The sequence below is a fragment of the Bufo gargarizans genome, chromosome 2 (genome assembly GCF_014858855.1).
Source record: "Bufo gargarizans isolate SCDJY-AF-19 chromosome 2, ASM1485885v1, whole genome shotgun sequence".
In the NCBI taxonomy this organism is placed as follows: Eukaryota; Metazoa; Chordata; class Amphibia; order Anura; family Bufonidae; genus Bufo; species Bufo gargarizans.
This window is the reverse complement of record NC_058081.1, coordinates 702,025,899-702,157,450: the sequence shown is the minus strand read 5'-3', so window position 1 is coordinate 702,157,450 and position 131,552 is coordinate 702,025,899. Positions and strand designations below refer to the sequence as shown.

At 46.4% G+C, this 131,552-nt stretch overlaps 1 protein-coding gene across 5 annotated transcripts; it reads right to left on the bottom strand.

Annotated features, from left to right (window-relative positions):
- Nucleotides 1-19,356: 19,356 nt before the first annotated feature.
- On the bottom strand, nt 19,357-108,422 carry SPEN (spen family transcriptional repressor). Of its 5 annotated transcripts, XM_044282480.1 has the most exons (15): nt 108,145-108,422; nt 97,894-98,214; nt 92,567-93,043; nt 56,469-56,629; nt 53,625-53,825; nt 53,310-53,461; nt 51,874-51,999; nt 50,032-50,145; nt 49,296-49,409; nt 48,199-48,299; nt 40,054-47,845; nt 39,251-39,619; nt 38,379-38,573; nt 21,394-21,552; nt 19,358-21,207 (listed from the first exon to the last, which is right to left on the bottom strand). In XM_044282480.1, exons 1-15 carry the CDS (start codon nt 108,225-108,227, stop codon nt 21,100-21,102), a joined length of 10,473 nt encoding a protein of 3,490 aa, XP_044138415.1. In that variant the 5' UTR covers nt 108,228-108,422; the 3' UTR covers nt 19,358-21,099. The 5 variants fall into 5 exon arrangements, with proteins under 5 accessions (XP_044138417.1, XP_044138415.1, XP_044138416.1 ...); XM_044282482.1 differs by lacking the exons at nt 97,894-98,214; nt 108,145-108,422 and adding an exon at nt 96,752-97,876 and having other exon boundaries at nt 19,357-21,207; XM_044282481.1 differs by lacking the exon at nt 49,296-49,409.
- Nucleotides 108,423-131,552: the final 23,130 nt, after the last annotated feature.

Below are 131,552 nucleotides of genomic sequence, written 5' to 3'. Positions count from 1 at the left end.
TGAGTGTATAATACAGAAATATCCTTAGCCTTCAGGCAGCCAACATAGAATTAAAAGCCTCAGTGGTTGCCCTTGCAATTTTCATGCCATGAGACACAACCTATGTAGATAAGAAGACACACCTTCTGGAAGATAAGTTCTCTTATCTTTTGTAACTGTCCTTCGAGTGTGACCACAAAAACAGGAACCAGGCCATGCAAGGCTATCATGGGAGAATCGCTATGGCTTCTGCCTGCTTCTCCAGACTCTTCCTGAGCACTATCCACAATAATCAAAGCTATCGAAATATACATGTATATACCTGCTTCTCCTTCCAGCTGATCATTAAAATGTATTTTTTTTTTTTTGAGTTGAGGCTCCACTTCTCTGGTAAAGCTCCTTGTAGGTTGTTTATTTATATAAACCATTTGGTAAATTAGCTTGACTGAATCATTTGGTGTTTGTGAGGATAAGGTTAAAAGTGAGCGAAGGCCAGTCTGACAGCCCCAAGATCTTTCCGGTTGGATGACAACCACTTCATATGCCACATTTTGTGGACCCAAAATCAGTCACCATGCGTACCTGACTCACAGGTGGAGGAATTCGTAGTGAGGACTTTTCTTAGGCTGGGGAATCAGGAATTTGCCACGTAGCAGATGCCTGGGTTTTAGCCACAACTAATCAGTGATACAGTCCTAACCTCAGTATCTGAGGAAAGGGATTTAGGCATCATTATTTCAGAAGACTTAAAAGGTAGGCAGACAATGTCACAGAGCAGCAGGAAATGCTAGCAGAATGCTTGGGTATATAGGGAGAGGCATTACCAGTAGACCGAGGGAGGCGCTCATGCCGCTCTACAGAGCACTAGTGAGACCTCATTTGGAGTATTGTGCTCAGTACTGGAGGCCATATCTCCAGAAGGATATTGATACTTTGGAGAGAGTTCAGAGAAGAGCTACTAAACTGGTACATGGATTGCAGGATAAAACTTACCAGGAAAGATTAAAGGACCTTAACATGTATAGCTTGGAAGAAAGACGAGACAGAGGGGATATGATAGAAACTGCTAAATACATAAAGGGAATCAACAAGGTAAAAGAGGAGAGAATATTTAAAAGAAGAAAAACTGCTACAAGAGGACATCGTTTTAAATTAGAGGGGCAAAGGTTTAAAAGTAATATCAGGAAGTATTACTTTACTGAGAGAGTAGTGGATGCATGGGATAGCCTTCCTGCAGAAGTGGTAGCTGCAAATACAGTGGAGGAGTTTAAGCATGCATGGGATAGGCATAAGGCCATCCTTCATATAAGATAGGGCCAGGGGCTATCCATAGTATTCAGTATATTGGGCAGACTAGATGGGCCAAATGGTTCTTATCTGCCGACACATTCTATGTTTCTTATCTAGGCCTTTGTGACCTCTGTTTCAAGGATTCTATATTGTCTTGGGGGAAGTGGACATAAGATATAGCCCCTAGTATTACATCTATGATGTAGATAAGAGATCCAACACTTTTATGACATAGCAAATGAACACTTTGGGGGTGAGGTGACTTGTCCACTTCATGCTTGCATCTCTTATCTCTGAAGACAAGTTTGTTTGCTGATGAGTTTCTAATAAAACCAGGTCTTTCAGCTCCTGAGTTGGGACTACCTGTGACTCTGTAATTGAGCATGAAGCCATTATCTCAGAACAGCTGCATGGTTGTGTGCAGATCCATCAGAAGCTGTTTGGAGGATGCCTTTACCTGTCCATCTTTAAAGGGAACCTGTCACCGGGATTTTGTCTATAGAACTGAGGACATGGGCTGCTAGATGGCCGCTAGCACATCCACAATACCCAGTCCCCATAGCTCTGTGTGCTTTTATTGTGTATAAAAACGATTTGATACATATGCAAATTAGCCTGAGATGAGTCCTGTCCCCGACTCATCTCACGTACAGGACTCATCTCAGGTTAATTTGCATATGTATCAAATCGTTGTTTTTACACAATAAAAAGGACACAGAGCTATGGGGACTGGGTATTGCGGATGTGCTAGCGGCCATCTAGCAACCCGTGTCCTCAGCTCTATACCCAAAATCCCGGGGACAGGTTCCCTTTAAGCATGGGATTTCATTCATACCTTGCATCCTCAGGGAACCTGTCAGAAACACTGCGCTCTTGGCAACACCCTGGGAGGAGTAGAAATGCTGAAGGGAAGAAAAGTGAATTGCAGATGAAGAATGCCCACATTGATGTGCCCTATGACTACAAGAGTTTCCAGTGGCTGGGCAACATAGGAATGTGCAGGTTGACATTCATGAGATGTTTGTGCCCATAAAAACCTTTGCTTCCAAACTCATGGCTGATCAAATAGTCCTAATTTTGAAATTTCTGTTTCTGAAGATGGAACTTTAATATTGCCTTTTCCACCAATCCCTGGAATAGCTGAATAACTGGATTCTTGATTGTTTTGGGGAACACGTAATCTGGAAGGAATTCTCTGAACCTGGGTGCTGCAGCAGGTTACAGAAATAAATCTAGGATTAGTACTGTCCATCAATAAGCTGCGTTCACATAGAACGTATGTCCTTTCTTCACTAGGTGCTGTGAAAAATACATTCACCATAAACAATAGTAAATGAGACCTTACATTCGTGGAATGATTGAAGGCCATATGGATTGTCAAACCGCTCGCTTCGCCATGCATTCAACATCCACCCAGCTTGGCCTATAGGTTGTGCAGTTGACAAGCATTCAGAGCAGAATGCTGCCCTCGCTATCCGTGATGTTTCAAGAGACATGCCCCCTTTGACAAGAGTAATGCCATCATCACGTAGCTGAGTCACATACCTCATCGTATGCTCTCCTAAAAAATATATCTTTTGTTAAAATGTCTATTAATTATTCGATGACATCACAGTGGATACATCCTAATAGCTTTTCTGCCAAGAATGCAGAGGAATTTCTTAATGACTATAGGAGCATCACAGAGTGCAGACTTCAGCAAGGGTAGGTTCTGTAGGATCTCTCCCCTAGACAACCCTACACAACTTAACACAATTACCTAGAAATACACTCAGGGACATTTTACGGGCCATTGAAGACTTTAATATAGCAAATCCACTTTTCTATCCATAGATCCCTTTGTGATGACTTCTCTGAGGGAAACACAGCCACTGCTAAATCAGTTTTTGGGACAGCCTCTTATACTTACAGATTCACTATCTAATCTTTTGTTTTAATCAATCATTCATACAGGGCTGGATGACCAGTAAAACTCTTCCCTTGGTTCATAGGAAGTAGAAGGTATCTCACGTTTAAAGGCTATGTGCACCTTTGGGAGCAATTTTTTATTATTTTGAGCCAAAAATCATTTTTTCAATTAGTCTTTAATAAAATATGTAATTATGTTTTGTGTACAGAGCAGAGATACTCTAGTGGCAGCTTATGGATTTTTCTGTCTTTCCCGTCAGTTGGGGAGCTGAAGGGCTCCTTATCTCTGCTCTCTGACCTTATAAACACTCATTGTAGCTCAGTTCTTATCTTATTGATAAAAATGTGGCTTAAATAAGTGTTTATGACCCCTCAGTAGTTTAGAGATAAGGCTTAGGCACAAAGTGAAAGTACCAGTCACACAGTTAGAAAAACAGTTAACCATTTGTGTCAGAACGGCTCAATATTTTTAATAAAGGCCAATTAAAAATATGATTTTTAGCCAAAATCAGTAAAACACAACCATAAACAAAAATTGCCTCTGAAGGTGTACACAGCCTTTCAACTCATTCTGCACATTGTCTTTTTTTACAGCATCTTTAAAAAAAATCCTGCAGACTACACACACAGCAACATATTAGAACTACAAGGAAATGTCCCTTCGTTAGGAAAGCACCTGTTGAATAGAAGAATAGGTGGTCAACCCATCCAGACCAGAACCCAGCTTAGCTTCCAACATAAGGCAGAGCTGGTGAGAGGCTGCAGAGACAGAAGTAAACCTTAAAACCAAGACAAAACATTGGATTCATTCAGCAGAGAATGACATCTATGTGATGAACAGGAAGTGCAGACACCAGAAGCAAAGTTCTCTGGTAAAGACTGCTCACATTCCCTGCAGTGTCTGGAATTCCTAGACTTCTTCCCGGAAGCTTCATGATAACCAGACATTTAGGGTAAGCAGAGGGCGCTATTGCTGGGTGTATGCAGCATACTGAACTAGTCAAATCACCATCACAAAACTAGGTAGCACATAGAGCATGAGTGAACCAAACCGGAATCTGAACCCCCGATCCTCAGAACAGTCAGATGCTCTAATGGCTCGTTCAGAGTAAAGACAGTTTTGAGGGGTGCACTGACCTGGAGTCTGGGTGCTCAATCCTCTCCCCTGGTCTAGAGGCAGAGGATCCATGGGCAGGTTAGGAGATTGCAAGGCTTCCCAACCTACTGCCTGAGGGCAAACGGTACCCGGATCATCTGGTGCAGGGTCACCACATCTCTCTGAGAAGGTTTCCCGAATCATCCCCATAGAGGGAAGGCCGGCCAGGGGCTACGTGTATTTGCCTAGTGAAATGCATCATCACAGTAAAATGGAAGAAATATTGTCACAAACACCAGCAGCATATTGATAAATGCAGTGACATGATTTGCTTTACTTCAATAAGTAGAGGGCACTACAGTGCGGGACTGAGACACTGCCCAATATGCAGCCTGGACACCGAGGAGTAACCACACCGTATCACACTTGCAGAACCTCACCTAACTCTCAGAGAAGGGAGGCGGTAAACAGACAAGGGGCCCAGAAAGGCTTTGAGGGTGTCTGTAAAAAGCGCAATGCAGTAAGGCCTTGTCTCCATCATGACCTAGAGAAATAAAATACACTGGCTCCTGCCTCCTGCTCAGCTTCAGAGGGTTCACGGTGATTGGTTAATTGATCATTACTGCTTATTAACCTGTGTCTGTCTAGTCTAGTTGTACCTAGGGGGGGCTTTAACTCATTTGTGACTGTGCTGCCGTAGGACATCCAGGAATGAAGGCCTGTCTATCAGATACTGGGCAGGAAAGATGGGCAGATGAGGATAAGATTGACACAGTCTTCTAAAAGACTAGTTTAAATGTACTACTGAGGATGGAGCAACAATCCCATGATAATATATTGTAACATCATATATCAATACTGCACCGAGCATTAAGAAATAGTGCTACAAGTTGTAGACCCCTTGCTGCTTGCAAAACTTTCCCCACTAAGACTGTTAGATGAAAGTCTTATTCAGCAAATAATATTCGCAATGCATGCCAGCAATGGTATATCATATCACCCACAGCATGTAATGTATAATCCTGCTATAAACAGAATAATTGCGCAACGCAGAACATCTGTTCAATATTTAAGAATGCCCCAAAGAGTGTATTTGTTGTAATATGATGAACTGATTACCAACCAGCAGCGCTACAGGCCATAGGTAAAAGATTGAGCCAAGCCATCGGGCGCAGGAAGCGGCAGAGTCATAGGCAATGAGTGGGGTAACAGGAGCAGGTCAGGGGACCTCCACTTTAGGAGGTGCTGGAGTGGCGGTAAAGAATTCTCCATTAGTAAATATTCTTGGGGACACCCAGTGTATTTAAGTCTAATTTAGCCTCTATTTCTGAAATGTTTCTGCTGGTATTTGAACTCACAACATTCTATATTAGAGACAAGAACCTTAACCACTGAGCTATGAAGCTCAATGCTAAACTATGCTAGAAAAACCTCATAGTAGTTTCCCATGTATTAGGTATTCCTATACAGGAGAAGTATAATTTAATATTTTATTTTAGTCATTGTAAAAACATGAATGGCACAAAAATAAATGTGCAATTACTAAAATATATATATTATTTAAAAAAAAATCATACTTCTGATATATATGAATGCATAATATGTAGGAAACTACTACTGAGGTTTTTAGCCATAATACACTCACCTAAAGAATTATTAGACACCTGCTCTATTTCTCATTAATGCGATTATCTAGTCAACCAATCACATGGCAGTTGCTTCAATGCATGTAGGGTTGTGGTCCTGGTCAAGACAATCTCCTGAACTCCAAACTGAATGTCAGAATGGGAAAGAAAGGTGATTTAAGCAATTTTGAGCGTGGCATGGTTGTTGGTGCCAGACGGGCCGGTCTGAGTATTTCACAATCTGCTCAGTTACTGGGATTTTCACGCACAACCATTTCTAGGGTTTACAAAGAATGGTGTGAAAAGGGAAAAACATCCAGTATGCGGCAGTCCTGTGGGCGAAAATGCCTTGTTGATGCTAGAGGTCAGAGGAGAATGGGCCGACTGATTCAAGCTGATAGAAGAGCAACGTTGACTGAAATAACCACTCGTTACAACCGAGGTATGCAGCAAAGCATTCGTGAAGCCACAACACGCACAACCTTGAGGCGGATGGGCTACAACAGCAGAAGACCCCACCGGGTACCACTCATCTCCACTACAAATAGGAAAAAGAGGCTACAATTTGCACGAGCTCAAAAAATTAGACTGTTAAAGACTGGAAAAATGTTGCCTGGTGGTGGTGGTGTAATGGTGTGGGGGATGTTTCCTGGGCACACTTTAGGCCCCTTAGTGCCAATTGGCCATCGTTTAAATGCCACGGGCATTGTTTCTGACCATGTCCATCCCTTCATGACCACCATGTACCCATCCTCTGATGGCTACTTCCAGCAGGATAATGCACCATGTCACAAAGCTCGAATCATTTCAAATTAGTTTCTTGAACATGACAATGAGTTCACTGTACTAAAATGGCCCCCACAGTCACCAGATCTCAACCCAATAGAGCATCTTTGGGATGTGGTGGAACGGAAGCTTCGTGCCCTGGATGTGCATCCCTCAAATCTCCATCAACTGCAAGATGCTATCCTATCAATATGGGCCAACAGTTCTAAAGAATGCTATCAGCACCTTGTTGAATCAATGCCACGTAGAATTAAGGCAGTTCTGAAGGCAAAAGGGGGTCCAACACCGTATTAGTATGGTGTTCCTAATAATTCTTTAGGTGAGTGTATAATTACAGCAGGTTAACATGAAGCTCTATAGCCCAGTGGTTAAGGTTCTTGACTTTAATGTAGAAGGCTGTGAGTTTGATATAAGGCTTATTTTTTGTTGGTTAAGGTGGCAACTCTAACAGAACCCCTGCTCCCTGGTGACCCCAATAACTTTTTTTTTTATAGTCATGTCTACGGAGATGTGTGGAGGCTCATTTGAGGGGAAATCTGTCTTTTTTGACAATACCATTTTGGGGTATGTATGACTTGATCACTTTTTATTCAATTTTCTTGGGAGATAAAGTGATGGAAAATCTGCCTTTTTTTTTTAAATTTATTTTATAAATGTTACATCCTTCACCATATGGGCTAACTTTAAAAAAAATATATATTTTAATAGTATGGCATGCCCATAATGTTATTTTTTTCTGTTAATTTTTATTTTAGGGAAAGTGGGGTGATTTTATGTTTTTTTAATATTTTCTAAACATTTTTTTTATTACTTTTCATAAGATTGCAATTTATACAGAATAGAAATTGCTCCATTATTCTCTATGGAAATCCCTATATCACAGTTTAGTGCTGCCACCTAGTGGCCTGAACTGGGATATACTAACAATGAGCCTGGAAGCCTAGTACAGACTGCAGCTCATTTTTAGAACAGGGTGCTTTCCCTGATCTCCACTGGGGGAAGGAGCGTCTGATCAGGAAGCCCGCACTTCAGTTTTTTAACACTCTCAGATGCAGTTGTGTCATTTGACAAACGCCACAAGGGGGGGCATTGAGATTTATCGCCCAAGGGCCCACATGAACTTGGAGTAGGCCCTGTCAGTAGTACACAGACCCCTTTTTGTGAGCAACTCTGGCCTGCTGGGATTGATTTCCAGCCCAGATAAGTGGAGGTTCTCCTTACCAACCATTCCTTCACTCCCCCCCCTCCCCCTCCATTGGATAGTCATCCTAATGGAGGCCAGAGTAAAGCCTCATGCAAACGTCCGTGAAACACGGGCCGTGAGATACCGGACTGGCATTGCAGGAGCGCACAGCGTCATTGGTTGCTATGACGCCGTGTGCTCCTGCAATGCCAGTCCGGTATCTCATGGACAGTGTTCCACGGACGTCTGCATGAGGCTTTAAAGAGGAGAACTACAGACTGTGTCTATACAGGGCATCTGGTCACAGTAGGAGACCGTTCTTCCAACAACATACTAGAGCTACTGGCGAGTTCCCTGTCTTTCCTACACTGAGTTCCACTGCAAGAGGGGCATCTCAGCCAATTCAATTTAGATCCAAATGGATAATTCCATTGCAGTTTGAGCCAAAGTGGGAGCTCAGCAGTGGTCAGACTCAAACATGGTCCAATTTTGATTGGAGTGTCGCATTCTGGCATTTCCTGGGTTTCACAGATGGGGACATCAGAATCGTGGATGCATCAGCAGAAAAAGTCTGGCCGTAGTAGAGAGGTCCCTTCACCCCAACACATCCTCGGCAGGTCCATGTGCCAAAAAAATGAATTCTATGTCAGCAGGAAGTTTGATGTCCCCTCAAAACCCAATTTTTGCAAAACCAGCGTGTCGGAAATGGGAAAAATTTGTAAAATTTTGGCGTAAATGAGACTTGACAAAATCTGTGACTTTTTTTGGTGCCAAAAAACTGGCGTACAGCAATGATACGTTTCCTAACTGATCTTGGTGAAGATGGTGTCTTCCATTCTGCACATTTTCATCAGCTGGACGGCATGCCAGGCTTCAGTCGTTCAGCAGAGCGGGCATGTTGCGCTATGACGAGGGATTCCCTTTCTGAATCACTGCACATTGCACTACAGCTGTGGAGTCCTCTTGGGTCTCTGCTTCTCAGGTGTGTGAGGCCACTTATTGGACCGTCTCCGCAGCTTAGGGTCCTGGCACCCAGTGCAGTTCTGACATGCATTCAGGATGCAGTTTTCAATTTAGCCAGTTTAGCAGCCTCATTAACCCCTGGTGTTGTGTATTGGGAAGATGATTTAAAGGGATTGTCCCACAAAAATACTCTAGTTTACAAACCAGCACCTGGTTCAGAATACTTTTGTAATTGCATGTAGTTAAAAATTTTGCATAGCCACCAAGTTATTCAGTGAAATCTATGTGTTTTTTTTTTTCTTATTTCTTTGACCTGCTCAGTGAGAAGGCAGCACATGCTCAGTTTCACACGGCTGGAATCCTCGCGACTGCGGCGATCCCATTCATTTCTATAGGATCACCGCTGCTCAGCGATCCTGGCCATGACCAGTTGTCGCCGTGTAGCCCTTGCCTTAGGGCACGCATGTCCAAAGTGCGGCTACATTCACACGACCATATGCGTTTTGTGGCCCGCAAAAAATACGGATGACGCCCATTTGGCATCTGTATTGCATTCATTTTTTTTTTTTTGCGGATTCATTGTAATGCAATGCCTATCCTTGCCTGCAAAAAAAAATTGTGATTCGATTTCGATACCATAGGAAAAAAGCTGCGTGCGTTCCGCATTTTATGGAACGTCTGACCCATAATTGAGCAGTCCTATCCTATTTTTGGGGACAAGGTAACTAAAAAATGGTGAATCGCGCAGTTTATTTTTTTTCCTGTTTTGGCATTCACCACATAGGAGAAATTTTTTCAATATTTTAACAGTTTGGACGTGGTAATATGTAATGTTTGTTTATATTTATTGTTTATATATTTTATATGTAAAATTGGGAAAGGGGGTGAAATATACTTAAATATTTTGGTGTGTGTGTGTTATTTTTTATTTAAAAACTATTTTCCCCCTTAGGGGCTAGAACCTGGGATCTTTTGATCCCTTGTCCTATTCACCCTGATAGGGCTCTATCAGGGTGAATAGGACGTCACACTCTGCTGCTGTGTGCAGAAAGCCCAGGGCAGCAGGGAGGGAGATTACCATGGAGGGCTTCAGTACCTTCCTGGCTGCCATGGTAACCTTTCGGAGCCCCAGGATTACACTTCAGGGGCTCCGATCACAATGGCCACTGCACCACCAATGAGGAGGAGGGGACCCTGTGACCACTGCCACCAATGACTTAATACTGGGGTGTTGGTGCAGTGCGCCCTACCAATGTTTTTAAACCATTAATACAAATACAGGAGGCGGTGCCAGCGGCAGAATCACATAGCAGGTGCCGCTGATCGCAGCTCCCTGTCAGAGGTCGGGTGCTGGTTATATGTTTCTGCCGCCAGCACCCGCCTCCTGTATTTGTATTAATGGTTCAGTTATCTTTGGTGGCGCAGTGGCCACAGCTCCTCCGCCCCTCTCTCTCTCTCTCTCTCCTCATTGGTGGCAGTGGGACAGGGGGGAGGGAGAGAGTGACTCCTTCTCCCCTGTGCTGCTGAGGGAACAGTGAGCACGCTGAGAGCAGTGTGATCCAGGTTCTCTGATACTAGGCTGCACAGTAGAGTAAATGGCAAATCCCAGTATCGAATAGATACCGGTACAAAAGTATCGATTGGGTATCGATAATTCAATACCCGGATACCCGGTGCAACCCTAGTATAGAGTCAGAGAAAAGTGTCTGTCCCTGTGCCAGAGTTATCATCCAGCCTGAGCCCCTGTAATAGATCTGGTGCAGGTCTAGAGCGCCGGTCTGAGCTTACGCCATCTATAGGATAACTACCTAAATGTGGATAATTTGTACAGGAGGGGTATATACCTGTTCCAAATTATTATGCAAATTCTATTTAAGTGTCACAAAGATTAAATATTTTGTTTTTCAGTTTCAACTCATAGATGGCACTGTGTCTCAGGGCTCTTTTGATCACTGAAAACAATCTCGGACACCTGTAAAAATTTGATTGGCAGGTGAGCCCAATTTAAAGGAAAAACTATGGAGGATGTCCCACATTATAAAGCAGAGCACCATTTTCAAGCAATATGGGGAAGAAAAAGGATCTCCCTGCTACCGAAAAAAGTGAAATAGTTCAATGCCTTGGACGAGGTATGAAAAGCCGGAATTAGTACTTACCGGTAATTCATTTTCCATGAGATCACCACGACGGCCCTACAAGGAGATTGACCCCTGACCTCTGTAGGGGCAGGAAGCAGAGAAAGGTTTAAATGCTCCCCTCCCACCACCAAACACCAGTGCTTCCAAAATATCAGAGTAAAGGGTGGTGGATACACACGTGAAAGAATAAGCAAACAGGAGAAGATATTACATCATATCAACCCCCGGATAAACAATAGGGAGGGAAATACGGGCCATCGTGGTGATCTCATGGAAAATGAATTACCGGTAAGTACTAATTCCGGCTTTCCATATCATCACCACGACGGCCCTACAAGGAGGTATATCAAATATGAATCTATGGGTGGGACACAGACTGAAGGACTTTTTGTCCGAATGCCATATCAGTCTTTTTAAAGAGGTCAAACCTATAATGTTTGGCAAAGGTATGGATGCTGGACCACGTGGCAGCCTTACAGATCTCCTCTAGGGAGACACCCGCTCTTTCTGCCTGAGAAGAAGACATTGCCCTAGTAGAGTGGGCTTTGATATTGCCCGGGCCCGAAAGATTCTGTAAGGAATAACAGGAAGTGATGGTAGCTTTGATCCATCTGGCAATGGAGGACTTGGAAACTTTCTGACCCTTGTTTCTTCCTCCAAACTGGATAAAGAGGCAATCTGATTTCCTAAAGTCTTTAGTGGTCTCTAAATAATCCAGTACTGCCCGTCTGACATCAAGTGAATGAAGGGTAGATTCCCGATCATTAGATGGGTTGTCAAATAGGGAAGGAAGGGTGATCTCCTGGTCCTTATGAAATTTCGAGACTACCTTTGGTAGAAAACACGGGTCTAGTTTTAGGACTATCCTGTCATCCAGGAGTTGTAAATAAGGCTCTCTAATTGAAAGAGCCTGTAATTTACTTATCCTTCTGGCTGAGGTGATGGCAACCAGGAATGCAGTCTTGTAGGATTTGTGCTTCAAGGAGCAGTCACCCAGAGGTTCAAACGGAGGATGAGATAGTCCCCTAAGGACGATGTCCAGATCCCAGGAGGGTACATGAGGTCTTAGGGTCGGACGTAGCCTTGTTGTTGCCTTCATGAAGCGTTTTATCCACCTATGGCCTGCCAGCTCTGTCGTAAAAGCAACTAAGAGCTGATATTTGTACCCTGAGTGTGGACGGTCTTAATCCCATGTCGAAACCTCTTTGTAGAAAATCCAGAATCATTTGGATGTTTGGGGCCGAGGTATTTGGTGAAGGCGAACCTGACCATGAGCAGAAACGCTTCCAGATTTTTAGGTAAATTGAAAAGGTCACCTTCTTGGAAGCCTTTAGGGTTGAGATTACTGCATCTGATAGACCCTGACGCTTTAGGATCTGGGTCTCAGGATCCAGGCTGCTAGGTTGAGGAAGTCCGGGTCCGGGTGTAGGATCGGACCTTGGTGCAGTATGTCTCGTCTCTTTGGCAGGATCCAAGGGTCCTCGCTGGCAAGGTTCCACAGGATTGGGAACCAGCTCCTCTTTGGCCAGTAGGGTGTCACCAGTATGACTGAAGTACTGTCTTGTACGATCTTCTGTACCACACTCGGTATTAAGGGAAGAGGAGGGAAAGCATAAAGGAGACCTCGGTTCCATCTGAAAGAGAAGGCGTCCAGAAACCTCGGGCTGTCTCTGGGGTGTAGGGAACAAAAAACTGGCAACTTTGAGTTTACTCGAGTGGCAAAAAGATCTATTGTAGGACTCCCCCACTTGCCCACTATCATCCGGAAGACGTCCTCGTTTAAGGACCATTCCGAGTGATCTATTCTCGCCCGGCTTAGGTAGTCTGCCTCCACATTTAGAGACCCCTTCAGGTGGACTGCAGATACTGACTGGACGTTCGCTTCGGCCCAGGCGAATATTTTTGTCGACAATTCCAGTAGGCTGCCCGAACCTGTGCTTCCCTGATGGTTTAGATATCTTATCACTGTCGTATTGTCTGACAGGACTCTTATGTGATGGCCCTGAAGATGAATCTTTGCCTGCTTTAGAGTCTTCCAGACTGCCATCAATTCTCGGAGATTTGATGACTGCCGGCTGAAAGATTTGGACCAGACTCCCTGGTAATAAGCTTCTCCGACCTTTGCTCCCCAACCGTACTGGCTTGCGTCTGTGGTGATCTGGGCATAGGGATTCCTTGACCACTGCACCCCCTTGGAGATTTTTAGCTTGTCCTTCCACCAAAGAAGGGAGGTCCTTACTCTTTGAGGGATGATCACCTTTTGGTCTAAGGAAGATTCTCTTCTGTCCCAAACCCTGAGGATCCACATCTGTAGGGTTCGAAAATGGATCTGACACCACTGAGCGGACGAAATGCAGGAAGTGAGGGTCCCCAGTAGACTTATTGAGTCTCTGATGGAATAGAGATTCCTTGAGTTGAAGATGGAGATCTTCCTCTGGATGTCCTGTATCTTGCTCTGAGGTAAGCAGGTTATCTGTTTCTGGGAATCCAGAATAACCCCCAGGAACTGGATCTTTGTTGTCGGATCTAACTGAGATTTTTTTATGTTGATCAACCAACCCAGACCCTCTAGGGTTTGACGGAAGAAACTTAGATCTTTCAGCAGGAGATGAGCGGAGCTGTTTGAAATCAGGAAATCGTCTAAGTACGGGAAAACCGTCAGACCTTTCTTTCTTAGATAAGCCACTACCTCGATCATTAGCTTTGTAAAAACTCGAGGGGCTGAAGATATGCCGAAGGGGAAAGAGGTAAATTGGTAATGAAGAATCTTGCCCTGATGGTCTCTGACCGCGAACCTTAAGAACCGCTGAGAGCTGGGATGTATTGGTACATGATAGTAGGCGTCGGTCAGATCGACCGAGCACATTACTGAGTTGCTCTGGAGCAAAGGGACTATAGATCTTAGGGTCTCCATCCTGAATTTCTGGTAGGTGATGTATCTGTTCAGGCACTTTAAGTTTATTATGGTGCGGTAGGAACCCTTCTTCTTCACTAGGAAGAGGTTTGAGTAGAAACCCCCTCCCCTTTCGGATTGAGGTACTTCCGTCACTACCCCTTTTGCGAGTAATTCCCGGATGCCCACGTACATGGGATGATCGGAGTCTGGGATTGCCACCCTGGTGACTAGAAACCTCTTTGGGGGAGGATCCGAGAACTGTATTCTGTAACCCGACCTTACAATCCTCAGAGCCCAGGAATTTGAGGATATTTCCTCCCAGCGGGGAAAAAACATCCTCAATCTCCCCCCCACTCCAATGTCATTGGTTTCCGTTTCCTTTTTGGGGGACAGAAGCGGAGGCCCTACCTCTCCCCCCCTTGGGGTAACTGAAACGGCCCGACTTGCCTTTACCGGTGTATTGACTACCCTGGTTGGAAGGGGCACGAAAGGGATACTTTTATTTCCTCCGGAAAACCCTTCTTTTTATCGGAGGCCCTTTCTAGGATTTTCTCTAGTTCAGGTCCGAAGATGTACTCTCCAGAAAAAGGGATACCACATAGTCTGGAATTTGATACTTTGTCCCCCGACCAGCACTTCACCCACAAGGCACGGCGAGCTGCATTGGACAGACCCGCATCCTTTGCTGAAAACCGTACAGACTCCGCGGAGGCGTCTGCCAAGAAAGCTGTAGCGGATTTTAACAGGGGAATGGCGCTCACAAACTCATTTGTTGAGGGATCACCAGAGGCCCTATTCTCTAACTCAGAGAGCCAGATGAACATAGATCTAGCGACAGATGTGGCTGCTATGTTCGATCTAAGCATGAACATAGCCGCTTCCCAGGATCTTCTCAGTAGGCCGTCGGCCTTTCTATCCAGAGGGTCTCTGAGCTGAGAAGCATCCTCAAATGGTAGGCTGGTTTTCTTATTGACCCTAGCTACCTGGGCGTCAATCTTAGGAATGGTATTAAACGTTTTAGCTTCTTCCTGATCAAAGAGAAGCCGGTTTTGGAAAGATCTGGCGACACCTAGCCGCTTCTCCGGATCTGCCCATTCATCCAAAATCATCCCTTTGATGTTTTCGTTAATGGGGAAGACTCTGGATTTTTTTACCCTGAGGCCCCCAAACATTTCATCCTGTACTGATGGCGTAGAAGCCACTTCTTCTACTCCCATGGTAGCTCTGACGGCTTTTAAGAGCTCGGGCATATCCTCAGAAGAGAAGTAAAATTTTCTTGTTTTCAGAAAAATCCCGCTCAGAGAGCTTGTCTTCATCCTCCATATGTTTAGAGGAGGAAGCTGAACCCCCATAAACCTCAGAGTCGGAAGAGACGTCATCGTCCGATTTGTGGCGTTTAGCGGGGGGATCTGAGACCACAGGACAGGGCCGCTCCACAGGCTTCTCTCTTTGAAGAGAGGAAAAGGTCGCAAAAGAAGACTTAATCTCTTCCCGTATCATGGACTTAATCTCGTCCATGAGGGACGGTTGCTCCTCCCGGACAACTTTAGCAATGCAGTCCCTGCATAGTTTCTTAGGCTAGTCATCAGGAAGTCGTTTGAGGCAAGAAACACACTTCAATGACTTCTTGGGTTTTCTCAGAGGATCTTTTGCAGTCTGGAAAAGCCAAGAGAACCCTCATTAATAATAATAAGCCCTGGTGAGAGAGGAAGAAAAACTCTCCCCTATGGGGAACTTACAGACGGTAGAGTAGAGGCCTCTGTATGGTCCGATGCAGACATCCTGAAACACAGCCCAGAATAGGGAATGTACTCACCGCAGGACGCTGTGGAAGGAAGAATCTATTTGAATTCTCCCGCCTCCTGAGACTGGCCCCCTCCGTCCGCGTCACTTCCGGCTACCCGGAAGTGATGAATTTATATAGCGCCGCCCGGCGCTGGGCGCACAACCCGGCATGGCTTCAATGAACCAGCGGGCGTTCCGTGCACCGGGAGCAGGCCCCAGATGAAACCGGAGGAGAGTCTCTCCCTTCCCCCCCCTGTCCGGCGTTGGTACGGGACCGCGGGCTGACAGGAGGGGGGCCCGCTGAAGCAGGTACGCGACTCCCACTTCTCGATCTTCATCTCCACGGCGGCTGCCTGCGGAGACCTTTCTCCGCCCCTGTCCTCTGTAGGGACAGGAAACACTGGTGTTTGGTGGTGGGAGGGGAGCATTTAAACCTTTCTCTGCTTCCTGCCCCTACAGAGGTCAGGGGTCAATCTCCTTGTAGGGCCGTCGTGGTGATGATATGGAAACATTAGATATTTCACGAAAACTTAAAGGGAACCTGTCATGTGGCTATTTGATTATAATCTAACTAATTATATACAATCATTAACTACTAAAAAGTGCTTTAGATGTATTCACTTACTGGTGTGACAGATGGTTACCTCATAATATACACACAAAGATGCCACATGCCAATGAGCTGATTTGAGTCCAGCGTTATTTTTTTTTATTTAGAGCTATAGCCACTCCCCTGCCCACCTGCTGCTGATTCATATGGAAAATAACTGTCAATCAGCAGCAGGTAGGCGGGAAGAGTCAGGAGCTCATGAATATTCAGGACTCATCATTATCAGCTGGAGCTTTTCAATACAAGATGTTGGCAGATTGACTGGGTCAATTAAAGAAAGTGACCCAGCAATTTGCTAAGAGAATCAATCACTTATTTATGTTGCCCTTAGTTAGGACACCATAAAACTGGTGATAGGTTCCCTTTAAGAGTGATCATCGCACTATTAATAGATTTGTGGCTGATCCAGAGCACAGACGGGTTCGTGCAGATAAAGGCACATTGAGGAAGATTTCTGCCAGATCCATGCATCGGATGTTAGAGAACAGCTGCTAAAATACCATTACATAGCAAACAGATATTTGAAGCTGTTGGTGCCTCTGGAGTCCCATGGACATCAAGGTGTAGAGTCCTCCAGAGTCTTGCAACTGTGCATAAACCTTCGATTCGGCCACCGCTAACCAATGCTCACAAGCAGAAACTGCTGCATTGGGCAGAAAAATACATGAAGACTAATTTTCAAACAGTCCTGTTCACTGATAAATGCCGTGCAACCCTGGATGGTCCAAATGGATGGAGTAGTGGATGTCAGTGAACGGCCACCCTGTTCCAACAAGGCTGCAACGTCAGCAAGGAGGTGGTGGAGTCAAGTTTTGGGCCGGAATCATGGGAAGAGAGCTGGTCGGCCCCTTTAGGGTCCCCAAAGGTGTAAAGATGACCTTTGTGTGTGGAGTTTTTGACTGACCACTTTCTTCCCTGGTACAGAAGGAAGAACTATGCTTTCCATAATAAACTCATCTTCATGCATGACAATGCACCATATCATGCTGCAAAGAATACCTCTGCATCAATGGCTGCTATGGAGATAAAAGTAGAGAAAGTCATGGTGTGGCCTCCATCCTCCCCTGACCTCAATCCTATTGAGAACCTTTGGAGCATCCTCAAGAAAAAGATCTATGAGGGTGGGAGGCAGTTTACATCCAGCAGCTCTGGGAGGCTATTCTGACATCTTGCAAACAAATTCAAGCAGAAACTATCCAAAAACTCGCAAGTTCAATGGATGCAAGACTTGTGAAGCTGCTATCAAATAAGGGGTCCTATGGTAAAATGTAACGTGACCTGTTAAAATGTTAAAAAAAAGTTATAATGTTGTTAAAAGTTTGATTGAAATAGCTTTTGATTTCAGTAAATAAGCTGCAAACACAACAAATGACAATTTTCAGTTCTTTACAATCTATAAAGTGTTTTGAAACTTACTATGCGTATTTGGAACAGTGCATGGTAAGTTTTTTGTGTTTAAAAAAATAAGTGTTTCCATTCTACTTTCTGCACATAGGCCACCTGCACATCTGCGGCAAAACCGTATCAAATTCGCTGTTAGAAATTGCAGATTTGGGTGCGGTGTGCTACAGAAACGCACATAAATCTGCACGTATATTTGTAACTGAATCCCCGGCAAAAACCTGAGACTGCTCCTCAGATTTCTAAAGCCAGTCTGAATGCTGCAGATCTGACCGTGGTTTACCTCTGTTGAATGGAGCCACGTCCGGTATCAGGCCCTGAACACATTTAAGGAGTCCGCTGTAAGAGTCCCGGGTGATCTAAGGCCACACACAAATTATAGGGAAACAAAATCCTAGAAATGAATAGTAACAGTAAAGAGGAGATAAGCTTTCTCAGTATTTATAAGGCTTCATTCACACAACCGTATTTTCCGTCTGCTTCCGATCCATGTATATACCATTATGATTGATCAAAGATATTAGATATATTAATAGGGGCTTGAATACCATCAATATTTATATCTGTATTTTAAACCAAATGAAGACCATTTTCCCAAGTAGGTGAAATAATGGAATTGATTGTTGGATCTCACAATGTTAGGTAGGGTTCACAGGGTGCATTTTCAATTTAGTTGTTTTTCCCCTTTTAATGCAGTTAGGGTCTGCTATGGAACTGAACTGTGTGAATGCACCCTTATAATGTTCTTAAAGGGGTTGTACCATCATGGACATTGGGGGCATACCGCTATGATATGCCCCCTAATGTCTGACAGGTGCAGGTCCCACCTCTGGGACCCGCGACTATACTTAGAATGGAGCCAGCAAGTCCTTGAGGGTGCACTGCAGTCTTCCATTCATTCTTATGGGAGTGCTGAAAATAGCTGAGCAGTGTGCTCTGCTATTTTCAGAAGTCCCACTGAAATTAATGGGAAGTGCACTGCGCAAGTGCAGCCACCATTCCATTCACTTCCATAGGGATTACAGAAATAGCCTATTTTCGGCAGCCCCATAGGAATGAATTGAAGGCGGCAGAAACACCCTGCGACATTTTACGGGCTTTGCAATAAGTATGGGTGGGTTTGCGCTCAGTTTTTACCATATTTGTGTTTTTATCAGTTATGTGCATGTAGCTTTAAGGCTAGGGCTACATGGTAACATGTATTGTGCAACAAAAAGGGGCACGGCTACACAGAACCAGTCAAGTTCCTACTCTGATGGCTGGTTGGTATAGCCCTTATTTCTGAATTCTTGACAGCACAAATGTTCATTATAGCTAAATTCTTATCAAGCTGCTAAGAATATGGCTTAAATGAGTGTTTATGAGCTGTCAGGAATTCAGAGATAAGGGCTATTCTCAGATATCCAATAGAGGTGAACAGAGAACGGCCACACAGTTCTAGAGATAAGAGCAGGTCCCAGAGGTGGGACCAACACCTATGTGACATTGATATCATATCCTAGCAACATGCCAATGTTTCAGAAGAGAATCCCCCTGTAAGTGGCTTCCTTTTAGGCTGAGCCCTTACACAGCAGTCAAATACCACAAGGACAAAATAACAGTTTGGTGCAAATTGACGCAGTTTTTTTTGGCAATTTACAGGTGAAGAACGTGGTCATTTAAAGACTGGCATGTTCATCCCTCTGCGCTGCTGTGAATGCGCCAAAAGTTATGTGGAGGCGCAGGCCTCTACATAACTTTTGCACTGCCTCCAGCAGGCCGTGCACCATACTAAAATCTACGTCAGCTCCCATGCTAGCGTAGATTTAAGCTATGTTCCATGCCAAAAAATTGGCGTGGAAAACGATAAATGAGATAGGCCTCCCACGCCACCTTTTCTCAGCTCAGCACTTGGGAAAAGTGGTGTGAGCAGCAAAGAGTCAGAGATTTTGATGCATAAAACCAATGCAACAAAAATGCGCTACAATAATACGTAAAAAAGTGCCATATAATTCATAATAAATGTCTACTATGATTTTTATGTGCTTCACCTGCACTTGTGGCGAAAACCACAGCAATTTATATACATTTTTTGCAGTTTTGCTGCACTGCAAACTACTCAGTGGCAGCTGCGTGAAGACATTCTCATTGTTCTAGATTCCACACATTTTGCTGTAGTTATCATCCACTGCACTGCTAGATTGGACACACTTTTTCCGCTCCAAGCAAATTTTTTAAACTTGCATCGTTTAACATCCACAACAAATACGCAGTGTAAGAACCTAAACTAAAACCAGTGCCACATGTGCGTCAGCACCCACATTATACTCTTGACAGCTGAGAAAATGGGGCAGTATCTTTTTTTTGTTTTTTTTTTAATAAAGTTTGTAATCCAATGGACACACAAAAAAAAAATCCAGGATGGGAAAGGGAAGAAAATCCATAAATTAAGAGGTATCTGGGGAAAAAAAAAATATGGAGAAATAGAAGGGAAACGTTGGGGGAGGGATGGTTAAAAAGTTTTTTGTCCAAGTGTATAACACTTCCTCACAGATTGCGATGAGCGGAGAAATGTCTTAATGAAAAGCACTTACAAATGAGGGACAATACGTCTGAGTATGAAAATAAGATTCTTTCTGAAAACACATTTTTGGCACAGATTAAAAAAAATGTTATGTCGTGGGGTCTGATTTCTCTAAAGTCAGTATTATATATATTTATATATATAATATATATTATATATACTTATATACACACACCCATGGAGAGTCTTAGAATATCCGAGGAAAGGAAAATAGATCTCCCTTTTGAATGTTTCCCCATGTAAACTGTACATCCCGAATGAAAAGAAGTGAGAAGTCCTCAGAGCAGATCAGACCGGCTGCAGAAGATGACGGTGGCGACCTGCCGCCGCTGTTCCAGTCTCCTTATCAGCAAACGTCCTTTCTGCTTTCTTCCCCGGCCACGAGTCCACTAATTACAGGTTTCTGCTCATCAGTCCACCGTATCCAGGCTTCTCTATATCACAGCATGTCGCTCAAAATATGACACACGCAAAAAAGGGTGGGAAGGGCAGGGAATGCTGTACAAAGGTCCATGTCACTAATTTAGTGCAAAGGCAGGTTCAGCTTTTTTTTTTTTTTCTTAAAAAAAAAAAAAGAAAAAAAAGAAGAAAGAAGCACACAAACAGTAACCACCATCTTGGAATACTCCACGTTTTTTGGGCGTGAAATCAGACGCCACCTTCCATAATGTTGCATTAAGCCACCTGTGTGCATCAGCTTGTCCATAAGCAATATGTAAACATCCTGGAAAGCAGCAGCTCCAGCTCCGTCCGGTGGGACATGAACTCTCCACGGCAGAGAAGGCCAGAGCACTCACTCAGCAACTTGTTTCCTAACGGTTTAGTGCGTTGTTTGTGTTGGCGGCGAGTGGTCTCATGCCGATGCAATGACAATCATTAGATGAGGAGAATGTTAGAGATGCTGGCTAGTAAGTCCGGTGCGAGGCGGGACAAGTGACTTTCTGAAAATTCACAGGGCGGGAAGATCTGCAGGACATAGGCCGGCTGCAACACAAGAAATATTTCTGTGAGACACAATAAGTGACATTGAATCCCCAAGTGGCCCTCCTCATCGCTAAGTGCTGTCTATGTCCATTAAATACTAAGCAATAAGTGGACGTTCTGTCTTGTATGAATAATTAACTTAATCAATGCTCTGATTAGATCAAGTACCAGCTGATGCCACTGTACCTGGTTGGACCCTGGATTGGGCACATTGATGATGCCAGCAGCCTGCTTTGCCTGTAGGTAAGTGATGAAAGCGGCTTTCAGTGATTCAGTCTGGTTTACCACATCCTCCTGGTCGCGACCACACGGAAGAGCAAGTAACAAGCAGTAGTCACTCTCCACCTGCATAGACAGAAGTGGAAACAAATATTAATGGAAGAAATTAATCCCAAACAATGCTGCTACAGCACCTTGTGCAGGGCGTTCTGTGCCATACATCCAGAATTAAAGGGAACCTGTCGCCTAAAAAACGCATATAAAACTGCCAGCATTACCTCATAGTAGCCCCCAGTCTGTTAATGATCATATGTTTCATTGGTTAGTCTGATGCTTCATAGGTTCAAAAAACTATGTTTCTCGCCCATTTTCCTTGGGGGACACAGACCTTGGGTATAGCTCAGCTCCCTAGGAGGCGTGACACTAAGTAAAACTGTTAAGCCCCTCCTCCATCAGCTATACCCTCAGCCTGGAGATAGAGGCTACCAGTTTTTAGCTTAGTGTCCAAGGAGGCAAGACACTCCCTGCTACTGCAGGGCTGTTTTCTCCTTGTTATTTTTACTTTTTCTTCTAATTTTGTTATTTTATTTTTTCCTAGGGATACCAGAGACGCATTTGACCTCTCTGCTCTCCCGGGGTTGAGCTGCGCCAGTGCCAACTTATCTGCACTGCTGCCTCCCCCACAGAAGCAATAGGAGGATCTGGGCAGCAATGGCTCCCCTACATCCCGCCAGCTAGGGGGTCGCCCGCACGCCAAGCCCCTCTTCCAGCTTCCTGCCACTGCGGTGCCAGTGGCTGAAGGGGCGACCCTGCTGGAAAGGACTGAGGGTGAAGACGTCGCACGGTGAGATGGCTATTCCAGCCCATACCCCGTCCCTATCTGCAGCATCTACCCCTCTGGGTAAGGGGGGCACCCGTGGTCGCTCATTCTGAGCGCTCATCTGCAGGACAATGCAGCACAGCAGCATCCTCAGCACCCCCACGCTTTTCCCCCCCACGCTGCTATCTTTCTCCCCCCCCCCTCCCCCTCATCGGGGCTGACTCCATTTTTCTCTTCTCTCTCTCCCCCTTCCCGCCGAGAACGGGGGCGGGGCTTAGCGGTCCCGGCAGGGGGCGGGGCTTCCGCGCTGCATTTTGGGGGCGGAGCTACGTTCTCCTTCACAGGAGACATTTCAAGCGCTGGAGGGGGCGGAGCTTGTTCCCCGCGCTTTCTGCTGAGGTTTCCCGCGCTTCCTCACTCCTGACAGGAAGCTGGGACACGGTGGGGGACTCTAACCTCCTGTGTACATCGCTCGGCTTCTGTGGGCGCTCTCTGCTGCTCTCTGCTGCTCACTGCTGTTCACTGCTTCTCTGCTGCTGCTGATCTGGGCCATCTCCTGACGTTCTTCTGAGGCACTGGTAGGACAGTTAACCCTCTCCTAACCCTCCTGGTCATAGCTGCTATAACCCTTTGTGGTCTCTATATTAGAGTACAACCACACTTCAGCATGTCAGATCCCACAGGTGCCCCCAAACCCTGGTACCATGCCTGTACCGCCTGTAAGGAACTTTTTCCGCGTGGGCAATCTGAGCCGCATTGCCTTGCATGTCAGGCCCCGGTGCAGGGCCCGATTCCCGCTGCGCCCCCCGGTGCCTCTGAACCCCCTGACTGGGCTAGGTCTCTGTCTCAGGCGGTGGAAAGCCTTACACACGTAGTGGGCCGTCTCGTGGATAGACCGCCTCTCCCGCAGGCTGCCACAATCCCTGTCGCACCCGCTGGGACTACCGTTTCTGCCGCCCCCACTGGTTCCCTGCCTCCCAGCGAATCTTCCAGGGCCCGGCATACTCAGAAACGTTCAAGGGTTGAGCGCACATCTTCTCCAGATGCTTCGCTCTCTCCGCCATGCGTGCGAGCTCAGTCAAGTCTATCCTCTCAAAGGGATACGCTTTCTGAGGGAGAACTGGCGGATTCGGACGTGGACATGGACTCAGAGCTTCCGTCCAAATTGGCGTCCGCGGTGGGGCATCTTGTCACTAGCATCCGTGATACCTTTCAGCTACACGATGACCCCCCCAGCTCTGAACAGGCCGGCGTGTCCTTTCTCCGCCCCAAACAGGCCTCCAAGGTTTTTCCCATACACGCTGATTTTTCTTCTGTGGTATCCAAGGCTTGGACTCGGCCTAACGTCCGCTTTATTACACCCAAAAAGCTGGACATTTGTTATCCCTTTCCAGCGGATTCTGTGACCACGTGGACATCCCCGCCTAAGGTTGATCCTCCCGTGGCTCGCCTGTCCAAAAGCACTACTATTCCTGTACAGGACGGATCTTCCCTCCAGTCTGTTGAGGACCGTCGTACGGAATCCCTCTCCAAGGCCATATTTACTGCCTCTGGTTCGGCCCTTAGACCGGTCTTTGCCTCCGCCTGGGTTGGCAAAGCGGTCTCTGAATGGGGTTTGCAACTGGAACGGGAGTTAGGGTCGGACGTCCCTGTTCAGGACCTCCGTTCCTTAGCCCAACTAATTGTTCAGGCCGGAAAATTCGTCTGTGAGGCCTCCCTTGATGCGGGTGCCCTCATTGCCCGTTCCTCTGCCCTGGCAGTTTCTGTCAGGAGGGAACTCTGGCTGAAGGTTTGGGCGGCGGACGCCGCTTCCAAACGCTCTTTGGCCGGCCTACCATTCACGGGTTCCCGCCTGTTCGGAACCCGTCTGGACGAACTTATATCAGAGGCCACGGGTGGGAAGAGTACTCACCTCCCCCAGTCCAGGCCAATGGGCGCCCCCCGTGGTCGCGCTGGTTCGTCCCGTTTTCGGTCCTTTCGCAAGCCCACCGGGTCTAGACCCGCGGCCAGTTCTTCTTCCTCTGGCCCAGCCCAGGATAGACGCAAGAAGACGTTTTTTCGGACGCAACCTACCTGGCGCAAGTCCCAGCCTGCACGGGCTCCCACAGGCCAGCAGCCCTCTGCCTGAAGGTGCGCCCCCACCCACCTGGGTGGGGGGCCGCCTTCTCCTATTCAGGAACGTATGGCGGGCCCACATCTCAGACGCATGGGCGCTCGAGATTGTATCTTGCGGATACAAAATCGAATTTGCGTCCATTCCGCCAGACCGTTTCTTCCGATCCCGTCCTCCGCGAGATCCCGTACGAGTGGCCGCCTTCTTCGCGGCCATTCACTCTCTAATGGACAAGGGTGTCGTCGCCCCCGTGCCTCCGACGGAAAGGTTCAGGGGGTTCTACTCGAACCTCTTTGTGGTTCCCAAGAAGGAAGGCTCAGTGCGTCCGATCTTGGACCTAAAACGCCTGAACCGTTTTCTCCGACTGCAGAGATTCCGGATGGAGTCTCTCAGGTCCGCAGTGGCCTCCCTGGAAAGAGGGGATTTCATGGCCTCAATCGACATTCAGGATGCATACCTCCACGTTCCGGTTGCTCCATGTCATCACCGCTTCCTGCGCTTTGCGGTGGGGGACGATCACTTCCAATTCGTCGCCCTTCCCTTTGGTCTGGCGACTGCTCCTCGAGTGTTCACCAAGGTCCTGGCCCCTGTCTTGGCCCTTCTACGTTCAAGAAGTGTTTTTCTTCTCCCATACTTGGACGACATCCTGGTCAAGGCACCCTCCTTCTCTCAGACATCCCGCAGTGTGGAACTCACTCTGGAGACCCTGACGCGGTTCGGTTGGATTATCAACCACCCCAAATCTTCCCTTACCCCCTCCAGACGGCTGATCTTCCTGGGGATGCTCCTGGATACAGAGTTGGCGGAGGTCCGCCTTCCGTCGGACAAGCGTCTGGCCCTTCGCGGGTCGGTTCGCAGTCTCCTCCGTCATCACCGCCCTTCCCTCAGATCCAGCATGCGGTTGTTGGGAAAGATGGTTGCCTGTTTCGAAGCGGTGCCGTTCGCACAATTCCGATCCCGCACCTTTCAGAGGGCAATTCTGTCGGCCTGGGACAAATCACTGAGGAGTCTGGACAGGACCTTTCTTCTGCCTCCCCTGGCTCGAGCTTCCCTCGGCTGGTGGTTGCATATCCCTCTAAGGGGGAAGTCCTTCCTTCCACTGAACTGGCTGGTGATTACCACAGATGCCAGCTTACGGGGGTGGGGGGGGGGGTTTTCCCTCCCCGGTCCGTCCAGGGCGTTTGGTCTCTATCGGAGTCCAGACTTCCAATCAATATTCTGGAACTGAGGGCGATTCTTCTGTCCCTCAGACACTGGACCCATCTGCTGAGGGCCACCCTGTTCGGATCCAATCGGACAATGCCACGGCTGTGGCATACATAAACCATCAGGGAGGCACTCGCAGCGCTGCAGCGATGCAAGAGGTGACCCTCATTCTCCTCTGGGCGGAGACGCACGTGCCGGCCTTATCTGCGATTTACATCCCGGGGGGTGGACAACTGGGCGGCGGATTTCCTCAGCCGGTCCACCATCGACCCGGGAGAATGGTCCCTGCACCCAGAGGTGTTCGAAGCCCTTTGTCTTCGCTGGGGTCGCCCCGACGTGGACCTCATGGCCTCCAAATTCAACCACAAGGTCCCCCTATACCTGGCCAGGGCACGGGACCCGAAGGCATACGGCGCCGACGCGCTCGTCCTTCCGTGGCGCGAATTCTCCCTTCTGTACGTCTTTCCTCCTTTTCCCCTCCTGCCACGGGTTCTTCGGAGGATCGCGGCAGAGGGCGTCCCCGCGATTCTAATCGCCCCGGATCGGCCCCGCCGGTCTTGGTACGCCGACCTAATGTTGCTGTTGGCAGACGCACCGTGGCCACTGCCCTCCAGGGAAGACCTTCTCTCTCAGGGACCGATCTTCCACGAGCATTTAGGCTCGCTACGTTTGACGGCGTGGCTATTGAGACCGCCGTCTTAACGCGACGGGGTTTCTCCGCGGACGTAGTCCGCACCATGATCCGGGCTCGTAAGCCCGTATCCTCTAGGATCTACTATCGGGTTTGGAGGTCCTATCTGGGGTTCTGTGAGTCCCGGAGCATCCCACCTCTCCGGTTTTCTCTTCCCACAATCCTGTCCTTCCTCCAGTCGGGTCTGGACCTGGGGCTGTGCCTCAGTTCTCTGAAGGGTCAGATTTCGGCGCTGTCTATTCTTCTCCAGCGTCCCCTGGCCCCTCTAGGGCCAATTAAGACCTTTTTACAAGGGGTGGCTCACTCTGTTCCGCCGTACCGCCCTCCAGTTCCTTCCTGGGACCTGAATGTGGTGCTCTCGGCGCTCCAATCAGCCCCCTTCGGGCCTTTACGGGAGGTCTCCCTTCGCCTTCTGTCCTGCAAGGTCATCTTTCTTGTGGCCGTCACGTCTCTCCGACGGGTGTCGGAGTTAGCGGCTCTTTCTTGCTCTGAACCTTTCCTGATCTTCCACCAGGATAAGGTTGTGCTTCGGCCTGTCCCGACTTTCCTGCCAAAGGTGGTCTCCGCCTTTCACATCAATGAGGACATCGTCCTTCCGTCGCTCTGTCCCTCTCCTTCCCACCCCAGAGAACGGGAACTGCACTGTCTGGATGTGGTCAGGGCGTTGAGGATTTACTTGGAGGTCACCGGGTCCTTTCGGCGCACGGACTCCCTGTTTGTGGTTCCGGAGGGTTCGCGCAAAGGGTTGGCGGTCTCCAAGGTGGCTATTGCCCGTTTCATTAAACTGGCGGTGTCTGAGGCTTATCGAGCCAAGGGCAGACCTCCGCCTTTTGGCGTCACTGCTCATTCCACCAGAGCAGTCGGAGCTTCCTGGGCGCAGAGGCATCGGGCCTCGGCTGAACAGTTGTGCAAAGCAGCCACTTGGTCCTCTCTGCACACTTTCACAAAGTTCTATAGGGTGCATACGCATGCATCAGCGGATGCTGCGTTGGGCCGCCTGGTTTTGCAGGCAGCGGTTTCCTGATGCTCTGGTGGTGTTCCGCCTTGGGTTTGTGGTCCCTCCCTTCTTGGACTGCTCTTGAACGTCCCAAGGTCTGTGTCCCCCAAGGAAAAAGGGCGAGAAAAGGAGATTTTTGTATAACTTACCAGTTAAATCTCTTTCTCGCTCTTCCTTGGGGGACACAGCACCCACCCTTCTGTGTTTGGTTACAGGGTTATGGTCTGGCGCCCCGTTGGGTTGCTGGCTGGTTGTTTCCGTTATTGGTTGTTATCCTTTCACTACTTGGACACGCAACTGGTAGCCTCTATCTCCAGGCTGAGGGTATAGCTGATGGAGGAGGGGCTTAACAGTTTTACTTAGTGTCACGCCTCCTAGGGAGCTGAGCTATACCCAAGGTCTGTGTCCCCCAAGGAAGAGCGAGAAAGAGATTTAACTGGTAAGTTATACAAAAATCTCCTTTTTAAGCGCCATCAGCGCCATCTTGCCGGCTAGCTTGAAGTCAAGAGGGCAGCGGCTTCCTTGCTTCAAGTCAAGGTAAGTACGCCCTCTAACCGTCCCCTCTCTTGTTAGATTGACAGCCTACAGTGCGGCCAGGATCGCATAAATCTTTGGTAAGGTGCGATCCAGTCTACGGCTGTCACTGTTAGCCAGGTTCCAGCGGTGCACTGCGCATGCGCAAGACATACGATCCCGGCAGCGCTGCAGGCTGTCAATCTAACGAGAGGGGACGGTTAGGAGGCGTGCTTACCTTGACTTGAAGCAAGGAAGCCGTTGCCCTCTTGACGTCAAGCTGGCCGTCAAGATAGCGCTGATGGCGCTTAAAACATTGTTCTTTGAACCTATGAAGCATCAGACTAACTGATCAAGCATATGATTATTAACAGACTGGGGGCTACTATGAGTTAATGCTGTCCGTTTTATATGCGTTTTTTAGGTGACAGGTTCCCTTTAACCTCGTTGATGGGCACTGGGTTGGCTGTGGTCTTTCACACCTCTGTCCAAACACATATCCGGCATAATCCAATGCATTCTGAATGGATAGAAATCCGTTCAGTTTGCATCAGTATGCCTTGCGTTCGGTCACTGTCAGGCGTTTTGGACGGACATAATATTGCAGCATGCTGGGGTATTATGTCCGTCCAAAATGCCTGATCAGTCGCCGGAATGCCGTATCTGGCATTAATTCCCATTGACTTGCATTAGTGCCGGATCCAGCATTGCAAAACAACTGAAGGACGGATCCATCCTTCCGGTCTGCGCATGCGCAGAATGGGAAAACTGAAAAAGACTGCAAGACGGATCCATCCATCCGCATGACAAGCGGAGAGACGGATCCGTTCTTGCAATGCATTTGTAGACGGATTCGCACCCGGATCAGTCTACAAATGCTGTCAGTTGTCACACTGATCGGCGGATCCGCAAGGCAGCGCCGACAACGGAACTTCCTGCCGGATCACACTAACGCTAGTGTGAAAGTACCCTTACTTATCCAAGCTATTCTGAGAGATTGTTTTCTTGTCATGTATTGTACTTCATAACAGTGCTAAATTAGAGTCAAAATATTTAAATTTATTTATAAAAAAAAAAAAAATACCAAATTGACAAACTTTGTTTTTTATAATTGGCAATTTCCAAAATTTAAATTTCTCTGCTTTTAAAACAGATCGTGATACCTCCTACAATAGTTATTACTTTACATTTCCCATATGACTACTTCATGTTTGGATAATTTTGACGTTTTCTTTTTTTGGGATGTTTTTCCGAAAATTTCCAAAACCCAATTTTTAAAGGACCAGTTCAGGTCTGAAGTCACTTTTGTGCGGCTTACATAAATGACCCCATTTTAGAAACTACACCCTTCAAGGTATTCAAAACTGATTTTACAAACTTTGTTAACCCTTTAGGTCTTCCACAAGAATTAATGGAAAATTGAGATGAAAGTTCAGAATTTTACTTTTTTGGCAGATTTTCCATTTTAATCCATTTTTTTCCAGTAACCAAGCAAGGGTTAACAGCCAAAGAAAACAATATTTATTACCCTGATTCTGAAGTTTACAGAAACACCCCATATGTGGTCGTAAACTGCTGTACTGGCACACAGCAGGGTGCAGAAGGAAAGGAACGCCATATGGTTTATGGAAGGCAGATTTCACTGGGATAATTCAGTTGCCATGTCACATTTGAAGACCCCCTGATGCACCCCTAGAGTAGAAACTCCCAAAAAAAGACCCCATTTTGGAAACTACGGGATAAGGTGGCAGTTTTTTTGGTACTATTTTAGGGTACATATGACTTTTGGTTGCTCTATATTACACTTTTTGTGAGTATAGGTAACAAAAAATAGCTGTTTTGGCACAGTTTTTATTTTTTGATATTTACAATGTACATCTGACAGGTTAGATCATGAGCTATTTTTATAGAGCAGGTTGTTACGGACAAGTCAATACCAAATATGACATTTTTGAAAAAATTATTTTTTGGCGTCTCCATATTCTGAAAGCCATAGTTTATTTTTTGGGAGACTGTCTTATTAGGTAGAGGCTCATTTTTTGTAGGGTGAGATGATAGTTTGATTGGTACTATTTTATGGTGCATATGACTTTGATCGCTTGGTATTACACTTTTTGTGAAGTTTTTGACACCGTTTTTATTTTTTTACCGTGTTCACCTGAGGGGTTAGGTCACGTGGTATTTGTATAGAGCAGGTAGTTACGGACGCGGCTATACCCAATATGTCTAATTTTTATTTATCTATTTTCTATTTAAGTTTTACACAATAACATTTTTCAAACCCAAAAAAATTATTATGTTTTACGGTCTCTATATTCTGAGAGCTATAGTTTTTTTTATTTTTTGGGCGATTGTCCTAGGTAGGGACTGCAGGATGAGATGACTGTTTGAATGGTAATATTTAGGGGTGTGTATGACTTTTTGAGCGCTCGGTATTACACTTTTTGTGATGTAAGGTGACAAAAAAAAAAGGAGATTTTTGTGAAACTCACCTGTAAAATCTTTTTCTCGTCTTTTCCATTGGGGGACACAGACCATGGGTATAGCTTAGAGGTATTAGTAGGAGGGACACTATGCAAATGAAAGAGCTCCTCCTCCTCGGGCTATACCCCCAGACTCCACCAGGAGGAACTCAGGCGTTGCACAAGCAGTAGGAGAAGGAGCAAGAAAAAATCATGGAAACCATCGGACCAAGCCATATGGTCCAACCAGAAACAGAAAAACCTGAACTAAAGACCCCTCCTGCAACAGGAATAATGGGTGGGAGCTGTGTCCCCCAATGGAAAAGACGAGAAAAAGATTTTACAGGTGAGTTTCACAAAAATCTCCTTTTCTCGTGCTTTTTTCCATTGGGGGACACAGACCATGGGACGTCCAAAAGCAGTCCATGGGGTGGGAAAAAATATCAGCACCGCCAGGAGGAACGCCCCAACGGTCAAACAGGAACCACAGCCTGCAAAACCCTGCGGCCAAAGCCGCATCAGCCGAAGCCAGTGAATGCAACTGACAAAAATTTGCAAAGGTATGCAAGGACGACCAGGTGGCCGCCGTACACAGCTGAGACGCAGAGGCACGACTGCGTCTTGCCCAGGAAGCCCCCTCCGCCCCAATGGAGTGAGCGGCAATTCTAGCCGGGGGAACTCCACCACAAGCGTGACAAGCCGCGGAAATAGCCAAGCAGATCCAGAGCGCCAAGAACGGCGGACGGAAGCAGTAGCCGCGAGACACACCTTCAGGACCCGTACAACATCCAGGGAATGCAGAGTGCGTTCCTTGGGGTTAGCCGGAGAAGGACAAAAGGAAGGCAGGACAAGATCCTCATCAAGGCGGAAGGGAGAGACCACCCTGGGCAAAAAGAAGGGGACTGGACGGAGCACAACTTAATCCTGGAGGAAAACCATTAAGGCTCCTGACAGGAAAGAGCGGCCAGCTCTCGTGATGGGACGAGAACTCACAGCCACTGCATAATAGCCCAGAACTTTAATCACTACGCTATGTAGCTGTATCAGAAGCTATGGTCACAAGGAAGTTCAGATGAGAACAGTCAGAGAGACCCTCCTCAAAGGCTCGAAGGGAGCCGACTGCAGAGCGCGCAGAACCAAATTGAGATCCCAAGGAGACAAAGGGGGAACATACGGGGAACCGAATGCGCCACCCCCGAAGAAAGGTCACCACCGGACCCTTAAGAGCAAGGGACCTCTGACGGCCCGCGCCGAAACCTGACCTTACAGGGAACTAAGCGACAGTCCCTGCACAAGCCCCGACTGAAGAAAAGACAGTACCATCAAGATGGAAAACCGAAGGGGAGGGAACCCCGAACCCTCAAAAAAGGATAGGAAGGCCATCCAGGTACGATAGTAAATCCGGGAGGAAGAAGACTTCCCCGGACTGATCATGGTCCTAACCACTGAATCCGAGAACCCCATCTTTATCAGGATGGCGGTTTCAACAGTCACGCCGGTAAACGAAGAGACCGCAAATTCCGGTGGAAGAACGGGCCCTGAGACAGTAAGTCCTGTCCGTCGGGAAGAGGCCATGGGGCGTCCGCCAGCAACCGAGCCACGTCCGAAAAACCACGCGCGGCGAGGCCACTCTGGGGTGATGAGAACGGTCGGAGTCCCTTCCGCCTCGAACTGGCGTAGACCCTTTGGCAGGAGAGGAAAACAGAGGAGGCTGAAGTCCTGCCACGGAGACACCTGCGCATCCATCCGTACGCCTCCGGATCTCGGGCGCGAGCCAGGACCACTGGGATTCTTGTTGTTGAACCCGGACGCCATTAAGTCCACATCCGGACGGTCCCATCTGTGGCAGATTTCTTCGAACCCTTCTGGATGCAGAGACCACTCGCTTGGATCCACCGTGTTGTGGCTTAGAAAGTCCGCTGTCCAGTTGTCCATTCCTGGAATGCAAACTGCTGACAACACCGGAACGTGAGTCTCCGCCCACGTCAGAATTCACTTCACCTCCTGCATCACCATCCGGCTGCGGGTCCCGTCCTGATGGTCGATATAGGCCACGGCCGCGGCATTGCCCGTTTGAACCCGCACTGGGAGGCCCGCAAGGAGAGAGGTCCAATAGGAGAGAGAGAGCGGAAAAAATCGCCCTCAATTCCAGAAAGTTGATTGGAAGGCGAGACTCTGCCGCCGGCCAAATTCCTTGAACCGTGCGAGACTGGAAAACGCCCCCCCAACCCAGGATGCTGGCATCGGTGGCGGCGATCGTCCAGGAGAATGCGAGAAAGGAACTCCCCGACCTCAGGTTCTTTGGGAACAGCCACCAAGGGAGAACTGCCCGAACCCGCTGAAAGGTAAAGGATCTCCTGTTGCGCCAGGCGAGTGTGAAACTGGGCATATGGAAAGGCCTCGAAAGAGGCTACCATAAGACCCAGGACCTGCAAGTATTCCCGAATAGAGAGGCACGGGGAGCGCAGCAGATGCGACACTGCCCCCTGGACCTGGGAGGACTTGAAGGCTGGTAGAATACTTTGGCAGCCGAGGTGTCCAAAATCACCCTCCGGAAGGAGAGCCTCTGGGACGGGAAGAGGCAGGAGTTTGGGAAAGTTACCAGGCAGCCGAACCGTTCCAGGGTCTGAACAGTGATCCGGACGCTGTCCGTGGTCTGCGGTAGAGAGGGGGGCCTCTATCCGGATATCGTCCCGACAGGGCAGCAAAGGAATGCCCCTGGTACGAAGAAGCGCCATGAGCGGTCCAGGACCGTGGCAAGGACCCGCGGGGTGGTCGCCAACCCGAAGGAAGGGCGACAAACTGACAGTGTCGACCCATAATGGCGAAGCGCAGGAATCGATGGTGGGATTCCGCAATCAGGACATGTGATAGGCCTAGGAGCAGCAGGGCGGGCTGACTGGGCCCTCTAGTGCCGGGAAGGCTGGTGCAAAGGAAGGCCTCTTTGCGGGCGACCTGAGACCCCCGGCGGAGGAAGCAGGCGACGGCCTACCAGATGAGAAACGGCAAAAGGCATGCAGAGACGAACTCGTCCAGCTGATCCCCACAAGGCCTGGAAACCCCAAAGGGGAGATTAGCAAGGGAACGCTTGGTGGAGGCGTCAGCGTCCCACACCTTCAATCAGATCTCTTCGCGCTGAGTGACAGAGATGGCCAACCTGCGGGCAAAGAGGGAAACAATGTCCCTAGAAGCTTCGCAAAGAATGTTAGAAGCCTGAGACATCTGGAGAACCAACTCCAGTGTGTTAGTAGCCGCATCTCGTACCGCCAGTTCCTGGTGGTGGTGTTGTAACCACACCGAGAGAGCACTGGCTACCCCTGCTGAGTGAAAGGTAGGTCACAGGGACGCGCTGCCAGCGAAAAAAGGACCTGGAAGAGAGTCTATGCGTCTGTCTACAGCATCCTGGAAAGAGGAACTGACTAAGACAGGAAGGGCCACATAATTGGCTAATCCGGCCACCGGAGGATCCACCTTAGGGGGAGGAGACACCTCTCCTCGCCGTCAGCAGGGAAAGGAAAGTATATTCATGCGCTGGGTGGTCGAGAACCTTATTAAGACCACCCCAGGCCCTGGACATGACCGCGGAAAAATCCCTCATGGACCGGGAACATGGTAGTCTCCGACTGCCTGGACGGAAAAAGGGGGAACTCCTGACCAGTGGAAGGAGGAGAATCCCCTTGGAGAATAAAGGTGTCTCGGACAGTCACCACTAAGTCAGCCACCCTGGTGGAGAGCTTAGGCGAGGGGTCCCGCTCCATGACCTAATCAGAGCCGGAAATTCTCCTTCAGACTTGCGCTCCCTAAGGGAGGGGAGAGTCGCCCGAACGCGCCTCTAGACGAGGGGGGGGGGGAGAGCCAGAGCCATCCGAGGAGGGATGCTGCTGCCCACGCTCCCTGTTAGTATTCGGGCGTCTTCTGTGGAAAACCACTTAGAGAGGTGGTTGGCGTCACAGGATTTGAAAATGCCCTATAGTCCAAAAAGGACGTGGCTCGTCCGAGCCGGATAATTCTCCTTCGGAGTACTCTCCCTAGGGAGGGGGAAGAGCAGTCCGCAAGCGCCACCGGCGAGGTGAGGGGGGTGGAGAGACAGAGACATCCGAGGTGGGATGCTGCCGCTCACGCTGCCTCTTCGTAGTCAGTCACCCACTGTGGGGACCACTGAGAGAGATGGAGTCGTTAGCGCCACAGGATTAAAGGACATGGTTGCCTTGGTGACTAAGACCAATTTAGCGGCCGCGCTGGACATGGCAGATGCCCAAGCGGGGACCGCAGGCCCCCAGGGACGTGGAGGAGGGGTGGAGGAGGGGGGTAAGGCAGGGATGCAGGTAATACTTATCTGCTCCTGCAGAACTTCTCCCTCGACTCCAGGACCAGCAGGGATGCACCTCATCAGGCTTCTGACTCCTTGTCCAGGAGTGCAGTGTTCTGGTGGAGGGTGGCAGCAGGAGACCCAGTAGCTGGTGGGATACCGGAGCTGCAGGTCGAGCCCGGATCCACTTGTCTTCTTTGGGGGGCAATGGAGGCAGCCAGGCAGCGTCCAAGGACGGCAGCGGGCATTCCACGGGGGACCAGGAAGGCGCCATGCCGACCTGTGTCCCCATCTAGAATAATATAAACAATTTTTGAAGGCTGAAAGGGGCTTTGAACTCAGAAAGCCTGGACATGGGGCAACAGCAGCAGTACCACTGAGCTACCAGCTTGCCTGGCACAAAACGGAGTAGAGTGATGAGGAGCTGCACGGCCGTGAGCAAACAGAGTCTCCGGTGTAAGGAGAGTCAGAGCGGCATGCCGAGGCTCCGCCTCCCCTAACGCGTCATTATGGCGCGAAAAAAGCACGAAAAATAAGCGCGCGCGCGAAAATATGCGCGAGCGCGAAAATATGCGCGAAAATAAGCGCACCACGTGGAGGAGCGGCCTGCCGGCGGGCGCTGAGGGAGCGCAGCAGCCAAGGCCCGACGAGAGAAGCGCTGAAGCCCACAGTTTAAGGGGGAAGAGATGCCAGTACTCCAGTGCCAAAATGAAGAAAGTGCCCCATCAGGATCCTTCTTCAAGCTCACCCAGGCAGCCACAGACAAATAGACACAGAGGGAGGGGGAGGGATTGTGCAACACTTATCTGCTCAGCATGCTCCCTCGATGTCCAGACCAGCAGGGATGCGCCTCTTCAGACTTCTGACTCCAATCCAGGAGAACAGTGCTCTGGAGGAGGGTAGGCAGCAGGCGTCCCAGCAGCTGGTGGGATGCCGGAGCTAACAGGTCGAGCCCGGATCCACTTATCTTCTTGGGGGGAAATGGAGGCAGCCAGGCAACGTCCCAAAGACGGCGGCGGGCACTCCACGGGGGACCAGGAAGGCGCCATGCCGACCTGTGTCCCCATCTAGAATAAAAATAACAAAAAGGAGTAGAATCAGAGAGTGTCAACCTCCTTCACCAGACACTAAGCAAAGACTGAGTTCCTCCTGGTGGAGTCTGGGGGTATAGCCCGAGGAGGAGGAGCTCTTTCATTTGCATAGTGTCCCTCCTACTAATACCTCTAAGCTATACCCATGGTCTGTGTCCCCCAATGGAAAAAAGCACGAGAAATGCTTTTTTTAGCACAGTTTTTATTTTTATTTTATTACGGTGTTGACCAGAAGGGGTGGATCAAGTGATATTTTTATAGGGCAGGTTGTTACGGTGCAGTGATACCCAATATGTCTGTCTTTTTTTTTTTTTTTTTACAATTTTATATGTCTCTTTTTATAGGAAAGGGGCTATTTTTTTAAAAATTGAAACTTAATTTTTTTTTGGGCCTCTGTACATGCGGGCCCCAAGGCCTTGGAATGGCTTGGGGCTGCCATGGCAACCATTGGGTCCCCGCCACCGCAGCGTGGGGACCCGATGGCTAAGGGAAGGGTGCGCAAACCTATCATATGCTGCGGTCCTCGCTGACCGCGGCATATGACGGGTTAATCCACTGGCATCGGCGTTCGCGCCGATGCTGGTGGATGCAGCAGGGATCCAGCTGTCAGTAACAGCTGAATCTGTGCTGCTGATCGCAGCACCGCACAAGGGGGAACAGTAGGACCGCAGAACGAGTACCTGCCCTTTAGTACGAACATTCTCGTCCTGGGTCGTTAAGGTGTTAAAGAAGCACTCTAGGATTGTTTCTACTTTACCTATATAGTGCAGCATAGGCCATTTTTAACGAATAAGATAGAGGCTCTTGTGTATACCCTGTGTACACCGGTTTTGTTTGATGTGAAATTTGTTGTCAGCCATCTTGATTCCTTCTTCCCCTCAGATATCGTTTTCCTAATGAATCCTACATTTCCCATCATGCCTGGATTTGCAAAGACACAGAGAGCAAAGTCTCACTACACTACACTGCCCTACATAAAGGCAGCAAGTAACAGACCAGTGACACAGACCTACTGTCTCCTCACACTGCAAGGACTTTGTGTTTTCCTGTGGGATGCAGATTGAGCCCATCTGCCCTGTCAGCCATTACATGCAGGAGAGAGGGAGACCAGTGTGAAGCTACATCTCATAGAACTACACTGGAGAGTCAGCACACCCAGATAGTACAAGCAGTATGAGTCAGGAGGTTTATATAACTTGAGCTCATCACTGTATACACTTATCTACTATATATCTGCACTTTTGGTCTTTTAGATAGGGGAGATATTATATATTTAACAAAATACAGGGACATACAGAGGAACATGTAGGAAGGATTTAATTAGTAGTGATGTCATTCTGTAGTTCACAGGGGAGGGACTGAGTTCCATTAGAGCAAGCTTGAGGTCACAAAACCAGGTTCCCATAATGACAAGGTTCAGAATCTATGGGTGGAACAGAGTTACAGTGTAACAAATTACACTGCTAGAATACTGGTGCTGAGTTAATAAATGCAACATTAAACATTGGAAAAATACAAAAGTCCATCAAGTTCCGTTATCCTGCTATATTGACCAGCTCTTGCAGCTATTCCAGAGATTCACAGCCCTTAATGTAAAGAATGCTCGTCACCTCTTATGACAATCTTTTCTTCTCCAGGCGTAGGGAGTGGCCCCTTGTTTTTTGAGGGGGTTTAACACACAATAGCTTCTCACAATATTTTTAGTTTGGTCCGTTTATGTATTTGTACAGGTTAATCATGCCCCCCCCCCCCCCCCTAGATTTCTTAAAGGGTTTCTACCACCACATTTTGACCTAATTAGCTGCCAGCGATCTGCTAGTGTCTGCTGTACCTAACCATGCTATTGTACTCCCTTTCTGTGCAGCGGTTACCCTAAAAAATGAACTTTTATTGCTATGCAAATGAGCCTCTAGGTGCTATGGGGGAGTCTTTTCAGCACCTAGCGGCTCCGTCTACTCACCATGTCTGCCGCCCAGCTCGTCCCTCCAGCCCGCCCATCTCTAGATTGACAGCCTCCATCGCGGCCGAATTCTCGCGCCTGCGCCGTGTGCGTCTGTATGTGCCTGCGCATTTCCACTGCTTGAGGCCGGGCGTCGTCTGTTCCTGGGAGCACTCTGACGGCATCAGCGCAGGCGCAGTGGAGATGGCGGCGATCCAGCCGCGATGGAAGCTGTCAATCTATAGATGGGCGGGCTGGAGGGATGAGCTGGGCGGCAGACCTGGCGAGTACACGGAGCCTCTAGGTGCTGAAAAGACGCCCCATAGCACCTAGAGGCTCATTTGCATAGCAATAAAAGTTCGTTTCTTAGGGTAACCGCTGCAGAAAAGGGGATTACAATAGCATGGTTAGGTACAGCAGACACTAGCAGATCATTAGTGTCCGACAGCTAATTAGGTCAAAATGTGGTGGTAGAAACCATTTAACCTATCATCCACTTTGCTGTTACTGTAGAACGCTGTGGATTTGACGCATAAAAATAAACAAGAGCAAATCCTTAGCGTTTCAGTCACATGTAGACATACTCTTACAGTGTGATCTTTAGAGGATTCCGCCACAGACCACCATTTTTTTTCCCAGCAGTATGAAATATAAGTAAAAGTACTGAATAAAACAACTTTTACACAGCATTTCCACATGGCATCACATGGGCAGATTCTTCATAAACATGTCAAAAGTACCTTAAACACAGTAGAACCAGTGTGCCAAGTCTAGCACCAGGCCTATTAAATACACTTATAAGAACCCTCACCATCATTCGTCGAGCTACCCCTTCCAGCTGAGTGGCCTCGAGTCGCATGCGCTGAGCAATCCTTAGTGGGGGTCCTCCCTCTGGGGCTGGTAGAGACCTGTGCGCCAACACATTATTCCCAGAAACAAAGTGCAGCTGTACCGCGGCCGTGTCATTCTTCAGCGCAAGGAGACCCTGCCATACAATTGGGTATTTCTAAAAGGAATCAAACACGAGTTAAGCAGCCAGAACATGAGGTATAGGTTATCTTTTAGTAATGCATGACATTATCAGATTGTATCTCTCAATATAATATTTTCATATATTGCATGCTACAGACTCTTGCATGGTTCTTTCACACTGAGCTGAGTGCATGACTGAAAATGTAACAGTCATTTTTAATCGAGGCAAGTTGGTTTTCTGGGATTTTCATATTGATGACCTATCTAGAGTGGTACCTTGGAACCGAACCAGAGATCGGAAAATGTTTTTTACAGTACAAATTCATTTATGAAGTTATTACCCGAAGTCTCGCGAGACTTCGCAGGGACACCTGCCGATTGCCCAATGAATAAGCTAAAAGCTCGTTAATCGGGTAATTGCATTCATGGGGTCACAAAAATTGTTGTTTGTCGGCAGCAGAGTGTGCGGTGTAAAAATCATCTACTGCCGGCAAAGAATGTGTCAGTATGGGGATGAGTGATGGCATTAGCGACTGCTTCTCCCCATACTGTGGAGGAGATCGCTGCATGTAAATGCAGCAGTCTCCTACACTGGCGAGCAGGCAATTGTTGGAATGTAACTCTTCCTTCCAGACAATCGCCTGCAAAATTGGCCCGTTTAAAGGGGCCGTTACTGTATCTCCCAAGTTGGCCAGCAGTAAACATACTCACCGTTAGCAGTTGCACCATATCCACCGATCTTTGCTGGGGTTCTTGTTTAGGAAGAGACTGGACATCCGACCTTTGGAGAGTGCTGGCTGTGGAGGACATGAACGCGGCCTGTTTCTGGGACTGGTGAGGGGAGGGCAATTCTGGTTTTAAACTGATTGTAACAGGAGAGGGATAGGAGGTCTGAGATGTATCCACAGGTGCTCTTTGAAGGTGCTGAATGTGAGACTCCATCTGACCGGTATGCCTGCTGAGGGCAGCATGATGAGCATCACTTACTGATGACTGTGCTACCTTAGGGTCTTGGCCAATTTGTGGCGTTTTACTGCGAACAGGAGCATTTGAATGTGAATGTTCATTGTCAGGACCTCCCTAGAAGAAAAACATGCAAACGTTAGAACGAGCAGAAGAAAGCTGTAGGTAATATACAAAAAAATACAACACTATGGGTCCATCTGTATGTGTTTTGCAGAACGCCGGCACTATAATAGAAAATGCCTAATCTTGTCCACAATTGCGGACAAGAATAGGACATGTTCTATTTTTTTCGGGAACAGAATTGCGGACCCAGAAGTGCGGATCAGCATTTCCGGATACGGTCAGCACATAGTGTGGCCCCATAGAAATAAATGGGTCTGCAATTCAGTTCCACAAAATGCGGAACAGAATTGCGGACATGTGAATGGAGCCTATCCCAGAGGTCTGGAATAAATCCCCGGCATCATTTTACTAAATGTTTGGTTTCAACTATGTACAGGTATGGGAACAGTTTAGGACAATGTGCCATTTCCTATATTATTTCTTACCTGAGATGGGGTCATGCTCCGGGACTGTAAGCCCATGGCCGATGCACCAGAGTACTGAGGATGGGAGAGCTGAGCAGCAGGATGATAGTTGCGGATGTCCGTGTACACTGGTCGATAGTCATGAAATGAGCTCCCAGAAGGATGGATGAGAGGCACACCGTGTGACACTACGACCGGCTGTGATAAGCTCAGGCCACTCAGCATTCTGGCATCATTATGTTGGGAATGAGATAGTTTGACATCAGGTTGTTTGGCCAATTCCTTCACAGGCTGTGGTGTTTTACTAGCAGGTGGAGTCTTCACAGGACCCTCAGGGGTTCGGGATCGCCTGGTCTCTTGATGATGATCGCCAACAGCAGAGATGTGAGAGTGCATCATCATGCGGACATCACGAGGCAAAATGACATCCTGTGGAACGCTATAAGGATCCAAGCGCATCCCTGGTGTAGGCATGCGGTATTCATGCTGCATCACCAGGACTTCAGACTGAACATGAGATGAACCTCGGCCCACAGGATGGTGGTAATGCAAGTCCTCATCTGGAGCGTGCTGGGAAGACAATGTAGGGAGTACCACTTCTCGAATATTCGCTGGCTGTGGAGTACTCGATCTTTGAGGTCTGACGTCCATCTGAGGCTGCATAGCTGCTCTAGGAGAATGAAGGGCTTCTGGCCGCATACCATACTGCATCGATGGCAGAGGCGGTGTATTGATTCTGACATCACCTTGAGACAAGTGTCCTAGAGACACAGGCTGCGTTACGCTGTGAGGTGGCATGATGACTGTCTGTTCTGGGTGCATGCTCGGGATGTATGGAGGCACTGGCATTCCTGCACCCAGCATAACTGAGGCATTGTTAGTTAAGGCAGGAGAAGCTGTAACACTGGAGTGACAAGACCTGGCAAATGGAGATGGTGAATGGCCAGCTGTACAAGGTGAATGAGGCTCCTGTTTAATATTTAGATGTGGGAGAGCCCTGTCTGTGGGCGTGCTGGATCTAGAAGTCACGTGGTTTGACTCTGATGGAATCTTGCTTGATAACGAAGAATGGTGGGGGCTCATATTTGTAGTCTGAAGCACTTTAGACTCTATGACCTCTGTCATCTTTTTACTAGATGGGACCATCTGACCAGGTAACATTTGGCTGTGCATTAAAACTGGAGCAGCATTCTGGGTAAGCACTTTCACTGCTCCGGATTGCGAGGACGAATTTGGGGCACTAATGTGGCTCGATTCAGATTTCTCCAATGACGTTCGCTCTTGTTTTATGCTTGAAATGACAGGTGATGCATTGTACTGTTGGTAACCCGAGGGAGTCTGAGGTCCTTTCGGCAACATCTGAGATGGAGCAAGCGGTTCCTGTTTGATTTGGGATTTGGACACAGACTGTTGAATCTCTATATCAACAGCACTCGCAGGAGGGATCTGGCTGATTTTTGCACTTATTCGCTGAGGCCCCTCTGTTTTCTGGCCAGAGTAACTTAATAGCATTACTCCCTGTGATGTGTTCACTCTCAGTCCAGGGCTTGAGCCAGTTTCAGTGGGTCGCTCCTCTATTACAGTCATTGTTGGTTTTATGCAGGCACGACTGTCATTAGCGTTTTGTCTCACCTTAATCTTCTGAGATGGGATGCAAGGTGGAGTGGGCTGAAGCTGTGCATGTTTTGCCAATGTTATCCTTGGCAAATCATCAGGATCAAAGCTGGGGGGCATTCTACTGATAACAGAGGTGGCCTTATGGGCCACTAGAGTCCCTTTCTCTTGAAAAGATGGGGCTTCAGCTGCTGGTGGGACAACTGTGTTGGTAAGAGGAACAGCTGATTTCTCCTCAGATACTGGTTTAATAGCTTCTACTTGCGGATGAGTGGGTTCTTCTACATGTGACGCAGGGACAGGCTCAGAGATGGATGCTGTAACAATACTAGGGGTGTTGCTAGCCGAGGATACATATTTTGGTTCCATTAATATCTTCCTTAAGGTGCTTGAGCTTGTATCCACATCAGAGGCCTTTGTATCTGGGGGCATCGCAGGAGGTGTAGTAGAAATGGAAGAATTCTCTTCATGCCTAACAATCCAGTCAGACATAATTGCTGGAGCTGAATGAGCAAGAGGGGATGCAGTGACAGGAGCTCCAGTTTTCCCTGGGGTAGCGGACAGAACCGAAGTAGTAGTTACACTGGGCGGGGTAACTGGGGCACTTTCAGTACTCGAACGCAGTTTGAAGCTTCCCTGACTAACATCATCAATGTACAGAGGTTGGGGCGAATCACTTAAATTTGTAGCGGCAGACATTTCTTCATCTTTAAATCCTTCATCTCCTTCTTTGGAAATTGTGTCAGAAGAGGAATTCAGGCTTGTATCCATAGCTTGATTGTCAGGATTTGATGTAGACTCTTCACCAGGCTGTTCCTTTAGACCTTCATCCGAAGAGATCTTTTCATCTTTTGCAGGAGATTTGCCTTGAATATTCTCACGCACAAACACGTTGCTCTCTATGGTATCACGGCTCTTGCCGGCTCTTCGCCTTTTCTTGTGTCCCTTATTACGACCCTTTTGTTTTGCAGGTAACTCCCGTAAAGATTCGCTTTCTTTGGCAGATTTTGTAGACTCATTGAAGCCAACGTCAGGTTCTTTGCGGTCAATCGATTCGGTTTGCTCAGGTACAGCAGGTGCACGAGCTGCACTGCTAGAGCTGGTGGTAGTATCAGTCTGTATGATGAGATTTACTGCTTGGTCTGTCTCAGGCTGCAAATCATCTGGCTGAGAAGCAGCAGTAGCAGCAGCGGCGGCGGCAGCAGCAGCAGCAGTCGCCGATTCTGAAGAAATTTCAGATTCCCTTTCTGCTGGATATGTAGGAGCAGGAGGGAAACTTTCAGTGTCAGTAGAAATGTCACATATAATGGACCCAATAGCTGCTGCCAATTCTGTTTCACTGGCCTGGTGCGCAGGTTTATCCCCATCCTCTTCTGTTCGAGTCTCAGATACTTCCCCACTTTGGGGGTCTTTATAAGGTGGAACGGCAGTAGTTTCAGTGATCTTCTCAATGTTTTCCACGGCTTGCTCCAGTTCCATCTGACGTGCCAGCCGCACAGCTTCAGATGAAATATTACATTCTTTCCCTGTGTCTTTGTCAGAAGCTTCAGGGAACTCTGTGGCAGGTAGATTTGTTATAGATGGAGAAACGGTATCTTCTTTTTGAGGACTTTTTATTTTGACAGGAGAAACAATCAGTGACTCTGTATCCTCATGTGGCCGCAAAGCATCCTTCACATCAACAGCATTAAGACGAATTTCAACCTTTTTTAAATGAGGAATATTTTTGGGATTTTTGGGTCTTCCAACTTTAGGTTTTGTAGCTTTCTCCAGAGATAATTTCTTGTCCAGGGGTTCAGTAGCAGATTTCTCTGCAGGACATTTCTCTGGCTCCACATCTTTTAACTGGAGATTAACATCACAAGTTTCTTCTTTGTCCAATTTTGTCTTGCAGGCCTCTTCAGCCTGCGGCTCAGCCATTTCATTACAGTCTTCATTGGTTTCTGCCAAACTCTCCTGAGCCTGTGGTGCTGGGTCACTTTTATTCTTTTTACCCATTTGGCTACTGGACAGAGGGGAATGGCTTTGAGACAGTTTTTGAGATCGTGGAGACCGCCATCCCTCTACTGGTTTTGCATTTTCAATTGGTTCTTTAATTTCAGTTTCCTCGTTCTCTGGTTTTAATGCCTCTGCTTTGATAGGAGATACATCTTTCTTGCGGACCTTTGGTGGCCGCCCTCTTCTCGGAGTGGGAGGAGCAGTAACCGGGGTCTCCGCAACATCTTTTTCAGGTCTTTTTCTTGTAGATCGTGATGTCTCTGTAGTTTCTTTAACTGAAGACACTCCATCATTATCGCCTGTGGTGGCATAAACAGATCTAACATTTCTTCGTGTTCGGGGCAAAGCTGGCTCTGAGATGTCATGATCTGGAACAGCACTTGGAGATTTTGCAGAGCTCCTGGAACCTCTTTCATGTTCATTTTTTATTTCAAGATGTTTCTGGGGTTCTCCACGTGGGGATGATGACCTGTTACGCTTCTCGCGGTCAATCCTCACGCTCTTTCTAGTAGCTGGTTTGTCTGAAACATTTGACCTTTTGCCTTTAGGTGCCTTTTTGCTTTTCACTGCATTAAGAGGTTCTACTTCCATGTCATTTTCAGCTATAACAGGTTCAACTTCCTCTGGCACAGTTTCTGATTTTTGGCATACATCTGTGTCACCACTTGCAAAAACAGGAGTTTCTTCTTCAAAGGTCTCAACGGGTTCTTCTACCTTTATTTCAGGCTTGGAAGGAGAAACAGTAGGTGAATCACTTTTCAGTTCAGTGACAGGCTCAGCGTTGACCTCAGAAAACGATGCTCCTGGTGTCGGTGGTTTTGTATCCAAATAGGGAGGCTGCTCTGTACTTGTTGTTGTTGTTGTTATCTCTTCAGTTATATGCGGGGTAGTAGGCTGTGTCTCCGTTTCTACAACAACTTGAGTAGCTTCTACTGGGAGTGGTGGAGGGAGTGGTGGAGGGGCCAATGCAGGAATAGGGGCAACCACACTGGGAGGTCTAGGTTCCTCAACAGCTGGTTCACTAGGTTCAGCTGGTTTATCTTCTACTGTCTCAACAGAATGCGGTGGTATTTTGTCAGCAGAGACTTTTTCTTGGACTGGTACTACAGGCTCTGGTTGAGGAAGTGTTGCTGGTGTTGGCACGACCGACACTGGTGATTTAATCTCTCGCTCTTTGCACTCTGGCATTGACTCAGGAGTTTTAGGCCGAATCTCTCGCTCTTCAACTTTTTCTACCTCTTTTGGCTTTTGCTCTTTTTCTTTCTCTTTCTGTTGCATTTTTGTGAGCTCAACGAATCGACTATGAAAGAGGACAACTGGTTCTTGCACAAGATCTGAACCATAACTGATCCCGTCGGAAGAAAGCTGTCGGCCGTAGGGACGAAAAACACCTATATCTGTATCTTCCTCTTTCCTTTCCAGATGTTGGAGTCTTTTTGAGTCTTGTTCAAAGATTGAACTGTGAAGGAACCGAGAGGCAAACAGTTCTTGCTTTTCTTGCTCTTCTTCTTTGTGGTCCTCTTTCTTATCATCGGATTTACCATCAGAGTCAGTTTTGATTTTCTTCTTTTTCATATACCAGGATGGAATAGGTCTTGGAGCAGAGTCAACCTTTTCTTTGTCTTTATTACTGCGAAAATTAGCAAACCTGGAATCCCAGTCTAAAAAAGACCAATTTTCTTCACGAGAAGAAGAGAGCGATTTTGCCCTCTCTAACAAGGCTTTTGTATCAGGGGTGATTGTTTTATCTAATGCAAAGGAATAAAACTTATTTCTTTCCAATGAGCCAGACAACCGATCTTCCTTGTCTCTTAACTTATCTTCTCCATCTCGTAATAAAAAAGAAAACCTTGAACCTTCTAGCAGAGAAGAAACTTTGGGGGAAACTGGTTTTGGATCACTATCTTCATCAGAGTCTGATGGAACTTCCCCAGGTTCTAGGTCTCTGGGACGCTTTCTAATGGCTTCTCTTTTTATAATGTTGCAAGGAAAGCTAATATCCACCCTGTTGCTTTCTTGTTTGATCTGGTTATCCCATTTGCCATATTCTTCTTCTGGGCTCATAGCAATTAATTTACCTTTGGAAAGATCAGTTATGTTTTCCTTCTTGACAGGTTCAGATAGTAATTTAAAATGTTCATCTTTAAAGGCCACATTAGGAAACGTGCTCTTTTCATCTACATGGGGCGACTCTTTGTATTCTTTAATTGGTAGTAACCTAGGTGAGCCAACGGTAAATTCCTCCTCATTAAATCCGAAAGGTCGCATACCTGGAGAACCAGCCAATCTCTCAGATTCATCACTTATCTGGCGAGAACTTCTATAGTGTCTTTCTGGCTTGGTGATTTCATAATCCAAATGATCGTTCTTTTTTTTTTTAGTTGGAGGGGAGTCATCAGTAACATCTTGTGGAGGCTTACCAACTTCATGCACAAGGCTACGTCTTTCATACTCCTCTGCTTCTTTGCTAGGACTCCTGAATTTTTCAGACTTCAAGATCTCCAGTTCCATCTGCTGCTTCAACTTGCGGTTTTGCTCCATCTGTTTCCTGTAGCTCTGAGTGTGGTCAATGTCGATTGCAAGTTTTTCATCCGTTTCTGATCTCTCCATGCCTACTGTTTCTCTTGAAAGAAGGCTGTAATTTTTTCGGTCATCCTTGGAGGAGTCTTTATCCATATCATCTGACAAGAGTGCATGCCTCTGAATGTTCTTCAGGAAGGTCATCTTTTTAGAAGCTTGATCTGGAGATTCAAATTGTTCATCTACCGATTCCCCTAAGTGAAACTGTAGATCTGAATTAGGACGTCCAGAGATCCTGACAGGCAACAAATCTTGGCCATCTTTGGGGCTGTTGATGGCAAAAAGTCTTTCAGATTTGTTTTTTCGACTTTTTAAAAGTTCTTTCCTAGAAGCTTTCCTTTCAAAATCACCCTCTCTTGCTACGGTGAAGTCTCTTGAAGATACAGGCTCTGGTGGTTTCCTTAAACCTAAACGGATATCCTCATCATCTTGGTTATTCCTTCGAACATCAAGTTTTTGCCGTTCACATTTTAAATTTGCATCAGCAAAGCGCCGTTTACGAGCTTCTAACTTGTCTAAGTCAGCAGTCGTGGCACCCTCTACAGGCTGCTCTGACTTTAAGTGCTTTTTTAGTTTCTGTTTTCCCTCTTTGTCCACGACTTCAATGTGGCTGGATAGTAACTTGTCTTTTGGCACCTTAGTTCTTGCAGATTCTGCTTTAAGTTGCTCAAACTTGGGTTGCTCAAGTCTGACCATCTGAATTTTCTGATCTGATGAAGGGGACTTTACAGACTCACCATCTACCTTGTTTTTTGAAGCCTTATCTACTCCAGGAGTATCAAAGACTTTCCCTTCCTTTTCATTCACTCTTGTAAGAACAACACAAGGCATAAGGTCCAAGCGGTTTTTAGATGCACAGTCCTTGTCATTTTTCTCTTTGGCCAGCTGTTTGGTGCTGCTTTTCTGTTTCTCTAAGCTCGGCTCCTTTTCATTATCTTGATCTGTTTCAGAGGATAGGGAACTTGTTGAATGATTTTTGGACTTTCGTTTAGATCTTTCTGATTTGTCCTTTTCACCCTTTTCAGACTTTTCCTTACGCAGTAGCCGCTTCTCTTTATCAGAACGATCTGAATCAAAAGTGCGCTCCTTTTCTATTTTTTCACCTTTTATGTAACGATCAGTCCTAGCTTTGTCGAGTTTGTCAAACCGTGAAGGGGACACAGAACTACAACTTCCACTGCGGTCAGATGAGCGACTGTAAATTCTACGTTCTGGGTCGCTAGCAATTCTTTCAGATTGTGACGGGGATGCAGCAGGACTCTGAGGTCTTCTTGAATGGGTTGGACTTTGGCTACGTTCTACCTGCCTCCGCTCACTCGCATCTCGATCTGTCTCGAAGCGTTCTCGTTCCCGCTCCCTTTCCCTTCTGTAACTATATTCCCGGATGTCCTGTTCATATGGATCCCTATAGTCTCTATATTCTCTTGACTCATCATAGTATCGTTGCTCGTAATAATCCCCTTGATACGACTCAAAGTCTGGGTACAATTCTCTGCTTCGAGCAGGGTATTCTCTTCGTGTTTCCTCGGGGTAAGCCCCAACAGTCCGGACACCATCATAATAAGTCCGTTCGGTGGTGGAAGTAAATTCATGGAAAGACCCCCTTCGAGTCTCATCACCTCTGCAAAGGAGAAAAGCAAACAGCAAGTTAGCTGAGATGTACATATCGTGCCTGAAATATCTGTGTGTGTATAATACAACTGTCCCTATTACAACTGCTACAATCATAGCTATTTCTACATATGCATCATACTTCTACCAATTAATTCATGCTCATACCACAAAAACCTATGCACAGCAAATATGATAAAAATACATTTATTTTCCAATATTTCTTTACGACAGTTACGTTTACAACAAAACTAAGCTTGCTTCATTGCTTATATTTTGGCTGTTTTGTTTTTATGCTGCCCCAACAAAATGTATTTGTTAACAGGAATCTGTGAAATACAGAAGCACAATGCATAAACTCACCTTCTTTCTGATATTATTTCATAGATATCCCGAATGTCCTGTCCTGAAGACTCCATGGAACCATAGAAGGCCAACTGGCTTTCTTGGTTTGCAAAATCCACCTAAAAGAAATACATATTTCCATCAATTTACAAGAACAGTCTTTTTTTTCTTCTTTTTTTGTATGGCGTGTCCTACTTCTGTACTACAAAAATGGCTTAAAGGGCCTACACAGTGCTATAAGTATGCTTAATGCAGCAATAAAATGTAGGCTCTGGATCATGCAAAATTAGGTCCCCGTTTAGTATTGGCTATTGCAAAAGTCTTCAGTTAAAGGGGTTGTCTCATCTCAGACACTTATGGACTGGGATACACCATCAATGTCTGATAGAGGCGGGACCCATATCCTAGAGATATGCCATCAATGTCTGATATGGGCCAGCCCCTTTCAGTTTAAAAAACATTGGGCTTAGAGGCATCCTTCAAATAAACCTAAACCTCAAATTACAATCTGTTCTTTGACTCTCAAAAACACCTGAGGTCAACGTGAAAAATGCTCTTGCTCGGGTGATGAGGAAGATACTACCGTAACAAGAGATCGCCACAAGAAGACATAACAAGAGGAAGGATAGAACTACAGGGAAAGTGGAAATGGGATGGTATAGGCAGGGGTTCTAGACACTGGGAGAATGTATAAAGGCAGTGTGTGTAAGCCTATACATTGTATGGGGACTGCTACAGAATCAGTAAAAAGATTCAGAAAATTTCACTGACCATACAAAGAAATGTAAAAGAAAAACGAGATGCAATTCAGACACTGAATCATCTCCCCCAAAATGATCAGGGTTACCTTAGTGTAGAGATCTAACTGCTTACCAGTAACAAGAGAGGTTTAAAGAAATAAAAACAACAGGATGCTCAGAGACACAAGGCAGGCGCTCCGCTACTAAATGCTTCACGTCAGCCTACAGGCTCTGGGAAAGCTGGACTTATTTAGTAGCTTTCCAGTGTATTATGGATCCCTTGCAAAGGATTTAACATAAGTAGAACTTGCTAGAAAATCCTACTCATTTCAGGATTTAAATTTTTATGAACTTATTAAGGTGGTCTCTGCACACCTTAAGGATATTCCCACCAATCTTCCTCCCCTTGGTCTCTTTTACAGCTGTTTGGGCAAATTCAATCTCATTGTAGAGAATCAGGGCCATGCCTTTAAAGCGATCATACACCACCTGTCGGGAAAGAAAAAAAAAAAACAAGGAAACATAAGAGCCACGTCCACTGGGGACTTGGTAAAAGAGCAGCGTTCATCTTGTCTTGTTTCAGTGAGGATTCTGACTTAATGACAGTCTTGTATCCCATGTACCAAAATGGATTCCATTATTGCCTTGATGATGAATTCTAATTTGCTTTTATCTTCAGTTCTAAAGGCTTAGCATTTACTCTAAGAAATGCAACGTATTCCATATAAAATCTTTAGCATTTTTTGTTACTGGTAAGACAGCTGTGGGCTTGTAGAGAGGTATGAATGAGCGCGGCCTCACTTAGCAATGAATATATGGATGTACAATGTATACTGCGTCCTCTCCACATACTGCTGTCAGGGGAAAAAGCGGAAGCTCACACATTATTGGCAATACAGATGGTGCAGGGTTTGCTCATATACGTGTACTATAACATGACTATTACAAATATAGTCAGACCAGCTCACAACTTAGAATTTATCATCTCCGATTAAAAGGTCATTGCGTCTGACAATATATGTAATTGTAATATAAAGGATGAAAGGACAGGAAAGAATTTAAGAAGATGAAAGATTAACAAGTAACTCATAATATGTGATGGTTAACATACCTTAACCACTGGCCCATAACGGCTAAAATGGCGAGTTAAATACTGTTCTGTGACACTAGAGGACAGACCATCTATCCACACGCAGTTAGTTGGCATACTTTTCCCAAAGCCAAGCTGTGAACGAAAAAAATTGCCAAAATGTGAGATCACTAACCGACTTACATTTAGACAATTTCCAGAATTTTGATATTGATGGCATGTCCTCATTTGAACGGGAGCAGTGCTAAAAAGTAACCAGCTGTGTCCATTACACAATGTACTGGAGCTGTACAGTTTGGACCTCTACTGATCTGATACTGACCCACCCTGAGACTAGGCCATTAAAGGGGTTGTCCGAGTTATTTTTTTGTTCTTTGTATGTTTCTAACTAGGCAAATGTAAGGACTTTACAATTCACTTATTTTATCTCCAGTTGCTGCTTTCTCAGATTTCACTGAGGGTCACATGACCTGTGATGTCAGCTTCTCTCCCTGCTCTGATAATGTTTGGTGCAGAAGCCTGAGATCAGATATGAGTCTGTACACAGACTCCCTGTGCTGGCCACACACCCCTGGATTCTTAACCCCTTCAGCTGCACAGACTCTGGGCTGAAGGCTTTACTGAGTAGCTGCAGGCAGTGAGGAAACAAATGCTGGGCACAGTTTTTTTCATAACTCAGACAACCCCCTTAATATCAAAATACTGGAAAACCCCTTTAGATGCATATACACTTTTCTTTTGTATATTTGGGGTAGGGGGGTTATCAGATTGATAGGTTTTCATTATTATTCAGCATGGGTGCTAAAGCTCTTTCTATATAATACACATGGAGAATGCTGTTCTATAACAGGTTTGTAAAACTTATTTACAAGTACTTCTATCATATGATTGAAGTTTCGTCATTAAGAATAGTGATGGAGCAAAACAGTGTGCACATGTCTCCCTTCCTGATTTGCTGCTATGTCTATGGCAAAGCAGCAGCAAAGAGGAAAAGAGACGGCATGTGCACACTGTGAGCGCCGTCTCTTTATACAGCTGATCCGCAGGGGTGCCAAATGCCGGACCCCGCCGATCTGAGGATAGGTCATCAATATTAAAAGCCTGAAGAACCTCTTTTAAAAAAGCACTGTGGGAAATTTTCTCATCTTTATCTACATTTGTAAAGTACACCAGGTAAAAACTAGGACAGATAATTCCTTTAATTGTACTCTTTATTGCAGAATTAAAAGGCTTATCCCATTTCAGACAATGAGAACATATCGCTGGCTCAGCTATTTCGGTCAGCCCCACAGGAGTGAATAAAAATGGTGGCTGCGCAAGTGCGGTGTGCGCTCATTGAATTCATTTCTATAGTGGTTCCAAAAAATGCAGAGTGCAGTGCTATTAGGAACAAAGCCCCCACTTTGTCGGCTTTGTTTTTGGCTGCGTTTATGATATAGGTACGGGTCCCAGAGGGAGAGAGATATGCCACCATTGTCTGAGATGGGAATACCCCTTTAAGAGTCTCAATGTGAATCTCAAAGGCATGCATGCAGAAACTGACGTCTGGTCCACACAGCAAATTCTTCAGGATTCGAACAGTCAGAGCATGGGTCAGATTATATAACAGGGGACAGAAACAGAGCTAATAATAAAGCACCCGGCAAGAGAATTTCCTGCACTACCTTTAACCCGATTTACAAACCAAGAAGATAAAAAAAAAATCCTGGATTCGTTTTTCATAATCAGCAAATATTGTGGCACTAACCCAACAATGCAAGATATTTCATCCCATACTGCAGTTAGTTTGATTACACTTGTGGTGGGGCCTGCACTGGTGTTTAGCGTGGGGAATAAAAGCTGATTCGCTCTACAACTATATACCTTCAACCGGTTGTTTCCCAGATACTCTCCGTCCATCTTCTTAATGGCTTTACAGACGCTTGTAATATCACAGTACTGCAGAAACGCATACTGAGGGACGCCATTCACCTTCTTAACGTCAATATCCTGGACAGAAGAGGAGATGAATACAGAAAGATCAATAGGGCAGAAGTGGTGTGAATGCAAACCTAGCGAGATAGGCCAAACAAAAGAGAATGACACATAAAAAGAACTAGAGACAGAGCAATTACAAACACATGCCAAGCTCGAAAATCATATTTTTAACAGAACATGTGCTTTCTAGAGTATTACCATACTCTGCTCATATTGTTCAGTGCATGGCACAATTATAATACAAATTAAAATTAATCAATGTTGCTTTAAAGAGGTTGTGCAGTGCTCCTCAGTATAGATCATCAACATCAGATGAGCAGGGCTCTGACTCCCAGCACCCTGGCGGTGCTCCTGCAAGTGCTGCTTTCAATTACCTGCTCATCGTCTCAGCAGTGCAACGTAATTATAACTGCTTGTCCCATTTACTTGAATGGGACGATTAGTTGTAATTACACTGTGCTGCAAAGACAACAATGTGAGGGAAATTTTGAAGAAGTAGCAGCACTGATTGGCGGGGGTACTGGGAGTCAGACCCCACTGATCTGATATTAATGAAATGTCCTAAGGATAGATCATCAATATACTATCACTACAGAGCTCCTTTAACCCCTTAAGGAATTGACATATTTTGGCCTTTGGGACTGCATGGGTCATTACAAATACAGCAATAACAAATATTTAGATTATTTTGTTGCGCTACTACTTTTAGATAATAAAAACATTAAAAATGAATAAAAATTGTATTTATGTCATCACATTCCAAGAGTTAACTTTTATGACCAATGCAAAAAAACTAAAACAAACGAGAGTTGCAGCGTTCCTGCAGCATGTACTGGGTAACATCTAACAGTAATTAACAGCTTCTGGTCTGGGTGCTGTTATCGGGATCTAAATCAATCAGCTCCCAACAATACACCTGGACCAGAGGCTTTTAGCCATCACCAGAACTGGACACCCCATGAAGCAAGAACTCTGCGATTGTGAGGAAGAGGGGCCGTAAGTATACAGCAGCTCTGTAGGCTGGACCCACTGCAAGCTGCCCTAAGGAGTTAAGGAATTTCAACTGATCAAAACCTATTAAACATTAGAACTAATTGTTAAGCAAATTCTTGCTTCGGCCATAACATAAGCACTCCTGATCCTATCATACACATACCTGCTTGGCCAAGCAAGCATATGTGATCACTAGGAAAAGGAGGAAAGCAGTGTGTTCTGTCTACATACATCTAATGTGTATGGGCAGCCTTACAGCTACAGCTCACAACAGAACAAAGCAGCTACAAAAATAAAATACGTCTCTGAAGCAGCTAAAGTAAACATACCACAATCTCCCCAAATCTCTGAAAAACAGTGTGCAGATCCAGGGGGGTGGTGGTTTTCTCCAAGTTGCCAATGAAGAGAGTCCTAGTGGCCTTCGGGTGAAATTCATCTATTCGCTCATCCAGAGGCCGGAATTCATTTTCACTTTCTGTTTCTGGAGGAAATAGAGGACATGCTTGAAGTTTTTATATCACTATAATATGGTGGGGGTCACTAAGTACAGCATATATTACACACAGTACACAGTGCTCATTCATAGATATAGGATGGATATTCGCATTTGGTTGGCTTCCATGGACACAGATGCGATAACGTACCTGGTCCTACCCATGCTGTCACTTCTATCTGCATTCCAAAGAAAAGTTTTCCTTTTGAGGCATTAAGTGCTTTCTCCTGATCTTCTTGTTGCCTAAAGAAGACCAGACCGTATCGTTCCTCGGATACACCATGTATCTGCACTGATGTGACTTTCCCGTACTTCTTGAACTCATGAAAAAGTCCGTCTTTAAGGCTTGTATCTGGAGATGAAAGATACATTTTCATGCAGTTTCATAAATCGCTTGTGCAGAAGGAAACGTTTGCATTAGGATTCATCTTATGCTACTTTCACACTTGTGCTTTCCTCTATTGAGATCAGTCATAGGATCTCAATAGTGGGGGGAAAACACTTCCGTTTTGTCCCTATTCACTGTCAATGGGGACAAAACTGAACTGAACAAAATGGAATGCTTTAAAGGGAATCTGTCACCTATTTTGACCGTATAAAACCGTTAACATAGCAATGTGCAATAAAGTACCTTCATTCCTGCATGGGTCTTCTTTCTTTTATTCAACTTTTCATTTAGATGAAAAAGCGATTTTTCTGATATGCAAATGAAGTCTCAAGGTGCCCAGAGGGGCATTATTACTCTGCTCTAGTGCCCAGTAACGCCCCCCTGCAGTGCCCAGCCCGCCTTTCTTCCAAGCCCAGCATGCCTCCTAAGAAATAAATGTCCTCCCACATACTTGCCGAACAGCGCTGTCCCCTCCACTACGTCATTTAATTTATTCACCCCACCATCCTTGCGTTCTCCTTTCTTGACCTCCGAAATCCCACGCAGCCGCAGTATCGCTGACTGCCTGCGCCTGTACGATACTCCGGGTCCTGAGGGCAACAGCGATCTGATTACGTCACTGGGCCCGGCGCATGCCCAGTGACTATTGAGGCTGTTGCCCTCAGGAGCCGTAGGATCGGACAGGCGCAGGCAGTCAGCGATACTGCGGCTGCGCAGGATTTCGGAGGCCAAGAAAGGAGGACGCAAGGATGACGGGGGTAAATAAATTACATGACGTAGTGGGGAGGGGGAGGGGCACCGTTCAGCAAGGATGTGGGAGAAAATGTATTTCTTCGGAGGCGTGCTGGGCTTGGAAGAAAGGCGGGCTGGGCACTGCAGGGGGCGTTACTGGGCACTAGAGCAGAGTAATAACGCCCCTCTGGGCACCTTGAGGCTTAATTAGCATATCAGAAAAATCGCTTTTTCATCTACATGAAAAGTTGAATAAAAGAAAAGACCCATGCAGGAATGAAGGTACTTTATTGCACATTGCTATGTTAACGGTTTTATATGGTCAAAATAGGTGACAGATTCCCTTTAAAATGCATTCCGTTCCGTTTGATTGCGTGCCCATCGCGGACAGAATAAAGCTGCAAGCAACGTTTTTCAACGTTTCTGTCCGCGGTGTGGTGCAGAGCAAGACAGATCCATTATGACACACAATGTAAGTCAATGGGGACGGATCAGTTTTCTCAGACGCAATATAAAACGGATCTGTCCCCCCTATTGACTTTCAATGGAGTTCATGACGGATCCGTGTTGGCTATTTTAGAGAGAGAATACAACCGGATCCGTTCATAACGGATGCAGATGGTTGCATTAGTCTGACATAAGCGTTTTTGCTGAACCCTGCCAGTAGCCTTAGGCCCCTTTCACACGGGCGACCCGGATTTGCTCCGAAAGCGTCGCGTGTGCATTGTGGGAAACCCGTGCGCACGCAATTTCAGTCAGTTATGACTGTGATTGCGTTGTTCAGGTTTTATCATGCGGGTGCAATGCATTTTGCACACGCGTGACAAAAAACGTAATGTGGTACCTAGACCCGAAATTCTTCACTGAAGCTCGAGTTTGGATTAGGTGTTCTGTAGATTTTATTATTTTCCTTTATAACATGGTTATAAGGGAAAATAATAGCATTCTTAATACAGAATTGCGCTCATCACGTGGTGAGCGCGGTGACGTCAGCGCAGGTCCTGCTGAATGAAGATAGAAGTTCCTTCTGACGTCACCACATGGTGAGCGCAATTATGTCAAAGGTCCTTTAGCCGGCTGCACGAACAAGAGGATGAGGTGAGTTAATTTTTTTTTATTTCTTTTTTTTTAAAAAACTCTCAAGCCACATTTTACTAAGCGTTCTGTATTAAGAATGCTATTATTTTCCCTTATAACCATTTTATAAAGGAAAATACAGTGATTAAACTTTAATGGGGTTGCTCATCTCTATCATCTCCTAGAAACCATGCGTGAAAATTGCACCGCATCCGCACTTGCTTGAGATTTTCACGCATGCCCATTCATTTCTATAGGGCCTGCGTTGCGTGAAAAAACACAGAATATAGAACATGCTGCGATTTTCACGCAACGCACAAGAGATGCGTGAAAATCACCGCTCACCTAAACAGCCCCATTGAAGTGAATGGGTCCGGGATCAGTGCGGGTGCAATGCGTTCACCTCACGCATTGCACCCGTGCGGAATTCTCACTATCAATGGTGGACATAGAAGTCTTCAACATTATATTTTATTTGCACTTAAAGACCATCTGTCAGCAGATCTGTACCTATGACACTGGCTGACCTGTTACATGCACATTTGGCAGCTGAAGACATCTGTGTTGGTCCCATGCTGCTGAGAAAAATGAAGTTTTAATACATGCAAATACGCCTCATTGCTCCTAGAGGCTCATTTGCATATATTAAAACTTTTTTTCCAGCAATGCAGGTACTTTTAAACATGGGACCAACACTGGTGTCTTTAGCTGCCAAGCGCACATGTAACAGGTCAGCCAGTGTCATAGGTACAAATCTGCTGACAGATGGACTTTAACAACAGCCAACGCATACACTACCTGTTGAGCGCACAGGGAGATTCTGAACTTTGATCCCAAAACTTTTGCGAGGTTCATCTTTATCCAGAGATAAGAGTGTCTGGGAAGGAGGTGCAGGGACTGCTGCGGACTGCACAGACCTCGCTGGAGACTCATCACTCGAGGTGCTGCTGGAATCACTGCTGTAAAAAAAAATTCAAATACGGTACTGTCAGACGTCTCAAAACACAGACCGGTGTCCAGCCATTTTACTTATATAATATATCAGGTAATGCTATTCATCAGCTGCTTAAAAAAAATTGTGTGAAAATGTAATATTTATGATCAGCCATTTTGTTTCAGGAAGAAACCATATACTCAAGGCATGCCTTAAATTAATAAAAAATAAAATAAATGAGATGCACTGTTTGAGGGCAGTGATTGGCTGCAGCACTGACATGTCGTTGATATAACATCACTGCTGCAGCCGGGCCAACAGAGCCTTGCCAGATGAACCGCAGTGGCATAGCGGGACCAGCTAGGTAAGTAATGGCCAATTTTTTATTTCAGGCATGTCCTGAGTGTTGTCTGGTTTCTTCCTCCTTTTACACCAGTATCTGAGCACCAGCCACATCTGAACTACTTAATGACAGGTATAGTGTTACAGATCAGAACCCCCCCTTTATGAGAAAAATCAAACCAATGAATCGTTCAAATAAAAGGGCAGAGCTCTTGAGCCACAAGGGGGAGCCCTACATCCACATCACCGGGTAGGAAAGTCAAAATGACTCACTGCCTATTAGTGATATTCACTTTGCAGAACGCAAACATTACAAAAAAGAGAAAAATAATATAGGGAGAAAACATTTTGCAACGTACATACATAAAACAGTTAAAGCTGTTGACCACTTAAAAAAAAATATATATATATATATTTATATATTTTTTTTTTTAAAACTAAACTGTATGCAATTTACAAAAAAAAAAAAAAAAAAAAAAAAAAAAAAAACACATACTACCAGTTCAGTGCCAATCTCTTACATTCAGATTTGCTGTCCCCCTAGTCACTAACGCCTTCTGCACCGACTGTACAGCGATCCCATTCTAAACATGGCCACTAATGGAGCAACCTTCGACCAGACTCATCCATCAACCTTCTCTATTGAAAACCAATGACACGTGAAATTAGCGCATGTGCAGTTTGAGGGGGCTGACGGATGAGTCCGTTCACGTCTTTCTCCATCAGCAGCCATGTTGAGAACAGCAGCTCTGTGTAGACAGACATTGCTGAAGCAATGACGAGGCACTGGCAGTGCTTCTGGGTGAAAGATCACGCACACACATCTGATGATATAAAGCGGCCTCAGGATAGAACATCAATATCAGATCAGGGGAATCTGACTCCTGACACAATGAGGTGGTCGTGTTGGCACACTATAGGAAAAAGCTCAGGCCTCTCTGGTGGACGGGACCATAAGAGCACACATAGGCTGGCTCTTTTTCCTATAGTGTGCACGGCCACTGCTGCTGGACTGCAGGGTGGTCATCACCATGGAAACGAGCAGTGTATAATGTGATTGAAAAATTAATCTAGCCAGCAAAGGAGGCAATATGGAAAATCCCAATACATTAGTAAGCGCCTTGTATTAACTTTATCTACATGATAAATGCGTTTTGCTGAAGTGACACAACCCCTTTAAGGCCCCCACACACATTAGTGTATTGTCATAAGAAGCCGCAGGCTCGGCCGACAACCTAATGTGTGTAAAGGGATCCTTTTAACTGAATCATTTGCCAGACCCCTTTGCTCTCCCAGGAGAGGCACATACAGAACATGCTGGGATTTTCTCGGCATGGACTGATGGCCCACTCGGATAATCACGTAATGTCTGTAAACATACCCATCCAATTGAAATGGTCAACGTTTCTAGGCATGTTCAAATGCAGATCGGATGCAAACCAAACATACGGTGGTGTGCATGAGCCCCTCTAAAGAGCTAAAAAGTTTGGTCCACATCCGAATTTCTGGTGGATCGGATGGGAAACCATTCATTTTAAAGGGGGTCGCAAAAGATGCGGACAGCATAAAGCTCAGCAAAAGAGATAGAACACGCCCTATTCTCATCCGTTTTGTGGACATGGATAAGGAGATTTTTGTGAAACTCACCTGTAAAATCTTTTTCTCGTCTTTTCCATTGGGGGACACAGACCATGGGTATAGCTTAGAGGTATTAGTAGGAGGGACACTATGCAAATGAAAGAGCTCCTCCTCCTCGGGCTATACCCCCAGACTCCACCAGGAGGAACTCAGGCGTTGCACAAGCAGTAGGAGAAGGAGCAAGAAAAAATCATGGAAACCATCGGACCAAGCCATAAGGTCCAACCAGAAACAGAAAAACTGAACTAAAGACCCCTCCTGCAACAGGAATAATGGGTGGGAGCTGTGTCCCCCAATGGAAAAGACGAGAAAAAGATTTTACAGGTGAGTTTCACAAAAATCTCCTTTTCTCGTGCTTTTTTCCATTGGGGGACACAGACCATGGGACGTCCAAAAGCAGTCCATGGGGTGGGAAAAAATATCAGCACCGCCAGGAGGAACGCCCCAACGGTCAAACAGGAACCACAGCCTGCAAAACCCTGCGGCCAAAGCCGCATCAGCCGAAGCCAGTGAATGCAACTGACAAAAATTTGCAAAGGTATGCAAGGACGACCAGGTGGCCGCCGTACACAGCTGAGACGCAGAGGCACGACTGCGTCTTGCCCAGGAAGCCCCCTCCGCCCCAATGGAGTGAGCGGCAATTCTAGCCGGGGGAACTCCACCACAAGCGTGACAAGCCGCGGAAATAGCCAAGCAGATCCAGAGCGCCAAGAACGGCGGACGGAAGCAGTAGCCGCGAGACACACCTTCAGGACCCGTACAACATCCAGGGAATGCAGAGTGCGTTCCCTGGGGTTAGCCGGAGAAGGACAAAAGGAAGGCAGGACAAGATCCTCATCAAGGCGGAAGGGAGAGACCACCCTGGGCAAAAAGAAGGGGACTGGACGGAGCACAACTTAATCCTGGAGGAAAACCATTAAGGCTCCTGACAGGAAAGAGCGGCCAGCTTCGACACCAGTCTGACCTAAAAGCTCGTGATGGGACGTGAACTCACAGCCACTGCATAATAGCCCAGAACTTTAATCACTACGCTATGTAGCTGTATCAGAAGCTATGGTCACAAGGAAGTCCAGATGAGAACAGTCAGAGAGACCCTCCTCAAAGGCTCGAAGGGAGCCGACTGCAGAGCGCGCAGAACCAAATTGAGATCCCAAGGAGACAAAGGGGGAACATACGGGGAACCGAATGCGCCACCCCCGAAGAAAGGTCACCACCGGACCCTTAAGAGCAAGGGACCTCTGACGGCCCGCGCCGAAACCTGACCTTACAGGGAACTAAGCGACAGTCCCTGCACAAGCCCCGACTGAAGAAAAGACAGTAACATCAAGATGGAAAACCGAAGGGGAGGGAACCCCGAACCCTCAAAAAAGGATAGGAAGGCCATCCAGGTACGATAGTAAATCCGGGAGGAAGAAGACTTCCCCGGACTGATCATGGTCCTAACCACTGAATCCGAGAACCCCATCTTTATCAGGATGGCGGTTTCAACAGTCACGCCGGTAAACGAAGAGACCGCAAATTCCGGTGGAAGAACGGGCCCTGAGACAGTAAGTCCTGTCCGTCGGGAAGAGGCCATGGGGCGTCCGCCAGCAACCGAGCCACGTCCGAAAAACCACGCGCGGCGAGGCCACTCTGGGGTGATGAGAACGGTCGGAGTCCCTTCCGCCTCGAACTGGCGTAGACCCTTTGGCAGGAGAGGAAAACAGAGGAGGCTGAAGTCCTGCCACGGAGACACCTGCGCATCCATCCGTACGCCTCCGGATCTCGGGCGCGAGCCAGGACCACTGGGATCTTGTTGTTGAACCCGGACGCCATTAAGTCCACATCCGGACGGTCCCATCTGTGGCAGATTTCTTCGAACCCTTCTGGATGCAGAGACCACTCGCTTGGATCCACCGTGTTGTGGCTTAGAAAGTCCGCTGTCCAGTTGTCCATTCCTGGAATGCAAACTGCTGACAACACCGGAACGTGAGTCTCCGCCCACGTCAGAATTCACTTCACCTCCTGCATCACCATCCGGCTGCGGGTCCCGTCCTGATGGTCGATATAGGCCACGGCCGCGGCATTGCCCGTTTGAACCCGCACTGGGAGGCCCGCAAGGAGAGAGGTCCAATAGGAGAGAGAGAGCGGAAAAAATCGCCCTCAATTCCAGAAAGTTGATTGGAAGGCGAGACTCTGCCGCCGGCCAAATTCCTTGAACCGTGCGAGACTGGAAAACGCCCCCCCAACCCAGGATGCTGGCATCGGTGGCGGCGATCGTCCAGGAGAATGCGAGAAAGGAACTCCCCGACCTCAGGTTCTTTGGGAACAGCCACCAAGGGAGAACTGCCCGAACCCGCTGAAAGGTAAAGGATCTCCTGTTGCGCCAGGCGAGTGTGAAACTGGGCATATGGAAAGGCCTCGAAAGAGGCTACCATAAGACCCAGGACCTGCAAGTATTCCCGAATGGAGAGGCACGGGGAGCGCAGCAGATGCGACACTGCCCCCTGGACCTGGGAGGACCTGAAGGCTGGTAGAATACTTTGGCAGCCGAGGTGTCCAAAATCACTCTCCGGAAGGAGAGCCTCTGGGACGGGAAGAGGCAGGAGTTTGGGAAAGTTACCAGGCAGCCGAACCGTTCCAGGGTCTGAACAGTGATCCGGACGCTGTCCGTGGTCTGCGGTAGAGAGGGGGGCCTCTATCCGGATATCGTCCCGACAGGGCAGCAAAGGAATGCCCCTGGTACGAAGAAGCGCCATGAGCGGTCCAGGACCGTGGCAAGGACCCGCGGGGTGGTCGCCAACCCGAAGGAAGGGCGACAAACTGACAGTGTCGACCCATAATGGCGAAGCGCAGGAATCGATGGTGGGATTCCGCAATCGGGACATGTGATAGGCCTAGGAGCAGCAGGGCGGGCTGACTGGGCCCTCTAGTGCCGGGAAGGCTGGTGCAAAGGAAGGCCTCTTTGCGGGCGACCTGAGACCCCCGGCGGAGGAAGCAGGCGACGGCCTACCAGATGAGAAACGGCAAAAGGCATGCAGAGACGAACTCGTCCAGCTGATCCCCACAAGGCCTGGAAACCCCAAAGGGGAGATTAGCAAGGGAACGCTTGGTGGAGGCGTCAGCGTCCCACACCTTCAATCAGATCTCTTCGCGCTGAGTGACAGAGATGGCCAACCTGCGGGCAAAGAGGGAAACAATGTCCCTAGAAGCTTCGCAAAGAATGTTAGAAGCCTGAGACATCTGGAGAACCAACTCCAGTGTGTTAGTAGCCGCATCTCGTACCGCCAGTTCCTGGTGGTGGTGTTGTAACCACACCGAGAGAGCACTGGCTACCCCTGCTGAGTGAAAGGTAGGTCACAGGGACGCGCTGCCAGCGAAAAAAGGACCTGGAAGAGAGTCTATGCGTCTGTCTACAGCATCCTGGAAAGAGGAACTGACTAAGACAGGAAGGGCCACATAATTGGCTAATCCGGCCACCGGAGGATCCACCTTAGGGGGAGGAGACACCTCTCCTCGCCGTCAGCAGGGAAAGGAAAGTATATTCATGCGCTGGGTGGTCGAGAACCTTATTAAGACCACCCCAGGCCCTGGACATGACCGCGGAAAAATCCCTCATGGACCGGGAACATGGTAGTCTCCGACTGCCTGGACGGAAAAAGGGGGAACTCCTGACCAGTGGAAGGAGGAGAATCCCCTTGGAGAATAAAGGTGTCTCAGACAGTCACCACTAAGTCAGCCACCCTGGTGGAGAGCTTAGGCGAGGGGTCCCGCTCCATGACCTAATCAGAGCCGGAAATTCTCCTTCAGACTTGCGCTCCCTAAGGGAGGGGAGAGTCGCCCGAACGCGCCTCTAGACGAGGGGGGGGGGGGGGGGAGAGCCAGAGCCATCCGAGGAGGGATGCTGCTGCTCACGCTCCCTGTTAGTATTCGGGCGTCTTCTGTGGAAAACCACTTAGAGAGGTGGTTGGCGTCACAGGATTTGAAAATGCCCTATAGTCCAAAAAGGACGTGGCTCGTCCGAGCCGGATAATTCTCCTTCGGAGTACTCTCCCTAGGGAGGGGGAAGAGCAGTCCGCAAGCGCCACCGGCGAGGTGAGGGGGGTAGAGAGACAGAGACATCCGAGGTGGGATGCTGCCGCTCACGCTGCCTCTTCGTAGTCAGTCACCCACTGTGGGGACCACTGAGAGAGATGGAGTCGTTAGCGCCACAGGATTAAAGGACATGGTTGCCTTGGTGACTAAGACCAATTTAGCGGCCGCGCTGGACATGGCAGATGCCCAAGCGGGGACCGCAGGCCCTCAGGGACGTGGAGGAGGGGGGTAAGGCAGGGATGCAGGTAATACTTATCTGCTCCTGCAGAACTTCTCCCTCGACTCCAGGACCAGCAGGGATGCACCTCATCAGGCTTCTGACTCCTTGTCCAGGAGTGCAGTGTTCTGGTGGAGGGTGGCAGCGGGAGACCCAGTAGCTGGTGGGATACCGGAGCTGCAGGTCGAGCCCGGATCCACTTGTCTTCTTTGGGGGGCAATGGAGGCAGCCAGGCAGCGTCCAAGGACGGCAGCGGGCATTCCACGGGGGACCAGGAAGGCGCCATGCCGACCTGTGTCCCCATCTAGAATAATATAAACAATTTTTGAAGGCTGAAAGGGGCTTTGAACTCAGAAAGCCTGGACATGGGGCAACAGCAGCAGTACCACTGAGCTACCAGCTTGCCTGGCACAAAACGGAGTAGAGTGATGAGGAGCTGCACGGCCATGAGCAAACAGAGTCTCCGGTGTAAGGAGAGTCAGAGCGGCATGCCGAGGCTCCGCCTCCCCTAACGCGTCATTATGGCGCGAAAAAAGCGCGCGAAAATAAGCGCGCGCACGAAAAATAAGCGCGCGCGCGCGAAAATATGCGCGAAAATAAGCGCACCACGTGGAGGAGCGGCCTGCCGGCGGGCGCTGAGGGAGCGCAGCAGCCAAGGCCCGACGAGAGAAGCGCTGAAGCCCACAGTTTAAGGGGAAGAGATGCCAGTACTCCAGTGCCAAAATGAAGAAAGTGCCCCATCAGGATCCTTCTTCAAGCTCACCCAGGCAGCCACAGACAAATAGACACAGAGGGAGGGGGAGGGATTGTGCAACACTTATCTGCTCAGCATGCTCCCTCGATGTCCAGACCAGCAGGGATGCGCCTCTTCAGACTTCTGACTCCAATCCAGGAGAACAGTGCTCTGGAGGAGGGTAGGCAGCAGGCGTCCCAGCAGCTGGTGGGATGCCGGAGCTAACAGGTCGAGCCCGGATCCACTTATCTTCTTGGGGGGAAATGGAGGCAGCCAGGCAACGTCCCAAAGACGGCGGCGGGCACTCCACGGGAGACCAGGAAGGCGCCATGCCGACCTGTGTCCCCATCTAGAATAAAAATAACAAAAAGGAGTAGAATCAGAGAGTGTCAACCTCCTTCACCAGACACTAAGCAAAGACTGAGTTCCTCCTGGTGGAGTCTGGGGGTATAGCCCGAGGAGGAGGAGCTCTTTCATTTGCATAGTGTCCCTCCTACTAATACCTCTAAGCTATACCCATGGTCTGTGTCCCCCAATGGAAAAAAGCACGAGAAATGGCATTTATACAGAAGTTAAAAAATAAATGGTGGCATGCACTAGGCCGAGATCTGTGCTTTGCAAACTGCAAAACATTTATGGCCGTGTGCATGAGCCCTAATAGAGTGGTAGTTCCTACTGAGCCCTGCAGGTGGCAGTGCTTCACTGAAATATAAGGAATTTCCCATACACTACTGCATTAATCACAATATTGTATGGGAGCAGCGATCTACAGACTGCATTAGAGAAAACTAACGGCTTCCCTGAACTCCGCACGGGAAAGCCGCTTGGGCCATGGGAGCATTGCGGGGAGGTCGAGAAGGGGTTAATTCACCCTTTAGTGTCCAATGATTTATTTATTTTAAATAGGCATTGATTGTTTTTCTTCTGGAGCGCTGTATCAGAGCACCATGCTCAATTCCTTTTTAGTCCTTGCAGCCCACGCCATGAATCCTGGCACGTGCTGCACTGATACAGCGCTCTAGATCATCGCGGAAGCCTGGCATTGACTGTATCCATGCCCCCACTGTAACAGCCCACATCTGGTACCCACTACAGTGCCAGGAGCGGGTACCATAAGCAGCAGACACTTCCAGGAGAGAAGCAGAACCAGCAGGCAAACAGCCACATGCCTACTCCTTGGTCTCCTGCTATTGTCTTTCCTTTCTTCCTCTGGTCTTTTCAGATCTCCCCGGAGATCCGTGCAGGAAAAAAGCTTGACACGCAGGTAATGGATGTAGTCACCACGGTGACAGAGGAGGGGACAGCCTGCGTGTACGTGGCCTCTGATATGAGGCTCGTCCCGTGATGTGGTGACTATAGCAACTCACATGGCCACCTATGTGCAGCCTGGGCTCAGTGATTTGTCTTTTTTTTTTCGTCTCCATCTTCCTGCCGGCCCTGTGTGCTGGGTAAGGCTACTTTCACACTAGCGTTCGGGCGGATCCGTTCTGAACGGATCCGCTCATAATAATGCAGGCGGAGGCTCCGTTCAGAACGGATCCGTCTGCATTAAAATGACCAAAAAAAAGCTAAGTGTGAAAATAGCCTCGGACGGATCCGTCCAGACTTTCAATGTAAAGTCAATGGGGGACGGATCCGCTTGAAGATTGAGCCACATTGTGGCATCTTCAAACGGATCCGTCCCCATTGACTTACATTGTAAGTCTGGACGGATCCGCACGGATCCGCACGCCTCCGCACGGCCAGGCGGACACCCGAACGCTGCAAGCAGCGTTCAGCTGTCCGCCTGTCCGTGCGGAGGCGAGCGGAGCGGAGGCTGAACGCCGCCAGACTGATGCAGTCTGAGCGGATCCGCTCCATTCAGACTGCATCAGGGCTGGACGGCTGCGTTCGGGTCCGCTCGTGAGCCCCTTCAAACGGAGCTCACGAGCGGACCAGCGAACGCTAGTGTGAAAGGAGCCTTAGTCTCGCGCCTGCGCAGTGACGTTTAACCAGCACACAGGGCCGGCAGGGGAAGATGAACACTGGCCTATCAATCAAGGACAGCGGGGCGTGGAATGAGGTGGGAGAACAGAGCCTCTAGGGGCAGGAGCATGCCCATGAACTCCATAGCGTCCTCCCCCACTGCCCATGAACTCCATAGCGTCCTCCCCCACTGCCCATGAACTCCATAGCGTCCTCCCCCACTGCCCATGAACTCCAAGTAGAACACCAACTGCCCCAACGCGCGTTTCGCGTAAAGCTTCTTCAGGGGGAGAAGGTATATGAACACATACCTTCAGGGGGAGAAGGTATGTGTTCACACAAATACCTTCTCCCCCTGAAGAAGCTTTACGTGAAACGCGCGTTGGGGTTTCGGTTCACCACTCAGGTACTTATGCCATGGCTCCATTGTGGTTAGTTGTTCTGTAGTTATCCAGGTTGTATATATGGTTGCACTATGCACTTTATATTGTTTGTATCATTCTGGATCTCCATTCTGGATTGTCAGTGTGGCTTTGTCTTAATATATACCTTTTAGGTATCCGGTTCATGTTATTTATGACGCTATTTGGATGATTTTATTAGTCCGGCTTTTCCTTTAATATATGTACGTGTTTATACATCAGTGGTGCCGTGTTTATATGTATATACTTTTTCCAGTGTGCTCTGTATCCACCTCAATATTATCTCCTATCTGTACTCTATTTTTATTGTCTCGTTGAAGACCTAATAAAGTTTATACTTATCCATATTCTTTTGTGCCACCCATCCCTCCTTTTTGGTGTTCTACTTTGCGTGCGGGTTTGGCACGGGTACTCACTTGTGTGAGTCATTTGTTGGTGTTAATTGCCCATGAACTCCATAGCGTCCTCCCCCAGCCTCCCTCCACTGAAAACTGGCATGATAAATTCTCTCTAAGGGATACAAATCAAGTTATCGTATCAGATCTCTGAAGGGTTTCACTGAGTCTGCACTGAAAAACTGTTGAGAATTTTTAATCAAGTCGAATTGGAAAATTATAATATAAAAATGTTACCAAAGGCGTCCATAGCCTTTATTGTACAGTAATTGTCTTCATATAGGTCCAAACCTCCAAAACCTAGTATAAACACAAACTGGTATTTCCCATACCCAGATACAAGCAGCTCATACAGACCAATGCTGTAGTTATTTTAACACCAATACATTGCTCTCACTGTACCTACACTGTACCTCAGCCGATCAGAAAGATTTGCTGTGCTAATTAAAGGAAACATATAAATGACAAATATATTAAAACTGCTACTAAATTTAGAAATATAATACAGGATATGCATCTAGTTTTAAATCTCAAATTTCTTTAAATCTGAATGAAGCAAAGAGCTATTTTACAGGTTTCCGGCACATTGCTGAGGTAGTTAAGGTGTAGTTTCCATCATAAAATAAACCACAACACAGTGCTGGATCTGTCGCTCTAGTCACAACTTGTAATGGGGTCCAGCAGTTTCCACTTAGGTTTCTGTTTTCATGGGAAAATAGTACTGTGTGCTGCACTATTCTTCCTGCCGTGTATGATGGAATATGCAACACAGACTTCCCAACTAGTGAGAGATGAAGGAGCAGGATATCTTCTTTTTCATGTGTGCTGGTATGGGAGACATCAGAGCAGCTATAACCATATATAATTAATTCTGGTCAAGCCACTTACTTTTGGTACCAGAGCATTTGCAGCTTGCAAACCTTTTATCAGCAGGTCATAATTAAGCTCCATTCACACGTCCTTATAATGGGTCCGCATCCGTTCTGCAAATTCTCTATGGGGCCGGAAAAAAGTAGAACATGTCCTCTTCTTGTCCGCATTGCAGACAAGAATAGGCAGTTCTATGGGGTGTCGGGCCGGGTGTATTGCGGGTCCGCAATGCACTATGGACGTCTGAATGGACCCTTAGGCTCAACAATTGGTGCAGATCAGAGATATTTACAGCATATCCGCAGGGATATAGAGGGATTGGAACAGTTTTCTGATATAAAACTACAAACCCTCTGCATAGATAAAGGGTTAATCCCATCTTCTAAACTCATGGCATATCACTAGAAAATGTCATCACTTCCTGATAGATGTCAGACCTATGTCACCCCAATCAATTATGAGAAACAAGACCACTATATATAGGAGTATTCCAGTTATAACAAAGAGCGCCGCGGCTCCATTCCTTTCTATGGAAGCGCTGGCGGTAGCTGAGTACAGCAGTCGGCTATCTACAGCGCTCCAATAGAAATGAATGGAGCGGCGGCGCGCATTTCTGAAGAGCTGCTCCAGGATGGGGGGCTCCACAGGGTACAGGTACTGATCTGATAGCTATCCCCTATCTTGTGGATAGGGAATAACTTGTTATAACCAGAATACTGTTTTAAATTATTATTTCTGTCTACCTGCAGCCACCACTAGGGGGAGCTTAGGAACATCACAGGAAACATGTGGCTTTAAGTGCAGAGAGCAGTTTACAGGAACGCGGCTCGCTGTCGGCATGAGCGTTACCCAATAGCTGCATATTTTCACTAAAGACTATTCACCATGTTTTACTACACATGCTAAAGTATTCATTACGATTGGTGCTAATGGACAGATGTAGGGAAAACATGTTTTTTCTCAATTATCTTCTAATTTACACCAATTAATCCTGTTACGCTCTTTACTAAAATAGCACCAAAAATAACAAAGGTCCCTTAATTAATATGTGGGTTTGCAGATGGGAGTAAACTACCTGTACACAGGTCTGAGCAGGAGAGGCGCCCCCAGCACTAAAAAATAAAATTAGGTAACTTTGATGGACACAACTTTGTTTCTCATTAGGGATTGTTCACATCTGTGTCGGCGACTCCACTGTAGATTTAGGGATCAGGTGTTGAAATTCGGCTACTTTCCCACTCGCGTTTGGTGCGGATCAGTTATGGATCTGCACAGACGGGTCCGCACAGATAATACAACCGCATGCATCCGTTTAGAACGGATCCGTTTGTATTATATTTACCATTGCCAAAACGGATCCGTCTTGAACACCATTGAAAGTCAATGGAGGACGGATGTGTTTTCTATTGGGTCAGTTAAAACGGACTTACATGGCTCCGCTTCGTCAGGCGGACAGCAAAACGCTGCAAACAGCCTCCAGAGCCGAATGGAGACTGATCGGAGGTAAACTGATGCCTTCTGAGCTGACCCTTTCCCCTTCAGAATGCATTAGGGCAAAACTAATCCGTTTTGGACCGCTTGTGAGAGCCCTAGACGGATCTCACAAACAGAAACAAAAACGCCAGTGGGAAAGTAGCCTTCAACATGCCTGATCCTCTCTTTCCCCAAAATCTATCAGGAAAGAGTCGGGAACTGCCCATACAAATAAGATTATTGGCCGATCACGCTAAAACAAGTGTAATGTGCATGGGGGTCCTTAGACAAGTACCACTTTAGCTTCGGAAGGTCATATGGCTTGAAATAATAAATTGCCTTTAAGATATAAACCAAGCTTAAAGGGGTTGTCTCACTTCATTAAGTGGTATTTATCATGTAGAGAAAGGTAATACAAGGCACTTACTAATGTATTATCGTCCATATTGCCTCCTTTGCTGGCTGGATTCATTTTCCATCATATTATACACTGCTCGTTTCCATGGTTACAGACCACCCTGCAATCCATCACTAGTGGTCCTGCTTAAACAATTTAGGAAAAAGCGTCAGGCTCTCTGGTGGCCGGGACCATGGGAGCGCACAGAGGCTAGTGCTTTTTCCTATATTGTGCAAGCACGACCACTACTGATGGATTGCAGAATATCCATGGAAACGAGCAGCGTATAATGTGATGGAAAAATTAATCCAGCCAGCAAAATAAGCAATATGGATAATAACAGTCTATTAGTAAGTGGCTTGTATTAACTTTCTCTACATGATAAATGCCACTTACTGAAGTGAGAGAACCCCTTTAAAGGATGCTATTTATATAATAAGTGCATAGAAAGCAAATCATAAAACCCAAGGTGAAAACAGGAACCAGTCTGACTAGTTCTGCTGACAGAATTTGCTAGTGATTGTATAGATAAAACCAGAAAGATGTAGAAAAACAGAATACGACAGTGCCAGCTGCCAGATATCAGATTTTAGGCAGCGACCTTGCCGAGAACACGGGGGAACTGCAATACTGTCAGGCTGAGCGTCTCCGAATGAAAACCGCGCATGTTCACAGCAGAGGAAAAGCCATAAGTATTCTCAACCCACTATTCACATGAAATTAAAAAATACTCACCAATAAAGCAGCCGGGTAGAGCGCCCAGCAGCATCATTAATGGCCCTGTGCAGCCGACATTGCGCTCACGTAGGTCGAGGTGGTAAAGGATCTGCCTGACAGTCACCCCTCACATGCTTGCAGGAACACCCATTCAGCTGATCACCAGCCTGTCTAAACTCCCCACCAATCGTCCAACAAATGAGTAAATGTAACCCGTAATCGGATCTTTTAGGGTACGGTGAAGTGTTGCACAACTATTTTAGAACTGAAAACACAGCCAAGTCGCATGTATGAGAAGTTGTCTGCGACATGTGAATGGTGACATAAAATTCAGCATGTCTGGATATTCTGCGACTGTGCCACCAATTGTTTGCATCAGATGTGTAAGGCTACATTCACACGTCAGTATTTTCCTATATCCTGATTTTCGGTCCGTTTTTTGCGGATCCGTTGTTCCTGAAAATGTCTCCGTATGTCATCCGTTTTTTGCGGATCCGCAAAAAACGGAACCATGTATAAATTTCAATAATCAAATAAAGTTGTTTGGATTGCTTTGAAAAAAAATTGAAAAAAAAATAAAAAAATGGGTTATGTATTTCCAGGAACGGATTCCGCAAAAAACGGATGACATACGGAATGACATCCGAATGTCTTCCGTTTTTTGCGGATCCATTGACTTTGTATTGAACCAGGATCCGAATTTTGCGGAAAAGAATAGGACATGTTTTATATTTAAACGGACAGCACACATTGTGCTGTCCAATTTTTTCCAGGACCCATTGAAAATGAATGGGTCCAGATCTGGTCCTGATCTGTTCCGCAAAAAACGGAACAGATCAGGAAAGAAAAAACGGATGTGTGAATGGACCCTAAAGGCAACTTCAACGACTGCCGTCCAACTTGCTACACTATCAATCAGGGCTTATCATGGCCCCAAGCTGGGCCATACAGATTGACAGTGCATGCATGCGTCCTAAATGGGGAGATACAAGAAAGCCACCACCAGACTGAACCGACAACAGCTTACCTCACCAAGCGGCAGATATTCAAATGATGGAGTGGGGGGTGTTAGTCAGCAGACCCCCTACACACAGACCTAATTTCTCTAATAAGTTTGGCCAGCTTAGCATTTAGAAAAAGTGGCTCTTTGCAGGATGATGCTAGGGAGCACCACTGCCAACCGGAGCAAGATGGAACCTAAACTGACAATCTTAAGGTGGTGAAAATTCATAAGGACCGCCTGCTTTCTACAGTATCTGCAGTCCCTGTGGAGCACCGTGTGCAGACATCAGCCATTGCTAAAGGTTGTGTAGGGTTATCTAGTCATTCTGGTCTTTCTGGTTGGGTGGATCATGAAATAAAAAAACATTGCAAATGAGTGACAAACACTCCTGAACATGGTCTCCGCCTCACAAAAAATGACAGATGTGGAAACCTCCACATGAAAACTGGGTGGAGGTCAGTACCCAGAGAACTAAGGGAAAGAGGTTTTGTGGGAACTTTTAATAGCAACCATGTCCATTTATATGCAGACTAAAATAAAAGAGCTGAAAGCAGTATGGCCGACACGGTCGTTAAAAGGGGTTGGCCAATGTATAGAGAAATTAGTAAAAGGCCCATAAACTAATATTTGTACACATAACATTACTGATGCTGACTACTGTACCTCCGCTCTAAAGATAAAGGCTCACAGCTGCCCCGGTATCTGCCATTGTGCAGGCAGCAGAATCCCTGTATCTGACAGACACATACGTCTAGTTGTCAAGGAACACTTGAAGGTGGAGGAAGCGGTCACATGAAGTCACGTGACAGACGCCATCTTGCAACCTGCAGAGGATTCCAACTTGCCATGTGACATGGCCAATACCGGGGCAATCAACTTAAACAAAGATTATGGTTTATGGTCATAAATTTATATATAGACTGGCAATCTCCTTTAAAGTACATGTAATAAGGCAGGAAGCAGTGTACGATGCAGTACTGCTCAGCAACTTATTCAGTGTCTCCATGAATAGCTAAAAGAAGGTGGGAGTTACCGGCAAAGTAAACGGGCAGAGCCTCGGGTGCACCGGCAATGCCATCGCTGCACCGAGTGGCTAATTTGCAGAAAATGAAATGGCCTATTTCTCTGTATTTGGGCTGTGTATCATCATGTCAGCTGCATTTATTTCAAGGTATGTGGTGACAGATTCTTTAATACCGCCCCTGCAGACAAATATCAGTGACTGACACACCTAAAGGGCCCTTTACACGGGCAGAGAATAGCACAGATTATCGCTAACAAACGTTCACAGTAACGCTCCTTAGCGATGATCGGGCAGCGTAAATGTACTGCCAGTTACCCGATGAACGAGCAGAACACTTGTTCATCAGGTAATTGGATCACAGATGGTGCTGTGTAAACATGAACCGCTGCTGGGAAACGAGTTGTTATGGGGAAGAGCGACTGCATTAGCGACCGCTCTGCGCCATCTCTGGAGGAGATCGCTGCATGTAAATTCACCAGTCCCCTCCACTAGCGAGGAGCAGAATGTTGGGAAGGAACGCTTCCTTCCTGACAATCTGCTGTAATATTGTCCCTGTGTAAAGGTCCCTTTACACAGAGAATCCTCGATTCAATCGAGTAATCGTTTCAGCCCTAGCCAACAGACTCCTGGAGTTCGTGACGCATATGTGAACATACCCTAAGGTATTCCACTATTGGAGATCGGCCCACTTTGTAAATAAACCCCCATTGATTGCTTTCTGTAGAACATTGTGTCCATGGATGGAAAACTCCTAGTGGCACCAAAGACGTTAGAAAATCATCCAAGCTAATAAACCTTTTACTGTGCTCGATCACTTTTTGGAGGATTGACCAGGTCCATGTTTATTTCCTGGATGAATGGAAGCGAAATAACGGCATAGTCGGCTAAATGAACGTTACATTAAATCTGCACATTTTAACATGAACACATTACTTTCATTCTTCTAGACATATTTGCGACAGTCTAGAAATGCCCTGGTGACACATATCACATACCTACAAGTACACACACTAGCAGGATGATGATCTGTCACACTGACCTCATTCCTAATACCTTTTATATACGGTAACGTGAAAATGCAGCCACCAACCAGTTGGCATTTCACAACTCATATTTTGATGATGTCACACGGGAACTAAGGGTAGCATGTTCCATGGCTTGTGGGAAAACTAGATTTGTGCTGGTGATTTAACATGTCTGTAATCTCAAGTGTAAATATAGCTAATTAAAAAAAAAAAGTGGGTGTGAGGAGAAAGATGATGACAATACCCAGTGACGGTGGCATCAATTACTGTGCGTTAGGACTATAACCTCTGAATCATCAAGTTCACAAGTCACAGAAAAGTGGAAATTTCTTTCTCAATACGTTCTGACGTGAAGCGTGTCCTTGGGGAAGAAGGTCACTAACAGAGGTAACGATTGGCTAAAACCAGTGAGATTGTATATGGAGGGAGAAAGAGCTTGCTAGCTAAGGTGTGTGGCTGTAAAATTCCCGCAGGTTTTATTCCACTCTGTACAATAAGCAAGCCTTGAGCGGATCAGGCAATGGCTGACCGGACTGCTCCTACTTAATCACATTACTGTCTTCATTATCCGGGGTAAGGATGAACACCGTCAATGGGATATAGGTTACTGGTTGTAATCCTGAAGCCGGACTAGACCCATGCAGAGAAATTAGTCACAGTAGATATACCAGATAATTAGACATGTCAATTAAACGTGATGGTTGGGGGGGGGGTTCTCTTTATCAGATCTGAGAACTATCTGTTCTTGAAATGCGTTAAAAGCAACTCAAGAATTCAACATCCACTTGAATCTTCCTTTGTCTCTTCTGCACAGTGACCAAGATGGATAACTGGCCTATGCAAACATGCCATTAATTAGCCACCAAACAAGAAAACATTTGTTTATTGTGGTGATCCGATTGTTAAAGGGGTTTTCTGACGTTTTAATACAAATTACTAGAGATGAGCGATTCGCATAAAACTTTATTCTAATCCTGTACAGAGCAGGAGCTCTGTACAGTATTCAAATGTATTGGCTCTGATGAGCCAAAGTTATTGCTTCGCGAGACTTCGCGCAATAACTTCATAAATGAATTTGTACTGTAAAAAAAAATAAAAAAATCCCAAACTCGGGAAATCTGAGCTCCTGCTCCGTACAGTATTAGAACAAAGTTTTATGTGAATAGACTTCAGATGTTTCATCTGAAGTCGATTTGCTCACGCCTACTGATGACCTATACTTAGGATAGGTCACCAGTATCTGATCAGTGGAGGTCAGACACCCAGGACCCCCGCCGATCAGCTGTTTGTGAAGGCAATGGCGCTCCTGTGAGCGATATATTATTTTCTTCTGTATGTGTATACAAATTACATGTCATCATCATCATCTATGCCCCCACGCTAGCGCCATCAGCCCCATGCTATCCACCCCTCCCCCGGTAGATTCGGACCCCTGCTAATATACTTACCTTTACTGCAGCGTGCACGGCTGGCTGATGGGAGCCTGCAGGAGACGAACCGTGTCTTCTTCCCAGCATGCACTGGGAGGGACCTGGCGTCACACGCCGTGTCAGCCAGCGCACTGACGATGTGTGCACGCATGGCCAGTGCAGCGCGGTGCAGAGTTGGGAGGCCACAGAGCGGTGAGTGAGAAGCTTTTTCAATTCACTACCGCTCAGTGGTCATCTATCGCGATATGACGATATAGACTAAATCTATAGCGTTACCCGAATTTATGGTGATAATATCGTATATCGTTTATATCGCCCACCCCTACGTATACTCACCACTTAAACACCTGGCTGCTCCAGTCTTCACAGCCAATCTGCATTAACAAGGCTGCAGTGGTGATGTAGCCGTATAAAGCACGTGACCACTGCAGGCAATCACTGGCCTCAGTGGTAAACACTAACTGGAGAGCGGCAGTTCTGGAAACAGTGGGGGATTTAGCATCAAGTAATTCGACACAAAAAATCCTTGATGCAAATTGTCATGTGACCACGGAGTGGGAGTGAAGCACTTTCTATTACTCACCGCTCTGTGGTCACCCGCCGGTCCACACTGCACTGTATCCTGACGTAAGCTCGAACCATGAGCCAACGCTGTCTGACGTCAGGACAACGCTTGGAGAAGATGGAGGAGCTGTAGCGGCGCCCCTACAGGAGAGGTAAGTATTTTATTTCACTGGCGCTAGGGACATGGCTAGGAGGGGGAGATAATGGTACTGAAGGGGCAAGCTAATGGCACTGAGGGAAGGGAGAGGGCAGCTGATGGCAGGGGAGGGGCCTGATGAGTTTTTATAAAGAAAAACCTTATTTTAATTCGTTTTTGTTATTAGAGTACTCGATTAATCGTTGGATTAATAGATAAAATACTCGATAGCTGCAGCCCTATGACTTTTTTTTTTTTAACACATGTAGGGGCTTTGGGGAGCTTTTGAAATAGGTTTGATAACATCTTTAGGGTCCATTCACACGTCCGTTTTTTCTTTCCTGATCTGTTCCGTTTTTTGCGGAACAGATCAGGACCAGATCTGGACCCATTCATTTTCAATGGGTCCTGGAAAAAAAAAAAATCGGACAGCACAGTTTCCGTTGTTCCGTTCCGCATGTCCGTTTAAATATAAAACATGTCCTATTCTTTTCCGCAAAATTCGGATCCTGGTACAATACAAAGTCAATGGATCCACAAAAAACAGAAGACATTCGAATGTCATTCCGTATGTCATCCGTTTTTTGCGGAATCCGTTCCTGGAAACGCATAGCAAATTTTTTTTTTTTCAATTTTTTTTCAAAGAAATCCAAACAACTTTATTTGATTATTGAAATGTATACATGTTTCCGTTTTGTGCGGATCCGCAAAAAACGGATGACATACGGAAAAATTTTCAGGAACGGATCCGCAAAAAACGGACCGAAATTCGGATTATAGAAAAATACTGACGTGTGAATGTAGCCTTAAAATAGGTGCAAGGAGGGGCAGCAACAAAAAGGAAACCGCGGTTCTGTGCTAGAGGTACAAAGGACGGGCTGATTCACATGGATTTCTATGGAGGCAAGCTTATATACACATTTATGGTCCCCAAGAACAACAAAAAAAGTTGTCCAGTGAAAAAAATTCCTTAGAAGGAGCTAAAAAATGCATATAAAAATAAAAATGGATACTTATCCTCCCCGATCCCCCACTTTTCCTGTTACAATGCTTACTGTGTGGCTGCTGATCTCTACTTTCTTGTCCGGTCTTGACACACAGGAAATGCCAGGATTTACCGCCTCTGCCAGTGATTGGCTGACCAGTGTCTCCAGTCATTTCCTGTGTGTCAAGACCAGACAAAGAAGCAAAGACCGACAGGGACCCAGTAAACAACAGATCAGAAACAGCAGGGGATTGCGAGGGCGAGTATGGTATTGGTATTTTTTTTTTTTTAGCTTTCCCCCTAAACCCCTCTTTCTATTTATTTGAATAAGCAGATCTTGACCAACATTATTAAAAAAAAAAAAAAAGTGTGTGGTTTGTGCAGCCGTATATCAGCGTTTTTATAAAATCACACACAGCAAACACGTTACATTAATTACAAAATTAAACAACATTAATGCAATTCAAGTTTTTTGCGTTTTCCCTGGCTAGAAGGAAAAGCAACAAAAACAGCACTTCATGTTGGGGTTTTTGCCACATACAAAACACAGCACTAACGCGATATGTGGCAGCACCCTGAGGGGAAAAGGCGATGAAGCTTGAATGACATGATGCTGCAGACCGCATCCGGATATGATGAAAGCATTTTCTGCTGTATCAGTTTATAAAGGAATTGCTCTATTAGCAATTTCCACATGCTTAGTAAGTATACAAAGGACAAAAGTTCAGGCAGTCTCCCAGACATCACCCACATTCAGGGGAACTAGGGCAAACAGGCTGAGAAGCAGCAGGAAGAATGGTAGGTGGTGACTGGTTTCTTCACAAACAAGGCCAGTCTGTCAGGTTTGCACATTTGCATTTCACAGCTTGTGTGCTCATCACCGGTGATCGTTAATTGCTGAACTATGGAAAACAAACTGCACAAAAGGTAAACTGTTTGCTAGAAGATTGTGTAAGTAAAGCTGCATTTACACAGCCAGATTTTTGGACCAATTATCTGGAATGAGCATTCCTACAAATGGTGTTCCCAACAACCTGCCAGACGAACGAGTTCAATGCGAGAAACTTGCTGCATGTGTCAGTGTGAGCTCCCATTCTGACCTCTGCTCCTCTGACATGATCCAACAGCATTAATAATGACTTATAAGGCTGTGTGTCCCTGTGAGACAGTGTCATTTAATAGGTCCTCCAGCCTTGGGCCTCTTTCACACGAGCCTGACGGATTAGGTCCAGATGCATTCAGTGAAACTCGCACCATTTTGCAAGCAAGTTCAGTCAGTTTTGTCTGTAATTGCGTTCCGTTATTCTGCGGGGATGCAATGCGTTTTGATGCGTTTTTCACGCGTGCGATTAAAAAAACTGATGGTTTACAAACAACATCTAGCAAAAACACATTGCCTCTGCACTTGCTTCCGGATGCAGTTTGTTTTTCACTGAAGCCCCATTCACTTCTATAGGACCAGGGCTGTGTAGAAAACGCAGACTATAGAACGTGCTGCCCTTTTTACGCAACACAGAACTGATGCGTATAAAAAAGTATATAAAAAAAAAAATGCGTTCATGTGCTTGTCTGTGTCTGGCCTAAAGGTGCTGCATATCACCTGATGAATGCGCAAAATGAGCGCTCCGCTGCCCAGGAGCAGTGATTTTTAAGGGCACGAGTGACAGCAGCCGATTGTCGGGCAGGAACGCTTCTTTCCAACAATCGGCTGCTCCTTGCAGCATTTACATGCAGCTAATATCCTGAAGAATAAGTTGCATTAAATTAATTGTAAAAAGATGGCAACTGATAATTTCAGACTACAAAGTTGACCAAAAACAATGATAAGAACATTTTAACCATGTACAATGATCAATGCCAATCGCCTATTGTCATAAAAAATAATGGGTCCTGTAAGGCAGACACCTGGGGTTTAAACGTGGTGCCCACTCAGAAGTCCCTCTTTCACCACATTTAAAAAAATGCACTGTTATCTGTGCATCCCAAAATGTTCAAACTATTAACAGATTAATTTATTTATCCCGTATGGTGAATGCCGTAACAGAAATAAAATGGTCAAAAAATAAATTGTGTAAAAAATAAAAATGTATGTATGTATTAAAATAAAAAATTATATACACAGTACAGACCAAAAATTTGGACACCACCTCATTCAAAGAGTTTTCTTTATTTTCACGACTATGAAAATTGTAGATTCACACTGAAGGCATCAAAACTATGAATTAACACATGTGGAATTATATACATAACAAAAAAGTGTGAAACAACTGAAAATATGTCATTCTAGGTTCTTCAAAGTAGCCACCTTTTGCTTTGATTACTGCTTTGCACACTCTTGGCATTCTCTTGATGAGCTTCAAGAGGTAGTCACCTGAAATGGTTTTCACTTCACAGGTGTGCCCTGTCAGGTTTAATAAGTGGGATTTCTTGCCTTATAAATGGGGTTGGGACCATCAGTTGCGTTGAGGAGAAGTCAGGTGGATACACAGCTGATAGTCCTACTGAATAGACTGTTCGAATTTTTATTATGGCAAGAAAAAAGCAGCTAAGTAAAGAAAAACGAGTGGCCATCATTACTTTAAGAAACGAAGGTCAGTCAGTCAGCCGAAAAATTGGGAAAACTTTGAAAGTAAGGGCTATTTGACCATGAAGGAGAGTGATGGGGTGCTGCGCCAGATGACCTGGCCTCCACAGTCACCGGACTGAACACAATTGAGATGGTTTGGGGTGAGCTGGACCGCAGAGTGAAGGCAAAAGGGCCAACAAGTGCTAAGCATCTCTGGGAACTCCTTTAAGACTGTTGGAAGACCATTTCAGGTGACTACCTTTTGAAGCTCATCAAGAGAATGCCAAGAGTGTGCAAAGCAGTAATCAAAGCAAAAGGTGGCTACTTTGAAGAATATAGAATATGATAGAATATGACATATTTTCTGTTGTTTCACACTTGTTTGTTATGTATATAATTCCACATGTGTTAATTCATAGATTTGATGCCTTCATAGTCATGAAAATAAAGAAAAGGTGTGTCCAAACTTTTGGTCTGTACTGTGTGTGTGTAATATATATATATATATATATATATATATATATATATATATATATATATATATATATATATATATATATATTAGGGCTGCAACGATTAATCGATGTAATCGATTATATTCGATTATATTCGATAACTGGATTCGTTGTCGACAAATCCAGTTATCGAATAATCGCCGATTCGTTGCTATGCGGGCGGGCGGGCGCTGCATTTTTATTTTACCTTTTTACAATGACGCTCCTGTAACAGCCAGGCAGAGCGGACGGCGGCGTAACGTCACTCACTCACGTGACACGCCTGCTCCGCCTCCTTCATTCATGAGGTGGGCGGAGCAGGTGCGTCACGTGAGTGAGTGACGTTACGCCGCCGTCCGCTCTGCCTGGCTGTTACAGGAGCGTCATTGTAAAAAGGTAAAATAAAGATGCAGACGTGATTAGTCCGACTTATAAGCATCGGGGCCGGGGCTGTTATGGGGAGGGGGGAGGATCTGTCTATGGCACTGCTATGGGGAGGGGGGTCTGTGTATAGCACTTCTATGGGGAGGGGGGAGGATCTGTCTATGGCACTGCTATGGGAGGGGGGTCTGTGTATAGCACTGCTATGGGGAGGAGGGGGGATCTGTGCACTGTTATGAGGAAAGGGATCTGTGCACTGTTATGCCCATAACAGTGCACAATATCCCCCCTCTCCATAACAGCGCCACCCACAGATCCCCCTCTCCATAACTGCGCCACCCACAGATCCCCCTCTCCATAACTGCGCCGCCCACAGATCCCCCTCTCCATAACTACGCCGCCCACAGATCCCCCTCTCCATAACTACGCCACCCACAGATCCCCCTCTCCATAACTACGCCACCCACAGATCCCCCTCTCCATAACTACGCCGTCCACAGATCCCCCTCTCCATAACTACGCCGTCCACAGATCCCCCTCTCCATAACTACGCCGTCCACAGATCCCCCTCTCCATAACTGCGCCGTCCACAGATCCCCCATAAGTGTCGTCCACAGATCCCCCATAATAGTGTCGTCCACAGATCCCCCATAATAGTGTCGTCCACAGATCCCCCATAATAGTGTCGTCCACAGATCCCCCATAATAGTGTCGTCCACAGATCCCCCATAATAGTGTCGTCCACAGATCCCCCATAATAGTGTCGTCCACAGATCCCCCATAATAGTGTCGTCCACAGATCCCCCATAATAGTGTCGTCCACAATTTGTTTTAATATGGCCTTTGAACATATTTTTTCAAGTAAGATCATATAAACCTCTCTGTTTTGTAATTTTGTCGTTTTTGCCGATTAATCGTAGAAATTAATCGGCAACTAATCGATTATTCAAATAATCGTTAGCTGCAGCCCTAATATATATATATGTATGCGCTATTGCTGTGATTGTACAGATTTGGAAAATGAAGGTAACTTGTCAGTTTTACCACATAGGGAACGGCATAAAAACAAAACCCCAAAAGCTATGGCAGAATTGCATTTTTTTTCCCCCAATTCTACCCAGTTTAGAATTATTTCCAGTTTTCCACTACATTGTATTCAATATAAACTAGTGACATTAAAAAGCACAATGTGCGATATTAAAAAAAAAAAAAAAAAAACTCATGTAATAAATTAAAAAGTTATAACAGAAAATAGCTCTGTCCTTAAAGGGTTGGATTTCTGTGATAAATGCTGTGACTGTCATACTGACCCCATACACCGCAGCGCACCGGCAATACTTGCAACACTGGAAAGGAAGATCTGTCACTCTGGCAGCAAAACCACTGGTGACCGACGGCTCTGTAACTACTGGCTCTTTATCCTGATGTAATGTATTAATGCCGGGCACAAAAACTCTGAGGCCAGTAGGAATTCCTGAAAACCAGTCCCTGCTACAAGTCTAACAGTGGAGAGACATCCCAGTGGATGAGCTGCAGAGGTGCACATCTGCCCACAAAGCATAAAAAACGTGCTATGTAAATCCAGGAGGGTGCACTTTGTAAATGACTAAGCATAATCCCCTCCCTGGGCTTTTTGTAACATATCCGGGTTAATTGGAAAGCAGTTCACACTTTGCATTAATGAGAGCTTCGCCCTCCCCCACCATGCTACACGCTGCCAGGATGAGGAAGTGCAATGTACTCGGCCTGGGAGGTGGCACTCAGCCAAATAAAACTGGATTATTCCAGTCCAGACTGGCTGCAGACATCCAAACAAGGAGCCCCATCCTCCGCTCAGCGACCACCTCTCACACACTAGATACACAGCACACACCCTGGACCACAGTTGTGGTTCATTCCCACGCACAGAGGACACACTTCACAGAGCTGATAGCAGCAGCAGCGCCCGCCTCCGGCTTCCTGCATTTTTATGGCTTGGGACAAAGAAGAGTAACTAAAAATAAGACGGCACACTCTATAATCTCATCATACTTGCTGAACTTCAAGAAACAAAGGAATTTACTGAATCATTTGGAGATCCTTCATTGCACCGGACAGTGAGGGCCCCTGCACACAAATGTGCACTGGCCAGTAAAAGGGCATGCATTTTGTTTGGTTTTTTTGGGACGCCTGTGTCTTTTGCCACATATTTTTGGTGATTTTCTACAGTGTTTTTGCTCATTAGTATTTTTTCTCCAACAAAAGGAGATAACAAAACAAAAAAGGGGAAAAAAACGCTGCAATTTTTTATTTATTTTTTGAAAAGCCAGAAAGACAAAAAAAATAAAAATAAAACACCTAATGAATAAAAACACCAGTAGCAAAAAAATAAAAATAAATAGAGTGCTTCATATTTCCCGTACACCTTCAGCTAACATCTGGAGCTGGCATAAAAAAAAAAATATATATATAAAAAAAAAGACCAGAAATAACCTGTGTAAACCCACCCAGGTTTATGTACAAGAAATACGCACTATAGTAATTTTTGTGCAGTTTTTATGCATTTTTTTGGGGACAGATTTCATGCAGATTTTCTGCAGAGGTCACCCTTAGGCCTCATGCACACAAATGTATTTTCTTTCCGTGTCTGTTCCGTTTTTTTGCGGACTGTATACAGAACCATTCATTTCAATGGGTCTGCAAAAAAAAAAATGATATGAACTTACTCCGTGTGCATTCCATTTCTGTTTGTCCGTATTTCCGTTCCGCAAAAAAATAGAATATGTCCTATTATTGTCCGTATTACGGCAAAGGATACGACTGTTCTATTGGGGGCCGGCTGTTCCATTCCGCAAAATAAGGAATGCACACAGATGTCATATGTACTTTTTGCGGATTCGTTTTTTGCAGACCAAAATACATACGGTCGTGTGCGCGAGGCCTTAGGCCATTGTGTGCACTGGGGACCACAATTTTGCGGTCCCCAGTGCACGGGCAACATCCGAGCCGGGGCCAGGATGGATCGAGACCCATTCAACTCGAATGGGTCCGTGGTCCGTCTGCACCATAAAAAAAATAGATCAAGTGAATGGGTCCGCATTCATGATGCGGGGACCACAAGGCCGGTGCCTGCATATTTCGGACCTGCTATTTGCGGGCTGCAATACAGCCACGGCCGGGCAACTGATTTTCTGCAGATTTCAAAATTCACACCCAATATAAAAAAATTTAAATAAAAGCTAAGTGTACAAAATATCCTTTGCTGGTACTGTATTAGGCTACATTCACGACCATATGAATGAGTCCGCATCCGTTCCGCAATTTCATTCATTTCTATGGGGCTCTGTTGCTCCGTGCCGCTGCCACGCAGAAAAAAAAAAAAAAATATAGAACATGTCCTATTCTTGTCTGCAATTGCGGACAAGAATAGGCATTTTCCATGATAGCCGCAGCATGTGCGGTCTGCAAATTGTGGAATGCACATGGGCCGGTATCTGTGTTTTGTGGATCTGCAAAACACAACGTTCGTGTAAATGTAGCCTTAGGCCTCATGCACACGACAGTATTTTTTCATGGTCCGCAAAACGGGATTCCGTTAGTCCGTGATCCGTGACCGTTTTTTCGTCCGTGGGTCTTCCTTGATTTTTGGAGGATCCACGGACATGGAAAAAAAATAAAAAAAAATAAAAATAAGTAGTTCTGGGGCCCGCCTGGCCGTGCGGAGCCAAACGGATCCGTCCTGAATTACAATGCAAGTCAATGGGGATGGATCCGTTTGACGTTGACACAATATGATGCAATTGCAAACGGATCCGTCCCCATTGACTTTCAATGTAAAGTCAGGAGTCCCTTTTATACGATCGGATCAGAGTTTTCTCCAATCCGATGGTATATTTTAACTTGAAGCGTCCCCATCACTATGGGAACGCCTCTATGTTAGAATATACCATCGGATTTGAGTTACATTGTGAAAACTCATATCCGACAGTATATTCTAACACAGAGGCGTTCCCATGGTGATGGGGACGCTTCTAGTTAGAATATACTACAAACTGTGTACATGACTGCCCCCTGCTGCCTGGCAACACCCGATCTCTTACAGGGGCTATGATACGCACAATTAACCCCTCAGGTGCCGCACCTGAAGGGGTTAATTGTGCGTATCATATCCCCCTGTAAGAGATCAGGGGCTGCCAGGCAGAAGGGGGCAGACCCCCCTCCCTCCCCAGTTTGAATATAATTGGTGGCCAGTGCAGCCCCCCCCCCCCCCTCCCTCTGATGTATTTAACTCATTGGAGGCACAGTGTGCGGCCCCCCCTCCCTCTGATGTATTTAATTCATTGGTGGCACAGTGTGCGGCCCCCCCTCCCTCACTCTACTATATTTAACTCATTGGTGGCACAGTGTGCGTCGCATTGCTCCTCCTACTGGTAAGTGACAGGTCTGTGCGGCGCATTGCTTAATGATCTGTCACTTACCAGTAGGAGGAGCTTCCGGCCGGTCACAGACAGTGCAGCAGCCAGCAGGTAAGTATGATGCTTCTCCGCTGCCACCAATGATCGGGGGGGGGGGGGCCACACACCGTGCCACCAATGAGTTGAATACAATAGAGGGAGGGAGGGGGGGCTGCACACTGTGCCACCAATGAGTTGAATACAATAGAGGGGGGGGCCGCACTGTGCCACCAATAAAATTGAAACAGGGGAGGGAGGGAGGTCTGCCCCCTGCTGCCTGGCAGCCCTGGATCTCTTACAGGGGGCTATGACACGCACAATTAACCCCTTCAGGTGCGGCACCTGAGGGGTTAATTGTACGGATCACAGCCCCCTGTAAGAGATCGGGTGCTGCCAGGCAGCAGTCATGTACACAGTTCGTAGTATATTCTAACTAGAAGCGTCCCCATCACTATAGGAACGCCTCTGTGTTAGAATATACTGTTAAATCTGAGTTTTCACAAAGTGAAAACTCAGCTCTGAAAAAGCTTTTATGCAGACGGATCTTCAGATCCGTCTGTATGAAAGTAACCTACGGCCACGGATCACAGACACGGATGCCAATCTTGTGTGCATCCGTGTTTTTTTCACGGACCCATTGACTTGAATGGGTCCGTGAACCGTTGTCTGTCATAAAAATAGGACAGGTCATATTTTTTGACGGACAGGATACACGGATCACGGAGGCGGATGACGAACGGTGCATTTTCCGAGTTTTCAACGGACCCATTGAAAGTCAATGGATCCGCAGAAAATCACGGAAAACGGAACAACGGCCACGGGTGCACACGACGGTCGTGTGCATGAGGCCTTACACTGGTTTTTCTGCCCAAAAACCACCTGCAGATGTTGTGTAAGGCTGAGTTCACACGGGCGTTGCAGTTGACGTGCGGGAATAGGTGCGGGAAAATGGACGATTTTTCCCCTGCGAGTGCAAAGCGTTTTAATGCGTTTTGCACGCACGTGAGAAAAATCTGCATGTTTGGTACCCAGACCCGAACCCGGACTTTTTCACAGAAGTTCGGGGTTGGGATCGGTGTTGTGTAGATTTAATTATTTTCCCTTATAACATGGTTATAGGGGAAAATAATAGCATTCTTAATACAGAATGCTTAGTACAATAGGGCTGGGCTGGAGGGGGTAAAAAAATAAAATAAAGAAAAATAAAATAAAAAAAATGTAACTCACCCCATCCACTTGTTCACGCAACCCGGCTTCTCTTCTGTCTTTGATCTGTGAGGAAAAGTCCCTGTGGTGACGTCACTGCGCTCATCACATGATCCATCACCATGGTAATGGATCGTGTGATGGACCATGCGATGAGCACAGTGACGTCACCACAGGTCCTTTTCCTAAAAGAAGGAAGAGAAGCCGGGCTGCAGGACACAAGTGCATTAAGGTGAGTTAAATAATTAATAATAATACTATTATTATTATTATTAACCCCTCCATCACTATTTTACTTAGCATTCTGTATTAAGAATGCTATTACTTTCCCCTATAACCATGTTATAAGGGAAAATAATAAAGATCGGGTCCCCATCCCGATAGTCACCTAGCAATCATGTGTGAAAATCGCACCACATCCGCACTTGCTTGCAGATGCTTGCTATTTTCACGCAGCCCCATTCACTTCTATGGTGCCTGCGTTGCGTGAAAAAAGCACAATATAGAACATGCTGCGATTTGCACGCAACGCACAAGTGATGCGTGAAAATTATCGCTCATGTGCACAGCCCCGTAGAAGTGAATGGGTCCGGATTCAGTGCGGGTGCAATGCGTTCACCTCACGCATTGCACCCGTGCAGAAAACTCGCCGGTGTGAAAGGAGCCTAATACGTGCAGTTTTTCTGCACAGACTCCCGTGCGGGAAAAACCACAGTGCGGTACAGGAGCAGCAAAGTGTATGAGGTTACACAAATCTCATGTACACTTTGCAGATTTTTTTTTTCTGTGCCGAAATCAACCTGTCGTGCGATTTCCAAATCCGCAGCATCGCAGTTATGTCTGCGGTTTTAGCTTTAGGCTACCTGCACATGTTGCAGATTACATGCGTTTTTTCTGCGCAGATTCTCGGATGGAAAAACTGTAGCATATAACAGTATCGGAAAAGTGAAAGAAATTACACACTTTGCTTTTTTCCTCTGTGCGGAAATTGAATTTAAATTTTAAATCTGCAGCGTGTCAAAAACCTCAAGCAACATTGGTTTTTGGTACCGACTTGGAGTGGAAATGCACAGAAATCCACGGAAATCTGTGAGGGTTTTCTGATTTAACAGATATTGTGCTGGAAGTGCTCAACGGCAATAACTTGGGGGACTTTCACACTAGCGTTAGAGGAATCCGGCAGGCAGTTCCGTTGCCGGAACTGCCTGCCAGATCTGGAGATCTGTATGCAAACGGACATCATTTGTTTCCGGATCAGTCTGACAAATGCATTGCAATACCGGATCTGTCTCTCCGGTGTCATCTGTAAAAACGGATCCAGCATTTTACTTTAATTTTTTAAAAACATTTTTAAAGGTCTGCGCATGTGCAGACCGGGAAACCGGATCCGGCATTCCTGCAAGTGTTCCGGAATTTTGGCCGGAGAAAATACCGCAGCATGCCAAATACTGTAAACGTGACTGAACTGAAGACATCCTGATGCATACTGAACAGATTGCTCTCCATTCAGAATGCATTAGAACAAAACGGATGCGTTTTTTTCCGGTATTGAGCCCCTAGGACGGAACTCAATACCGGAAGACTAACGCTAGTGTGAAAGTACCCTTAGATGTAGCTCATCGCTTACTTTTTCAGCAAAATAACCAACAGTAGATTGGAGACATGCTAACGTAATAAAGCAAATAAACATACTAAAGGCTCTCTAGCCCACCATTTTCCACAATGAACAGTTGTTCATTGAAAGCAGAAAAATATCAAAATTAAATTATATAATTATTTCTGGCCAATATGGTAAAACAGGAACAAGAAAACCAGTGAGCGATGTCTGTGGTTCAGAAAGGTTATGTTCAGAATTCCTGCTGCTCCCTTCACAACAGACTACAGAGATTGCATGAAAGCTGCCACAGAGGAGTGTCAACAATTTCCAAGCACAGTGGAAAAATCACACTGGTGGGAGGATTTATCATGAGGGTAATATTTGAGGTTAGTTTTACTCAAGTCTGCAATGGCGTACTTTGCACCAAATTTATCAAACCTTGTATGTTGTCTGTTATAACTGGTGCATCTTTCAACCTAAACTTTTCTAAGGCTACTTACACACTCTGTAAGCTTTTCCGGTAGGGGAACAGCCTGCTGGATTCGTAGCTACTATTTGCACACGTGTGCTGCCGGAAGTCTGCCCGACCCCATTCACTATAATGGGGACCGGACGGAGATCCGGCCGCACCACAGCAAACATGTCGGTTTTTGTCCAGTCGCCTCTTGGCACGTTTGCCGTGCTGCAGCCGAATCTCCAGCCGGTCCCTATTATAGTGAATGGGGCCTGGCGGACTCCAGTACAGATCCGGCAGGGGAACAGCTTGCAGCGAGTGTGAAAGTACCCGTAGAAACACCACTCCAGTTGTTTTTTACTGCCCCCTCCCTTCACTGGGGTGAGTTTGCAACTTCTTAAAAAAGACACGGTGATAGAATCTAGAGTGAAACTAGTTAACATAGGCGACCACAACTTTCCCAGCCACTTTTCAAAACTAGAGTGAGTGGTGTAGAAATGCAAATTAATTAACAAATAAGCCTAAAAGGGTGCAAAGATCTATTCTGTGACTTTTTGAAGCTATAATTCTGGAGTGCAGGGCGTGATATAAACACCCTCCAGAGAATACACCATTTTCCTGACAAAACATGTCTATGGGAGCAGGTGCAGCACATGGCAACCCTGCAGTCGGCTATAGCCAGCCATGAACATGAGCTAAAAGTCAGATGAACTTATCTTTATTGGGGTCTCTCAACATGGAGGATACATCAAGTCAGATAGCGAACATGCTCCATCCTTTGTTCCATGATACATAAGTCACTACCAGAGAAGTCTTAGAGCTATATTTACATAATACACAGAAATAAATGGAAACAAAGCATTCACTTCTGCTCATCACTGGCCTTATGTGCAGCAATCATCACCTCCATATGGGGATAAATGATGGTTACAGCATCCCCATACAGATTTATAGCTTGTGACGAGATGTGCCTGTTTATATAGGGCGAGGTGTTGCCGACAATGAATTTATGCACGGCATAAATGACAGATCATCCAACAAACATTTTACTCACTAGTCAAGTGATCAGCAGCACATTTACACAGGACAATTATCGGCAATGATCATTCGGAAAAATATTTGTTCCCAATAATTTGCACTTGCAAACAGGCCCTTATTCCATTTTACCCACTGGAGATGGGTACAGTCAACAGCGATCACCATAATAGCAATCAATCGGACACCACATGAAAACCACAGGCAATGACAGTCTAGCCACATGATATTTGGGGGGACGCAATTTTACATGGCTGCAGAGACGACAACTCAGATGTTAAAAGTATAAAACTACTTGTTACCCACACCTATAGGGTCTACGGAAAAGCATTTCCATGGAAAGTAAGCCAAATCCGCATAAAAAGATCAGCAGAAAACTAAATGATTAACAGTATCACACCAAGGATGCTAAATGTGCAAATGTAACAAACATTCAGCTGTGTGCATATAGTGAACGCCACGGGAAGACTATCAGAGCGCTGCTCTAACCCCTCTGGAAACAGCACAAGTTCTCACTGGTTCGCCAATAAAGTATTATGTTCCAACAATTACAAATGTTGTCAATGTGAACTGAATATGCTGGTAGAAGCAATCAATCAGTGACATGGAAAAATAAAAAAATAAAAATCACCAAATTGAACAAACAAGATTTAAGCAGTAGGTAAATTTTCTAATGACACATTCCCTTTAATACAGAAAGGTACAGGTGTGCCAATGGACACTTGCCCCCTCCAGCTGGATTCTGCATGGCTGTGAGGCTATCTGCTTGATACCAGTCCGTATACAAATGGAAAGCAATATCAGGGAGCTGAAGATACCAAAGATTACCTGTTGGTATCTTCTGCTCCCCTCATATTATTTACCGACTGTATCACCAATGCTGCACTGCTATATGGCAAAGGACCTTAAGGAGGACCTGTCAGCACAAAATGCAGTCTGCAGATTATAGAGCAGGGGGAGCTGAGCAGATTGCAGATGCACTTGAAGTAAGTTTTAAGATTATAGACGCTCTGCTAACTTGCACCAAATTTATGAACGTGGGCATGGTCTTTATAAATTTGGCACAAATATAATGTTTAAATCACTGAAAAAAGGTGCACCACAATAATATGCGACTGACAATACTGGCTACACCCTCACGCTGATGTTAAAAGCTGAGATTTTAGCCTATTCATTCCAGTCAGGAACATATTGGAGCCCTGCGCACCCCATTAAGATGTCTCGTGTGGCCTGGGTCCTACAGCTAAACTACCTATTGTGTGTGAACACAGTCTGATAGGTGCTAAGGACCGACTCACAGCCAAGCTCCTACATACCTCCATAGTAGGCCTTTTTACAAATAAATTGTTGTTGCACCTATTTCAGTGAGGGGGCATCTGGAGTTTATCGGGTATGGAGCTGTGACTTTGAGACATTTTAAAAAGTTTCACTTTATAAATGTGACTTGTTCATTTGCATATCGATCAAAACAGTTTTTTAACACAATTAAAGCACAGAGAGCTATGGGGACTGGGTATTGTAGATGGGCTGCTAGATGGCCGCTAGCACATGTCCCCAGCTCTATGCACAAAATCCTGGTGACAGGTTCCCCTTTAAAGTTGTCCGGGTTATATAAAAACTGGAGCAACCCCCGTAAATGGTCTAAAATATCAAATTAATGGATACTCACCAGCCCTGCGCTCTGATCCTCCCGCTGCAAAAGTCTGTTTTTGGCTGCAGTGGTGACGTTTCATTCACAAGTCCCTACCGCAGACATTCACTGGCCTCAGTCGTGCAGCGGACGTCTCTGCTGAGGCCAGAGGTGAACAGCAGTGACCTGTGTGCGCAGAACGTCAAAGCTGCAGCCAGAAAAACAAATAGCAGTGGAGACTGGAGAGGATGAGATTGCAGTGCAGGAAGAAGCACTGTTTGTAAATCTTATATGTAAAATTGGGAAAGGGGGCGATTTAAACTTTTAGTATTTTGGTGGAGGTTTTTTTACTTTTTTTTTTATAACCATTTTCCCCCTTGGGGACTATAACCTTGATCTTTTCATCCCTTGTCCTATTCCCCCCCACCCCTGAGCTCTATCAGGGTGAATAGGATCTCGCACATCTCCCTGCTGCCCTGGGCTTTGTGCACACAGCAGCAGGGAGCAGCACCACTAATGAATGTAATTAAAGAGGACCTTTCTTGGGTCCAAAGAATATGAACTAAGTAGCAGGCTGCATAGAGTGGCACGCAGGGATCTAGGTGCACTTACTATTATTCCTGGGCGCCGCTCCGTTCGCCCGCTGTGGCCGCCGGTATTTTCAACATTCAGAGCAGGGAGGAGGAGACGCTGTCCAATCGCAGCTCAGAGCCGGGGAGTTTTTTTTTTCTCCCTGGCTCTGAGCTCTGCGCTGCGATTGGACAGTGCTGCTGTCAGGTAGAAGGAGAGACACTGGCGTCTCCTCCTCCCTGCTCTGAATGTTGAAAATACCAGGGGGCCACAGCGGGTGAACGGAGCGGCACCCAGGAATAATAGTAAGTGCACTTAGATCCCTGGGCGCCACTCTGTGTAGCCTGCTACTTAGTTCATATTCTTTGGACCCATGAAAGGTCCTTTTTAACTCATTTATACAAGTGTCGGCAGCGGTATCACAGACCCGGCACCTGGCCTCAATAACAGGGCATGCGATCTGCGGCAATTAACCCCTCAGATGTGGCACCTAAGGGGTTAATTGCAGTGGATCACGTGCCCTGTTATTGATACCACTGCAGACACTTGTTTTAATATGTTTTACATTCATTGGTGGCACAGTGGCCACAGCTCCTCCCAGCGATCTCCCCATTGGTGGTAGTGGCGGTCGCGTCACAGTGGAGAGGGAGGGACTCCTTCCTTCTCCACTGTGCTAGTGAAGAGAACGTAGGCTGCGCAGGAGCGCAAAAAGTCTTGTCGCCATCTGCAAATTTGAAAGCGCAGCGGCAACCGTTTTGGTCGCCATCTGGAGCCCTGGTATGATTTTTTTCTTTAGGTACCACCCAACAGGAGGCCCAAATAAGAAGGGAACCGATCGTGGGATACCTGTGTAATATGGAGAAGCACTTCTGCATCAGCGCAATGACTGGACAGCATCACGGTGATAAGTGGTTACCACTCTCAATGAGAATATAGGGAGACAAATATTTTTGGGAGGCATAACTATGGAATGGGCCGTTGTAGAAAAAAATAAAAAAATAGACTGGTTTTAGCAGGAATAAGAACAAGTACGCAATTGTAATTTGTAATAGTCCTCTTTAAGAAGATTTCCACCCAAATTATATAAATGGAAATATTTGAATTAACTTTGGCTATCCCCCCTAACCTGTCCAATCAACAATAGCCACGCTACCACACACTACCCCCGCCCCCCATAGCACGCAGTCATGGGTGTTCACCCTAAATGATTTTCTTGATATATAATATGGGTGTACCAGAAAATTCCATCGGTGGAAAATAAGCTTGACTGAACGTTAATTTTCAGAACCATAGAGCCGTCAATTGCCTACAATGCCTGCCTTAGGGTATATTCACACAACAGATTTTTCTCATCAGCGGAACCTTAGATTTCTGCCACAGATTCGCCTGTGGGACTAGTTTATAAGCGCTGACCTGCCACGGAAACTACAAGAGGAATGGAGATGTCAGTTGTCCTTTTTTTGCATGAGGATTTTATGAACTATGGCGCGATTTTCCAATCGCAGCAGTTAAGTTATCTTATTGGAAAAAAAATTAAAGTGTGAACATAGCCATAGACATGACTGAAAATCGGATGCAACATGCTAAACAAAAGGCCTTCCAAATATATGCAATTTTGCGTGAATGAAAGGTTGTGTCAAACGTCCAGTTAAAACACTGATGTGACAACCTGAGAAAACATGCCTCACAAACACAGAGAATAAGGCTTCTGTATAAGGAAAAAAAAAAAAAAAAAAAAAAGAAGCAGCTGCAGTACATTACAGCACATAAATAAAAAATTAAAGCTCCTGGCCAGCACCACGAAACCGAGGTGAAGTCGGAGTGCCAGCGGTTAAGGCGTCGATCCTACCATCCGTACATACAGCAAGGAATAAAGGATACCGCGCGGCACCTCCAATAAAGTGACATAGGCGCCTAATTGGTGAATAAAGCACATGTCACTTTATTGGAGGTGCCGCGGTATCATTTACTCCTTGACAAAAATCTAAATAGCTCTGTAAGAAAAACCAAAATAATACATGATTACATTTTGGCTATTGCTCAAACATCACATTTTTTGGGTGGAAATCATCTTTAAAGCTTTACCAATGCAAATTACAAAATGACAAGATGAAAGACAATTAAATCAAGTAATGAGAAGCTGTCACTTTAGTCTGCCCCCCCTCCGATCCAGCAGTGAGACCTACCTGTCACTACTGGTACTACTGCTGCTGCTGAGAGAATCACTACTAGACGATCTACTGCGGGAGCCACTGCCGCTGGGCGACCTGGCGGGCCTAGAAGCTTGGCTTGCGAGCCTCTGAGGGGACTGGTTCCTTGACTGGGATGAATGAGGCGAGCGACTCCTACTGTGCTGGTAGTTCCGTTCAGGCCGTCTGCCTCGTACCTCCCTTGAAATGTCATTTCTGTAAATATCCCTGTGCACTACACTGGGCAATGTAAACGGCTCCCGGGTGGTCCTAGACTCATAACGTGGATCATGAGCATCAAAACGGCTTGGACTCCGTCGAGAATTATAATATATTCCATGTTGTAAGGTCCGGTCACGTGGATCTCTATAGTAATCCTGATCATAGTGTCGTGTCCGTTCGAACCCTCCAGTCCCACGCTCATGGTGTCCATAGGCACTATGTTCATAAGAACGCTCCCGTGTTTCAGAAGCCCTGTGGTTAAAGAAGGGGAAAATAAAAATAAAAAAAGGAGGAACTGATCAATCTCCTGTCACAAAAAAAGTAGAATAAAGAAAGCACTTCATGCATTCAAATATGTAATGTGATCTACTACTAATAAACGCTAAAGGTGGGCATACACCTATAACAGCTGTTGAACAAATGAGCAGTTATTCCTACTGACTCCCCCGACACCATACACACCCTGCTTGGCATAGCATGCATGTGCTGTGAATGAGGAGAGGGGAATAGCCTGCTGCCAGAGACCTCTAATGGTGACTCCCCTCAACCGAGAGAAAAAATAAATAAAAAATGCCGATCATTCCCCTAATTTCTGTTGGTTAAGTATCGGCAGGTTTGGCCAACCTGTCTCAAATGTGTATTGGGGCCTTAAAGGGAGTCTGTCACCACATTTTAGCATGTTAGACCGTTAAAATAGGGTTATGTGATCCAGCCAGAACATAAAAACGGTACCTTTGTGGTAGAAAACGGACTTTTCAATTTGCAGAAAACGAACTTATAAGATTATCTTCTGAGCCCTCTCAAGTGCCCAGGGCGGTCTCTCAATCCTCGGAGCCCCAGGCAGGCACCTCCTAAACGGCTGATAACTCCGCCCTCCGTGCGCCTCTGCCCGCCCGTTTACTCCCCTCCCCTGTCCCTTTCCACTGCGGCTAGTGCGGTACAAATCGTAGCGGGCGCATGCGCAATAGGTATTGCGATGCCCTGCCAGGAGCGGGCATCGCATTGCGCATGCGCCCGCTACGATTTGTACCGCACAGCCGCAGTGGAAAGGGACAGGGGAGGGGAGTAAACGGGTGGGCAGAGGCGCACGGAGGGCGGAGTTATCAGCCGTTTAGGAGGTGCCTGCCTGGGGCTCCGAGGATTGAGAGACCGCCCTGGGCACTTGAGAGGGCTCAGAAGATAATCTTATAAGTTCGTTTTCTGCAATTTGAAAAGTCAGTTTTCTACCACAAAGGTACCGTTTTTATGTTCTGGCTGGATCACATAACCCTATTTTAACGGTCTAACATGCTAAAATGTGGTGACAGACTCCCTTTAAAGGAAATCTGTCCCCTGGCTGGGGGCCACAAAATCAGCCCTTATCAAACCTAGCTGTAAAGCATGGATGTCAAACTCATGGCCCTCCAGATGTTGCAAAACTACAACTCCCATCATTCGCTGATAGCTGTAGTATGCCCGGGCATGATGGGAGTTGTAGTTTTGCAACAGCTGGAGGGCCATGAGTTTGACATCCCTGCTGTAAAGTATAGTAATTGAAGATCTTACCAGTTTGGGAATCATCTCCAGAGGCATCAAACACATGCACATTTTGCAGAGTGCGATACGCCTCTCTTCATCGAACATGTGCCTGATGTGAAAGTTGTATGAAGTGATGGAAGGTGATCCATAAACGCAATACACCTGCGCCTGAGATGAGGATTGGACTAATATTGTTTTGTTAGATCTCCATTCACTATTCTTTGCAGTGACCATGGGCAGGGTGGGATCATAAAGCCAAACTACATAACAGTGTGCTGGTGGTTTACTGGCCCCAAGTAGCTGACAGATTCCCTTTATTTCATTCAAAGGTCCATGTGGGATGATAAATGCCATTTAATAACATCTGAGAGTAGCACTATTCAAAAATTATAATTTACACCAACTGTAAAAAATGGTAGGTCTGCTAGACCTTGTCTAAAATAATGAAAAACCTCAAACAAGCCCTTAATTAGCCTAAAAAAAAAAAAAATAAAATTAAAAATAAAAATTATAATAAGTTATACTTGCCCCTTTTTTCTGCTGCGCTGGTCCGGTCATCCTGCTTCTTTACAAAACTGCAGCATTGACATACTACACGGCATGTGACTGCTGCAGCCAATCACTGTCCTCAGCGTCACACTATGCCGTTACAGCTGCAGCAGAAGTACCGGACCGCGTCAGCAGACAGGGGTGAGTATAACATTTGTTTAGGCCATTGGAGGGCTTGATTGAAATATTTGAAGGGTTTTATGAGATTTTCTTACCGACAGCTATCCTCAGGGACACCCGGGAACCCCACCAATTAGCTGTTTGAGAAGGTAACGGTGCTCCCTCGAGTGCTGCGGCCTTCTCTCTGCGCCTAGGCCTCTGTGACACATGGCCTAGGCCAGTGGTGGCGAACCTATGGCACAGGTGCCAGAGGCGGCACTCAGAGCCCTCTCTGTGGGCACTCGCACCCTGGAAAAAGTCTATGGTGTACCAATATGCCTTAGACCTTTCCTGCCATCCATCAGCGCAGGGTGTACTATGAACAGCACAGGCAGCACATTGAGGGTAGGCAGGATATTATAGCTAAATGATAAAGTACATTGAAGATATACTATATTGGTATTCATTGCCATTGCAGTCTTGGCACTTTGCGATAAATAAGTGGGTGGTAGGGTTGCAGTTTGGGCACTCGGTCTCTAAAAGGTTCACCATCACTGGCCTAGGCGCAGCTCAGCTCGATTCAAGGGAATGGGGCTGAGTTTAATACCAAGTACAGCCGCTACACTATGTATGGCGACGGCGCTGTGATAAGGCAGAGGCGCTCACAGGTGTGCTGCCGTCTTCTGAAAACAGCTGATCGGCGGAGGTCTCGGGTGTTGGACCCGCCCACCAATAACATACTGATGACTTATCCAGAGGATAGGTCTTAAATAAAGAAATCCTGAAAAACCCTTATAATTATCTTGATCAACCCCCTTTTAAGTATCATTTATGTCAGCTAGCTTGGTCACAAATAATTCTGTTTTGCTTGACTAAGAATTATACTAAAAATATGCATATTATTCTGTCTTTTTCAACCAGAAAATGATTCTTATGGGTACAATAAGGCACGGCATCAGTAACATGTACCTTATTATTCAATTCATCTAAGGGGTTGGCTGATTTTGTTTGAAGGAACATCCAGAAATCCACAAAAAAAAAAAAAACTCCACTTCTAAAAGGATATTTTCAGGGTTTCCTCTGGATAGAACACAGTGCATTCACCATATGAGATAGGCCAGTGGGTGGAAGGCTTGTCACTAGCGCACACCTCTACTATGGGACACTTCTTCCTGCCATGTTACTTGCGCTCACTAAACTGCCTATAGAGCGGCTTCCTATCCTGTGGCGCCTAGATCTCCCTTACGTCTCTTCTGGTAGTTCTTCTATTTGCTGGTAGAGAAAAATCAGTCAAAGATATGTGGAAAAGGAGATGGCTCTTCGACAGTTATCCTGGTTTGAGCAGTCTATCTTACATCTCCCGGCCTGGGAGGTTATGATCATGTTTGCAATGTTGTTTCTAGAATTCCCCATGGGTGAAATTAAGGCCTAGCACATCCAATCATACTATAACAGAAACAACTCGTATATTAAGAATGTCTTCAGCAACACTGCACTGGTGAGAGGGCTGCGGCAGAACCAACAGAATAGATTGTCATTGCCAAGGATTAGGAAAGCGGAACTACAGATAAAAGTGCCATGGCTTACGGTTATAGTTATGACAGACACATCAATACAATTGCTAAGAAAGTAACAGAAGAAAGGAGGAAGAGGAGGAAGCAAAGCTGTAAGGCTCAGAAGACTAAACACTAACAAGCTGCTGAATCTATTAGTTCTATAAGGGGTTAGTGGAAATAAAAGGATGACTTTGGGTTAGGAGAGGGGCGGAATATACACAGGGCAGCACATACCAACCTTTTCCGAGTGAGGAAACACGACCTACAATCCCAATTAAATCTAGGGAGTGATTTGAGAACATAACTTCCCCAATTTGGTCCCTTTTTAGGGTACATCCACCTTCTCAATGAGGCAAAAGGGCAAGGGTTTCAAATGGCACTTTAGTTGAATCAAGAGAAAAAAAAAACAAAAAAAAAACGTAACCAAAACAAAAAAAATTCAAATTTAAAAATGGGATAAATCCGCAGAGGAACCGTGTCCAATGGGGGGAGGGGAGGATTATTTAACCTTCTCCAGCCCACTGACTTGGATCAAAGTTATCCACTGTGGGTTTTAAAACTAAAAGAGGAAAGAAAAAATAAACGTGTCCCCAGGCAGCTGCTGTTTTCTGGAAAACCATATCCATTAAAGTCCAAGGAAGCTTGTAATTCACATGGGTACTGTATAGACATCCATACTTTTCATATCCTCAGGCCAACCGTTTTTGTGCTAAGATTGTTAAGTTTCTTGGTGTGTTTTTTCTAATTCTTTTCAAAACGCATGTGATGTTACCACCATCCTCACTTCGACAATCCCTTTGAGGTCCAAAGTTCATCAAGAATTTCATATCCAATATTACATTCCATGTAATTTGGTTTTACACCGCCATGTGATAGAATAATTCCCAGCTATAACTGTGTAAATCCCATGCGTGTAGTCTTCACTCTTCTTAAACTATTCCCAGTCAGATGAATACACAATCCAGGAGCGGTCAGAAGATACGTCCCAGCGATTAACAATCCATCTCCAAGGTCAATTCCACCAGCTGAAAGATGTCACTGTACACCACACCCCAGCGGTCCTTCGTAACTCCAAGGATATATCCACACAGACAGCAGCACTATTCCCGTAGGGAGGATAATCCATGGGAATAAACGCCATACTTCCGACTAAAGACAGTCAGGACATACATCCAGCCAGCTGCAGGAAGACTCCCTTACAAATCCACAGGGTCCCAGCCATTAGGATAAGAATCACATATTTCCAAACCCAAGAGGTAGCATACAAAATTTCCCAAATTTTTTTAATCCAACAGGGGGAACCTAAGAGTTTTGTATATTTTTTTTCTCTCTCACCATATTAAATACAAAATACCTGCCTAGAGAAACCATACAACTTACCCATCAAGTCTCCGCTCATAACGTCCTTCCCGTGCATGAAGTGATTGTGGGGGTCCGTAAGTGGGCCCACCACCACCTCCTCTGAAACCAGAAACCTCTCTACTACGAGATGTTATGGAAACTGTCTCATCCAAAACACGGGCAGCTCCCGGAATGGTGCCCGGTTCGTTATAATCCGTGCGTAGGTCTCGGTCCCCCATTTTATTGACAGCATTGTGTGCTTTCTGAGCACTTTTAATATCCACAAAATCCACAAAGGCTGCCACGCCACCATCAGATCCACGTTTAGGTAAAATTTTGACACTTTCGACGCGTCCATATCTGCAAAATATAAAAAAAAAAAGAAAGGAAGAAATAAGAAAACATTAAACCTAACCATAATGTACATCCATATACACAATGTCTTGTCCTTACATATTAACCAATGAACATCTTTAGGGAATAAAAAAAATATTACACACACACACACACACACATACATACGAAAATCTTTCCAAAAATAACCAAAACCATGACATTTATCTTTGCAAATTATCTTTGCAAAGTGTTTTTTTCAAGCCGTGACCTGCTCAGACGGTAACCTCTCTAGAAATGTGAACATTTCAGCCTGAAGGCTGAACTAAGAGCTGAAAACCTTTCAGCATTCTGTCTTTACACCTGGTGAGTTAAACACCTTATGTGAGCATGATAGACAGCAAAAACCACACCCGGGCGTTTCATGCCCAAACTTGCGAAAGGGGTGTAAAGCCTCACTGCCATCAGAACAGAGGTAGCAACCAGAGAATAGGAAGGCTGCTGTTCCCTATGACACGGTGATTTACTAATTGCTAGACATGTTCTAAGATAAAACCTGCAGCAATGGCAAACACCCTGCTATGTACATGTGGCCAATATTGTGCAAAGAACAAAAGAAAAAAAAAGACCCTTCCCTAGAATCCTGGAGGTCACATTTTTGTACAACTGGGCAAGTATAGGTGTATATTTAGTACAGACGTCCTATAGGGTATATGCACACCGTACGTATAACTCCCAGCAATTTAATACAGTACATACATTCACGCTATGTGATCATTGTCTGATATTAATTGTTTGCAATCAAACGGTAACGATTTGCCTTAAATTCACATGAGCCTTGAATTTTCTTTACAGAAAGTTTAAAAAAAATTTTTTTTAACATTAGCTGCATCAGCTCAGTTTCAGCTTTCTTTGACTGACCTTTTCTGCTATGAAAAATAACAAAACCTGATGGAATTAGCACAAACTGCTGAAGCTCAAAATAACCCATCGACAGAAAGGACTATTCTAGTCCACAAAATGGACAGGTACAGGACATGTTTTATAACTTGCAGAACGGCCACGTGGATCCACAAACAAGAAGGTGTGCATGGTCTCATAGAAAGTGTACTATCTGCAAAAAAATACATAAAATAAAACACACACATAGCACACACAAAAAAAATACGCACTCCGTATTGTGGTGCAGACCCATTTACTTGAATGGGTCTTTGATCCCCAAGATACACCCAAATGATAGATGAAGTCCTATCGTCAGTCGTATCTAGCAGATCGCAGACCCATTCAAGTCAATGAGGCCACACCGCAATACAGAGTGCACATGGGGGGTGACCGTGCATTGTGTACTGTGCCAGTCCACAATACGGGCACTGAGCCCTTACGTTCATGCGCCCTAAGGGTGTATTCACATGCAGCAGTTGAGGTTGAGCTTAAAAACTGCATCTGCAATTATGTTGTTTTTCAAACCCAGATCTAACACTTTCACCTGTATAAAAAAAATATGCAAGGCCAATTACAGATCAGCACTACTGCCGAACAACCAAATGCAGTTTCCACATGTGGTTTTGGGCCATGTTCACATCTGCACTAGTTATTTCCATTGTTTCTCCCCCTCAGAAGAGCAGAACAATAAAAATAATGGAAGAGTTGGACCAACTGAGCCGAGCAGCCTCCAAAAACGATGTGACCATGCACCTCAGCTTCTACATCTAAATATATCCAATGGGTGCCAGCGGAGTGCAGATTTATGAGCAGAAAATCTGCAAAACCGCACATAAATCCACACTACTTATTGCATTTGTGGTGCGGCTTTTCAGCATACCGCACCATTCCATTGAAAGGTGAAATCCCCAAAAATGCAACAATCGACATGCTGCAGACATGCGACAGTGGAAAATGGACATGCGATGGTAAAAAAAAAAAAAAAAAAAAAAAAAAATTAACGGCCGTCACATGTCCGTTATAAGAACAATGGTAGGATACTTTCACACTCGCCTTTTTGGGCGGATCCGTCATGAATCTGCAAAAACTGATCTATTACAATAATACAACCGCATGCATCAGTCATGAACGGATCCGTTTGTATTGTCTGTAACATAGCCAAGACGGATCCGTCATGAACTCCATTGAAAGTCAATGGAGGACGGATCCGTTTTCTATTATGCCAGATTGTGTCATAGAAAACAGATCCTTCCCCATTGACTTACATTGTGTGTCAGAACGGATCCGTTTGGCTCAGTTCCGTCAGATGGACACCAAAACGCTGCACAGCGGAAAGGAGACGGAACGGCGGCAAACTGATGCATTCTAAGCGGATCCTTTCCATTCAGAATGCATTAGGGGAAACTGATCCGTTTTGGACTGCTTGTGAGAGCCCTGAATGGATCTCAGAAACTGAAACCAAAACGGCAGTGTTAAAGTACCCGTAGACTATGGGGTTATTAGCACAGTGGTCTTTTGACAGCCTCTGTATAACAGCCTTTAAAAAATAGGACATGTCCTATCCTATCTGTTTTCATGGACTGACAGCCCCCATACAATTGGGGGCATCCGTGAAACACTACAAGTAGGGCTACATGCACACGAATGTTTGTTTCAGTGTCCGTTCCGTTTTTGTTTTATTTTGCGGATAGGATGCAGACCTATTCATTTCAATGTGTCCGCAAAAAATGCGGACAGCACACCGTCTGCTAGCCACATCAGTATGTCCGTTCTGTAGCCCCGCAAAAAAAATATAACACGTCCTATTCTTGTCCGTTTTAGGCATTGTTACAATGGATCAGCAAAAAATAAACAAACACGGATGGCATACAGACATCATGTTTTTTTTTTCCCCGGACCCCAAAACACATACTGTTGTGTGCATGTAGCCTATAGGTGAAGCACAAAAAAAATAAAAAACACACGATGCCCGGTTTCAGAACCACTTAAGTCTATTTTTAAAAAAAATCTGAAAAAATCTGAATAACTAACATAAGAAAGAGGGTCACATCTTATTTAGTCCATTTTGATGGACAGAAAGCCTCCATACAATGCAAGTGGGCTTTTTTTAATGAATGTTTTTAGAAAGCCATCCATGAAAAAAATACAAAATAAATAAATTGCCTTTAAATATGGACCAATCTTAACAGCCGTGTGAATGTAGCCTAAACTAATGCAGGGAAAAACCAGCATGTATGAATACACTTACTAAATCACAACAGAAAACTGCCACAGCCATCTAGTCACACGGCATGGACGCAGCTCCAAAACATGGCCAAGATCTTTAGTGCTGCCTCCCAAACGAGGAGTCATCTGTACTTCTCGTAGGTTTCCTTATGGTTCACGTTTAGTGCAGCAAATAAAAAATAACCACAAGGAGCTGAAAACCCAGGGGAAGATTTACTAGTTCAAAGGAGAACTGCCTTAGTTGCCCATAGCAACCAGCTTGATCATTTAATTTTCCAAAAGGAGCTGTGAAAAATGAAAGGTGGAATCTGATTGGTTGCTATGGGCAACTGAGCCAGTTTTCCTTTACTGCAGTTTTGATAGCTCTCCCCTCCAGCCTTCAGTTTGACTGTTGCAGGCAGCAGCCCTATGCAACAGGATAATGTGTGCTTTCTAGCTGAATCATGACAAGGACGGACTACACTTTTATTAAATGGAAATGCTGTTCCTTAGGCCTCATGCACATGACTGTGTGTGTTTTACAGTCCTCAAACCACAGATCTGCAAAACACTGATACCGGCCGTGTGCACGTCGCCGTCCCCCTTTTATAGAAATGTCCTATCCCTTTCTGAAAAACGGACAAGAATAGAAAATGTTCTATTTTTTGGAGGGTCGGCAGAATGGACAAACAAATGCAGACAACACACATCTTTTGCAGCCCTGTTGAAATGAATGGGTGCGGATCTGATCCGGGCTAAAAATACGGTCCTTTAAGGTCTTATGCATTGAGAAGTCAATTAACCATGACAACGATCTGCTCATTAACCAAGTTTTAAACAAACATACAGCAGATCGGAGGCGGGTTATTCCAAGAGGTGCGGACACCTGCCGCTCTGTTCACATTACAAATATTGGCCATGGACGTCTCACTTCTAGCAGGTAAAGACTATCACAAGACCATAATGGTCCATTGTTCCAAACAAAGGTCCTGCCATAGATGATTATTTAGTCTACAGCACCTAAACTGTGAAACAAATTGCCATGCCAGAGATAGCGTAAGGTACGCGCACACAGGTGCGGGTTTTAAAACCGTAAATACGCACCCATTTCTCTGCACCAAAACACGCAGAAACAATGACCATGCTGGACAGATCAACTTCCGCACAGGAAAAAAATAAAATAAGCAAAAAGCGCCTCAGATCTGGCAAAGCTCATTCCCCTTGCTGGTTCTGAATTAGGGATCATGCACACAAACAGATTTTTGGTTCGAAATTTTTGGCGTGTCAGATGCGGACCCATTCACTGCAATGGGGCCGCAAAACATGCGGACAGCACACCTTGCACTGTATGCGTCCATATGTCCATTCCGCGGCCCAACAAAATAAATATAATAGATCACGTCCAAGTCCAATCCATTTAACAGACAGATAGGACAGTTCTACAGAGGGCAGAACGTTCCGCAAAATGCAAAACACACGCCTGGCATCAGGGTTTTGCAGACCACAAAAACCGCAACGGCCGTGTGCATGAGCCCTTACGCTGTGGGTTTTCTAGGTGGAAAAACTGTGTTTAAGGCTACATGCACACAACCGTATGTGTTTTGTGGTCAGCAAAAAAAAAAAAAAAAAAACGGACACGGAAACAAACAACTATCGTGTGCATGTGGCCTAATCCACGTGTGTAGGAAGCCTAGGTGCTGTTAAACATGGGGCAGAGCAATAGGTACCACACAGAGGTTATTGCTACCCGAAACCACTGCAGTTACAGGGGCAGCCTAGCGATTAGTGTTAACCGCTGCATTGCCATAAGGCTACCTGCGCGCGTTGCGGATTAAGTACAGTTTTACAATACCAGCAAAGTGTACGAGATTAGACAAATCTCATGTAGACTTTTTTGTCCTGTGCGGATTTTGAAATCTGCAGCATGTCAATTCTTTGCGCGGATTTTACACTTTTCAATGCAAGGGTGAGATATGCAGCAAATCCGCTTTTTGGTGCGTAAACACATGGAAATGTGTGCGGCATTGTCTGCATGACAGCCCGTGCCCATGTGCAGGTACCCTAAAGGGATAGCAGCACCCTTGTTTTAAACATTTTCTGGATTTGGGTAGTTTTTAACTAAAACAGTAGAGAACTATTACAATATTTGAACAACGGAAACAATTTTTAAACATGGTAAATAATTCTGCTTTCAATGTACGGTCATTTGTATAAGAGTGTGAATCAGGAGCGCCCATTCCCATCCAGGCTGTCAAAATATGCGCCAATCTATTTTGGTATCAAACAACACATTGTACAACGGGGGGGGGAGAGAGATAAAAAAAAAATCAAACGCCGCATAAAAATCACTAAGTCACACGCGCGTCTCCAAGAGTCGGCACAACAAACAATGACATGAACAAAAGCGAATTAGTCAGGACGACGACTGGGACAATGAGCGATATAATGCATAGACAAAGTATTTTCTATCGAAGCTGCACTTCCAGCAACGCACCTTGGTGACAACCTAAACACAAGTTGCTCTTTGTAGCCGCAGTGCCATACAGAGTATTAGTAGGTAAAGTCCACATTTCACAACAAAGCTCTACGACCAAATGTAACACAAGGAGCGAGCCGGCCCAATTTAGAAAACCACATTGCAGACTTTGTCCTTGGGTGAAAACATGGGCTATGACGTGGTGAGTCAGTGAACAGGCATGTGGACCTGTCTAACTATTAACCTAGATAACCGGAGCCAGATAAAACTGAGCAAGTGCAAGGACCCAGGGACTGGAAGGTTCAGAAACACCGATTCCTACGTTGTGACAATGCCCTAATGAGCGGCATGTGCCCGGTGACAACCAACCCTGCAATTCTCCCCAGCACAGTGACAAAACAAGGCGTCAAGGAGCCCCATAGAAAACAATTCCAAACGACGTTAAAGCAGGCCAGGATTTTACACTGATGTCTATGCTGCGAGGGGCTCATCTGCACGGCGTACTGGAATCGCTCCAGGATATCGCACTTTCACCAGAGAAATGTAATATACTGCATAGAATTTAGAAGTAATAGAGGGAGACGCCATCTTTCACTAGTTGGAGATCTATAGTCCACATAGTATTTCTCTTACATCGGATGTTGGACGTGTATTCTTCTATTTTGTCATAGTGGCTGATTGAGAGCCATTCGATCCAACTGGTATTTTTTTTATTTTTTGTGTGTTTTGGGGGGTTTTCCGCAGAGGGTATTTAACATGTGGGAAACGACAGTAAACATACCATTGAAGCAATCAGGGAGCAATTCAGATGTAAAATCTACAAGAGCAGGGCATTTACTCAACAAAAGGCGCAGTAACTGCAGATATTGGACAATAAAAGCCATTCCCACCCTAGACAAAGGCAAACTGCTGTTTACACATTCCCAAGGACAATGCAGCTTTAAGAAAGGGGAAAAAGAAGAAAAAAATAAATTCTAAATAAAAATGACTGCATTTCACAGCGCGGTGAAGCACATGTTCTCTTTAGATCCAAAGAGGCTTTTATGTGAGCAAGCTTCAAATAATCTTCATGGGATGGGTGGGAAGAACACGCAGTGTGTGTGTGTATATATTATATATATATATACATATACACACACAAAAAGCAGAAGGATATAAGAAGCAAAAAGCGACTGTCTGGAGAAGTGTCTGCGCCAGGTCGGGCTGAGATTCTGATTTTGGGATGCAGGACATGATTCTCCATTCACATTCCCAGCTTGCGGACAATACCATGTAAAATAACCATTATTTAAAAAATAATAATCACGGCGGCTCCGCAGCGTACGCACACGGCAGATGCCCCCTGCTTTAAATAAGAGGAGCTTATTGTGAATTTGCCATCTAGATCCCTCCCTCGCCGCATCTCTTAGCAACCTCTCCATGGTAACTTTGGGCACAATATTTAAAGCCCTTTTCAGTCGCTGTGAAAATCCTAGCAACACAAGAGGCTTTATTTGCTCGATCCTGCCGAGTACAAAATGTCAGATTAACCTGGGGGGGGGGGGGGGGGCTCCAAAAATAACCGGCGCTGGAGGCGAAGAGGAGCCCCTCCTGGCGTACAAAGGTGCCCAAATGTTACCGCGTCACTGCAGAGACAGAGGGAGAGGCTGTGAGGGATATGTCGTAGGGGAGGCAAACGTCTGTGTACACAACTTGCACCCGGGATGATGGGGGGGGGGGGGGGGGTTGGAGTAAACCAAAGAAAGGTGCTGGTCGCCATTTTAAGGAGAACCTCCGCTCCGGGATCTGCAGAACCCACGGCTCTGGATTATTATGGGTGGGAGCAGGGAGGTCACTGCTGGGAATTATCCATACAAGGATGCAGAGATCACAGCTCCCCCCCTCCCCCAGCGTACAATAGGCTAAAGACATTTTATTATTGTTTTTTGTCCACGGGAAACACTGACATTGCCTCCATCGCAGGGACTATGCGTGGACCCCGGGGTCAGTTCCCTGGCAGTGTGGACAGGACGGGATCCTAGCCTGAGGTTCCCATGAAATCCAGGACTAATAGCCATTGTGAACACAGCGCAATGAAATCCCACAGCTCCCCCTCCCCCATGCACACACACAGAAATTAAAGGGGAGGAAGGGTAAAATGTTTAATAATTCACCAGCCCAAGAGCAAAATCACAAACAATACAAGCGATGCATCTCCAGCCAAGATCAGGATGGCGCACATTTCTTTATAACCGCCCTGTGCCCTGAATATATATATATACACACACACACGCAGGCTACATATATACTTAGTGAAAAAAATGTGGCATCGCATTTAAACCAATGCAAAACCCATGGATGTGCTCCTGCAGCATATATCGGGCTCAAATCCAGGAAAACGGGAATATTCTGCACATACCATAAATTATTGACCCCCCCCCCCTACAGAGGACGCAGCACAAATATAGAAAGAGAGGGACACGATGAGAAATGCACACCGCCGGCATGGTGTCCACGCAGGAGCCTGACAGAACATGGTGTCTGGATCAGCCCTGCAGCAACACTACATACACAGGGACAGTGCAAGACACTGGAGATGGAGGGGCCCGTCACAGGCATCACCCAGCACTTCAATGGGATTAATGGGTAAAGCACAGGGATAGGTAAATGGTGGAGGAATCCAATCAATTATACCATGGGAAAGATGGGGCCAAGAAAAGCCAGGTCACAGCAGGAAAGCACAGGAACCACCAGCAATTGTGCTACAGGCAGTGGGACATTCAAAGGGCTGCCAGGGAGGAAGAGTGGGCATAATGATGGAGCTGCTGGGACACAGGGGTTCAGGTAAGGTATGGGGTCTACAGCCAGGGGAATGGCAGGTCTATTCATGCAACCGCCACTGGAGAAGGGGGAGAGGGGCATTGGATCCAGTCATTCAACCGCCACCAAAGATGGGGGACGACGACACACGACATTGGGACCATTCATGCAACCACCACCAGAGATGGGGGGACATTGGGTCCAGTCACTCAACCGCCACCGGAGATGGGGGGCCATTGGGTCCTGTCACGCAACTGACACTAGAGATGGGGGGGGGGGGGGAGACATTGGGTGCTGTCATTCAACCACCACTGGAGATGGGGGGAGCATTGGGTTCTGTCACTAGAGATGGAGGGGGTCATTCAACAGCCACCGGAGATAAGGGGGCCATTGGGTCCTGTCACGCAACTGACACTAGAGATGGGGGGGGGGGGGGGGGGTAGAGACATTGGGTACTGTCATTCAACCACCACTGGAGATGGGGGGAGCATTGGGTTCTGTCACTAGAGATGGGGGGGGGTCATTCAACAGTCACCGGAGATAAGGGGGGCATTGGGTCCTGTAACGCAACTGACACCAGAAATAGGTGGACGCAGGGTCCAGTCACGCAACCGTCACCAGAAATAGGTGGACGCAGGGTCCAGTCACGCAACCGCCACCAGAGATGGAGGGACATAGGGTCCAGTCACGCAACCGCCACCAGAGATGGAGGGACATCAGGTCCAGTCACACAACCGCCACCAGAGATGGAGGGACATCAGGTCCAGTCACACAACCGCCACCAGAGATGGAGGGACATCAGGTCCAGTCACACAACCGCCACCAGAGATGGAGGGACATAGGGTCCAGTAACAAAACCACCAGAGATGGCCAATGTTTCACCTAGAGGCAGGGGGACATCAGGTCCAGTCACGCAACTGCCACCAGAGACGGCGGTATGTAGGGTCTAGTCACGCAATCGCCACCAGAAACGGGGGAGACGACGTAGGGTCCAGTCACAAAACCGCCACCAGAAACAGGAGGCACCAGGAGTTTGAGGTATATCCTATAGAGCACCCCCTGTAACTATTGGGGTGCTGCTACTTGGGGGGGGGGGGGGGTCTCCCAGCCACGAGGACAGGACTATCACTGCAGCCAGGGACAAAACAAGCCGCACAGAGGTGACAATCTTGATGGAGGGCAGGTGGGAGAATTGGGGAGCAGGTATCTGAGGTAAATCCTGTCAGGAGCCGCCGGTGCCCACGCGGCGCAGGCTGTAGGACCGGGCACCGCCGGGTAGAGGAGGTAAATCCTGTCAGGGACTGTGCTAGATTCGGGCACAGCCTGAGTAACCGGCTGCAGCCTCGTACTCCAGGTAAATCCGGTCAGGTACCGCCAGTGTGATCGGTCAGCAGCCGAATATCTGAGGTAAATCCTGTCAGGAACCGTTGGTACATTCGGTCACTGGCGGAATAATCAGGATCCAGCCGGCAGAGCCCCGTCTCCTGCACCGGTAGTGATCTCCCAGTATCCTCCGCCACGTCGCGGCCACTCACCGTTTAAAATGCTCGATAATCTTGTCATCTCGCACGTTCTCGGGTAAGTTCCCCACCCACAGGTGCCTGGTTTCCCGGACCATGCTGGCTCGGTGTCCCGGCTCATGCAGACGGAGGTAGGGTGAGGAGGGCCGCGTAGCCCAGCATTGGCGGGCAGGTTGTTGTAGATCTCCCCGGATGTGCTCGCTCCTCTGCGCCGCGCACTCTCTCACTCTCTCCGCCGCGTCCCGGTCACACACTCACAACCAGCTCTTCGGCGCCGACACTGACTCTGCGCATGCGCGGCGGCCAGTGAGGTGAATGGGGAGCTGAGGGGGTGGTGGAGGGCGGGGCCGCTCTGCGCAGGCGCCGAAACGGAACTTTCCCAGTCTGCGCAGATGCCAGTGGCGGGTCGTAGCAGTGCGCATGCGCGTTGGCATTTGGCTATGAAATTTTTCTTTGGGGTGGGGGAAGCGCTGGGAAAAATACGAAGGGGGGTGAGAAAGAGGATGGGGCTGGCTGTGTGGAACAGACAGGCACCATTACAGAGGGAGCAGTGTGCAGAGAGCACAGAGAGGAGCGCAGGCAGCTGTTCCAGAGCCTGCAATGGAGCTAGGACTCCATAGAGGAAGCATTCTGCCAGCAGTCAAGATTTAATGGCTTCTGCGACTAAAATCTGGCGCATTTAGACTTTCTCTATATTTTTTTTAATCCTCTAGAAGAGGGTGTGGCCTGAGAGGCGCCGTTTTGCTCCAAAACGGCGCCACAATTCTGGCGTAAAATTGTCTCTCAAACGGAGCCGACCAATGGCTGCGAGGGAGCGAGACAAAATCATTATAGTAATAATCTTTATATAACGGCAACATATTCAGAAGCGTCTGTCCCTGCGCCACATTTATCATCCAGCCCGAGCCCCTGTGACAAACCCGGTGCAATGTTTTGTCCTTTTTTTTATGTGGCTGCTTGGTTTTCCAAGCCATTTTTGTGACGTAATTGCTAAACGTCGTGCGTCATGTGATCAATTTGCTGCATAAACTACCTAAGGATTTTTCGGTCTAATTTATTACAAAGTCAATTTGTGCGCCCTCAGCTGTACACGTACGGTGCGCCCGGCTCTATACGTAGACAGGGAGATTTATCAAGACAGGCGTTTTACACATCGGTATTCATTTCTCCCCACATTTAGTAAGAGGCGCATCTGGGCAGGTCCGTGCCTCAAAACGGAGGTCTATATCAGCAAAAGAGCCGGTGTAGATGTCCACTATAATCAATGCCTGTTTCCTGGGGCAGGTTGTAATAAATCTAATGGGTTGCCTACACCGGCTTCACGCCACTCAGAAAGTGGCGAACGGCGCCTTGTGGCAACATTTTGTGAAACTACAATGTGTGCCACACTTTGTAATTTTTTTTATTTTTTAATTAGGTCCAGTTTTCTGGTGCAGAGGGGATGATACATTTCCATCATAGTCTATGTAGCTTTATATGTACATTGCACCCAGCTCTGCATACACTACATGCAGTTCTACATACAGTGCATGCTGCTCTAGATACAGTGTATGCAGCTTTACATATAGTGCACGTAGCTCTATACATACAGTGCATTCAGCTCTAGATACAGTGTATGCAGCTTTACATATAGTGCACGTAGCTCTATACATACAGTGCATGCAGCTCTAGATACAGTGTATGCAGCTTTACATATAGTGCACGTAGCTCTATACATACAGTGCATGCAGCTCTAGATACAGTGTATGCAGCTTTACATATAGTGCACGTAGCTCTATACATACAGTGCATGCAGCTCTAGATACAGTGTATGCAGCTTTACATATAGTGCACGTAGCTCTAGATAGAGTGTATGTAGCTCTAAATACATTACATGCAGCTCTAGATGCCGTGTAGGCAGTATGCTGTATCCATTAAGTGCATGTAGCTCTATACACACAGGGCATGCAGGTGATTGCTCTGTACACAGATATTCACGATGCAGTTTGCATTGAGAATTAGGCTAGGGCTACACGACGACACATAGGGCACAACTAAACAGCAACATGTGTCGCGCGACATTGATTGGGGGGGGGGGGGTGTTTTTGTTCTCCTAATGTGACTGGAGGAGGGATGGGGGTTCCCAGCCGAACCCTTCATGGGAAGAAAGAGGCTGACCTCTGGGGCCCTCCAAGGGTGCAGAGCTGAGGGGCACATGAATGCAGCCGCCTGTAGTATTGCACATTAGGAAAAATCTGCACTGTACCTGGCTGAAATCCACAACAGCAAAATCTGACCTAATAGTGTAGATTTTGCTGCAGATTTTCGTGCGGAAATGCTGTGGAATTGCAGCAGACTTCACCTTTCACATTGCAAAGGTGGAAATCCAGGGCTCAAAACCGCAACATAAAGTGACGTGGAATCAGTACCGCATGTGAAGCTATGTGCAGAATTTTTTTAGAAAAATTACCATTTGTTAAAACGCATCCATTGTGCTGCCACTGTGTGCAGATCCATTGCAAAACATCTGCAGCATATAGGCCAGATGTGGCCGTCACCTATAAAGTCCCCCACAATGAGCACCATCACGTACAGGGGGCGAAACCTGACGCTCCAGTCACGATGCAAATACTGTAATAGCTCTACCCCCACCCCACAATATGCTGTTTATAATACAAATGTCTTATGTGACACAGAGGTCTTTGTGCGCTTTCCGGCACCAGGGCCTGATTACAGTTGCTACCTCTGCACCCCAATAGGTTCTGTAACATATTTTACACACGTGCACTGTTACTTAGCACAACATAATATAACATGCATCACGAAGCTTAAAGGGGTATTCAAGTTTCTGTAAATTGATGACATCATCAACTGATCAACATCAGATTGGTGGAGGAGATCAGCTGTTTGAGGAGGCCATGGGGGCTCCCGTGAGCGCTGCGGCCTCCTCGCAGCACACCAAGCACAGAGCTGTACATTGTATAGTGGCTGTGCTTGGTAGTGCAGCCCCAGCCCATTCATTTGAACGGGACTGAGCTGCAACTAGGCCATGTAACCAATGGCCTATCCTGTGGGCATCCTGCGGCACTCCAGCTGTTGTGAAACTACAACTGCAGGGGTGCACCACCAATGAGGCCAGGTAGGGGCAGGAGAAGGGGGATTATCTGTTTCTGCAGTATAGTATTGGGAAGCACAATGGGCACAGTATATGGCGCTGTATTACCCTGTATGTTTCGTAGAGCTGTATGTAATGTTTTCCAAGTGTGTCTTTAACAGTAGGGCTGGAGGGAAGGGGTTAGGTTAAGAAATTGGCATTAGGAGGCTGAGGCGCCGTTTCAGTTTTCGCCTCGGGCAACAGAAAGGTAGGCGCACCCGTGAATAACTCCCATAGCTGCCAACTGTCCCAAATTTGCTGGGACTGTCTCTGATTTTCACAGACAGTCCTGAGCCGAAAACAGGTGGGGCTAATACCAACCCCGCCCACAAATAGGTGTTTCTGGATGGGTCAGGGGCGGGGCTTATATGCCCAGCATGCATACTTGCTCTGCTCTTCTCAGAACTGTCATAGAAATAAATGGAGCATGCTGGGAATTGTAGTTTCACAACAGCTGGAGTGCTGCAGGTTGCCCACCCCTGGTAAGGTGCCTGGAGTCGGACCCTTGCCAATTTGATGTTGATGACCTGTCCTAAGCATAGGCTGTCAATATAAAGGTATATAGTATGCACACAGCATTGAAGTTTAAGCTGAGTTTCCACACTGATTTTTGTGCAGTTTTTCACTGAGTTTCCAGACCAAAATCCACGTGTTACTTGCGGATTTTATCACAGATATTTACGCAGATTTGCCCCAGGTCTCACCATTTTGCATTGCAAAGCTTGATATCGGCACTTAAAATCCACACAGTTGACATACTGTGGATTTAAAAATTCTCAGCATGGCTTCAGAGCTGTACTTCCCGGCATCTTCTTTCAGAGGCTGTCTCTGGGGCCTCTAGGACTCCTGTGCGTTATTCCAGCGGCGTTCTCCACATAGCCCATACATATTGCTATAAATAGCAGGAGGCAGCTGTCTAAGGACAGTAATTGACCCTCAAAGACTAATGATCCAAGGCACTGTCCCAGCATGGAACATGATACCGCACTACTACTGCCCCCTCCATCCTTACATAAGAGACACGTGCTGGAACCAGCCGAGCGGTGGCCTACAGCCATAATAAAATATCTCTGTATATGCACACAGGCATCGAATGCCATCATGCTGATTATTTCATATCTGATACTAGGAATGCTATGGCCTCCATTCCAAATCCCACCTTGATTGTCACCTTTCTAATGACAAAATGAAGGGCCGTTCACTCGTATCATTTCAGTACATTTCATTTCATTTTTAGTGGCCCTAGACAGCTCCTTTTACTACACCAATGTGGATAATCTTATAACTAGCGGCATATATATATATATATATATATATAAAATCAGTGATCCTATCATGTGTGATACTGTCTGCTGAGATGCTGTATCTAATCCTATCATGTGTGATACTGTCTGCTGAGATGCTGTATCTAATCCTATCATGTGTGATACTGTCTGCTGAGATGCTGTATCTAATCCTATCATGTGTGATACTGTCTGCTGAGATGCTGTATCTAATCCTATCATGTGTGATACTGTCTGCTGAGCTGCTGTATCTAATCCTATCATGTGTGATACTGTCTGCTGAGATGCCGTATCTAATCCTATCATGTGATACTGTCTGCTGAGCTGCTGTATCTAATCCTATCATGTGTGATACTGTGAGCTGAGCTGCTGTATCTAAGCCTATCATGTGTGATACTGTCTGCTCAGCTGCTGTATCTAAGTCTATCATGTGTGATACTGTATGCTGAGCTGCTGTATCTAACCCCATTATGTGTGATGCTGTCTGCTGCGCTGCTGTATCTAAGCCTGTCGTGTGATACTTTCCTATGAGCTGCTGCAGCTAAGGCTACATTCACACAACCATATGCGTTTTGCGGTCCACAAAGCGCGGATCCGCAAAGTGAGGATACCGGCTCTGTCATTTTTTGCGGGCCTCATTGTCCAAAGGCCTATTCTTGTTCGCAAAACCGCATGAATAGGACATGATGTGCTGTCCGCATTTTTTGCAGCCCAATAGAAATGAATCGATCTGCCTGCAATCCGCAAAGATTGCGGATCGGACGCGGGCCAAAAATACATTAGTGTGCTGGAGGCCTTAGCCTATAGTTTGTGATACTGGGTAATGAGCTGCTGTATCTAAGACTATAAAGTGAGATATTGTCTGTTGAGCCGCTGTATCTAAGCCTATAATGTGTGATACTGGGGTTCATCTACAAATGACCCCCACAGTCTGCTAAGCTGCTGATACCTGGAGATGGGTAATGTGACGTGTGCGTGTGGCATTTATAGGGTGCTCCCTGTCAGTAAACATCTATGTCCAAGGTTCAGGTAGTAAATAGTGAATGGCGTCCCTGGGATTGTGCCGTTTACAGATGACCTTTGTACGCTTGTATTGTGCACACACGTTTTGCCACATCCCCGTCATGGGAGGCGCCGCTGCAGAGAATTTTGCAATTTATAAACCTGGACATAATGTGCAATCTGTGGATGCAGTGATTGCCCCTCACCTACTCAGTTATGGCCGTCTAAACTGCTCTGTGACCTCGCCACCGGTGAACATCTCTCAGGACGTACAGACTGGGGGACGATTTGAATAGGCAAAATGGCAAGCTATCATTTAACCGGCTACAATTTCACAGCTATAAAACGCAAAACCGTAAAAACCTGCTTTGAATAAGGATTTGCATTGTGTTCATATTACACGTGGAAAAACAATAAGAACACTGCACAGTACCACTTCTCCTGTCCTGTATACTGGGTGTAATCCTCAGTATCTGCTCTTATCCTGTATATATGAACACTGCACAGTACCACTTCTCCTGTCCTGTATACTGGGTGTAATCCTCAGTATCTGCTCTTATCCTGTATATATGGACACTGCACAGTACCACTTCTCCTGTCCTGTATACTGAGTGTAATCCTCAGTATCTGCTCTTATTCTGTATATATGGACACTGCACAGTACCACTTCTCCTGTCCTGTATACAGCGTGTAATCCTCAGTATCTGCTCTTATTCTGTATATATGGACACTGCACAGTACCACTTCTCCTGTCCTGTATACTGGGTGTAATACTCAGTGTCTGCTCTTATCCTGTATATATGGACACTGCACAGTACCACTTCTCCTGTCCTGTATACTGGGTGTAATCCTCAGTATCTGCTCTTATTCTGTATATATGGACACTGCACAGTACCACTTCTCCTGCCCTGTATACTGGGTGTAATCCTCAGTATCTGCTCTTATTCTGTATATATGGACACTGCACAGTACCACTTCTCCTGTCCTGTATACTGGGTGTAATCCTCAGTATCTGCTCTTATTCTGTATATATGGACACTGCACAGTACCACTTCTCCTCTCCTGTATACTGGGTGTAATTCTCAATATCTGCTCTTTTTCTGTATATATGGACACTGCACAGTACCACTTCTCCTGTCCTGTATACCGGATGTAATCCTCAGTATCTGCCCTTATTCTGTATATATGGACACTGCACAGTACCACTTCTCCTGTCCTGTATACTGGGTGTAATCCTCAGTATCTGCTCTTATCCTGTATATATGGACACTGCACAGTACCACTTCTCCTGTCCTGTATACTGGGTGTAATCCTCAGTATCTGCTCTTATTCTGTATATATGGACACTGCACAGTACCACTTCTCCTGTCCTGTATACTGGGTGTAATCCTCAGTATCTGCTCTTATTCTGTATATATGGCATTGCACAGTACCACTTCTCCTCTCCTGTATACTGGGTGTAATTCTCAATATCTGCTCTTTTTCTGTATATACAGACACTGCACAGTACCACTTCTCCTGTCCTGTATACCGGATGTAATCCTCAGTATCTGCTCTTATTCTGTATATATGGACACTGCACAGTACCACTTCTCCTGTCCTGTATACTGGGTGTAATCCTCAGTATCTGCTCTTATCCTGTATATATGGACACTGCACAGTACCACTTCTCCTGTCCTGTATACTGGGTGTAATCCTCAGTATCTGCCCTTATTCTGTATATATGGACACTGCACAGTACCACTTCTCCTCTCCTGTATACTGGGTGTAATCCTCAGTATCTGCCCTTATTCTGTATATATATATATATATATACACACTGCACAGTACCACTTCCCTTGCTGCATTTTCATAATTGCATGTATAATCATCCGGTATTTCATTTGTAGCGCTATAAATCCATTTTGCTGTGTTTCTCCCCGGTCAGATGTCACCTGCAGGCAGTGTTATCAGTTGTTTGTTCCAGGCTCCTGACTTCCTTTGTCTCCATGGTTACCTACCAACCTTTTGGTCGCCCACGATGACAGCCCCCTCCCCAGCAATCGCTCGGATCGCGTGATGGTCCTGTGTCCCAGGTAACAGTGCTAAGCAACAAGCAGCCGTGTTACTGGGTAGAACGTGTCACAGAACAGAACTGGTGGGGTGGTCAGAATGGTCACTGCCGAGACATGGAGATAAGTATCTACACATTCCACCTACAGGAGCTTCTATGACCTCCCATTTTGCCTCCATAGGTAATACTATGGAGTTGAAGCCCCCTTTGCAGGTAGACCAGATACCCCTCTTCTACAAGATTTTGGATGTGTCTATGAGATTTTTTGTCCATTCATCCAGAAAAACATTTGTGAGATCGGGCACTGATGCTGGACAAGGGGTTCTGGATCGCAATCTCCGTTCTAGGTCATCCTAAGGCCTCGTTCACAAATCATGGACAGCACACGTACCCATTTATTTTATTGTGTTCGTTCACACATCAGTGGTTTTCCACAAACCATTGGTCAGTCGAAAAATCACGGAGACATGCACCACGCCCATTGAAGTCCTAAGGGCTCATGCACACGAACGTATTTTCTTTCCGTGTCCGTTCCGTTTTTTTTGCAGACCGTATGCGGAACCATTCACTTAATTGGGTCAGCAAAATAAACTGAAGTTACTCCGTGTGCATTCCGTTTCCGTATGTCCGTATTTCCGTTCCGCAAAAAATGAGAACATGTCCTATTATTGCCCGCATTACGGACAAGGATAGGACTGTTCTATTAGGGGCCAGCTGTTCCGTTCCGCAAAATACGGAATGCACACGGATGTCATCCGTATTTTTTGCGGATCCGTTGTTTGCGGACTGCAAAATATATACGGTCGTGTGCATGAGCCCTAAGGGTCTGTGACAAACCACTGACTTTTCAGTCATTTTTCATGCACCATTGTTGAGCACCGTCTGTGGAATACGGATGACACACGGAGGGCAAAACATTGACACGCAGACCAGAACGCACATGAAATTTTCACGGATGGTTTTTCCCTTTTTTTTTATGAACAGGGAAATATGAACGAGGCCTAAAGGTGTTGGATAGGGTTGAGGTCTGGGCTGTGTGTGGACGAGTCAAGTTCTTCCACGCCATTCTTTCTTTTCTATCACAAATGTGTGTAATGGGAGACTGCATGGCCGGGGGCTGAATGTTATACACCTGTGGTAATGGTAGACTGCATGGCCTGGGGCTGGATGTTATACACTGTGGTAATGGAAGACTGCATGGCCATGGGCTGGATGTTAGACGCTGTGGTAATGGTAGACTGCATGGCCGGGGGCTGAATGTTATACACCTGTGGTAATGGTAGACTGCATGGCCGGGGGCTGGATGTTATACACTGTGGTAATGGTAGACTGCATGGCCGGGGGCTGGATGTTATACACTGTGGTAATGGAAGACTGCATGGCCGGGGGCAGGATGTTATACACTGTGGTAATAGAAGACTGCATGGCCGGAGGCTGGATGTTATACGCTGTGGTAATGGCAGACTGCATGGCTGAGGCTGGATGTTATAGACCTGTGGCAGTGGCAGGCTGCATGGCCAGGTGCTGGATTTTATACACCTGTGGCAATGGCAGACTGCATGGCCGGGGGCTGGATGTTATACAGCTGTGGTAATGCCAGACTGCTTGGATCTTATATACCTGTGGCAATGGCAGACTGCATGGCCGGGTGCTGGATTTTATACACCTGTGGCAATGGCAGGATGCATGGTCGGGTTCTAAATTTTATACACCTGTCGCAATTGCACACTGCTTGGCTGGGGGATAGATGTTATACACCTTTGGCAATGACAGATAGCATTGCCAGGGGCTTGGTGTTACACATCTTTGCAATGGCAGACAGCATTGCCAGGGGCTTGGTGTTACACATCTTTGCAATGGCAGACAGCATTGCCAGGGGCTTGGTGTTACACATCTTGGCAATGGCAGGCTGCTTGGCCGGGAGCTGGATGTTATACACCTGTGGTAATGGCAGACTGCATGGCCAGGGTGCTGGATTTTAGACACCTGTGGTAATGGCATTGATTGAGACTCCTGAATTCAGTGGGGGTCATTTACTAAAACCAGCTTTCTACACCTTTTCTTACATTATACGCTGCGCTAGCATAGGCTTGGGATAATTTATGAGGCATGCATGCAACTAAATATTGTCGCATTAAAAAAGGCACGACTTTTAAGCCGTAGCACAAATGTTTATTTTTAAGTCCGATCTTTCTATGTCCGGTTTTACTGCTTACTTGGACTGATATATATATCCCGCAGCAGTTATACAACCCTAGACTGACGCATATTCCTGCCTTGTGTACTCTACATCTCACCACTCATCTACAATCAGGAACATTTCACACATTTCTTGTCTTTATGACAGACGTCCTGACATTGACTTGGCTCGAGTTATGGCTTTGTGCCTAGCAACCAATTACCGGCAGTAGAAATGTACTGCGCATGCCCAGCTCCATTTCAGACACCCATCCCCCTCCCTCAATAACAGCCCGGTAGCTCAGTACGCATGCGCAGAACGCCTCTTTCCCCCAACACATTCTTGTCTGCCGCAGAGAGATGCCTGCGGATTCGCTCTACGCATGCGCGTCGCGCTGAGACAAGCTGGGGGAGGGATGGGTTGGTGGAAGCTTCTGGAACGGCGGAGGCAGCGGCTGCGAGAGTGGACGGTTCGGCAGCTACGGGACCTGGATCTGCCCTATGGATTACTAATAAAATATCGATGTTGAGGAGTACGGTGTGTGTTATAATGAGGAGCCCCAATTGATTTAGAAAGGTGTCACGGAATGAGGGGCGACTTTGGAGCTGTACGATAATAAACCCGGGATTTAGCCGCTTTTCTGCACGGATAAACACCGCCTGTTTTTTTTTTCTCGTTGCCTTGTTTTGTAGGATCTATCTGCCTGGTGTCGCTTCAGTATGTGGATTATTCTCGCCGCCATTTTGTGATCCGAGAGCGGAGCACGGCCGCCATTTCGTGTAGAGCGCTGGCGGCGCATGCGCAGAGCATCGCTGGTCATTTGGCCGCTTTCCCGCAATTTCTCAGGGTTGCTGAGAGCAGTAGTGCAACAATAGTGGAAGAGAAAGCTCCCGATTCTCCCTGTAACCGCATGTCGTGCTGGGATGTTTTATCATGGCTCTCTGGGCAGCTGTGAGGTGATGTCTCTGTCACAAAGGGATTATTTGTAGCAGTGCAATAACATGGGTGTATGTTGTGGTTTTGTGAGAAAATGCTAATTGGTGGCCTGTGTGTGTATATAATATATATATATATTCACAAAATACCTCCTTGTAATGATGTCTGTGGTAAAAAAAAAATACTGGTTTTGACCTGTTTATCATGTTACTACACTACAACTCCCAGCAAGCCCTGTCAGAAAGCTGCAGGTTGGAGACCTGGGAGCCATTGATGTAGATAAATTCCTATGACAGGATGCCAGCCGTGAACGCTGAGGAGAATCCACTGCGTTTATGCCGTGTGTAAATCCCCCCTTAGGGCTCATGCACACGAACGTGTTCCCTGATCGTCCTGCGGCAGCACAGATGGAGTTGTCCCTGTGCTGCCTACGGACTCCAGGAAACAACATTTTCAGGTAAGAAAAATGTATTACTTCAGGTAGTTTGACGTTATCCACAGTCGGGGATACGGGGACTTAGCGGAAGGACCCCCGCCGATCTAAGACGTTATCCCCTATCCACAGTCGGGGATCCGGGGACTTAGCGGAAGGACCCCCGCCGATCTAAGACGTTATCCCCTATCCACAGTCGGGGATACGGGGACTTAGCGGTAGGACCCCCACCGATCTAATAGCTATCCCCTATCCTGTGGATAGGGCGATAACTTCATACAACCAGAATACCCCTTTAAGACAACGTACAGGGAAAGCGTTTTATAGGCTGGGGCCCCCACAGATAAGAAGAATCTCCTTGTTTGAATAAGGCGGTGGTAATGCATGTACACTACTGCTCTATGGGACTGTCGGCGATAGTGGGCAGCCATTAGCGGCATCCAGCAGATGAATTCTCTAAAGGGGTTGTTGAGCGTTTTACCAACTTTGTTTTGTATAGACCCCACTGGAGGGAAGAGTATCTACCTGCTCCCGCTGGACCCCCGCTGATTAGCTGTTCAAGAAGGCAACGGCGCTCGCATTAGCACCGCACCCTTCTCTCTTCTTCCCCCTAGGCCGAGTGATGACACGTTTATCGGTGACGTGGCCTAAGGGGCAGTTCGGCCCCATAGAAGTGACTGGGGCTGAGCGCGATTCCACGCACAGCCGCTATGCTTGGTAAGCTGCGAGGAGGCTGCGGCGCTACTGCGAGTGCCTGTGCCCTCTCAAACAGCTGATTAGTGGGGGTCCTGCGTGTCGGACCCCCCACTGATCAGATACTGAGGACCTATCCAGTGGATAGGCCATCGGCATTTAAATCTTGGAAAACCCTTTCAACATACTTATGGGTTCCACCAAAACATTGTGAAAGGGTTATTCTGGTTAGGCCGCACGCCCGCTGTAGTTTCGTAATGCGGATCAGATGCAGACACGTTTATTTTAATGGCCCCCGTCCATTAGGCATTTTTAACATACTGCAGGAAAAGGAGGCCTTATAGAACGGTATCCCCTATTCACCCAGTAGGGGATAACTATTAGATCTGGGGGAGACTGTCGCCGATCAGGTACAGCGCTAGCCTATATTTTTTTAGAACTCCCATAGAAATGAATGAATGAAGCGGCAGCACACATTTCATGTCACCCTCTCCTTTTCTTTTATGTCGGCCCCCAGGGTTTTGGGTCCCAGCAGTAGGACCCCCACCAATTTAATAGTCATCACCTATTTGGTGAGTAGGGGATAACATGATATAACTGGGATGTCTTTTAAAAAAATAACTGGGAATCCCTTTTAAAGTAGTTTTCTGGGATTTTGAGCTCTTTAGGCACAGGCAGTGTAGTCTATGCAGGTTTACAGAGAAAGTTAATACAAGGCACTTACTAATGTATTGGGATTGTCCATATTGCCTCCTTTGCTGTCTGGCTTCCTTTTTCCATCACATTATACACTGCTCGTTCGCAGGGGTTGTGGCCCCCCGCTGCAGAGACGAGGTGGCTGGGATGGGAGCTCCTGCACATGTGTGCCTATGTGCACTCCCGGCCACCAGAGAAGCCATTGCCTTTTGCTATAGTGTGGCGGCTTGACCACCGCTGCTGGATTACAGGGTGGTCATAACCTTGGAAACTTAATGGAAAAATGAATCCAGCCAGCAAAGGAGGCAATATGGACAATCACAATACATTAGTAAGAGCCTTGTATTACTATATGTTTTGTGGTGCGATTCCCTTGGACTTTCTTTTTTTCCCTGTACGTTTGAGTCCCCTGACTCCATTTTGTTTTTCTAAATGTCAGGATTAAACTGCGTAAGAAACGAGGCCGCCAATGCACAATACATCGGAAAATCCACCAGAGCTCGTCGTCAAGCTCACAGACGCTGTATGAATCTGCCTTGAATTGCAAATCGATAAAATCCAGGACTTCTGATAGATGTGCCCTAATACCGGGCACGTGGGGACCATAATAAGGTTTGCAAGGGAAATATTTGCCCTGAGAACTTTATTTTCCTATTTTCTGCAGTTGTGTGATGAGTAATAATTCACTATGTGGAGCGTTCAGCCGAGAAGAGAGACAGCATTGTGAGCGCTGATTAGTTCAAGTGCACATCTCCCAGGGATTGCACTTTTTATTTTTATTTTTTTTTATTAGACAGGATGATAAATTCACCTATACCCCGTGTGTGTGTATATAATTTTATTTTTTATACTTTTCAGAAAAATTCATAAGTTTCCCTTAACATAACTTGTGTGAATGTTTGTTTCTCACGCACTTTCTCCCAATGTTTTGTACATCTGCTATGACTGTGGTTGACGTTTCATCTCGGCCAGTACATTTTCAGGTTTTTGAAGCTAAAACCGAGAGAAGATTTGAAAAAGAGAAGTAAAATCTTTCCTGTGTGCTTTTTCCCTTTGCTTTTGGCTTCAAAACTGTGAGAAAAAACCTGACGGTGTAAACCCAGTCTAAGGGCGTTATAATGGCACTTTTACACAGGACGATACAGAAAAGTGCCCCCGTCTAAAGGCTGTTAAAAAGGACCTGTGCTCCCAGTGTGATGATGTCACATGATCATGCTGGGGGCACAGGTCCTGATGCCTGCAGTGAGGGGCGAGTGTTCCTGCGTGTGCAAGTGGTTGAGGTGGGTATTTTTTTTATTTGTGTCTGCCCTAAAGGAAGAAATGTATAATACCATGGGTGAAAAGGGGGCCATTATCTCTACTGGGGACACAATGGGGGGGTATTCTATATACTGAAGGTACTATGGGGGCATTATATATAAAGAGGGCACTGGTGGGATTTAAAGATTTTATTTTTATGGTCCATTCACGCTTCCGCATGAATGGGTCTGCATCTGTTCTGCAATTTTGCGGAATGGGTGCAGACCCATTCATTTCAATGGGACCGCAAAAGACGTGGACAGCACACCATGTGCTATCTGCATCCGCGGCCACGGACAAGAATAGGCATTTCTATCATAGCGCCGGCCATGTGCGGACCGCAAACTGCGGAACGCACATGGCTGGTGTCTGTGTATCGATGTTTTGAACTGCAAAACTGCTGTTAAAAACGGATCAGCGGAAACAAAGTGCACGCACACACACTGATGCAAAATGGCCATAAAAAAGTGTAAATTCATCCAGTTTTAACATCCGTATGAATGTACACTTAAAGGGGTTCTCCCATGACTAATGTAAAAAATGAAAATCATACACCTAACAAAGCTAGAACCAGCCCTGTACCTCACATGGATCCAGAGATCTCCCCATTCATTGCTCTGCTGGATTTATATCAAGCTGACAGCTCAGGGTGTGTGTCCTGTCTGCTGCAGCTAAGGGGGCGTGTCCATGCTCTGCCTATCACAGCTCGGGAGACAGTTGAAGAATGAAACTGAGCATGTGCGGCCATCTCAGGGAGCAGGTCAAAGAAATATGAAAAAGAACAAACTGCCGGTGGCGCTATACAGCTATATTATATTGAATAACTTAGTGGCTATGCTAGATTTTTAATTACATGCAATTACAAAAGGATTCAGATCCAGGTGCTGGTTTGCAAAGTGTAGAATATTTTTCATTGGACAAACCCTTTAAGGCTACGTCTACACGACGACATTTGTCGCGCAACAATTTTTATAATGGCAGTCTATGGTGTCGCACTGCAACATGCTGCGACTGTCGCCGTGCGACACCATAGACTGCCATTATAAAAATTGTAGCGCGACAAATGTTGCAGTGTAGTTGTGCCCTATCTGTCGCGTGACAAATGTCATCGTGTAGACGCAGCCAAAGGCATATTCTCTTGTAGCTGATAAAAAAAAAAAGTTTGACAGTAGCTCGCAGTTTTTATTGTTTTTGTTTTCAAAAACTGCTGCAGCATAAGAGCATCTTGTATATCTGCCAGTTGGGCTGTTGCGCAGCATTCCCAGCAGCACAGGAGCAGGTTATGTTGCATTGCAGATATACTTGTGTGCTATTAAAGGGTTTATCACATGAGTAATGTGAAAAATGAAAATCGGATATTATATAGCACAAGGCAGCCTCTTTCTAACAAACTTTGAACCAGCCCCGTACCTCACATGGATCCAGAGATCTGCCCATTCATTACTCCAATTGCTGTACTAGATTTGTATCCAGCTGGGAGCGTGCACTTCCTCAGGGGGCATGCCCTTTCTGCTGGAGCGGGTGACAGTTGAAGGATGGAACTGAGCATGTATGTCAACCTCTGAGAGCTGGACAGAGAGTTTACAAGAAGTGCAAACAGCAGGTGGCGCTATACAAATTAATTACATGCAATTACAAAATTATTAAGACACAGGTGCTGGATTGTAAAATTTAGAATATATTTTGTAGAACAACCCCTTAAGAGGCTTAGAAGGCTGGGTAACAACTAGGGATTATTTCAGTAATCGAGTATTCTGTCGATTATTTTTTACAATTAATCGAGTAATTTAATGAGAAAAAATGAATTAATAGACTGTTTTCCTTTATATAAACTCATCAGACCCCCTGCCATCAGTCCCCAACACCCTTCGTTCCCACTGTGTGATCAGCCCAAGTGCTTTAGTTCCCCCCAGTGCCTTCAGCTCTTTCCCACCCCAGAACCAGCAGCTCTCCTCCCCCTTGTGCCAGCAGCTCTCCCCCTCTTGTGCCAGCAGCTCCCCCCCTCTTGTGCCAGCAGCCCCCCCCCCTTGTGCCAGCAGCTCTCCCCCCCCCCCTTGTGCCAGCAGCTCTCCCCCTCTTGTGCCAGCAGCTCCCCCCCTCTTGTGCCAGCAGCTCCCCCCTCTTGTGCCAGCAGCTCCCCCCCTCTTGTGCCAGCAGCTCCCCCCTCTTGTGCCAGCAGCTCCCCCCTCTTGTGCCAGCAGCTCCCCCCTCTTGTGCCAGCAGCTCCCCCCTCTTGTGCCAGCAGCTCCCCCCTCTTGTGCCAGCAGCTCCCCCCCTTGTGCCAGCAGCTCTCCCCCCCCTTGTGCCAGCAGCTCCCCCCCCTTGTGCCAGCAGCTCTCCCCCCCCCCCTTGTGCCAGCAGCTCTCCCCCCTTGTGCCAGCAGCTCTCCCCCCCCCGCGCTCCTCCTGACATCCGGAGTGCACAGCGTCATTGGTTGCTATGACGCTGTGCACTCTGGGCGTCCGGCCTTAGTCGTACCAATTTACCTGTTCAGCAGGGGCGCCACCGACACTCCATCGTTCTGCACTGCTCTGCGTCTGACCTCACACAGCGCGTCAGGTCACGGCGTGTGTACGCCAGGAGGTCAGTGCAGCGCGGGACCACGGATGTGCTGTGGAGTGTCCGGACGCCCCCTGCTGGAAAGGTGAGTATTGCGGGCCAGCGGGAGACCACAGAGCGGGAGTAATAGCAAGCACTTCACTCCCGCTTTGTGGTCATGTGACACAAACAAATAATTTGAAATTGATTTTTCTGCGACTGTCGGAGTCGCAGCATGTCGCAGTGCGACACCATAGACTATCATTATGAAAAATGTTGCGTGACACATGTTGCAGTGTAGTTGTGCCCTATGTGTCACGCAACTTATTGTCGCCGTGTAGATCTACCCTTACTGTTTGGTGCTTTCGCACAGGTCTGCTGTTTTTCTTAGCTTTTTTTCAGCTTCAGGTGTTCGCTGAAAGTCTATGAGAAATATGAAATGCAGGACACAACAGTTTTTCTGCTCATCCATGACAGCAGCTGAGAGGGATCTGCTGTTGTAAAACTACAACTCCCACCAAGCCCTGCTGTAGGCTGTCCAGGAATGATGGGAGTTGTAGTTTTGCAACAGCTGGAGGGCCGCAGGTTGAGCATGCTTGCCTTAGAGCAATTAAAAAGGGAACGCCCACTTGCACCTTCAGTGGTTTCCTGTCCCCCGACCAAAGGAGCCCAACAATGTGGCCTCCAGGGCTGTGGAGCATGGAATGAATAAAGGGGAAAGTAGAGGAAGTTGATAAAGCAAGGCTTGATGCTCCCTGCCCTCTTCCTGGACTTCCACGCCCCATAGTCCTGCTGCGGCACTCCTAGGGGGGTTAAAGGGTCCTGCTGCGGCACTCCTAGGGGGGTTAAAGGGTCCTGCTGCGGCACCACTCCAGGGGGAGTTTATGAAGTCAGGGTCAAGGCTTAGTTGATATGTGTGTTAAGTGCTGTGGAGTGCAGCTCTGAGGGTATGACCGCACAGCATGGTTAGGGAACACAGTTGGTTACCGCATGTATAATGCTTTTTGGGTGTGTTTTTTTTTTTGTCCGTGATCGTTTATTGACTGTTGTTTGAACTGTTGTGAATTTTCATGGCTCTTTAGCCTCTGATTAACTTCAAATGGTGATACATGTGGTGGAATGTGTTTAAACATATACCGCAAGCGGCTGATCAGTTGTACAGCCAAGCGGTCAGGCATGGTTGACCGCACATACACAACAGGTGCAGCCATCACATTTTAGAAAGTGCCAGGTCTGTCTCAAACCTATTTCCCCGTTGACTTCTATTGAAAATTAGGATGCGGCGGTTTCCTGACCTCGCCGTGTGGTCGTACCATGAATCTCCTCTCGTTTGGGACCACACCCGGCTGCATTTCGTAGTCTCCAGGTTCTTCAGGCACATGTGGCCGGTGGACTTGCACTGTCTGAGGGCCTGAGCTTTGGCCGGTGGCCTGGGAGTTTTTAGCCTTCGGCCTGTTATCTTTGGGAATAGTTTAGCAGTCGGGATATTTTTCCTTTTGCTTCTGTGTCTGATTGGTATGAGTGACGCTGACCCTGATTATTGTTGGCTTGCAGCTTATGTGCATGTTGACTCCACTGACTCTTACTTTGCTTTAGCCTACATGCACACAACAGTATGTGTTTTGCGGTCCGCAAATTGCAGATGACGTCTGTATGTCATCCGTTTTTTTTTTTACGGATCCATTGTAACAATGCCTATCCTTGTCCGCAAAACGGACAAGAATAGGACATGTTCTATTTTAGCTGTCTATTGAATCTGGTGGAGGTAGCCAAGGTCCAGCTGAGGCTCCTTGGGTAGAGTGGTAGGATGGGTTGTATGGCAGGGGAACAGTTTATGTGAAGGCCCTGTCTATGCTTCCAGCGTAGGGAAGGGTGGCATTAAGGGCGGGTTCACATCACGTTTGTGTCATGTGTTTAGGGTATACGTTTACCCTATGCCATACTGTTCTATTGTAAAACGTATACGTTTATTTTTTTTTTTAACGCTATCTCCCAGCAGACCATAGTGTTGAGTATGATATCATCTAATGTGTGGTCTGTCCTTTCCCCCGAGACAGGTGGCTCCATGCACAGATCATCATGTAATGTGTATGGGCAGATCTATAGTCTGTGTGACATCACTGTCCTCACGGAGTGACATCATTCAAAGACAGTTAAGCAGTTGGTGTCCTGTAAGAGAAGCTCTTGTCTCGTGTCCGTTCACAGCTGTGTCTAGCCTTCTCTAGATGTCCTTATCTGTCGGGGTAGATGTGAAGTGCCAAGGTTCCCCACTGCATTGTGTGAACAGGACTTCTCTACAGTGTGGCAAATGACTGCAGCAACCAGGCTGTAAGAGATGTACCCATGGACGCCCTCTTCTTTCACATGCCGCGATGTTGCGTCCCCTAGGCCTTTGCGGCCCCATTCACTTCTTTTATGTCTACAGCTTGACTGCAGGGAAATGTGGCGCAGCAGATAAGAGGATCTAAGATGAGCGCCCGGGCTGATCCGGCACATCGCAGCCTCACTAATTGCACACAGGAGATTAGTGCTGCTGATCAGATGATACAGGACACAGCTCCGCCGTCGCCCTCAGGGGGTCCATGTGTGAATTTCTGTGCGCTCATTACGCTGGGAAAATGCATTTCCCATGGAGCCCCGCACATATGCAGAGCCCCTCGTTACATGGCCGACGGCTCTATTCCTGCCTGGATTCCAGCAAATTCTAATAGATTCACAGATGACGCTGCGCGGGAAGGGCTGCAACTAATTACTCAAGTGCTAAAAAAAGAGATGAAACTGTCATTGGCTGCAGGGTTCGGATGGAGCCGTCCGCCCTGTCCTAAATCAGAATAAGGATATATTCCTTAAAGGCTATGTACACCTTCTGGGGCAATTTTTTTATGATTGCTTGTTACTTCATTTTTGGCTAAAAATCACTTTTTCAATTGGCCTTTATTTAAAATATTGAGATGCTCTGTCACAAAGGGTTAACTGGTTTTTCTAGCTGTGTGACTGGTATTTTCACTTTCACGTTGTGCCGGTCATCTAATAAGCCTTAGGCCTCGTTCACATTTCTGTGTCAGTGTCACATCTGTGAAAAAAAAAAGTGTATGTGTTTCATCCAGAAGGAAAGTGGTTGGTCCATGTGTCCGCTGACGTTGCTCCACTAATAATTAATTTCCAATGAATCTCTTATTAGTCTTTAGTGAAAAATGGACGCAACACGGATGTGTGTCAGTGATTTTCACGGACCCATAGACTTCAATGGGCGTGCTTGATCCACATCTCGGATCAAAGTAGTGCAGTCACTGGGATTTAAATTTTTTTCACAGACCCACGTTCAGAAAAAAAAAATACTGAAATATGAACAGAGACATTTAGATCAATGGGCAGAAAATGCAGACAGCACACGTAAGTGAAAAATGGATATGTGAACGAGGCCTTATCTCTAAACTACTAACAGGTCATAAACACTTAGCCACATTCTTAGGGCTCGTTCACACAAACGTATTTTGCGTTCTGTATTCGGGCCGTTTTCTACGTTCCACATACAGTCCGTATACGGAACCATTATTTTCAGTGGCCCCGCAAAAATTCTGTCCTATTGGCATTTTTTTATAATAGGCCTCCTGTTGCATTCCAAAAATTGCGGAAGGCACACGGGCACCATCCGTGTTTTGCAGATCCGCGATTTGCGGACCGCAAAAAACGGCACAATCGTGTGAACGAGCCCTTAGGCCTCTTGAACACGAACGTTGATTATTGCGTTCCATATACGGAACCATTCATTTCAATGGATCCGCAAAAAATGCGGAAGGTACTCTATATGCCTTCCGTTTCCGTTCAAAGATAGAACATGTCCTATTATTGTCCGCATTAACGGACAAGGATAGGACTGTTCTTTCAGAGGCCAGCTGTTCCGTTCCACAAAAAACGGAATGCACACGGATGTCATCCGTATTTTTTGCGGATCCGGTTTCTGTGGACCGCAAAATACTGAAAAAGTCATATGGTCGTGTGCAAGAGGCCTTATCAGTAAGTTAAGAACTGAGCTATAATCAGTGTTTATGATGTCAGAGAGCAGAGATACGGAGCCTGTTTGCTCCTGGTCTGGCGGAAAAGACAGAAAATCCAGGGGCTGCTACTAGAGCATCTTAGCTCTGTACAGAAAAAAGAATGCCAAATTTTTAATAAAGACCAAATAAAATAAAAACATTTTAGCTAAAAAATGAGTACAATGCAATAATAATTTTTAAAAAATAGCGCCCAAAGGTGTGCATAGCCTTTAAGAGACCAGTAGAAAAAAAAATCCTCCATGTTCTGGTCAGAAACGGACCAGTTTTAAAATTGGTGGAGCCTGCGTGCAGTGCATTTTTCCTGCAGACCCATTCATTTCAATTAATTAATCTATCTTGCGGGGAAAAAGGATAAATATAGAACATGCAAAAAAAAATCACCCATGTATGTGCTCTTTCAATTAAAGGGAATCCATCAGCAGTGAGCTCCCTATAAAACTGCTTGCATAGACGCATACAGTAGCTGTGGTTCACCTGATTGAAGCTGGTTTCCTTTTGTTGACCTGAGGCTCTTGGTTCAATAAGGGCATCACCATTGCTCTCGTTGCACCCAAGCTCCACCTCTTTCCTGTAAATCAAAGCAGCGTGGGAGGGGCTGGCCACAGAAAGGAGTGGAGCTTGGGCGCAACAAAGGTGATAGTGAGGTCCTCATTGCACCAAAGGCTTAATTTACATAGTAATAAAAAGTATCATAACTCGGATCAGCAAAACCAAAACTGCATTTTAATCAGGTGATAGGGAGGTGGCTGCTGACAGATTCCCTTTGAATGAGTTAATATTCGGTCTGGGTGTTCTCTGTCATTAATGCTAGGGCTAGACGGCAACATGGGTCGCGGCCAGGATCGTGGAGTACCGGTTATCTTGTGGAAATCAGGCTAGGTCTACACAACGACATTTGTCGCGCAACATTTTGTTGCACCAATGTCGCGCGACAATTTTTATAATGGCAGTCTATGGTGTCGCACTGCAACATGCGACATGCTGCGACTGCGACGCGACAGTCGCAGAAAATCCATTCAAGATGGATTTTTCTGCGACTGTCGCGTCGCAGTCGCAACATCTCGCATGTTGCAGTGCGACACCATAGACTGCCATTATAAAAATTGTCGCGCGACATTGATGCAACAAAATGTCGCGCGACAACTGTTGCGCCCTGTCGCGCGACTAATGTCGTCGTGTAGACCTAGCCTTAATGGGATGGTGCTGCAGTCCTATTAATCTCTATGGGATCACTTGTAGGGCTCATGTACATGTGTATGTATTTTACGTTCCGCAAAAAATACAGATGACGTCCGTGTGCCATCCATATTGCATCCCTTTTTTGGTGGGGATTCTCTGTAACAATGCCTATCCTTGTCCGCTAAACGGACAAGAATAGGACATGTCCTATCTTTTTTGCAGAACAGCTACGCGGACATACACACAGAATAATTTCTGTTTTTCTTTTTTTGCTGACCCATTGAAGTGAATGGATCTGCATGTGGGTCGCAAAAAAAAAAACGAACGGACACAGACAAAAAATATGTTCATATGTGCATGAGCCCGTAGTCTGCGATCCTGGCCAAGGCAGCTGTCGGCGCGACTAGGCAGGAATAGTTCTAGTCTAACTCACAGCACGTGGAGGAAAAGATCACAATTCTGTGTCCTTGGAAAATACATCCGTGTTCCATTCGTGAAGATGTCCATGTGTCAGTTTTTTGCCCTCCATGTGTCATCCCTATTACACAGACACTGCTCACCTGAAAATTAATTTCCAGAGCATCTCCCACTCAAAAGCTACCGACAGAACGTAGATGCCACCCATCTTGTGTCAGTGATTTTTCACTGAACCATACACTTCAATGGATGTGTTTGATCCGTATCACAGACCAAATTAGTGCATGCTCCCTTGTTTTGGTCACCACTGATGTGTGAACAAACACATTAAAAATCAATGGGTACATGTGCAAGGACAGCAGAGGTCGTGATTCACTGAAGTGTCAGAGGCCTAGTCCAGACACAAACGAGCGAGTTCATTGCGAGAAACTCGTCTTCTGACCTCTGCTCCTCTGACAGGATCCCACGGCTTTATAATGATTTATAAGGCTCCGTGTCTCTGCCAGACCTCGAATCTGCTGAATTAGGCCTCATGCACATGAACATATTTTCTTTCTATGTCCATTCAGTTTTTTTGCGGACCGTATATGGAACCATTAATTTCAAAGGGTCCGCAAGAAAAATGGAAGTTAGGCTACATGCACACGACCGTATGTGTTTTGCGGTCTGCAAATTGCAGATAAAAAAAAAAGTATGAAGTCCGTATGGCATCTGTTTTTTTTTTTTTTTTTTTTGCGGATTCATTGTAACAATGCCCATCTTTCTATATTTTTTTTATGGGGGTACGGAGCGGAGCACTAGATGCGGAAAGCACACGGAGTGCTGTCCGCATCTTTTGCGGCTCCATTAAAGTGAATTAAATTCACACAAAAAATGCGGCTTGGATGCGGAACCAAACCACACTCATGTGCATGTAGCAATTACTTGGTGCGCATTCCGTTTCCGTATGTCCATATTTCTGTTCCGCAAAGAAATAGAACATGTCCTATTATTATCCGCATTACGGACAAGGATAGGACTGTTCTATTAGGGGCCAGCTGTTCTGTTCCGCAAAATACGAAATGCACACAGACTCAGTAGAGTCGAGGTCGCACTGAACTCGATTGGTCTGTCTCTGGCCTAAGGCTACATGCACACAGCAGCGTAGTAATGCAGATTTTCGTGCGGTTTTCGCTACATTTCCACAATAAAATCTGCATGTGTTACCTGTGGAGTTCATTGTCGATCTGTCTAGGGTCTCACCCGTGCTATTGCAATAGGTGAAATCTGCTCTGAATATCAGCACAACAATTCACATGCTGCAGACTTCAAAAGCCGCATTGTAAGTCAATTTGGAAAATCTCATCTACTTAGCTGGTACTGTATTACACTGCCCATTTGCCACGTGTAATAAGCACTGTGGGCGGTCGCCCTCACATATAGCTTTCTTTAACAAAAATGTAGAGTTTTTAGCATAATTTTTGAAGCAAAAAATTATTTGGCCCGATGTTATCTGTATGTCAATTGAATGAGTCTCACACTTCA

Coding starts and splice junctions, on each gene's coding strand:
- SPEN (XM_044282480.1), bottom strand. CDS start 108,227: ATGGTCCGGGAAACCAGGCACCTGTGGGTGGGGAACTTACCCGAGAAC. Junction 49,410..50,031: donor GTTATGGGCCAGTGGTTAAG/GTATGTTAACCA, acceptor CTTTCCCGACAG/GTGGTGTATGATCGCTTTAA. Junction 48,300..49,295: donor TTGGTGGGAATATCCTTAAG/GTGTGCAGAGAC, acceptor TATTTCTTTTAG/GTGGATTTTGCAAACCAAGA.